At 36.9% G+C, this 125989-nt stretch overlaps 3 protein-coding genes and 1 long non-coding RNA gene across 5 annotated transcripts; all 4 read right to left on the bottom strand.

Moving 5' to 3' along the window:
* Positions 1-19918: 19918 nt before the first annotated feature.
* On the bottom strand, positions 19919-27747 carry LOC149781382 (uncharacterized). Its single transcript, XM_089935466.1, has 4 exons — positions 27493-27747; positions 25627-25764; positions 25036-25129; positions 19919-23379 (listed from the first exon to the last, which is right to left on the bottom strand). The coding sequence occupies exons 1-4, from the start codon at positions 27641-27643 to the stop codon at positions 23310-23312; spliced, it is 453 nt and encodes a 150-aa protein (XP_089791592.1). The 5' UTR covers positions 27644-27747; the 3' UTR covers positions 19919-23309.
* Positions 27748-27927: 180 nt separating this feature from the next.
* Positions 27928-31447, bottom strand: LOC149781381 (uncharacterized). The gene is made up of 3 exons (XM_089935467.1): positions 31390-31447; positions 30126-30318; positions 27928-28783 (listed from the first exon to the last, which is right to left on the bottom strand). Exon 3 carries the CDS (start codon positions 28468-28470, stop codon positions 28045-28047), a length of 426 nt encoding a protein of 141 aa, XP_089791593.1. The 5' UTR covers positions 28471-28783; positions 30126-30318; positions 31390-31447; the 3' UTR covers positions 27928-28044.
* An 11024-nt stretch (positions 31448-42471) lies between these two features.
* LOC149781380 (uncharacterized) lies at positions 42472-80816 on the bottom strand. Of its 2 annotated transcripts, none has more exons than XM_089935469.1 (10): positions 80614-80816; positions 77235-77293; positions 76039-76096; positions 75549-75628; positions 75150-75207; positions 73123-73927; positions 64132-70164; positions 48115-48150; positions 44983-45076; positions 42472-42637 (listed from the first exon to the last, which is right to left on the bottom strand). In XM_089935469.1, the coding sequence occupies exons 1-6, from the start codon at positions 80702-80704 to the stop codon at positions 73890-73892; spliced, it is 384 nt and encodes a 127-aa protein (XP_089791595.1). In that variant the 5' UTR covers positions 80705-80816; the 3' UTR covers positions 42472-42637; positions 44983-45076; positions 48115-48150; positions 64132-70164; positions 73123-73889. The 2 variants fall into 2 exon arrangements, with proteins under 2 accessions (XP_089791595.1, XP_089791594.1); XM_089935468.1 differs by lacking the exon at positions 80614-80816 and adding an exon at positions 78441-78614.
* A 796-nt stretch (positions 80817-81612) lies between these two features.
* LOC149781379 (uncharacterized) lies at positions 81613-92448 on the bottom strand. Its single transcript, XR_016414699.1, has 4 exons — positions 92151-92448; positions 89875-89913; positions 85603-85707; positions 81613-81779 (listed from the first exon to the last, which is right to left on the bottom strand). It is a non-coding gene; the product is annotated as an uncharacterized LOC149781379 (long non-coding RNA).
* Between the last annotated feature and the right edge of the window lie 33541 nt (positions 92449-125989).

Raw genomic sequence — 125989 nt, 5'->3', positions numbered from 1 at the left:
AAAGACAAAAATACATAAAAGCCAAAGGCTTAAGTACAACAATAAAAGGCACATGATAACTATGAACGTGGAATAAACACAAGTGTCTGTACAACAATCACATGTTTTGGGTAATGTTCTAACCAGTTCTATAGTAGGGGGTAAGGTCACACAAGTGTCCTCCCGAAAGGGTCTTTCAGGCCTGTCCACGACAGTCCTGTCCTGGGTGACGGGTTCTTCTGGCACCGTCACTAACACGGGTTGAAAAGTAACTTTTTTCCTTGAACAACTCTCGTGCATACTGGGCCACTTCTTGGGTCCAAGCCTCAAAACCCCATTCTTTCCAGGCACGGACATCTGTCCAATGGGGATGTAAGTCACAAGCTACACACACATCGTCATACACGTCTTGGGTAGCTAAAAGTTGACGAATCTTTTTTTCCTGTTGAGGTCGAGAAGTATCCAGATGAAACCGCAAGGCTTTGAGCAAAAGGCGTTTTTCGTGACCATTTAAGGCCATGGAGGTGGTAAGTACTGATCGTAAAGAGTCCACAAAGAATCAGCTGGTAAATGAAATCCCAGAAAACAAGTCACTAAGACACACACCACTTGTCGTCCCAAATTGAATGGATACAGTTCTTGTAATAATTGATGGTAATGATCCACGGTTTGAATATGGTCATTGAGTTCCTTCCACGGAATATGTTGAATGATATGTGACATAATCCGTGGCATGGTAACTTGATTTTATAGTGTCTTTGTTTCGGAAGCAATAAAGGTAATTTCTAACCAAACACGTTCGTTCTCCAGTAGGGAATTTAAATGTTACATACTGTAACTGAAACGTCAGAGTTTGTCTAGATGTTTCGTCTTTTTCTAAGCAGATTCCGTGTAACAAATGTTGGTAATCCTTTAACTCGTCTTCCTCAATACGTTGCAGTAAGTGAATCTCCAAGTAACCAAAATTACGAACGTCTAGCCCATTATCATTCATATACTGAAAGTATTCAACAAGGTCTGACCAGTGAAAAAATTTCTGACGAATCAGTCCTCTTATACCATTCAGGTACCAGTGGTTAAAGATCTGGTGACGTAACGGATGCAATTGTTCTTTACGTTTCACTTGTATTTTCACCAACTCTCGATAAATCCTTTCTCTCAACTCCTCAGGCAAGCCCAAAATGTACTCTTGTAAAGTATCCATAATTATATACACTGTTTTTGGAATCGTTGGGTGGTGACCAATAGCCTCGTTTAACTTTGTGCCTAATGTAATATCCACTCATAATCAGTCTTCTTGTACTTTGGAACAGAGCATAATTTAAAAACGGATGAATCACTTTGAGTTTGCGTTTCACTTGTATTTTGATCAGTTCTCGGTAAATGCGTTCTCTCAACTCCACAGGCAAAGCACGAATGTTCTCTAGCAAAGTATCCATGAATAGGTCATACTAAATCCTCTTTGGTCTGACACAAGAAATGTACTCTTTGCACAAACATGGTTTCACTTCAGTGTCGAATTTAAATCGTTGAGTCACTAATCTACACATTACAATTCGTTCAGAAGTTTCCTCTTTCACCAAGTTGACATTGTGTTCAAGATGTTGGTAATTCGTTAACTCTTCCTCTGGAATTCGATGCAGTACGTTTACAATGATGTAACTACAATCGTCCATACCAAACCAATCCTTTTTAAAACTAGAGGATCGTTGATCAATGTCTGTCCGATGGAACACTTTCAATTGAATCAATCCTTGTATAGCCTTCAGGTACCAGTGGTTCAAGCACCGGTGACGTAACGGATGCAATTGTTCTTTACGTTTCACTTGTATTTTGACCAGTTCTCGATAAATGCGTTCTCTCAACTCCACAGGCAAAGCACGAATGTTCTCTTGTAAAGTATCCATGAACAGATTATTATGGTAAGAAGTTACTTCAATGTCTCGGTCCCACTAAGGGTAAGTAATGACAATTCGGTGACCATCGAGCATGTTCTACGTAGGCCGAATCTTGCGGTTCCCAGTGGTGAAGTGACACACCGCAACTGAAGCACTTGACTTTATCTCCTTCGCCCAAGTAGAAAAATCCGGCTCTGGCTAATTCTTCGGGGGTCGGTCCTCCCAGATACTTAGGCCATTTTCCTTTGAACGATTGAAGACGATTTTCAAAGTCGCAGTATTCCGACAAACGCACAGGGAACGAATATTCGTCTTTCACAGGTTCGTTTCGATGAGGGTTGAGTGACATGGGTAGGAGTTTGCTCAGGGCTGGATGACATCCGTAGGGGGGTAGACGTGAAGGTGAACATTCCCCTTTAAAACGAAACCCAGTAAAATGTCCAAGAGGACGAGCGGCATCACTTTCGCATCCCTCAGGTTTGACACGCACAGCATCACTTTCCATGACAGGGGTAGTGAGAACAAAGTTCCCATGATGCTTTACGGCATCACTCAGGTCACAACGTACAGCATCGTACCCATCGCAAGGCTCACAATCGCACTCGTCTGCAAACTCCGTTACGCAATTACAATGGTAACCACATGGACAATCGCAGTTTCCTTCCGGACATTTTCCGTCGCAATGCATGGGTCTTATCCATCCAGTATTAGTCACACTAGAGGAAGATACAACTTTTTTACAATCCCCAAACTGGAACGATGTCTTTTTCAAAGTATTCATCTTGTTCGCTCGGTCTTGGTAGTCACAATGAACTATCGATCTTGACCATAGCCCCCTTTTTATACTAGTCGCAATGCAGTCTCCAGCTTGTACATCTTTCCTTTTTTACGTTTTTTATGTCTTGTTTCGGAAGGTACCGTCTCTAAGGTACCGTCAACATTGTACCGTAGTGTAATGGGTGGAAAGGCCATAGAAAGGTAAGGGCAGTGCGGAGACCATCGAGTATGTTCCAGAATAGCTGAATCTTTATAGATACATAGATCCATTCGTAACTTCAGTCCACAAGCGAAACACTGTACCTCGTATCCCAATCCTGACTCAGGTCCCAAGTAGACAAATCCTGTTCTAGCTAAAACATGCGAAGAAGGTAATCCTTCCCTATCCGTAGGCCATTTCTGAAACGTGTCCAATCGACGGGCACAATCACAATAGTCAGGTAAGAAGACTGGAAAATGGTAGGGTTTGAACTTGGAGTTCTCATCGGGTTTCTCACTCGATTCTTGCTGTGGCGAAGTCATCTTTCTAGTGGGTAACTATCCTCTTACAACCAATGTTTTATACCAACGTGTCCATACGGTAAGGTGAAATGATTGGGAAGTCGAACTCGCTTCTGGTACACGATTTGATAGACTTTTCCAAGGGTCGACTGACGATGTGGTGAGTGGGTAAACGTACAATCTTGTTCGGTTGGTGAGTGGTCACTTTAAAGTTTCCATCCTCTCCCGATTGCAAGGCTTCTTTCAATACCCCAAAGTTGACCACTCGACTGGTACGATAATTCAGAGTCAGTCCTTTCACTTTGCACGTCGTGTGCACTTCTCCTTGTTTGTCCCGGTATTCGTAGCCGTAATTTTTGGGACCGCCACTGACGAAACTTAGAATCTTGTCGTCGGGATGCTCGTCTGTCCAGGCTCCTAAACGGTCTCCTTCGATGTTAGGGTGATGTTGAATCGGGTGATGGATGTAAATGCAACTGTCCGTGTCAAAGTACAGGACGCGTTCTTCTAACAGTTCTAAAGCTTCGTACAATTTTAAGCGAGCATGGGCTGTCACGTAAGCCGCAATGATGACATTTCCAAAAGGGTCGTCTTGTACAAAGTCCAGATCTTCTTCGTAATTGATCAAGATCAAATTCTCTCGAACGACGTCCACGTGTTTCATGTATTTGGTTTTGTCGTAAATCATCTGGAAGTAGCGGGAAGGTTCTGTCAAATATTCCGTCTTGGGTAAACACGGTCGTTGTGCCATTTTACCCCACAAGCAATTTAACATCACTTTGGCAAACGATCGCCTGCCTTCGTTTTTCTCGATGTGGTCTAAAGTGATGCCTTCTTGTTGGTAGTATTTCTCTTTGAATTGTATTTGGTCTTCGGGAGTGTGACACCAGGAAGGATAGCCGCTGGCTTCTTGCTTCAGTTTCAAAAAGGCATCCACGTAGTCTGCGAAAATGCCTTTCTGCGTGGGGTCGCCCTTGTGGTATTGTTGTGTCTTGGGAAAGTGGCAAATTTCGTACACTTCTAACAGTTGGTATCCCATGTCCAGAGCTTTGAACAATTCTACGCTGACCCAGGTTCCCGTCAAGGCACGTTCTTCCTGGCTGTGATGGCAAGGTTGGTCTTGGTTGCACGTTTCGGCACAAGTACGGCACAAGGGAAACATCAGTTTGCCTTGACAATGGTGAGGTAAGACGGGATGGTATAGGTTCGTGGGAGGTAAAACTTTACACTTGATCAAGCCTTCGTATTGTCGAATGTTTTTCAGGTCGATGTGTTCCGTCAGCAATTGCGGGTGCCCTACAGGAAAGCGACAATATTTGCACACGTAGGGATACAGCGAACACACGTCCAAGTATTTGATTTCTTCTCCTTTCTCTTCGTCGGCTTGGTACAGCAAACAGGTGGCATTGGTCCTTCCTCCGTACAAACTATCCCTCGGGTTCAGCGGGTCCATGAACTGGTAACTTTCCAAGAGGCGTTTAAACTCGGGGTCGGTTTTCATACGGTGATCGTACTCGTGTTCCCACATTTCTACCACTTGGCATCCTTGCTGTTCTAACTTTAGGCGCCGCTGACAAGTGTCCTGATACAAGTCTTCCATGGTTCGTTGCAAAAACTGATTTTTAGTGCCACGATCAGGGTAGCAGACGGGACATCCGTGAAATAAGCAACCGTTAAACTCGTACACGATCTTGGGGTTTTCTAAGTCCCAGCCATCGACCGAATACGTTCCGATGGTCTTTTCACCCCCTCCGTTGCGGGCATGCTGAATCCATTTGTCTTCCTTGTCGCACAAGTAATGTAACCAACGTAGGGCTTTGACCGAGTATTGACGTTTGACATAGTGGGTCGTTTGAGGACTGATGACAGCCACGGTGTTTTCAGGCATGAATCGTTGTCGATACACTAAGGAACACGCTTTGGCAATGGTGCAAGCTTCTTTCAAAGGATCGACCCCTCCGTGTTCCATGAACAGTTCTCGAAATTTTCCACAGCAACGTCGTAAAATGTCCACGTCGGAACGACAATACTTTAGCATTTCTTCCTGAAAGTCGAAAGGGTCCGAGGCGTGAGCCTGGTACCAAGCGTAGAAAGCTTCTCGTTGTTCGGTACGCATGTTGTCGGGGTCGTAATAGTGAGCCTCAGGCAAATGGGGTAGAACGGCATGTTGATTGGCTTCCGTATTGAAAAAGTGTGGAAAGTACCCTTTAGCCATTTCTGTCATTCCAAACGTTTTAGGCATTCGACTCAAAGGCATGGCCAAGTAGCTCATCGAATCTTTAAACTGCACTTGTCCCACTTGCATGAAAATGATTTTGGCTCCGTTCAAAGTGACTTTAGGACGCTCGGTGCCTTGTTCTGTATAGTATCTCAAAAGAAACTGTCCATCGTATCCGGGGAAATTGTGAGCCATCACCGTGGCATGACGATGACAATCTCCGTAACGTTTGATGTCCTCTTGGCTCCACGTCTTGTCGACGGGGTCTAAGACCCATTGGGCAAAATCGGCTAACGTGTTGGGTCCCCGAAAGATTTTTTCACGCCCTCCGGGAATCTTGCTGCAGTGAGGGCAATGACTGAAGATAGGTTCTTGAATGCACTTCTCGCACGCTCGATGAGCCACGCAGAAATTAGGAATGTGAATGCCGGTTTCTTGCATGCATTCGAAATCGAAAAAGATGAAATTGCCTTTCTTCTTGTGACCGTCCTCTTTCTCTGGTGGGGGTTGGTATTTTTGCACGTAACATTGGTGTTCCAAGTCCACGATGTGGTGACAAATGTGACATTTTTTCTTTCCTGAACATACGTGTGCCTTGGTGTTATTGGTACGTATGACTTGTTCACACGTAGAGCACAATCTCAGCAGTTGACAAGCGCATTTCTTCTGTGAACCTTGCGTTTTCAGATGTTGTTGGTAACAGGTAGGGCTGACAAAGGTGCGCAGACAAGTTGAACAAGGCACTGGTTCTTCGCTCAGACAGGGTGAAGAGGCCAAACATCCTGTGCATTTCGATCCACAATGCTTGTGTTGCTCTCGATTGTTATAACCATGGTCACATTTCTCACAGTAATAACTGTATCCCAGGAATCCTGTGATACTGGTAATGGTATCGAAATGTTCATCGTGATAATAGACATGAATGTATTTTCCGTCCTTAAAGTCTTGGCCTCGAAACAACAGAGGTCCGCGCACTTCTTGAGGGTGCACTTTCAAGGTGTAGCGTGGAGCTAGGGCATCTTGCAATTTTTGCATCTCAGGAATTCCGCAGGGTGTGTCTTTGGACAGTCCGGCTTGTTGCAACAGGAGTTCTGCTTCATTTCGTTGTTTGGCTCGGTCCGATTGTTGAATAGTTTTCCAGGTTCTTTTCCATTCTACCGTGTCGTTCTTGTTGGCATAGGTTCGTCCCACCACGATGGCACGGGCTAAACACATCTGGTCATGAGGGTTGCGAATTCGGACGAGACTCTTTTTGGTGATGCGAAGGTCGTCCACCAATAACATCTTTTTGCGTCCAGTCCCTTGAGGAGGAGAGACGTGGGTCATGTCCAGTGTGGCTTTACCATCGGTGATGTCAAACTGGTCATTGGATTGTTGCACGTGTTGAATCTTGTCCATGACTTTGGAAGCAGTCAATTCTGCAGGGGTGCTAAACTCGATCCAAACAGGGGATTTCAAACCGTCGTGTTGTATGGAAAGTCTCAAGCGGTCGTCTTCTTTGGGTTGACATTGTCGCTTGAGTGCAGTGAGCAAAGAATCCCACACCCCAGTGATGAACACTTCTGCTTTCTCTAACGGCACTTGAGCCTTGAAATCTTTAAACTTCACCGTGTATTTGTAAGCCGTGGTTCTAAATTTTCTAGAGGAGCGCTTTTCCGTCTCTCGAATGGAATAGTACTTTTCAGGGTTGACTAAGGGTGGTGAACTTGGTTTAGAGGCTTGGGATTCTGGTTCACTCATGTCCTCTTCAAAATCACTGGCATGAATTTGTGCCAAGATTTCAGCCCTGGTACGAGGCGATAGATCACGTTTCTGCCTCTTACTTTCTTCTTTCTTCTCGAATGAATTAGATCGTTTCATCTTGAAAGGAAAAAGTCAAATGACTCAAGTTCAAACACCATGAGCTACTTTATAGTCATAGCAGACCAGCGTATATAAAAGGGTGTGTGTCTTGTCCTTTCACTATTCATTTCACTCTCAAGCCGAGCACAACGATGGAAGAGACTAACCAGATGGAACGTTTCGTCAGAGCTTTGCGAGGGGTCATTAGGAAATTCTCTTCAGACCAGCCTACGGACTACTCTCCTTCCTTTCGAGATAAAAGTCAAGATACTTGCTATATCTGTCATAAGAAAGGGCATTGGTCTTCAGAGTGTCCAGACCGTCAAAAAAGAACAAAAACAGGGGATAAAAAAGACAAAAGTCAAGATACCTGTTATTATTGTAAAGAAAAAGGACATTGGTCTCCAGATTGCCCAAACAAGAAACAAGAGGAGTCAGAAGAAAAGAGGGATTCTTCAGAAGAAGAGAGGGATTCTTCGGAAGAAGAGAGGGATTCTTCAGAGGAAGAAAGAAGACAATTCTATTTACAAGAGGCAAAGAAAAGAAGAAGGGAAGAAAATGAGGAAAAGAAGGTGAAGAAATTTAAAAAACAGAGACACTAAACAAGGAGAAAGAAGAAGTCAATGATCTTTTTATTAAAGTGTTGTGATGTGAATTGTGAATTGGATTGTAAAAAATGGATAAAAGAATAAATGAATGATATAAGGTAAGTGTCTTTTAGTTTTGATTTTAAAATAAGAACGTACACTCACGCACTCATACACAGACACGTACTATAAGGGTAAAATGGGTGGGGTTTTTTTGAGTTATTGGCAAATTGAAATTGTATTTCTTTTCGAGAAATGTGGGTGGCCCTGAAAAGGGCCTTTTTTCTTTATGGTGAGTTTAAGCAATCAACTTTAACTGCCTTAAGCCTTTGCCACGGCCAAGGCCTACTTCTGGACTGCGTAATGTTGATGATGATTGGGTTGAAATCACTAAGGGTGGTACGGTAGGCTTAGTCACAGGGTTGACGTGTTTAGCTCGGGAAGGTCGTATTCTCTTCGGTCGTAATAAAGAAGTCTGATACATTTGTTTCAGACTTCTTAACTCCGCTAAAATGTCCAACAGTACCGTGACCGTTTGATTTTCACCCTCTTGTTTCTTTGCTGTTACTTCTTCTTGCTGTTGCTGCAGTTGTTTTTTTCTTACCTCTTCTTCTTGCTGCTGTTGCTGTAGGAGAAAAGCTTGTTCCGCTTCCTTTTGTCGTTGTATAAATTTCTCCAATTCTTCTTTCTGTCTCTGTCTAAAATTCTCCACTTGCGGTAATGAAGAAGGTAACGCAGGTTCCGGAACAAATTCTTGCGAGGAGAGAAAATCCACAAAATCCCAATTCACCTCTTCTGAAAGTAAGTCCGGGTTCCCTTGGGCAGTCTCCCCTGTTGGTGCAGCCCAATGGATCGTTTTCTGAGTTTCCGTCATGTTGAATCACTGTCGCATAGATTGACTGCACACAAGCGCTAGCGAATCTATATTGACTACGTGACGTCACAGACTGCTCTCTTCGGATTGGATGAGGGCTGACTGAATTTTGTAACGCGTGTTCGGATTGGTGAATGAACTCAATCCGTTTCAATCCTTCCTGTACCTATAAATAAGCGCAGTTCAATGCATTGATTCACCTGTTCTCGTCGCTTCAAGATGTGGACTACAGTTGAGTCATCCACCCTTGTGTCTTCCATGATGTTTCGGACAGACTTGCTCATGTATGTCCGATCCAAGTGGACCGTTGTCCACAGGACAAACACCAGCCTGTGGATACGTAGGATCTACGTCGAAAGACAAGGATGCCTGAAAAGAGTGCTGATGTACGGACCAACAGTAAGACGCAGCCTAAGGACAAGAAGAAGACCAATGCGGTGCCATTTATGTTTATGAATACATTAACATAAACCCAAAGGCCCTTTTCAGGGCCAGCCATATTTCTCGAAAAGAGATAGCCTTTCCATTGCCTACCCCTTTTTTATTTTTTTTTAAAAAATATAAAAAAAATCCCATGTTCAATTCCCCTTGACGCTATAAAGGCCCACTTTAGTGAAAACCCTTGACGCTATAAAGGCCCACCCTGTTTAATTTCCTTTGACGCTAAAGTGCCCCACGATTTTTTCTTTCTCCATGTTAATTTCCCTTGACGGTAATCTAACCCACGATTTTTCTCCATGTTAAATTTCACTTGACGGTAATCTTGCCCAAGGGGTCTTGTAATGCTAATTCCCATTGACGGTAAAGTGCCCCCCTTCACTACTGTCGTGGTTAACGGTAACTACCGACAGTAATCAAAATCCTGTCAATGGTTTATTCACTTGGCATATATCATCACAGCAAGGTGTTTCTGCACCGAGACATATCTGTATTGCTTTTCAACTGGCTGGACGATTAAACAATCAAGATGCAAGTCCAATGGTATTTGACAATCTTAACGTCTCTGAAGTATCTTTAAGAATAAACGGGCATCAAGAACCATCCGAGGATATAACGTTGAATTTTGAAAATAATCAAGTAGCACGTGCATATCATCGCTTAATGACATTTATGGGACGCGATCAAAACACAGATACTGGTTTACAAATATCACAACTGGATTTTACAAATCTGTACCCGATTTATTACTTTTCGCTGGAACATCTTGATTTAGTTAAGCAATCTGTCGTTGATATACACTTCAGAGCTATCGTAAATTCAGCTGATAATTACAGAGCAATTGCTGTTATACTCAGCGACAAATCAATGATACTTGAAGGTGTTGGTGGGCGAATGAGAGTCATTGATGCGCCAGTATAAAACAAGTAGACAATTAGATCAATCGCGTTTATTATAAAAATGTCATACAGTCACGTTAATGTCACTCTGACTCCTGGTCAGGCGAAAAAATTACAAACAAAAAACGCGAGCGCATGTGGGGCGACGCTAACACAAAAACAAGATCAAATTGCTAATGGTGGTCCAAACAAGTTATCGCTAACTAAAACATTCCAATAAAGCGAAGAAAGCGAAAACTGGAGTTCAACTTGATTTTGCTCCAAAAGCCATCAAGGATATGGTTAAAACCGGTGGTATATTTCCACTCCTCGCAGCAATACCAGCGTTGATAGCTGCTGCTTCCCCACCTGTCGCAAAAGCAGCCGCGTTAGGTGCTGTTGGAACCGCAGCTGGGATGGCATTAAAGAAAGCAACTGGACAGGGAATTTTATACAAGGAGAACTTAAAAAAAAGATCATCACGGACACAAAAACCAACAAGGCGTCCAAAAAAGTCCAATATGCCTCAGCCGGGTCGTCCAAAATTACCAGTAGAACAGTACGGAGCAGGTCTAAGACTTCCAGGAACTCCGCCTTCATGGTACCCAAAACGGTTTTAACGCCGATGTCAAATTTTGATTTGCTCGATGCTGCTAAACAATTAAATATAAAACATTTCAGAGGTGTTTTTATGCGAGATCATTTACCACAACAACCGAATAATCCAGAAACTGGAATTATTAATCTCGATAACAGCGATGGTCCAGGAACTCACTGGGTTGCTTATGCGATACATCCACGTGGAATTATCTATTTCGATTCGTACGGGTTAGCACTGCCAGTTGAATTTCTAAAATACGTGCAAAGTACTCCCATTCCAGTCTGGTACTCAACGCTACCAACACAAACACTAACTGATCCGCCAATATGTGGCCGTGAAGTAATTAATGTGCTTGACGCGTTATCAAAATCAACCAAACCGCCTCACAAAGTCGTGCACGAGTATACCGCAGAACGATTTAACATTTTAAACAATCCCTAAAGAATAATGGTTGATATTTACGGAAGATCTCTCGGCAGCATAAAGGGTAACAAATCTCGATATAGATTTATCAAAATACGCAACTAAAGATGACGTTAACAATCTTTTAACGTTATCCGGGATAGACCCAGATGAGGTTGTTATTTTTCAGGACCGATACGGAAAACTAAAAACCAGCAATATCAAATGGAATGACATAGTTCGCAGGGTTCTTGGAACTACCGTGGATAACATCCCTGACAGCGGAAAAATCAGAGACTCAGGTATATCGTCTACAACCATCAGAGATCAAATCTCAGCAAGTGTGACTAATCGCATAAAAAAATACCGGTAACACAATGACAGGTGAACTCAACATGAACAGGAACAAAATAGTAGCTGTAACAACTCCAAAATTCGACAACGACGCCGCAAACAAACTATATGTCAACAACGTAGACAGTAAATTATCCACGCTGCGGGCCGAGTATGACGTTCACGTAGGCGCTCTTGCAAGATTTCGCAGAAACTATCAAAAAACCGATGAGATCATAGATAAATTCTTCCGCACTCCGCTAACCGTTGACATAAAACTTTCTGATATCAAGACGAACATCGACACAATCAAACAAACACAGCAAGATATCGTAAGTGGAATTCCCGAGATCGTTAATAAAACCTGTTTGATTAAAATCCCACCTGGAGTTACTCCCGGGCATATCACCAACATAGTATACACGGTATCATCTGGATTCGCAACATGGTCTAAACAAAATAATACTATCAAATATACCGCAACAGTCACTGGTGTGTACAGGCTGTCTGTGTTCAGTGCTGCAAAATTTGAGATTTTCACAACATATCCCTGGCAACATTCCACCGACAAGTTTTCCGGGGTTGTTACTATCATATTAAATGGCGGAACTGAAGAGGAATTTATACTGGAAGCAGCCGATAAGAAATTAACCGCAACATCTTACTGGTGGTGTTTAGAATTTGTAGCTGAAACACCTCAATTGGTTACTGCGTAAAATAATAAATGACCCTGACAACTTCAACGACAACAGAGTTAAATGTCCAGCAATATAGATATGATCAAGTACGCGAATGACAATCAGAGTTTAAAACCCTCATCGACAAATACACAACAAAAGTAGAGAAATATAAGCGACGAGCAGTCATTGTAGACGCTGCAATGTACTCAGTATCCGCGTTAGTTGCATCCACCGGAGTGGAATTATCAGCGCTAACACCAGTAACAACTGCAATCGCAGTAACAATATGCGTCTCTTCATCAGCGGTAATCGCAGGCGTTTTTAATATAATCGCAAAAAAAAATATCCTCATGCACGAGCACAAAATTGCACGATTATGTCACGCGGCTAAACACAGCAACAGCAGCATACTCAAAATTATCGTCGCTGATATCATCAAGCCTCAACGACAAAACAATATCAGATTCCGAATTCACGAGCATGGCAAAGATATACAAAGACTGTAAGCAGTCCGAGTCTCACCATTTGAAAACAACGAAAATGAATAATGATAGAATTACTTCAACAGATAGCCGAAAATACAAGCCCCAAGAGAACTTCGATGATAACAGTACGCTCGACTAAACCAGAATTTAGTATTAATTTTCCAACTGCGATTCCGGTGAATGAAATCGCGCTGGCACAGTTGAGAGTATATTACAGCTGGCCCAATATCAGATCAAAATCATCTGGTGGATTACCAGCGAATAATTCGTTTGTGTTTGCACATAAAAATAAACCTGGTGCCGATGGCACTAATGGCACACCCGACTGGAACGTCATTGGGATACCAACCTGGTCTTATCAAATCGAAGAAATCAATGAGGAATTACAACGTCGAATAAAAAATATCACAGGAAAAGAATCCAAGATAGCAATAACCGTTCATGAACCAACGCTGTCTTCTGCGATCGAAATAAGCACTCCTGAGTATGCTCTGGATATATATCAAAGTTCGATCAGAACAGTGTTAGGATGGCCTGATATTCCACCTGAAGTACCACCGCCAATACCAGAGCCCAAAAAATCTGATTATGTCACGGACAAACAATCATACCACGGAATTGAACCGTCATATAAAGATAATTTATTTAACATAAAAATATCAAAGTTGGCTGATTATTTAGATTTTACAGCAAGGATAATATGGAATGGCTTTTTACTTCTGAGAAATCTCTCACAGTAGGAAAAGGTACTAGGTTTGACTTAAATATACTTATTGAATATTTTAAAATTATTAATCAAGAACACAAAACACAAGAAAAACTACGCCAGGGTTTTCATGAACATCTTTTTGATATAACAAGTTCACGCGGTGAAATCATTAAACGGTAGAAATATTAAATCAGCTTGTATCCGACATGGAATATTTTCACCGGCGAGCAATCGAGGCAATTCGACCAACAATTAACCCCATCTTCGCCTACAACAACGATAAAGAGAATTTTATAATTGCATATTCGCTAACAGAAGATGAACTGCCGAATTTTAAATTTCCCGGGTATAACGCAGACGAACTAAAAAAATCTGTTAATGACCTCATTGATGAGTTCTTTCCTGACATACTCGCACAGTACAAAAAAAAACACTACCACCAGCAGCTATTCTCCGGCACAACAATGACCCCGAAGGGACAGGGCGACATGTATCCCCGGAAATCGTAAATATAACCCATGTGGTCGCGGTCAATCTTGTGTGTGATGTCATTGATGGCAGCTACAGCACAGACACGACAGTTTCAAATCAAGCCCAGCAAGGATTTGTTCTTTATTCATTCACACTAAAAGATATACCACCTGGATATCTGATTGTGCAAGAGCCGATCAATCCAGTCTATCTATGATGCCATAGTCCACTGTTATCAAGAATAAATTTCAAACTAACAGACCAATCAGGCCACCTTCTGGATTTAAGGAATGCAACATTACAATTTAATTTACTTGTGAAATCCTAAGGATTTTGTCTTAATACTTTTATCCTAAAATCTGCGATTAGATTTTCTCAGGTGGATGTTACATTTTGCACGATTCGGAAAGTAATTACTAGTCAAAATCGTGCACAAACGAAAATAAAAAAATCTTCAAGTGCACAAAAATATTTATTTTTTACTGACAGACCCTGATTTCTAATTAATCAAGCGAGTAATTATATAATGTACCAACACGTGAAGGTTTTCGTACACGACAAGCAAGTACTTGAAAACTACATCAAAAAAATATTTACACAGTTTCTAGTCGGCTCAGTTGACTTGGTTATTGATGTATACAGTAACGAGGAGTTTTTATTGACACAATCGCAGCTGGATAAACTACAGTGAGAACATATTTCTATGGTCACGTGTGATAAAGATCAGGTTCTAAATTACGCGCACTCTTGCATTAAATCTGATCGACTAAAGGAAATATTATCTAACTCATCAGATTGATGCAGGTCAGATTGATACAAGCAAAAAAAAATTAACTCATCAGATTGATACAAGTAAAAAAAAATATTATCTAACTCATCAGATTGATGCAGGTAAAAAATATTTTTTTTTTTACTTTCGATTTCATTTCCATGTACTTGACTTCATTTCCAAGTATCCTTGATGAAATCAAGGGGTCTACCTTTCGATCATTTCACAATCTGACATAAAAATTTTTAGTTGCCTTACGCGAGTATTATTTTTTTAAATTCGTATTCTTGAGATAATTGTGATCTAATTTCTTCAATTGCACGAGACAACAAAACAAATTCATTTATTTGTGCTTCTTCTACCGTAGCTAGCGACTGATACATAGCCGTTTGAATCTTTTTTTATAAATCTGTAATTAGATGACAAAATATACCGTCCTTTGCATTTAGCCTCATGTTTCAAAATCATAAATGATTTTTTCAGGATTTAATTCATCAGATACATTAATTCCGTTTTCTTCTAATTTTTTAATAGCAACAATTACATCACTGATATTTTCTTAATTCATATTATTATATATACCGATATTATATATTTAAAAGAAAAATATTTTAGACCATTATGTGAACTTCTAGGTTGTCTTATAACATCCTAGCAAGTCCAGAATGGCGTTTTTTTTTACACTGTTTACCGTGCCCCCTCTAGATTGTCTTATGACATTCTAGTAGGTTTGACGGTTATGGACATTTAACTTACACTAAGGACAGCACAGACAGATACGGGGTTATATTCTACACTCAACAGGTTTGCACACCTCCCCCAAAATCAATCCCGCGAGGTGCAAAATGTCACCGCGTCGTGGTGATAATGCGGAAGGTGTGCAACTTTGTTGGGTTTCAAAACCCCAGTATATAATTCAGACGCTATAGTATATAAACTGACTGATACTTGGAAATTCAAAAATAGCTCAAGCAATGGGCGTGGCTTAGTTTGCTGTTTTTGTATTTCTCTTTTCTTAAATCGCAGAAAAAATGCAGATGAACCAAGAAACCAAACGAATTCAGTAAAACAAGTTTATTGTCTGTGAAAAAAATATTATTTATTGTAAATAAATGATTACACCTGCCCGTGTTGACAGTCTTTGATAAAATCCTTGATAAAATTCAGGGAAAGTAATTGGAGATGTTTTACTTCCGTGTTGTAATCGTACAGGTAACACGGAGAATTGTTTACCTGTATACAATAGACGGTTATCACCTGTAAAGGTAATGACGTGGGTTGCGCGGGGAGGGAATTCCATAATTGACTTTTACACAGTCGCTGCAGAGTTATCTCCGTTATCTGCATCTACATAACGAAATAAAATCCAGCTATTAAACTTGTATGAAAATGATGATTTAATTATAGTTTCTGCAACACGTTGGACTGACATCGGGTGAATATCAAAATACTTGCCAGCTGCGGCCATTGACTGAAATATTTTCTCTTCACCAGTCGCTATATTTAAAGATTGAACCACCTTAGGCTTTCTGCCCCCCACTCCAGTCTGAAAACTTAGTTAAATAATCGCGCTCACATTTCAGTGCATCATTATTATTTTTTATCATAATATCTTTTAAGTTCCCTGTATCGCTTACCAACGCAACTTGCACATAACTGTGTTTTACCCCTGACTCCAACGCCACATCGCAGACATGGTATTGGTCCTAAACTCCCCCTTTGAATACTTTGTGAATGCTCCCCGCAGAATTCTTTTCTGCAGGATTTATTACATGGGGTTACAGATCCCACTTTAAACCACTTGCACTGATTGGTTTAAGGCATTATATATATATATATAATATTTTTTATTTAAATGTTTGTCTTAAATATAATATGGAGGAGTTTGAGAGATTATCTGCAATCAAGCCCTGGAAAACTTCCAGATTCGATCTTGACAGACTAACCCCTGACTCGCGGAAGCGAGCCCTGACTGTTTTGATTGATATTATCAGAGATGCCAAAAAAGAATTTCGTGATGATGGAGCATCTCACATGTGGTCTACGTTCAAGATTATACGCGACGCTGACGAAGTCAGCGTTGACTCTGTCATTGATGCTATAATGAACGATGCTCGAGCAAAAACGATCATCGATTACCTCAATCAGAAATATCTTTTCAGAATAAAGTTTATTGTGCAAACAGATTCCGATACGTGGATTATCCGTGACAAACGTGACCCTGTCCTTACTAATGGAAAAACCGCTGTGTTAAGTAAAGATTCCAAACCAGGAATGTTGACTGGGATTGACAGACCATATTACACTCAATCATATCCTGTGACTGCGGTTGTTTATGGAATTTATCAGCTAAATGATAGACCTAACATTAATGATCTTGCCCCGATGAGATTTTCAAAGCTGAATTGTGTAGCCAAGCGAGTAATGGAATATTTTACAAATGCGAAGTGTGGAAATGGTTTAACTGTTCTGCGACGTGAAAAAATAGCGAAGTGGGCTGAATCAGTTAAGGATACAGGAGCGTCAATAAATGATGTTGCTGAGTTATCAAGTAAATTAAAATTTCCAATGATAGTAAAAACATTAACGGGAGAGATCTTATATGAATCAGCGAATAAAGGAAAGGGGACACCAATTGAAATTATTGACCATAACGCTCATGCTTGGACCAGTGCAGAAACAATATTTCCACGAGATCGTGTTGTGAGATATTACTCGTCAGAGAACTCTTGGGGTGGAATGTTCGATGCTATCAGCTGGATAAGCAAAAATGACCCCGTGTCAGTGTGGTTGTTTAAAAGTTCCAAAGATGGCGAGTATGATCAATTTGTAAGACCTAACAGCGAATTATATCGTAAAGAATCTCTGCATGAAGAAATGAGAAAACTCACACTGAGATATTCAGAAAATACTGAGCAATTATTAACTAATTGTTTTACAGTTCCGTCAGTTGCTGCCCACGCCACGAGAGAGAGAAATTCATGGAGACCAACACGCACTGAGTTTCTCGAAGATGTTCAGTTAAGTTGTATCGAATATGGACATGGCGGTTTGTGGAATACCAAATATAACCACAAAGATGTCATTTCCGTGGACATGGTTGCATGTTATCTGGGAAGTTTTCTTGGGATGGGCAAGTGTAACAAATACTTTAAAAGATTTGGTTATCCTTGTCATGAAATGGTAAGAGTATCAATTAATGGTCCATTACCTGATTTTGAACAGACAGGATTTGCTCGTGTAGTGTTGTTTGAATTCGCTGAAAATCTTCATGTTATTTGTTATGTTTGGTTTGGCAGACACTTCTCGGAGAAACGTTGGGCACCAACAGTGTCATTACGATATATGCTTGACAGTAAAATATCGATATCGTTGGTTGTCAGTGAAGCAATTATATCATATCGGCTGCAGACTTCGGTTTGGTTACCAACACCGGAGCGTATCAGTCTCGATGAAGTCATCAAAGAATACAAGCAGGAGTGTCCAAATACTCCTATTGATGTCACTGTTAATGATGCTCCTAATATTTTTAAGATTAAACTTAGCAACAGTGAAAAAACAGCAAAGGATCTCGGCAGAAGAATAATCGGTAAATTCACTCAGGGTGGTGCATATGATCATAAATGGCATCACGGAAGATTGATTATGGATGATGTTGAATTAGATTTTATAATTGCTGATGCCGCTGCGAGAAATATATTTTGTAATTGGGAAGATGCTTACTTGTCTGATGGAACACGGTTGGGCACAATTGTTAGTGACATTAATGGAGAATCACATCAGTACACACATCTAAGATCTTCAATGTTTGCTTATGTTTCTATAAATTTGCTATCGATGATAAATAGATTTCCTGACACTGCAGTTAGAGTTGCTACAGATTCATTTTATACTTATAAAAGATATTCAGAATTACTGGCTCGTTTCACAAGCAATGATGAATCATGGAGTTCATGGAGAATAAAACAAGAAATGTTACATTGTTATTGTGAATCTGCTATGTTGCAGTTAAAGATAGTTATTATTGCAAATCAGAATTATCAGATTTGTCGTTGGCGCCGTCTGTGTATGATCCAGTATCCAGACATAAAACCGTTTATTTGAACGGGCCGGAAGGTTCTGGTAAGACAACTCGAGTTATCGAATTATTTCAACAGAATTCAGATAAGATTGTGCTAACACCAACACACAGACTTGCCAGGGAGATGAAACAATGAGGAGTTAATTCTTGTACTTATCACAGCTTTTTCAAATACAGCGGTGGTGTGTGGACTCCTGACCGAATGGGAAAGAAATATATTCCAAAAGTTATTATTTGGGATGAAGTGTGCACAGTGCCGTTATAAACATTAAAAACATTTCTTGTTTGGCTATTAACAAAAAATACTGCAGTGGTTATGTGCGGTGATCACGGTCAGCCACCTCCGTTTGTTGGACCATCTCCACACGATTGGTTGAAGAATTTTGTTGATTATTACTCGGAAATAACTGATGATTATAGATCTCTTGATGCAGAATTAAAGGAATTTAAAACATTAATCAGACTGCAACCGAATAAAATTCAATGTGAAATAATGTGCAAGGTGATTTCAGAAACTTCCTTGAATGACTTTTGGGAAACGTAGATACCAAACGATTTGATAGTGGCAAGTAGAAAGATAGTCAGAGACACACTTCAATAGCAGCTGTTTCAGTTACACAAGAAAATATTTCCAACACTGCTAGTGCCGTTGTGTTATAGACCAGCTGATTCGCGGTTATAGAATATCGACGTTGATATACCAGGACCCTACACAGAGTCAAGGAGGAAGCAGAATCTTGTGTTGAATGATACTGTCGCAGTTGATGTCAGTGTTGTTGAAGATGTGCTGCACGCTGACAAATCCCCGTGGACGCTAGGATACGCAATGACGACTCATTCATCTCAAGGACTGACTATTACTGATACAGTCGTTTGGACTGTTGATGATCGTATCGAATGGTCGAACTTAGTTTATCTTGCAGTGTCTCGAGTTAGAAAAATATCTCAGTTGCGGAGAATCATCATGGACTTGTTAGAAACCATTAATGATGACACTGACAACGATATAATAAGAAAAAAATTAGCCGGTTATAAACAAAGTGACAAAAAAAATAACCACGACTTTGATCTTGATGTTGAATTTATTAACGCGCTGAAACAACAGCAGAATAATCACTGTGCTAGCTGTAATTGTGTAATGTTGTGGCAGTATTCGAGTAAGCATCCAAGACAATTTACTGTAGATAGAAAAGTAACAATCGCAGTCATACACGAGAAAATACAATGTTGACCTGTCTTGAATGTAATCAACGTTGGGGTGCTAGTTAAGTGATTTGGGCGGTAACTGTGTGTCTTCGGGAATTACTTGTAATTGCTCGCGTGTAAATCCACGTTGAGGAGCAGTCAAATCCAGCCTGTAGATTGCTGGTCTACCAGTAGATCTAGTTATGTTAGATATTTTGTGTGTGGTAATACTCCAAATAGGATCGGTCGCTCTTTTTTTACCACCTTCAAGTTCACCTGGTTCATATAAATATCTCACAGTGACATTGCCCAGTATTGGTTGTGCTGAAAAATCACGTCGTTGTATGGGTATATTCTTTCTGGCAATTGCGTTAATAGGTTTCATGTTGGTTGTTCGAGTAATTTCATTATTTAATGCAGCTATCACAACTGGTAATCTTGCAACCCATTCACGAGATCTCTTGTCCTGATGAATTCCTTCGCGTATTAATATCCAAATAACCGCTCAGCAAGTGTTTGATTAAATCGTTCAACAATTGCCTGATCACGGTGAATTACAGTATGTCCTCGTCTGATGGTGACATTAAGTTGCTTCATCAGCGATGATACTGGACCCTGAAATTCTTTGCCAGGATCAACCTGTAGCAGTTATGGCCATCATACACCACCTCGTTGATAAATTCGTTCAAACGCAGAAGCAACCTCAGAGGCTGTTTTAGTTGTTAATGGTTCTGCATCTTTGTATCTACTTGCAACATCAACTACAGTTAGCGCGTACTTGTATGTCATTTGACGTCTTTGGATTTTAACGGTATCATGTGGTAGAAATAATAAATCAGCCTGGTGAACTTCATTAGGAACACTAACATCAAAGTGTGCAAAGTGAATTTGTTTAGGCGGTGGTTGGTAAATTTCAATATTGCCTGTTTGGATAACCACTTTTTAGCAGTAACACACGTAACTTTTGCTGCTTCAGTGAGTTTACTAATTGCTGTGCTACCCCTCCAGTATCCTCTTGGGGAATAATAAATCGATTCCATTTATAATTAATTACCCAGCACCTAGCGCTAATCTACCTTTCATTGCGGATTTTATTAACCAACTAGCTAACCTCTCCTTGAAAGATTTATCAGTGATGGCATTTAACGCGTGAATTAATTTCACATCTGCGAGATGCCTATCTTGTAGATTTTTACTTTTATAAGCTACATCATGAGCATGACACGCCTTATCAATAGCATTTATCGGATACTCACCTGGTTTTGGTTGATCTTGGTCATCAAGTCTGATTATCAAGTCTGTTTCCAGGGCCACAGTAAATATATCCTGGGAGGTGTTTTTCTCCTGGGTATTTAGCCCACGGAGTTCTAGGTAGTTTTGTTAATTTTGCTGCGATATCACCTCCGTGTGGCTTTTTTTTTTACTTGGCTTTATCTTTGGCTTTGGTTTATCACCTGATCTGGTAATAAATTTAAATTTCTTTGTACCGCATCATTCACACTTGCCCGTAACCGCAGATCTGTTATTGCGTGTTGTAATGGTTGTTAGATCACTTGTTGGCGTGCGCGCCCTGCATTTCACACAATATAAATCCATAATATTTTATATATTTCTACAACATGGAAATCACTGACTTTTCTGCAACAAGAAAACGAGAACCAGTTTTGCATCATGCTGTGCTACCAAATGATGTTCATATGATTATCATACGGCCATCTGGAAGCGGTAAGACACAGCTGTTACTTAACTTGATAATGAAGTGGATGAAGTGGGATAAGTTGTATTTGGTAGCACCATCAGTTGATGATCAACGATGCTATGATGTAATAAAAGATTTTAATGAAAGCGCAAAATTGTTAAATGAAAACGGTGATGATGTTGTTGAATTTATCACTGATATCAACGATGCGCCGAATGTTGATGATTTAGACAAATCTATTAACAATTTGGTCATATATAATGACGTAATGTTGGACAAACAATCAAACCCTGCTCGGATATTTTCTAGAAGCAGACACAAAAACACTGATATGATTTATGTAACTCAGCGGTATACACAAATACCAAAAGTGATCAGAGATAAATGCAATATCCTTGCTGTGTTTAATGGAGTTGATACTTACACATTACAAAATATTCATCAGACTTGGTGCAGCGGTGATATGGACATAAATAAGTTTAGAAACTTTTTTTCACGAGCGCAAGCTACTCCACATGGATTTATAACAATAAATCTACACGATCCTCGAACACGGTATCGAGTTGGTCTTGATAAAAAAATTTAATTCATAGCAGCAGGGGGGCGAGCCTCCAAATTATCACCGAATAATCGCGTATTTTCCTTCGAGGTTACAACAAAGAAAAAAACTTATCAGCAATAACTGGGTAAGACAATTTGTCATCGACCGAGTTGTTTTACGCTGGATATCGCATTTTTTTAAACAATGTTTGCAATCTCCCAGGAAGGCATATTTTGCGAAAATATGGGTGAACCATTTAGAGGTTGTTCGCCCTCCCTGCTGCTAGATGGCTTTGGTGGTGGTCATAATGGATATCAGACTGGCACCATTTAACACCAAAAGGACGTCTTAAGAAATCTTTTTGTGAAAACTGCACTTTCATATAGCTATCCATTTGGGATGAGTATTGAAAAGATTTTCACCATATCTGCCAAGCTGGCCATATTTAACATCAGGTTGGTACCATTATCAATGAGGACCAACTAAACAACATAAGAAGTCTTTCAATGAAAGCCTCATGATGATGTATCATCCATGTAGGAGCACTGATAACTAGGTTTATAAGATGGCTGCAATAGCAGCCATACCAGGCATTGGATTGGCACCTTTTTCATTTAAGACCAATGTGACATCATTAAATGTCTTTTAGTGAAAACATGCAGATATAAAACCATCAAGTGGAAAATATAACAAGATTTTCAAGACGGTTGCAGTGTCACCTATGTTGGGAGTCTGATTGGCACCATTTTCATTTAGGATGAACTAAGCATTATAAGAATTCTCTTTATGAAACCCCATGTTGATATGACCATCCATGAAGGAGCAGTGATATAAAAAATTCAAGACGGCCACCATGGCAGCCATAGTGGATGTCAGATCGGTACCACTTTTATTTATGATTGTTTAGACATCATAAGTCTTTAAGTTAAAAGCCCATGTTAATGTAACCATCCAATCAGGAGAAGTAACAATAACAAAATTTGTGAGATAGTCAGTATGGCAGCCATATCAGATGTCTGAACAGCACAATTTTAATATAGGACCAACTAAACCAGGGGATGAATTTGTGTGCAAACATTCAATACAATTCTCCAGATAGTTTAGGAGGAACAAATGGACAGATAGATGACATATGATGGACAACAACAGACTACCCACATGCTCTTGTGGTCTATGGCCAGTAGTCCTAACAAAAGTGTACATGATTGATGAACAGACAAGAAAAGCTAAAGCCCACTTTCAAAAGTCCAAACATAACCTGGTGCAGAAAGTTAACAGGGCATGGCGTGCTTTAGTTTTCTTCAAACACTTCCCATCTTTTCTTGGAACGTTTTTGCTCCCGGTTCTGTTCATTCATTATTTTAGTCCGTAACTGATGAAATGAACATTGCAGATTTGACAAGGTCAAGAAGGTTGTGAGTTCTTTCTTCCCTGAAAAATAATTAAAATTTTCATTATTAGTTCTTACTTTAGCAAACGAGATAGACAATAAATAAACACACCTACTTCATTAGACAATTTAGCTCATTAAGAAAAATGACTAAATAAAAACAATTTATACCACAAATTTGTATTGGTGATCTGACTATATATTGGGCAAGAAAAAAAAATCCAGTTACTTTATCATTCTTTACAACTAGCATTAAAATATACACCAGTTGTATGCCTGGTAGAGTTGTTACCATACAAAATGTTATTCTTTGGTATACTGTGGTATTTTTGAACATATCATTACATGTACCATGGTATAACAAATTTATATTTGTGACCAACAATTTTCTGGGGCCATTATGTTTCTTTTCTTACATTTCCACCTGTCACATAGCTGGAAAAATTATCTTACTCTGATTTAAAGCAAACTGACACCATATTATGTCCATTATAATATTTTAAAAATTTATTATCTTGAGGTAAAGAAAAATAAAATATCTTGGTTAAAAAAAATCAAAACCAATCCCCCACTATTAATTAAATGGTAAATACTTTATAGAAGAGGCATTTGCTATATGCATGTTAATTGATATATATGTCTGCTAAATACTACAGAAAGTGAATGATTAAGCTTTCGTTAGAGCTGACACAATGCGAAAGACACTGAATCCTACAATTTACTGTCTACACTACTGATATAATAAGGACACTTTGGGATGCTAACAGCGGGAGAAAAATGCTTATAAGAGAGCCTGTAAATGTTAAACACACTGACTTGACAAACAAAAAATATTTAGTGGACTTGAGAGAAAAAATCAGACAGAAAACAGATTATCTCCCAAAAATCGTAAGATGATTCTAGTCCTTACAGAGAAACACATGTAGTTTTGCAGTCATAGCACAGTAACATGTTCATTATTTATTGCCAAGGCAACCAAGTATTATCTAAGGATATACCATGGGCTGTGTATCTAGGGAGTGAGAAGTGTACATAAAATCTAAGATGTCAGAGCGCATACTTTTCACATAACCTACTCACTGAAGTTGTAGTGGCCATATGACTAAGTAAGTTTGGAGATAAAACAAGAGCCTACCAATTTCTAGCCAGGTAGATGACAACTTTATTCCCTATTGATTTTTAAGGGCTAGTGTTCCAGACTGAATTTTGAACATTGCGTACAATCAATTAGATGGCAATAGTACTCCGCTCTTTTCATTCATTCTTGGTGTACCAAATAACCAAGTAGTCTTAAATGCTTGTTGTTGCATATCACTTTCATCTCACCTCATTGTCAGTATAAGTTTCAGTTTGGATAACATGGGTACATTTCAAAGGTTGCCAGTAACTCCCAGGCATCAGTGGCTCTTACAAAGTTCTTTTGCCACCAAATATACTAGCCACCATGTATAACCTAAACTCACAAATCCAAACCAATATTTTCTTTCAACTTTTGTATGTTAAGTTAATTTCTCATAGCTTAGAGAATATAGTGACATCACTGGTTTGAATGTGACAAATAAAATGTCAATTAAAAAAATATAGAATATACATATAATAAAAGAAAAGTCTGCAACTATTAATAGTAATTGATGATAAAACAAAACCGATTTGATGCAAATTGTAACTCTAATATATATGAAAACAACAGAACTTACTTGGCAAAGTATTTCCTTGTGGCTGACATATCCATTGTTTGAAACTCTCTCTGATCACACGTGTCTTCTACGGTCCATCCGTAATTCTTCCTTCCTATAAAAGAAGCAACAAAATTTAATGTATTGGCAATTATTTATAGAAAATGAGGTTTTACAAGCCTCAAAGGTTAAATGATTATCACAATTGGTCTCTGACAGGGTTAGAGACAATATTAGTAATATTTAATGAATTCTGTCCTAAAACTTACAAAGTCAAACCTGATTACCAAGGTCACCCAATGGACCAGCAGAAACTGGTCTTTATGAATTTGCTACTAATATACAGCTAAAAATGCACTAATTTATGATCCAATAGGACCCTTTATGAAAGTGATCAACATAGCAGGTTTGACCAGCATTTTGTTAAAGTTATTTTTGTAAGTAAATTTTGAGAATGAAAGGGAAAATTACACCTTACATATGAAAATCATTTTCATTTGTCATTCAACTGGTTGCATCAAATGAACCAATGGCTGCATATCAACTCTGACACCCATAGTGCAAATTAGCATAAAAGCCTGCAATTATCTGTGATTTAGTGAATCAATCCACCTGTCATTGCTGAAGAGCCAGCTGGGTCCAATTTTATGCTGGCATCATCTGGGCTAGGTTGCAGCACTGGATCACTGGCAGGGTCTGCACATGAAGCTGCTGCAGTTATTACACATTCATTTGTTTTACCATCTCCACCTCAATAACAAGAAAAGAATTACTTGAGTATTTATATTCCATTATTATGGGAAAATGTAAATGGCCACATTATATATGAACATTTAAACTTTGTGCTGTGAAACAAAAATAAAATGCCACATTTTAATAAATTTTAGCAACAGATAATTACATGAGATTTATTCCTATCCAGGGTAATATGAGTGAAAATATGAAATGCATGCAAGCATATCTTTAATGATTTAACTTGATTAACATAAATGTCCTGAAAGCTTAACTCTACCAAAAAGTCATTCTTATGTAGCTCCAATGTATGAAAACTCGTCTTCATTGATTATGTCTGTAAAAGGAAAGTTGTCTTAAGCTGCAATCATGTTATTTTTCTTCAGATTTTCCAACATTCCTATTATAATTGTACTTTGAAATTTAGGTTATCAACAGCTGAAAATACTGAGAACAAAATAGGGCAGGATAATAGGTAAACAAGGATTAAAATAAAAAGAGGGAAGGTTCCACAAAAGAAATTTGAGACGCTGGTAAATAAGTGTTTCAGGAATATCCACCCAACAGACGGTAATAAAATGACAAAGCATTCTTCATACAAGTCACATCAAGTCTTATTATAATACAGATATACACCAATATACTTCAGACAGATCAGAAGATATTAACTGTCCCATATAAGTGTGCAGAGATTATAAATCAATTCTTTTTTGTGTGTGAATAACTTTTAAAATGCCAGTCAGAGCCCATTCTCTTAAAAGACACTTTATCATTATGATACAAGAGAAAATAAATTTCCATGCAGATTCCTCAAATGGTTAAGAAGCAAAGTGAAAGAGATGCTACCAGGATTTTATCTGAATGACGGATATCCCTTCTTTTCACCAAAATAACTTTCTTTCTAAATTCTTTTCTTGCTCTTATTTATAAAATTTATTTTAACCCTTAAAGTGCAAAATCCTCAATGCTGAATTGTTTCAGAATAGAAATGAACATCACACTCTACATTTAAATTACCTGTTAATTCTTTAAATGATTGGTATTCTGCCTACTCTATTATTAATTCTGAATCTTGCTGAATATGGAGTGTTATGTATGCCTGTATTATAGATATTATCATTTGTACGTATAATTCGTTAAAGTCATTTAGATAATGACAGTTTTAATGCTAATATACTCTGATCGTAGTTTGCAATTTAACGATGAGTCATAGTTGTGATTAGTTGGTGTTAAAACAGCTGATCATTTTACTGATAGAGTGAGTTCGATATGCCAAGATGACTCATTTTTAGCTCCCTCTCTTGTGTATTAGCATTCTATAAAAGAAAAAAATACTTAGAATTAACCACTCTCACAAAACAAAATCAATAATAAAGTTTATTACAATTAATAATAGTGTTTGAAAATTATTTTATTAAAAAATGTTTGCAAGAATATAATTGCATGAACATAAATTAACATTTTCCAATATAAACTAGAATCATGTCATTATAATGTTTCTGAAATAGTTTAACTACTCATCTGACCTAATATGGGTATATTATCTCTATACTGTCCTTTCCACTATAAACAGGTCCACAATAAAATCTGTTTCAATTGTTACACCATGTCCTTTAATGATGGCATTTTCACTGATGTAAACTTTTTAGATAATATGTGTTATGCTCCTTTTTTATGGAATCATCAAGTTGTCTATAGTTTTTGGCAAGGACTTTAAACCAAGCTGTAATTTATATGTTAACTTACCTTTATCAATATGGAGTAGATGTTTACCAACTTTTGTAACCTCCTGCAGGGGAAGTGGGTATTGGTATACACCCTCGTTTACACCTTTGCTGTGACCCATACGTTTATAAAAAAAAGTCTCTCTCGTGGGTTGGCACTTCAAGTGCTGCATAAAGTGTACTGATCCTGTGCCGCTGCTTTGAAGCTGTTAACGATTCTGGGTGGTCTACGGCTGCCCCATCACAGATACTTCTAATGGCATCCCAACCCTGCATGTAAAAGGTGGAGCCTTGTGTATTTGGAAATACATATACATTGGATTCCAGCACTCCAACTTCCTTACGTTTGGCTGGATCTGTAAGTATCTTAAGCCCCTTGATACAGTCTGTGGGTATTAACACTGGAACAAGGTGATTTCCCTTACCAGGCTAATATGCTACAAGCATTTCTTTAAATAGATCTTTTTCAAAAGGCTCCTTTTTTTCTAAAAGAGAAGAATCTATCCATCTTTTCTGCACTGCATCATCAACATTGCTCATTCTGAGTCTACATGGCTCACCACCCCTTCTAGCATTAAAAAGGTGTCAGCCTGGCACATACTGCATTCCTGAGCGAAACAAAATCTTTGGGTGCAATAATTTCAAAGTCTGATGTCAGATCTTTAATAACTGTCATAGTACGTTCCCTCACCTTTTGCACCTCTTCCTCATCTGCTTGTTGTTCTGGCATTCTAAGTTTCTCCTGCCTGCTTTGGTTTATTGCATAAGCTGCATCACCAAATATCAAATTCTGATTCAATTCAAGTAAATGGATAAACTTTTCAAACTCCTCTGCCTTTTCATCTTCTGCATCTGCAATGGCATTTCCCATTAAAATTCTTCCTGAGTTCTTTAAAAGATAAAACAGTGCATTTTTGGTACCATGCTTCAATTTGCTGTCATCAACAGTTACCATTTCAATAGCTTTTTCTAACACACTGAAATTTCTCCTGTCAAACATGTCCTTTGTTGAAACAGGACCAACTTAATTTTCCTTAAAAGAAAGAAATAAGTTTGCCAAAAGTCTCATATCGCACATTACTGACTTTCTGGTTTCCATGTTATTTTCCACTTTTCTTATATTCTTTTGGAAGAGCCTTTTTCCTATCAAAATGATTGTAGCATCACTCATACATAGTTTGCCGGCCTCATCCTGTTGAAAATGGCCAAGCACTTCTGTTGTAAATTTGTCTGTTTGTTCCCCTGACCCAAGAACATTGAGGGGAATAGATCCTGGTCTACATGCCCCATCTTTTACACAAGTTTCTTTGTGCCTATAATAAAATCGTCTTGCATAAAATCCCTTGCATTTTGAGCAACACACAAGATCTTTTGGACCTTTTCTTTCTGATTCAAAGACTGGCTTTTCTTTGCTCAACTCCTGTTGGTTTCTTTTGAAAATGCCTTCTTTCCTAAACTTTTCAAAGGCATGTTTTCTTTCATGAGACGACTTTTCAAGTTTTATGGCATCTGCAACTTCTGCAACATCTGAGTGTCTGCTGGCAATATGCCTGGCCAATTGCGTCTGTACTGTTGTACAAAACGGGCATTTACGTGAGGGCTTCTGATACTTTTGATCTGCAAGAGAATCCTATCTTAAAAGCAAATGCAAGTTTGTTTGATCCAACTTGTCCGATTTCAAGAGTTTTAAAATGGTTTTATAGTATACTGCCTCTGGCCAGGAAATCATAAAAATTATCTTGGCTCAGCTTGAGATTTTCTTGTCAACTGATGACTAGCTGTTGTAATGTCGTTTTTGGCCAGATAACAGGAAAATTTTAAGCTCAGCCTTGACTGTAACATTTGACGACACAAATGGACAGTTTTTCAACAGTTATGAATAACTCTTAATAAGTCTTGTTAGTTTTTTTATGCAATAAAACTTCATCCCGAAATGCACCCTCAGTGCTAGGTCAGGTGATAGTAAATCAGAATGTCACAATAATCATGAGTAACGTGCATGAAAAAATGTTTAATGCAAAAAAAAAGATACTTTCACATTTCTTTTAATCTAATGAAACAATACGAGTTAAAACCTGATATGGATTAAATATCTAGCCTGATTCTCATATTAGTTAAGCAGGGTCATACAAACTTGTACTAAAAAAAGAAACAGAGGATCAAGCTTCAGATGTAATAACGAAAGTGAACTCTATCATTTGAAAATATACTCAACCTTATTTTTAAGTTTTAAATTTAATGATTGAACATGGGGTAAGTGTAACAAATATATAAAATACACACTGGACAAATATTTATCAGAATCAATCAAAACTTACACAAGGTATTATTTGAAAATGATTACACGGATCCATAATTGCTAGACAAAACTATACCAAAATTATTTGAACTAATGAAAAATGTAGTTAACTCGTTAAAATGCTTAATTGTTAAGTTTATATCATTTAGGCAATGTTTCATTTGACCTATATCTAAAAGCAAAGGCAATTATATGATACACTATCACCTGAGTGAATATTGTGATTCATCATTGAAATCGAACCAACTCAAAGAAAAATGGTCACAATATACATGTATAATGGATACAAAGTGAATGAGATATACTCAATACAACTAATTGGCAGTTTGGTATCCATCTCTTGATGCCATTTTTACCTTTAACTTTGAAGTGTGACTGCATATGTATAGTGTTCCTGTGTTTGTTCACTGGTTGTGTTGTCACTCTTGTGACCTCGATGATGCTGGTATGGATTAAATCTTTCCTAGGGCTTTGGAAGACTCTGGTAATGTTGAAACTGTTGGTAGCTGGCGATCTGAGCATTGTCTTTCCTCTCAGTTGCTGGTTGTCCTTGAGAAAAATAAAGAAGACTACTGTATGAATTAAACACAATATGTAAAGTCATCAAGAGCCCTTTTCAATGTAAACAGAACATTACCTTTCTTTCAAAATGCTTGTATGATACTTTGAGATAAATTCCTGCATTATAATTCTTGGCCCTGTCATTTTGGATTTGTATAGTGAGGCTCTTTTGGTATTTATTATTAAAAATCATTTATGCTGTGGCTCCATGTATTTTATGATCTGTGGCAACAATGTTATTAATTATATGTATCAAAGAAAACTATGACTTTCTTGGACAAAGGCAACACCATATAGCCCTTCCACAGTGTTAATGTTATTACTTCTGGTTTGCCTGATAGAGTGGAAAAAAGCATAAATTTTATAGTATTTCATGAAAGATCAGCAACTTTTTAGCAATTCACAAACTGTTTCTAAATTTCATATTTACCTCTCTGTAATAGTTTCCCCAAAAATGGAATAGGTTCAGATGTTCTTGAATCTGATCCTGGGTCTCAAATTATTTAAAATAAGAGGTAATTTCTGGGTATAATGTGTTTTTTTTTAAAACAGTGCAACACAACACAACTTAAACATTTTGCATGCAAGCCACCAGAATCGATGATGTGGATATATATTAACTGCCTCTTATACACTATCATAAAATTAGTTTGAAACTGTAAATGAACCAGTACGCCTAACGGGAAATAATGGCAGACTACGTTAAGTCTGGGATGTACCAGTTTAGATTGTCTGTTTTCTTAAATCATCGGGCAAATATATATAGAAATCATTGAAACCAAAGCTTAGGTATTATTTTATTAAAGATTTAACTTTAAAATGCAATTTATGTAGGTCAGAAACATATGGGACATTGCTAAGTTGTGGAGTTCGCAAATTAAACCAGTCTAAACTACAAATGTTCTCATGTAAACCAGATGCCTCACACTGTAAAGGGAACAATCACAAACAATAACCAAAGTGTGACAAATGGATAAAGATAGCACTTTCTATACATATCATTGTTTTGAAGTATTACAAATTGTTGTCTCAAACAATGTTAGTATGTGTAACTCTCACCACTTTCACTGTCTGGCACATAGTCTTTATCTAAATCAAAGGATCTTGATCAATATCTGAAGTAAAACAAAGATAAAAATAAATGGTAAAATTGCCAGTTAGTAAATTGATTTCTTACATGATAGTTATACTCTCAACAGGTAAGTGGTTGTAAAGTCTGTCAAAGTAATCACTAAAAGAAAAAAGTTCTCACACACCTATAAGTATTTATGCTGACAATGTTGACAATCTTAAATATAACTGAGGGAAAAATTGATTTCTGGAACTTCTTTTTGTGAACCTTTTTACACCAAATGTTACTAATTACTGAGGGGCCCCAAGTGGCCGAGTAGTCGAAAGCACTCTCCATTATAGATCACTGCCATCTCACCTCTCTCTGCGTGGGTTCATGTCTCGGATTCAGCCAATGTGGGTATGTGAGAAAGCTTGCCAATCGCTTCTCGTAGGTCGGTGGTTCTTACCGGGTTCTTCCTCCACTATTAATACTGGCTGCCATGTATAGTCTACTGTGTGCTGAAAAATGGCGTTAAACCCTACAACAACAACTAGTTCTTGAGGCCAGTCTGCTCTCAAAAGTACTTATTAGTGCTGGAAGCTAATGGCAAAAGACTTGAACAAACTTATATTCACGAAGTTTGATTAAACTATGTAGTTTAGAACACAGAAAATGAAAATGGCCTGACAAACACTGGGACAGTGGCATACTGTTCCACTAGAATAAAAAATAGCCACTGATTATATGTCTTTTTCAAAGTGAAATGTGTAATATGCAAATAATGTACATTCATTTGTAAACAAAAGTGAAAACAAGTTTTTTATCTTTGAAAACTGCTATTTAAAAAAGAATTTAAAATAAGCTGCTTAGACTAAGCGTGACATTTTTTAACCTAAAATACTCAAACTATTATACAGTCCAAGAAGGACCAAGAGAGATCATAGCATAAATATCTGAGGGGATGATATGTGTAACTTTGCTGCAAAAAGTGCAAAACAAGAATATTGGGAAATTCCAAAGGTTTTAAATAAACTATATCCTGAAAGTAAAATAAAAGTGTTGAGAAAAAATAATTTCCAAAAGAGCATGCATATAGCCATGTAGAACCAAACTGGCAACTAAGTTTGGGTGAGAATGACAACTCTTTACTACACTCAGGCTGCAATAAACCCTTCGATGTTAAATACTAGTATCTCACTTTTGTTGCATGTATATAACAATATGAGGTTTATTGACTATCAATGAGGAACTATACACCAGCATACTATAATGAAATAAAAAACAATGTTTTCTCATAGTCCAAGTGTTGCTTAGTGATTTATAATAAACATTAAATCTGGAAAATCTATAAAAGTGCAATCAACCTAACCAAATTCATAGGCAATCATCTTTTGTAGTGCATGCTTGTTATTTAGGTACATTCCAAACTAGTTCATTTCAGAATTAAAACTAATCAAGTCAAAACTCATAAAATTAAACATTTCAAACTTTACAGTGGATTTTACAGATGATCATCTAGTAAATGTTACACTACAAATGATATGACATGCATTAAAATTTGATTCTAGAAAGGAATGCGCTTTTTTATAAAATATAAAAAAACAACTGCTGAAAGCATTCAAACACATAAAAGAAACAAAAACTTAAATCAGTCTTACATGATGAGATCAGTTATGGCTAAGGCTGTCATGTTTACAAAAGAATTTGCAAATGTTCACATGACCTATGAACAGAGAACAATTCAAAGTAATCCACTTGCATGGCACAGCGGTTATTTTTTGCCAAATGCAAGTTGTTTTCATTTGGGATATTGATAAGAAAACTAAATTCTTCTTAAAAGAATTTAAAAGTACATATTTTTCATAATATTCCAAATTACTTACTAACATTATTTATCTGTTCTGCTTAAAATTCGACAAAACATCAATCGCTACACATAAAAAGAAACTTCTTCACTGAGGAGGTATTCCATAACATGGATTGATTCCTTGCTCAGATGATCCCATAAAATACAATAATACAATAATGTTATGATTAAAGAATCAAACTTGCATTTATATAACCAGCAGAATTTAATGTGTCCTGGTTACATATATTTCCTGAAAAGTCAACTGTACATGTAGACAAAATGTTTATTATGCACTGTTGGAAAAAAAGTTTTGCCCATCACGATACTGGTCACTGCACTGGTTCTTCCATCACTGTAGAAAAACTTTGAAGAGGACAGATATTATTCAGATTTCCATTTGCTGCTGACATCAGCAATTGTGCAATACCTCCCAAATGGCAATTGTTTACCTTAACTTTCAGCTATTCTGAATAAGACTGGATACAAAGTTGTCACTTTGTCATGTGCTTCAATTATTGTTTAAATGCCAGCCATGTCCTGTAAAGATTTACATGGCTAACGTGAAATGATCTCATTTATACATGTAAACATGATGGCCTTAGTTCTGCAAGTTTTATAAAATACAAACCGACTCAAAAGCAGAAAATTAAAATAATGCAAGATTTTGTCTTGCTTATGACTTTGTTTTTTCAAGGTAATCTCCAGTACAAGTTGCAAATATTAATAGCAAACATTTTAATAATTTTAGCCAAACAGCTGCCCTGAACACAGGATATACCTATTTCAGTAGGGCTGAATAATTTGCATTTTAAAATGCTTTTTGAAAATTACACATTGGTATTACTTTTCATTTAGGAAAGATATTTATATATTCTTCTGTAATCAGTAAACATTTGCCAGAACACTAGGGAAACCTTTTATTCCAACTGTAATGAACACAGAATCAATTTCCTTTGTACATTTTCTAGCAATCATTTAAATGTGATAAGCATGATATTTATATAAATTTACAAATAGTAATGTCATATAAAATACAGAATTTGATGTCATACAAATCTTGTTAGATCTTTAAGTCTTCCAATTTTCATTAGTTAATGTCAGTTAATTTTGAAACAACTAATGTCGGGTAATTCATTTCCGTATGAATGAATCTAGTTTTGAATGGTATTGTGTAAAAAATATAAATGTAAAATAATCTACTGCTTAGACGTTAATGGAATCTTTGTCTTGCAATTTAGCAATGGTACTAAATATATAAACTGATAATGTGAGAATATAAAAACCAAAGAACTAATCTTGCTTGGATATATTCAACACTACAAACAGTAACAGATGTAACAGTTAACAGTTTCTGAATTCTCACTAAAGAGTAAGAAACATGAGTTTCCAAATGAGCAATGATCACCAGAAACTTTGAAGTTTACAGAATGTTTTTTAACACTCTTGATTTGCATGGAAAAGAGATTTCTTCCCATATGGTCACTTGAAGCATCCACCATCTAAAAATCATCTTTCTGATAAAACTAATGTAAGCTAAGCCATTTGAAACCATTTTATGCTATTCTTACAGATGAGTCATTACTATATCCAATTATCTTTTTAAGAACAAAAATGTCATGTCTAACGCATTTGCACTTTATCCCTCTATTATGCAGGATTATTTTGGAGTGAGGCATCAGGGTTATATGTGATGCATATTCATATGTGTATTAGCAAAGCAGCTAAAGGACATTTTTGTACACCAGACACAAAGAAGGACAAAACTATTAAGTCCAATGACTGAGAAATAACAGACACCAAAAAGATTTACAAAAATATACCATGGATCAGGTCAAGAAATGTACATTCCATGCAAGGTCAAACATGGGCAGGAAATTTCGAGATTGGCATAAAATTCATCTGATTATGGGACATGACATGACTTTTATGATATGTCCCAGATACGGTGAAAAATAATTTCAGAACTGATTAGTTATTTTGGTCAGTGGATCTCTGGGCAATATGGCAGGAGTTAATCCTGACATCCTCACTGTGAGCATTATAAAACTCAGTTCAGTTTTTTTTGTTTTATTATTTATGATCAAGTAAAATGTGAGCATGTTATCGTTTTTGTTGATTTAAGCACAACTGGAAGTTCTGTCCATTGTTTCTTGAAATAATAAAATTTTCTACAGATCTTACATATATTTCATGACATCAGACTCTACACATATACTGTTGTACAAGAAACTCACACAGGTATCAAAAGACATTTCCATTTTCTTTTTTAAACATCAGACATACATGCATGATAGCAGTCTCTATCATCATTTTGTTTTCAAATCTTGAAGAAATACTTAACACGAATATTTCAGAACTCACTCATAAATGTAGGTGATATTCCATAATTAATAATTTAAACAATCAAAACAATTGGAACAAAGATTTGTGTGTGTTTCTAGTCTTGTCTGGTGTGATTACAACTTAGCTATCAGTACTGCTGCTGTGCATATTTTGTTTTCAAAAATAACTGCACAATAAAATTCCAATGATGACCCATTCAATATGGCAGTGTTTACAGAATTCTCTTAAGTTTAGGTAGTTACTGTGAAAATGAGCATTTAACAATCAAATATAAAAATGTATTATACATGATTTCACTTTCCGCATCATAAATGTGCGAAAGACAAGAATGGTGATGCCAAGTTGATGTTCCTTCTGTAACAGAAATATATAAACCTAAATGTGAAGTTACCAGTGGGAAAGGCTTTCTTCATTTTTTCCTTAAATCAGTTGAAGACAACTATTATATAGTTATAATCTTATGATTGATAATGACATACCATAAATCAAGTAAAGACATGGTTTTCCTTTATTTTTAAAATGGGGGGGGGGGGGCGATACAAACAAATGGAACTTTGTGAATAATATTACTCAAAAAAACAAGTTTTCCTGTATACAAAGGTTTTCTTTGTATATTTAGAGTATTGTTTTATTTAATAATATATATAAACAAAGTATTTAAAATTGTTTTTAATCAAACTGAGACCCAGGTGGGCATATTATATCTCGCCTGCTCATGTGTTTTCACTGTGGATCACTTTACCAAAAATAATTTTACACATTGAAGATCTTGATATCACAAACCTATTTAGAAAATTTTGTCAAAACTTTATAAAAAGGCCATTCACTGACACAGAATACAAATTTTTTTTTCTTCAACTTACCTTTTTTCTCCAATGCATATTTTTCTCACCATAATCATACAATATTTCCTCTCCTTCTTCAATCTCTCTTATTGAAAAAAGACAGAGATAAAGTATGTCATTAAGACTAACAACTTCCATGTTGCTGTTTATCTTGGATTTGGTTGCATCATTTACCATTCTCACCATCCTGTTGTGTTCCGTGGCATCAATGCTAATGAAGAAATGGTTTACTGATTTCTTAAATGTGTTGCAACACAAATGACTTTGAAAAAAAAACAAAACATAAGCATGATTGTGACTAAAGCACAAGATTCAAGTTTAACACTCACACTCTTCTGTTCTTCATTTTCCAGTCTTGTACTGCAAATGATCTGTAAATCTCTATGTAAATATTTATGCAAGGAAATGTGCATAATTTCCAAAAGTGAAATATATCATGTTTCGGCAATAATGCATGTTACTTGGCTGTCAGATATGCTGATTAGCATGTAGTCTTTAAAATGTGGACATATTTACAGATATCTACAGTGCTCCATGGCACAACCATTGTATTTTCAGTTACAAATTTTTGGCAATATTTCCACTTACAACCAATCTGTACAAAAAATATGTCCATATGTCTATGTTTCATCTGTTATTTGCTGATATCCTTCTAACAACTTGTCATGTTTTAGTTTTCGTAACATGGCCAATCAGTTTTTATTGACACATATTAGCATGACAATAGTATGAAAATAAATGTTTCCCCAGATAAGTTAAAATCTTAATGAATCTGAAGTTGACTAAAACACTTTATCACACCATTTCAAAAATTACATAGATGTTTCTTGCTCAAGGCTGACTGTTCATTAAATGTTTGAGGTAAATAAATATGAACCAGGTGTAAACTTAGCTGCATATACATGTATCTACAAATGAAATATCACAAATGAAACTGTAACTAGTTAACTTTTTATAACAAAATTAATAGGTTACAGTGGAGATAAAACATAATTTGGATTTTAAAAACTGCCAGAAGCAGGACTTTGTAAGTTGATTTATTCAATGTTTTCAAATTAATATTACAACTAAAAATTGCAAATATTGGATGCAGAAAACAGTCATATTGAAAATGGATACCGTATTTACCGCATATATTGGGACACGATAAAATAATTATTTTTTTTCCTGTCCCAGAACTTATGGTGAAACATTTCTTCACTTTGGTCATATGTCCCAAGACTTAAGAAACAAAATAAATTTGTATTGCACTTGTGCTCTCCCCCCCCCCCACTCCACTGCACGTCGCAATAAAATAGATAAATAAAACGCTTAACTGATAATAAAAAGAAAGAAACTAACCTTGTGTTGTTATCTATTCCTTTTTTCAACATGAGCATTAAAGAATAAAACATTTCCACGAAATCCGTATAAGTAGCATAGGCTTCCATACTGTAGCGTGTATCAATTATGTCCGATACCACACACCATGTTGTTCCTTGACATGAACACTGAGAAACAACTGTGTGTGGTTGTGCTGAAAGGTTTGAACATGTTACACTGGTCAACAGTGAAATCATTACTGACTTGAAAAGGCCCTAATCTGTAGTATTTTGGTGTGCCGAACACGAATATAACCGTGAAAAATTTGTATTGGCTCTCGTTTTGAAGATATTCATATACCTCATTTTCTATGTTTCACTGTGTAAATTTCTCCAGTAGGACTGCAGCAACATCCGGAATAATGATGTAACATTGCATAATACCATCATGCTCACATCATCCACAGTTGATTGCATCATTTTCTGATGCAATGCAATACTAATGCCATGCGGCTGCTGAAGTAAGTTGACGTCAGCAGTGTACTATACATGTGTAGGCCTATTATACTAATGCCAGGCGGCTGCAGAAGCTGACGAAAGCAGTGTACTATATAAAGCCCAATCAGATAGGTTCAGCATTTAAAATATTTTAGACGTTGTGCGAGACAGTTCAAGCTACTGTTACATAAAACTTATTATTTTATCCATTTACGTACAATAAAGAACAGTAATGCCTCGAAAGTGTGTTAATACCGCGGACAATTTTTGCTATATTTGTGGGGAAGTGACATTTGCCAACCAGAAGAAAAGTATCAATTCTCAAGTGAAGAAGGCATATCATCTTTACTTCGGATGCAAGGTTGGTGACCAAGACAAGCCTTGGGCTCCGCATATATGCTGTGCTACATGTACAACACAGCTTTCACAGTGGTTGAATTGCAAAAGGTCATCAATGCCGTTTGCAGTCCCAATGGTGTGGAGAGAGCCAAGCAACCACCTAAATGACTGTTACTTCTGCTTGGTTCCTCCTCTTTCCGGCGGAATAACGAAGCGAAAGAAGTCGAGAATAGTCTACCCAAACATTCCGTCTGCATTGAGACCAGTTCCACATGGTGAGGGACTTCCTATTCCAGAACCTCCAGCAGAATATTCTCTTGATTCATCTGACGAAGACAAAGGTGAGTCGACCTGTTCTTCTCCTGGTCCATCAGCATGCAGTGATCCAGATTTTCACTGTGGTGCATCATCAACCCCACACAGAATAACACAGGAAGAACTAAATGACCTGATTCGTGATTTGGACTTATCAAAGAACAAGGCAGAATTGCTAGGATCAAGACTCCAACAATGGAATCTTCTAGAAGAAGATGTCACAATTACTGCATATCGAAAGCGCCACCAGCAATTGGAGCCTTTCTTCAGAAAGGAAAGTAATCTGATATTCTGTTCCGATATTGAGGGCCTCATGAATGCTTTAAAAATCACTCATGACCCACAAGAATGGAGACTATTTGTGGACTCTTCGAAACTGAGTCTCAAGGCTGTGCTTTTGCACAATGGAAACATTCTTCCATCTATTCCAGTAGCGTATGCTGTCCACATGAAAGAGACATACGATAACTTAAGGCAGCTACTGAATTCCATTGAGTATAACAAGTACAGCTGGCACCTCTGTGGTGATTTGAAGGTAGTTGCCCTTTTAATGGGACTGCAGCAAGGATATACAAAATACATGTGTTTCTTATGCGAGTGGGATAGCCGAGCAAGGGAAATGCACTACATGAGGAAGGAATGGACTCACAGGCAGAATGTAGCCATTGGAGAGAAGAATATCCAACACCCAGCTCTGATTGAGGCTCAGAAAATCTTGCTACCACCCCTTCACATCAAACTAGGTTTGATGAAGAACTTCGTGAAAGCCATTGACCGGACTTTGCCAGCATTCCGATACCTGCATGAAAAATTCCCTCGACTCAGCGAAGCAAAGATTAAAGAGGGAGTTTTTGTGGGTCCTCAGATTCGAGAGCTTTTCAAAGATGACCGGTTCAACAACTTGCTGGAAGGTGACGCGAAACAAGCATGGAATGCTTTTCGCCTAGTTTCTACAAACTTCCTCGGAAATGTTAGGGCAGAAAACTATAAGGAACTAGTAGAAGACATGTTGATGAAGTATAAGAAACTTGGCTGCAATATGTCTCTAAAGATTCACTTCCTTCATTCCCATTTGGATTTCTTTCCTAGCAACTGTGGTATTGTTAGTGATGAACACGGCGAACGTTTTCATCAAGATATCGCAACAATGGAACAAAGATACCAGGGAAAATGGTCCACTACAATGCTGGCTGACTACTGCTGGACACTCCTCAGAGATGCTCCCGAACAGCTGTACAAGAGACAGGCGAAGAAATCTAAGATGTAGTCAATGACTTGATTTTTTATAGGTAGGCTATTACAGTTGACCTTTTACTATTGGAATGCATTTCGTTATGTAAACATTAATTTCTTGCAGATTACAAAAAAACTAGAGCCAATTTTGCAATTTGACTGTCATATTCGTGTTCAGCACATAAAAATTGATAAGAATTGACTAATTTTATTTCAGTAACATGACTTTTGTAAAAATTTGTTGTCCAGTGTTATCCAACTGAAAACTGGAGCCAACAAAATCGCATACAAAAGGGAAATAGTCAACTGATATCTTGAAGACGCCATTCACGCATGACACGGTGTTGGGTGCAAAATAATCAAGATTGAATTATATCCAGGTCTACTGTATGACAATATCTCGGCAAATAAAAATCATCATCTGAAAACACATTCACTTGAGTGCAAGTGACAATCTTTTCACCAGCTAGGGTTACATAATTATCCTTACTATACCAAGCACATAGAAGCCCAGGTGGTGAATAAACACGACTGGCAGCAAGCAGTTAACTCCTTCTTTGAACCTACCGACAGGACATCAAAGATAAAAGGTTATTTTTATTACAAAGCAGGCGATCTCAGATGCCAACCTCGGTTACTTTATTTTGTAAAGGATATCAACACAAAGGTTATTTTATTGCAAAGCAAGCTGACATCGGAAGTTGACTATGGATTCTGTGAAGTGAGCCGATTTTTTTTTTTTTTTTTTGAATATACAAAGACGGCCGAGATATGGAAGCATACTTGGGTTCCTTTACAACTGTATTCATGGGAATTTTGAAAATAAATTGAAACAATGGAACAAATTTTAAAGTGACACAATATAGTGCTTTGTGCACAGATGTCGATGACCCAGCGTCACCCAGAATATTTGGAGAAAATAAAATCATGTGATGAATTCGTTAAGGCCAGAAGAGAACTATACTGTATGCCAGTATCTCGCAAATAAAAATCATTATTTGAAAACACATTCACTTTGAGTGCAAGTGACAATCTTTTCGCCAGCAAGGGTTACAAAAGTATCATTAATATTTACCCGCAGACATCAGTGCACCTTTGTATTAATTATTACTAAAGATGCCAAGCACATATAAGCCCTGGTGGTAAATAAACACAACTGGCAGCCAGCAGTAAACTTCTTTGAACTTACCGACAGGACATCAAAGACAAAGGTTATTTTTATTACAAAGCAAGCCGACGTTGGAAGCCGACTTTGGACTCGGAAGCCAAATTTTTTTAAAGGATATCAATACAAAGGTTATTTTATTGCAAAGCAAGCTGACCTCAGATGCCGACTACTGGATTCTTTTAAGTGTGCCAATTTATTTTTTTAGCTTTGGATATACAAAGACGGCCGAGATATGGAAGCTAACTTTGGTTCCTTTTCAACAGTATTCACAAAAAGTTTAACAATAAAGTTAAACAATGGAACAGTTTTAAAGTTGCACAATATAGTGCTTCGTACGCGAACATCGATGACCCAGCATCATCCAGAAGATTTGGAGAAAATAAAATCACGTGATGAATTCGTGAAGGCCAGAAGAGAAACAGGTCATTTTGCCGACAATATGATCATTAACATGGATGAAACTCTAGTGCACTTTGATCGCATTCCTGGATGGACTGACAATAAGATGGGCATCAAAAGTGTGAGAATTAGCAAGACTGGTGCAGATTTGAAAAAAATCTTCCTTTTGTTCTTGCAGTTTCCACTTCAGGTGGTGTGTTGCCTCTAGCAATTTTTCACGGTATGAGAAAGTTAAAAAAGTATTCAAGTACCAAAATAATAGACCGTACGTGTGCAGGAGAAGGGTTGTGTTGATGAGATGCTGCTGCAGTGGATTAAAGAGTTTTATCTCAAGTACAGTTTTATATTTAAAAAATAAAATTTCAGTTGGAGTGAATCTTCCGACATGTAATTTTTGAATGATTTAAAAGGTGTCCCACAACTTACGACTAAAAAAAACGATGTGTCCCAGAACATACAGTGCACAAAAAATTACTTTTAAAATTAATTTATGGTGTCCCAACAAATACGGTGTCCCAACATATGCGGTAAATACGGTAGTTCTAGAAATCAGAAAAGAACAGTGAGCAGTCGGTTATGTTCTCATCAGCAGCTATCATTTGGTTTGAAATGTGAGCAAGATGACATTGTGGGTCATCCTCTGGCAACAACTGCTTCAAACTTATAAACTGATGAATGAAATGGCTAAATTCTGAAGCTCTTCATTTTTAAAATTGGTGGGGGGATACAAACAAATAGGAGTTTGTGAATAATATTACTTTAAATCCTAAGTTTTCTTTTTCTGTACTCACCAGTAACTCTTTTCCTTGAATGAAAAATAAAACATACAACAACCCTCCCCTGCCTTGGCATGCTTTTGTTCCAAGTCTTTTACTTCATTCCTTCTCAACAGTGTGCCACAGTAATGCAAAAGGAAATCTCCTTTGTTAAATTTTCTTCCTGCCAGTACCCTATAGCCTAAAACTGGAAGAATTCAAAATATTGAGGTTCTAGAAAATACTTTAGGAAACTTTTTCACTAAAATTGTTATATTTCCTTGAACCAATTTAAATTCAGCTGTGACAAAATTTTCAGTAGAAACTGTATATCATAACATATTAAGGGTCAGGGATGGAAGTAGTCAGTTATCTAGGTATAATAATATCTGTAATGACTAGATCTCTGCCTCTTGAATCTGCTTCACACAAATACTTGACTGTGGTAAATATCACTTGACTGTAGTAAACTTGGATTACCCATTTACCAATGTTATCACCGGACTTGATGATAATCCCAGTAATTTAATATATAAGCAAAACTCACCAAACTGAATACATATTGGTCAGCAAAAATGAGGTCATCAACTGGTGCATTGTCATTTTGGTCCACCAAGCAAGTTGGTATATTTCTACAAATTTAGCAATATTTTCTAGAAACATTCACTGCAAATGTGACCTGTGGTCAAGGTTAATATTTAAAATAATGTTTAACACAGCATTCCCTCTACTAACTACCAAATAATAAACTTTTTGAGAAGAAATTTTCAATAATTTTTTATATCAAAACAGAGACTGTTGATGATAAGCTGTATAATATATCTTGTTAATCTCTGAGATCATGTGTTGCTGACAAGTTGGCTTATTGTAATGTTAGACTGGTCTTCATACCTTCCACTTAAAAATAATACAGATATGGAGTTAGTCAATGGACTAACCAGTCTGCAAGATATATCTATTCCAGAGAGTTTGGATTGACTAAACATATAGGTTTATGGCAATCACCTTAATAATCCATACTGCAACCACTAAATATTCTGGTCAGAACTCAATACATTTAACTCATGATCAGTTCAGTTTAGACTCAATTACATAATTGTCATCAAGTCATGGCTGAAAATCCCATAAATTTTCCCCAACTTTATCCATATTTCTGTTAGTTTGGGAACACTGAATAGCAAGATTTTAAAGGTGGCTGCTGTGATGGCCATTTTGGATGCCAAATGTTTACCATTTTTATATAGGACCAACCAGATGTAATAAGTTTTTCAGTGAACACTTCGTGCAGTGAAAACTCCATGTCAATCTTCAGTTCTGGAGAAGTAGTGACAAGATTTTCAAGATGGCTGCTACTACAGTTATGCTGAACATCAGCATACTTTCCATTTGGACCAACTAGACATCATATAAAGTTTGTTAGAAAAAAAACATCTTGATACAACCACCCAAGCATGACCAGTGATAACAAGATTCTCAAGATAGCCACTGTGGCAGCAATTCTGGATGTCTGAGAAGCATTATTTTATTTTAGGACCAACTAGATTATGGGATGGAATTAGCCTGTAAAGTTTCATGGCAATCTACCAAGAAGTTTATGAGAAGCAACATGTATGTGCTAAGAGACAAATGATGGACAACAGAACATTTCATTAGCTCTCCTGGTCTGACCACTAGAGATAAAAATTAATTTCCATGAGTCATAATCAAAATATGTATCAATTGCCCTAAAGATGAATCAAACAGCTTTATCACCAAGACTAAATGGAGTGAACATTCTCAGTTACAATTTCATGTATAATTTGTACTGGAACTTGTTCACATTATACAATTTATAGTTATCAAATGCACTGTAACAAAATTATTTTGCTCATGGCTGAATAAATATGCTGACAATTTTTAAATAAACAAAAGTTTAAAATCAAATTTTGTGTATTTTGTAATTCTGAATGCAATTCAATATTTTCTTTTGTGTTTTTGGTATATATGTATTATGCAGACAGACCACTTGTCTAGCTCTCCACTGCATTTTTCTTTCTCTAATCTTGCAAGGAATAACTACAATATCTTGTCTTCTCCCTAAGATATTTCTAAGACAGCAATCTTACATGTTTTTTTATTAATGTATCTGCTCCAAGGTCTTTAAGAACTTTTGAATTTGAAGCTACCTAATAAACGGGCCAAATATTCTTTACCATTGTAGTAGAAATAAAAAAGGGAGAAAAAACCCCGAATAGATTGAAAACGAAAACGTAATGGATAAACTAGGGTGGAAACTAAGAAAACAGTTACTAAATGCATTGACTAATCTAGAGTTAATAAAGTGTAATAGTAAAAGTACCCAACATGAAAATTCCTTTAAAAACATTCACTTGGAAAAAAAGCCAAGTCCTTAAATGATACTATTATATGTGAACTTCTATGAATTTATGGACATAGAATGAGAATATTATAAGTTTTATATTGATAACCTCAGGCAGCTAAGTTACACCTATATGTTCCATGGGGTTGTCAAATGTTACAAAGAAAGATGCCTCAAAATATAAATGAAATTACCAATGTAATCTGATATATATTTTAGAAAGAACCCATCTGGATCAAGACCACATTCAATCCAAAATCTGGCCTCTTCTTGTGGTGCACGGTGATTCTGAAAATATACAGATACAATTTATAACTTTTTGATTATATAATTACTTTAGAATTACAACCTAAAACGAATGCATGTAATGTCAAATGTCAGATGTGGTAAAGTGCACTTGCCCTCCCTTGCAAAAATGGTGTTAAACCCTACAACAACAACAACAAGAACAACCCTTCCCCTCCAAATATAAGCACACATGAGGATTCTAGGTTGGCACAAACAAATGAAATAACAAAGTCCAATTTTTGTCTTGTCTTTTTCTGAGAAAATCTGAGAAACTGTGATTACTGTCAAGTTACATTGTCATCATCAACTCTAACCTTTAGTTTTTTTGCAGCTCCAAATCACTCAAAACAGAGAAACATACAAAGTATTTTGTTTTGTAACCAACTTTTGCGATGACTGTTCATTAATATTAGAACCATCCTTACTTAGCCTAAACTTGTCGTGAAATAAAAGAATGCACACAAGTTAATTACATCTTGTAAAAGGGACATGATGCATAATGTCTGATTACATTCCATGGATACTGATAATGCCAGTACAGCTAACTCATCAAACTGTACATCCATTCCCCACAAAACATGAAGTAAATGACTCAAAATTTTCATCATGTTCTATTTGTAAGCTAAATCTCATAAATGCAATGACATTCAATAACCTAACTGAAAAATAAATGATTATCAAACTGAAATGAGGTGTTTATCTACAGGGTTTTTACACCTTTTTGATGTGACAAAATTCAAGGACTTATCCAATTTGTTCATGGACCTCGATGCCCATTACACTTTATGTATATTTATCAATGGGCATTTAAAGGATTGGTGAGAATATTGTAATTTCCTGACAAGGGGCTTCTTAATAATTGTACAATAGGCTTGAGACTTTATAACAGAGAATTAAAAAACAGCAAATCTTAGGAGAATAACAACACTATATTTCTAAGAAAAACAAATGAATTTAGATCTTTATATGAAGAACAAACAAACAAAAAACTATAGTTTACATAGCAAATACGGTATACTGGGTTCACGGTTCTTTAAATTCTTAACTCCAACTACACTACAAGTAAAACTATGGAAGATCAGAGTCTGCTTGTATGACAGTCACAAATCATCATACGAAGAACAAAATACAATGGAAGGATAGAAAGTAGACAAAGTAATATAGTCAAAATCTTTTGCTTTTGTGATGTGAGTAAGCTCTCACAGAAAAATATCCAGATAAATCTTCCTTATTCTCAATGCCACATACAGGGTTTATCCTTTGGCGGGTGTGAATGCAGCTTCCTGATTATTTGGTAGTGATCTGATTTTATGGACATTGCCAAAGCCCACCTTCTCTCTCTGACACACTTCACGAAAACATATCAGCCATCCTTGTATATTAGTGATTTGCATAATTTATGTATACTTGAAGTTGTCTGCAGCGGACAAATTGATTTCTGGATTAACTTCAATGCATATGATGCATTCTTGCAGCATCTTAAAATCATATGCTGCGAAAGTATGCCAAGTGTCGCCATGTCTAATTTTTTTATATCTGCTTTCACATGATCACTTGTCGAAATTTTACAGGTACATTTCCACATAGATGTGGTACATTGGGTAGAAAGCAGCCTTTCTGTTAACAGGCATACAGCCGTAACCTGCGCCCAAAGTTTGGTCGCGATGCCCAAAATGCCATTAATAGACTTCCAGAAGACTTCTGAAGTTTAGATCGTACACCGACAATCAGAAGCTTGGACGTACAATAAGGACAAATTGTGACCATTTTTGTGTATATTTTTCATTATCTTTTTGTTTCCAAGAGTCTGAACAGATGATTAACCATGATTTAAAATACAAAGATGTACTGCTGCCACAGAACAAGAATCGATGAAGAATGATCGTTGAAAAAGATTCACACACTTTTAATGCATTTTATCAGGTCTGCACGCAAATATAAATATCTGATTAGTCATATGTTGTAAACCACCCAATAGCAAACAGGTTTTTTTCCATTACATGATGTAAACGGTATGAAAAGAAACTTTCGTAAATTCATTTATCGATTAATTTTATATTTTTCAAGGACCGAGGTTTATTTTAAACTACTTTTCAAGGATGAATCGAAATTCAAGCACTTTTCAAGGTAACGTGGGAACAAACCCTGGTCTACTAACGATTCTCCATGACCTTTACTGCCCATGCAAACTGTGAATTGACAAAACAAACATTATCAATTACCCGGGTAACCATTAAAGGAAATTATGATTCAGAACTACTTTTCAACCATTATGAAAGTAACTAGCAGTATTTTTACTGCACTAAAGTTTAGTGACGGCTGGGGTTTTAGAGGTCCATTGCCAAAATCATACTGAAATAAGCATTAATTTTTATCCATGGATGCATACCATCATCTAGCTTGATCATGGCATGCATGAAGCTTGAGAAATAAATATCACGCACGATCTTTAAGCAAAGTCAATAAAATTGAACTTGGGTTATAGAGACCTCCTTTGGTGAAAAGGTCATAGAGCTTGTCGAAATTCATAATGTCACCATGTTCATGTCTCTAGGTAAAGGTCTGTATAAAAGTGTACAAAATACTTGAGTTGGGCAAAATTAATAAAAACTATGCAACTATTGTACAGGTACCAAGTTAGCCCTCTTAACCAGCTGCATGGAGGGAAGAGGTCCTACGAAATTCTAAACTAATGCCAAGGATGCAGGAAGAAATAGTTATTTATCACTGAGGCTGTAACTATATATGCTTTCACTGGTGAGGATAACAACACTGATGGTTTTAGAATAGCTCTTTTCTACTTCATATGGTGAGCTAAAGAAAGTGCTGACTTAACAGCACCAATTAAACCTTCCACTCTTGCAAGCAGTGGTGGATGCTCTAATATTTGCAATATTTAAATAAAGACTATAATTTAATTACTTTGGTATCTATATTATAAACTATTACTTAATCATTTTAGCATCTCTGTATAATTTAGACCATTATCAGCCAAAGATGCAGTACAATGTAATAAACTCCTATTTATGAAAACATACCAGAGTCACTTGATTGTACTGCGGACTTCTTCGTAACTGAAAAAGAAAATGAGTTACTGAGAAGCATGTTAATAACATATTATTTCTCTCTGAGATTACTAACTTTGCACAGTAATCAATCTCAGTACTTTAATATTCCACTATAACACTCTTACAATGTGTGTATAAAGGACATGAACCGGTAGGGTTTTTTGGCAGATTGAAGGAAAAAAATCTTAATCATTAATTTGGAGAATCTAAATAAACATAAACGTCATCAATTACCAAATGACAACTATCAAAACCTGTAATAAAACATGTGCTAAAAACAGCTCTTTCCAGAATTAATTACTCCGACAGTTAATTTTAAAATCTCGGATGAATGGCTACATGGACAATTAATACTTCTGTAATCATATCTACTTCAATGAGTGCCAACATGTTCTCTGCTGAGTGCACAGTGTTACCAGCAGAAAATTACAAAGTTACCTTATAAATGCATCACCATGTGCTGTTAATTGACACTGACCTTCTTGAACTTTGCGCACTATATATTGCTACTTACAATAATATAAAAAAACAAACTGAGACGATACGGTCGATATTTACAAAGAATTTTATTTAGTTCTTTGTAATGAAAATAAAAAAGGTCTAGCACAAGGTAAAAAGCAGCCTGTTGCAAAAAAGCAGTCTGTCACAGAAAATAAAATGGCATGGAATTGCATGCACAATCACAGAATGGCCTGGATGAAACACAAGCCTTGTATGCAAAATCTGGTCCAACTTTAAAAATGTTAATGGGAAGACTGCTCATTTTGTGACTGCATCATAATACGCAAGTGATTAAAACTAAACAGAAAAATATCATTATGAAAACTGAGTTGGCCAATTTTGCACGCAAGTCAAATAAAATTTATGAAATGGAGAAAAGTCAGTCCACATGGGTTACTAGAATGTTTCCTGACTTTTCATTGATAAAACATTTATCAAACATGACAGATGCATGCACATCAGTTATTTCACCAGGAAACGACATGTTTTCAAAACACATAAAGGTTAAATTAAAATGATGTACACATGTTTATATAGCATTCCTGATCCATGTTCCCAAGTTATTCAATGATTTAATATCAAAACTAATTTGTCTATGAATGAAAAAAAAAATAATCCAAGTTATGTATATTTATTCCAAATGTCAAACACAAAACGTGGTTTTAAATTCAGCTGTGGAAATTATGAAGATTGAAAAATTGGCACACTGAGAGTAGATTTTATTCAAATAAAAAGATGACACCTATTAATGCAGCAATTTAATAATAAAAAAATAGCATCACTTATAATGAAATACATTCCAATTACAAACGACTTCATTATTATTGGAGAAATAGTTCAAATATACACATTTCACAAAGCAAAACCCACTGGAGTTATCCTTTATTAATAAAACTGTTCTTTTTTTTTTGCTGTGAGTAAATTTGTGTAAATATAAAGCAAATCATGTGTAACTTGCAATTTTCATTCCATGTTCCTTGTCACATGGTCCAGAAAATATTACGACAATGATCACTACTACCATGATTACTATGATAAAAATAGAAACTATAACGCCACCGACTCCACTTCGTCATATCACCCCCTGTAAGCTTAGTAGATCTAAAGAAAACTAGCAATATGGAAGATTTACCTCCTGATTCACCAATATCAAACCATGCAAATGAAATCTTTCATTCACTATTGAAGCAATCCTTTGTTTCTTATGATCTTTCTTTTGGGAAATCTTACTATGGGCCTATCTGAATCGGATTCAGCAATTTCTGATCTTTGTAGACAAACCAACTTGGGTTTAGCTGGGAGCTGAAAATGTTATACTTTTAGTGAGGTGCTGTATCCATTATTCAGAATCATCATAAAACAAATGTTGCACACCCTGAGCTGGTGACAGAAATTACTGACATAAATACAATACATACTCTGGGGTCATGCTACCAGGCTATGTGGGTAACTTAGTAACCCAAAAATGTAAAGTTTTGCTTTTTTCTATTAGGAAAGCAAAAATAACTTCACCCTGTAATGTTTTTTTTTTAGATCTACACCTATATGTGTGTGTTTGTGTGTGCATGCTTTGGAATTTTAATGAAGCTTTAACAGTGTTTCAGCAATATCACTACAATGTCTGCATTGTGACAGTCTATTGTGATTTATAGCACTGGGAATCATACCAGACAAGTTGCATGATGTCCCCACCCAATCACATTATCCTGACACCAGGCCAACCAGTCCTAAAACTAACCTGTTAATGCTGAGTGCCAAGCGAGGCAGCTGCTAGTAGCATTTTTATAAGTCTATGGTATCACTCGGCTGGGGTTCAAACCTGTGACCTCCTGCAACACCTACATGTAGTGACAGTAGTTTGTGGCTTTTCTGATGCTCCTGCAAACCAGCCAAGTAGTCAGTGTCAAGTCCCAGGCAAAATGGGTTGAATATTGCTTAGCAGGTGTTCATATCTATTACAATGGCTCATCAAATTTCTTTTTCACCCACCATCCCCATTTTCACTTGTCCAAAATTTCAGTCTAGTGCCTAAATTTGAAGATGGAGGCTTAATCACAAAACACAAAAACAATGTACAACATATTTATTTCTTCCAATGGCTTAACTTTTTATCGTCAGGGTACCTTGAGATAACTAATTGTTGCTCCTATATGGTTGCATCTGTACTCTCATCAGCATAAATTTACTCAAACTTAAGACTTTCCCAAACTTTTTCTCTCAAGACTTTATCAAGTGATGGCAGAGGTTCTTGCCCAAAGTCTGTTCTTATATTCAGTATCAAGTTTGTCATTGTTCTGGGTTTGGATGTAGACTGTGCTAAAGAATGCTCTTTGTTATTTAAATTTAAAATGGCCTTTCAAAGTATAATGTTAGAAACTCTAACTAACAGGGATTTTCTGCACATCAAATGTCATGCAATTAAAGTGTTGTGCTGGCTTTATGAGGTTCAAAACAGTCCCAAGAGTTGCTTGATTATATCATGAATTTGTCAGTTCCATTGTCAAATACACCTGCTGAATTTCCAAACAATGCCAGATATTGTTTGTAATATATAGCTGCAAAACATCTTTCCTTCAGAGCCAGTGAATTCAAGCCATGGATAATTATCAGCCCGATGTGGCTGAAATTTCTCAATCTCTTAGTTGTTACATATATGATATTTTGCTTTTGCTGCCAGAGTCTGGATTAGGTCTCCTTGGAGAAATTGTTACCTCAAGACTGGATGGCATCCTTACATTTTATTATCTAATTTTACATGAATTTTCCTGCTCTGAATTTCCAGATAAAATACTTTGTGAAAATAATAAAGCAAACTAATTTTAGAATTAAAAAATATCACCTCATATGCCAACTACTAAATAAGATATATTTTCTTGCTGTTTAAATCCAAACACTGACTTCTCCTTAATTAACAAAATAACATCCAACACAACAATGCACATTTAAAAGTAATCCTCTAGAAGATCAATTAAAATAAATTAAGTACTCATCACTATAAAAACAATCAGTTCCTAAAGGGTACAGACAATTATCTCAATCAAATACCTTTAAATAACTTTTTTATTTTACTGACTCAGTCAATTTAAATCAAAGAGTGATCTACCATGTCATATCTATGTTGAGGAAGCACAAGACATATAAAACACTAGCACTGAATATAAACAAGATGGCCGCTATCGCTTAACCGGCTTGAAGCAGCTGTTCGTTTTTTAGTGCCGTTTTCATGATATTTGTCCTTGTTGCCTGTTTTCATCTTCGTGATTGTGTTCATTATGTATTGGCTGTTAAATTCGTATGTGTTTCTTCATCTCCTTGTTTTGGAAACGAGAATAATTAGACTTTTTTTTCAGCTGTCTTGCTCCACTGTTTTTGAACAAACTGCCATCATGTGATACTCGCCAGTCAACCCGTTTATGCTACGATGGACCCTCATTAATTGCTTTAAATGTTCACTCATTGGCTCTCCACACTACATTGTGCTCTAGACTAAACAAACTGGGACTACAATTATCATTACCTAAATGTAAACAGAAGCGAAAAAAGAAACGTTGTTTCAAAGCTGGCCGGCGTAGAACAGGAAGAATTCCAGTTATCTCCCTTATTTCGGCACAACCATTTAAAAAAATTCGACCGTTAATTTAGATAACCTAATTCAAATCCCAATTAATTCGTCAACCTTTGTGTCAACTATCCAAGAAATACCTCTGCACATTGCCTTATTCAATGCCCAGTCAGTAGGATCGCCGGAAAAGCGCACAGAAATAGTTAATTTTATCAACGACCAAAATGTTGACATCTTTTTCGTGACAGAAACATGGCTAAAAACATCAGGCAATGAGCCCAAGTGTGCGGATCTAACACCCACTGGTTACTCCATCAAATCGTTCCCCCGTAATTCTCGCAGAAATTGCTGTCATCACAAAGAACTCCATGATAAAACATCTTAACTATACCACAACATTCAGTTTCGACCACACATCGTTTGAACTAGTCCAAACCACACTCACACTGGAGCAAAGGTCAGTCCATTTTTTCTGCCTATACCGCCCTCCTCCTAGTAGAAAAAATAAGCTGGCTGACTCTCTCTTTTTTGAGCAGTTTCCGAATCTCCTGGACTAAGGAAATTCGATAGGTGGCAACCTGATTATTCTTGGAGATTTCAACTGTCACTTTGACTGTCCCGGAAACTCAAATACATCAAAACTCATAGATTATATTAATGTTTTCAACCTCAAACAGTCAGTTAACCAACCCACCCATAAACATGGTCACATTTTGGACTGGATTCTTCATAGACCTGATGATAACATTTTACGATCCTCCCTGGTATCCCATGACCTTGCATCAGATCACCTCTGCATTATATGCCATCTTGACGTATCAGTCCCTAACCCTCCATCTTTATCTGCTACTAAGAGAAACCTCCGTATGATAAATAAAACCAAACTAATGCACGACATCCAAGCTAACCTAACAACTTGCTTACCTCCTACCGCAGAACAACTCGATAACTGTGCGTTCATTACTTGACAAACATGTCCCAGCTACCAAGTGCAGAGTATCAATTCAAACGTGTTCTCCATGGTATAGCAGTGTTAGGGACCAGCTTCGCACTGCTAAAAGAGACCGCCGTAAAGCTGAGAGGCTCTGGCTTTCCACCAGACTCACTATTCATAAGCAAATCTATGAAGTCGCTAAGAAGAATGTCACAAATATAGTCCATGCAGCGAAATCAGCCCACTACACTACTAAGATCATGGAAAGTTCCAGCTGCAAAGAGCTCTTCGAGATTACTAACAAGCTAATGTCAAGGAACAAATCAACACCGCTTCCAACTACCTTCTCTCCAGTCGACCTTCCGGACATGTTTGCAAATTTCTTCTATGACAAAGTACAAACCATTAGAGATAAGCTGGACACCACAATTTCAATTGACTCGTCGTCACCATACAGTTGGGATACAGAATTTGAGCGGCAACCATTAGCAGCATTTGAACCGGTCTCTATGGATTTCGTACATACAGTCCTGATGAAGAGTGCACCAAAGTCATGTGAACTTGATCCAATTCCAACATCACTGCTGCTTGAGTGCTTAGAACCAGTATTGCCTTCACTAACTGATGTTATTAATACCTTTCTCTCATCCGAGGAATTCCCATCATTTTTCAAATCTGCCATTGTAAAGCCTCTGCTGAAGAAACCAACACTAGACCATAATGATTTAAAGAACTACCGCCCAGTTTCTAATCTCCCATTCATATAAAAAAATCTTAGAAAAGGTTGTTCTATCCCAGCTTGTATCTCATCTAAATTCAAACAATCTTTTTAGCAATGTACAATCTGCATATCGCCCTTGCCACACTACTGAAAGTACTCTTCTAAAAGTAGTTAATGACATTCTCTCTGCGTTGGATCGCGGAAAGATTACAGTCCTCTCACTCCTTGATTTGTCTGCAGCATTTGACACAATAGACCATGATATATTACTTCCGTGTCTCCAGCATGTATTTGGCATTCATGATACAGCCTTACTGTGGTTCAAGTCCTACTTGGTCAACAGGACACAAATTGTATCTGCAAATGGAATACACTCCAGCCCAGTTGATCTATGTTGTGGTGTTCCACAGGGGTCTGTTCTTGGACCTGTTCTCTTCATTCTGTACACTCAGTCGCTCTCAAGTGTCAAAGATCATCATCCAGTGTGTCACCAATTGTACGCTGATGACACCCAAATATACAAATGTAGCCACTCAACATAAGTTGATGCTACCATCCAAGGTGTAGAGAGGTGCATTTCTGATGTGAAATCATGGATGACTTGTAACAAGCTGCAGATGAATGATGATAAAACTGAGGCTATTCTGATCACAACAAAAAGACTTTCTCATTCGCATCCTTTACCTCAAACAATAAATATCAGCAACGCCAACATTAAATTCACACAATCAGTACAAAACCTAGGTGTTACTCTGGACAGTACTCTCACATTGCACCAACATGTCATGAACATATGCAAGGTTGCATATATTGAGCTAAGACGCATCAGCTCAATTCGCAAATATCTTTCAGTTGATGCCACTAAAACACAGGTGTGTTCATTAGTACTTTCAAGACTGGACTATTGTAAGTCAATTCTGTCCGGTTCATCTCAATATCTACTCCAGAAACTTCAGAAAGTTCAAAACACAGCTGCTCGGATCATACTTAGAGTACCACGATCAGAGCACACCTTCCCACTGATCTGTACACTACACTGGCTATCCATTCGATCCAGAATCAAACACAAAAAATTTGTTCTCTGTGCTACATTTCACTGTCGGACTCTAGTTCAACATACCTATCTGACCTCACCCATGTGTACACACCAGCAAGATACTTATGCTCCTCTTCTGACAATCGTATACTCATTATTCCCACTATGAAAACAAAGTCATATGGACAGTGTTCTTTGGCATACCAGGACCCAGCAACGTGGAATGAATTGCCCACTGAACTTAGACACAGTGATCACATTCAAGAAGGCTCTCATAACTCACATATTTCGACTGCAAGAACAAACTTAAAGACCTAATAATGTTTCCTACCTGAAAGATTCTCAGCATGTTTTTTATTTTTTAATGTTTTTCTAATTTCATGTTGTTTGTTTTTGTAATAATATTATTGTTTCTTATCTTATAGGTGTTGTCTAATGTTGTAAAGCACTTAGAGCTTCTAAAGATTAGGTGCTATACAAAGTCCTCATTATTATTATTAATCAAGTAATCATACCAGGTTTGTTTTGTTTGAAATTTTGTACTGGCAGATAATCTGAGTCCAATTTGCAGTCAAGCTGTAATAGAACCTGCACACAAGGATAGCTCTCAATGACCTATTATTGTAGTATCACAGGATATAAACGAATAAATGTAGAGGTTAGACTCAATAATTCAAAATGCTCTAATTAAAGTATCACAAATTTTGTGCTTGCCCAACTTGTGATGAAATGGGAAGAAAATACTTGTCCCGGACAGCACTTTGGACCATTTTCTTTGACTTTGAAAACGAATAGTTTGGGACGTTGGAATATGGGATTTGATCACCCCTGATTGCACTCACAAAACAAACTCTTGCACATTCACAAGCATGGGTTTTAATAGCTAACTTAACACACCCAACAAGATATTGATTCCCCATATCCAGAAGTTATCATTTGTTTCTAAAGTAATTCATCCAATTGTAAATAGTTTTTGTTTTGAGAATATCATTGATGAAAACACACTTTAAATGTATGTTTTGAATATTCAAACTCACATGTACCAAATATACTAACTTATAAGTTGATTCAACTATAGATCAAACCCCCAACCCACCCCCCGATGCAAAGAGAATTTTTCTATGACCTTCCCATATATTCAGGTGTATTTTTGGAAGTCATATCCATCTGCAATGGTGTCATGTGGTCAGAGAGAGGGAGCTGCACTGAGGGAAAAACAAACAAGTCAAATTTGATAGACATATAGATAGGACAAATAAAAACAAAGATCATTCAGAATACATTTGTATTATTGTGTTGAATATGTACAAATAAACTGACAAATTATAATGAAATCCTTAATGATGAACATTTTTAATCCATGATTTATATAATAAATCCATGCACTGAATTGTATGTCATATAGGTGAAGAAAAAAAAATCTTAAGTAAAAAACAAAAATGTTTTTCTGTTTGATGTCCATTCCTGTTTTTTTTTAACAACCCTATCACTTTTTCCCCCAGGATAAGTAAATAGGCAATTTTTAAAAAAGGACTAAAATTGATTTGTGCATCTGAGCTGGTTTAGACAAGTACTCAAAGTAACTGACCTTACACGAGATGATAGATTGCTCTGCCTACCAAAACGTGACATGATGACACATTAATCTCCGACAAACATGCAGTATTTGGCAAAGAAATATGTTTCAGTTTAAGTGATATGTTTATTAAAAGTCATTGGTATTTTTCTTAAAAAAGTAAAATTACAAAGTAACATAAATTATACTGCAGTAGATGATATTTATAGTTCAAGTCCAAATAGTAACAACCTACATATTTTATTTCAGTAAATAAAGCTGCTTGAGAACTTACATCAAAGGAAATTCACTCCAAAAGATGCTAATGTATTTAGTATATAATCTTATCCTTATTAATTTTATCTGGCTTAAGTTTATGCTGCCTTGAAAGTAACTTACAAATTAATGACAAAATCATAAATACTGTTTAGAAATATACTGTAATACATAATAATTGTCAAGTCCTTCTATTTTGTCAGATGGAATTTTGATTAATGATGTCTGTTGATGTAAACATGTAAATGCATGCTAATTACATCATAAGATAATTATCAGAATACACTGTCTTTGCATTTCTTTACTGTTAATTACATTTGTGTACCCCAACCCTCTTTCAGCCCAGTGAGAAAGTAGAGTGGCTCAAGTGTCTGAAAGATTGAGATAGTGAATCATTATTTTTGGCACAAGTCAACATTCATGTGTAAATTTTTAAACTTTAAAATAATACTTTCTGGGGCTGAGTGCTTCCTATACAAGAAAAATAAAACGACTCAAACTTAAGGGGTTACCCAGCCATATTCTATAAGCATTTATTTTTACATACATTTTTAAATTTACATTTCTTCTTGTTCTTCAAGCTATTGATGGGACATGCTTTTCTTCATACTTTTATGCAAACATAGTGTAATTGCCATCAATTGTGTTTATATTCAACTGATCATACACACAACCACGTCTTTATCCATCAAAGTTTCAGGAAAGGAATAAATCTAATTGCTAAATTAAGACGATCTGCATCTTGACTGTCAGGATTACACAGTTCCCATTGACTGCTTAACACTGTTATCAACAGAGAAATCAACAAATCATTGGAAATTTGTAAATACTTATCATAAACAATTCATTATTGACACAAGAAGCTCGTCGGAGGAAAATGGCAGTATCAATGCCTTGAGGTGTGTCAAATTTACTCTCGCTGACTGGTTAATTGATCTGCGTGACTGACAAGTGGCGATAGATCAATTGGTGATGGTGTGTGGAACATACTACAGTGGAATTGCATTCTACTGTCAGTCACCAATTCATAAACTTAGCAGGATTTCACTTGCATATTACGCAGGCCAGATTATGGCCATGTCAAACATTAGTGTGGGAAAATTGTCTCGCATTCCTTAAAGGTATGATAGTAAGCCAAACTTCAAATACACATACAAAGCTGAATGCCTGAGCCAAACATCGGTACCTAATTTATTGTGCTACATGAAATGTAGCTTGAACTTTCGCTGTTTATTCTTATATAGTTTGCCCGAGAAAGGAGAGAAGTGTCCTCCCTTGTAGTTATTATATAGTACATGTACAATGGGTAAATTGTAAGCAACAATACGAGCTCTTGTGACATTTAGACCACACCCACCCACCTTAAAATTCAATTCATATTACCAATAGCCCTTATATAAATGCAGAGTTTACTAGATTCTGCATGAGGGCAATTTGAAAACTGGACAATAAGCAAATAAATTATTCATGTAAATTACTGACTCCCCTTCATATTAAAAATATCCTTGCTTAAGGACACAAAATTAGTACCACCATGTCAGCCAATTCTGCGCAACAGGTAATTCTGAACGATTCTTGAAAACACTGGATCACGTGTTGTTTTTGTCCGAATATCAAGAAAGAACGATCGTCCTTTTATTAAGAAAGTTATATTTATAAAGTGTACAAAAATATCCCAATTTCTACCCTAATTGCATATGAAAATATGATTTCTAAATGTCAACATGAAGACTCACTCCACGACTGTCTTGAACTTGTAACCCATATAATCCTATTTACTATGTACCTTTTAGAATCAGAAAATACATTATAAAAAAAATGGAAATGTATACCTTAAAACAATACTGCATTTTAATACAAGTTTCCAATCTTGCAAGAAGTTGTCCCACACAGTTTTATCCTATTCATTGTTGGTTCTCTTCAGCATAATGGTTTATTTTTTAATAAAATGCTGAACTTTAATAATTTTTGTACATGATCAATTTAGTTTGCCTAATATCTTTAGCCAATTATTACCATTGTTACGTTGAAGTTTGTAAAACCAGCTATAAACCTGACCAATTACTCGACTGAAATGCTGACAGACACAGCCCGAAGTACATGTAATGTATTTCACATCTTTTCAAAGCTATGCGCAGAATAGGCCGACATAATGTGAGTAAATAAAACATGGGTGTGGTATGCAGTGTGTCCAAAATTAATATTATTTTGAACAGAACAGGGCTCAAAATTAGCGGTAGTCTGCTAGCCCGAGGCTAATAGATTTCCTGTCAGACTAGTAACTTTCATAATGTTATTAGCCAGATGGGCTAGAAAGTTTTGTTTATGAACAGTGTTTGTTTACGCCGTTCCATAATAAAGACTTGACTTCAGCAGATGTTCTGTAGAATCAACACAGAGGCCATTGTAAACACAGTCATAAAATATTAGCATGAGAAGATGAAGTAATTTTCTGCCTCGGAAATGTGTTTCTATAATAAGAAGCCATCTGATTTTGTGCATTTCGCTTAACTGCGCCAATTATGATCCCATCATTAACTACGGAAGTTTGGTAATTGATCCTAATTAATCTGATAGCGAATTAAATGAAAAATACCTGGTATCACACTTTATTCACGCGACCACATTAACAAACTACAAAGCGTTTTACCACACAAAAGAACATGGCATCAACTATTCAAAGAAATTAGTTTGCATGCATGTATGTTTGTTTAAGGTTGGGTTTTTGTTTCTTTTGTGCTTGCTAGCCAAACGATCCAACAGTCACAAACGGGAAACTGCATATTTTACGTTTGCATCAAAATATTTATAAGAATTAGATCAATTTATTATGATTACATTAGTGGCACATCACTTCCATACAACTACTTTTTCTACGATAATAAGAATAGTTTTTATATTTTTTCCCATACAAGAATGAACAAATAATTGAATACATGTGGAGATATCCAAGCAGAATGCCATACATTTGTTCGAAATTAAAATCTCTCAGCATGGGGCATCTAAGATTTGAAAATTTTCCCGCTTATTATTAATTTCAACAATACATTGAGGTCCGATTAATTAGGAATAATTACCAAATTACACTATTAACGATGAGACCGTAATTGGAGCTGTTAAATACAACGCGCAGTCAGATGGCTTCGTTTGATAGGAACACACATTTTCCAAGCTGAAACTAACATATCTTTTGATGTCAATATTTTATAACAGTGTTTACAATAGCCACTGCTTTGATCCTGCAGAACATCCGCTGAAGTCAAGTCTTTATTAGGGAGAGGCCATTTAATTTGGGGAGGTGGTAGCAGAGGCACATGATTGGAAACGTTTTTCTTGCTCGGACTTTCTTATATAAAGGACACAGTGCCATTCCTTTTCTTCCCTTAAATAATTCACGTCAGCTATACTGTAACATCTCGTATTTCAAAACGAGGCACAATTCCTGCCTTATAAGACATACAAAATGTGGCGTTTTATAGAAGGTGTACAGCCTCCCGAAAAAAACCAAACCTTGAATGAAAATGACATGTTTTGTGGACAGGATTAGTAAATATTTGGCAGGACTAGTAAATTTCTCAGTACACTAGTCCTTCTGGCTACAAAGAAATTTGTGTTAAATTCAAGCCCTGCAGAATATTCTGGTGTCAATTGCCTCTTTTCAAATGCATTGCAATATTTTATTTTCATCAATTGGTCAAATTCGGTATGTGTTTTGCTTCAATATTGGTGATGGAAACCTTAAGTGCACAGAAATGCCTGATAGTCCTACAATGTAAGACATAGCACGTTTTTGTTTTAGTGCTATGTCTTACTATCCAAATAATAGCATGTTCCGATGTCAACATCGGAGTGAGTAATCAGTTTCAAGAACATCTCACACACCTGGGAGCCTGTATCGACACTCTTCCACCAATTTATGTGTAATTAGTATACTTACTGTACTGTCTTTATCCTGGTGGAATGAAAATGACACTAGCAAATGGACGCATTTTCACGTTCCGTTGACATATATTTGAATTTGTTACAATGCAACTCTAGTCAAGGTATGCCAAAGTTCAAGTAGGTTCATGTTGGGATATGTTTCTTGAATGAAACAAACTGTTGCTTACAGTTCCAATAGGCTAATATATTTTTATTTGTTTTGTTAAAGAATAATATTTCCACTTAACCCGATTTTTGGCATTCCCGTCTTTCATCGCTTTCAAGCCAAATGAAATGTAGGCCAACAAAACTTTAAAACAGGTCCAAGTCTTTTGTGAGAATTTAAATTTATTACAGAAAAGACATCAGAGTAAATATAGTCTGACTAAAACATTATGACTTAACTTTGTAGAAAAGCGTCGTTATTTTAGTTGTCAGTTGTGTGAAATATTCCTGAAAATTTTACTTTCATAACGCTGTTAGTCGACATCAAAACACGCTACACAGCACCATTAGTTAGGCTGTAAGACTTTGACTCCACAAGACAAATATCAGCGTCGAGGTCTTACATGTAGGACTTAAATGCCCAACAACATTGTAATTACCCAATTTTCTGCTAAATTTATACTGATGCTTTTTCTGACACTTGGAAATGTAACTACTTACAACACTACCTACCGCACCCATATAAAATGTAGAATGGATAAAAACAACTAATCTTTTAATCATGAGTATGCACTACTGACAGCGGTTTAACCACGAGTGAAACCAGAGACACGATGATATTGACCCTGATTGGATCAAGACCAAAGAGACACCCCAACATTCCCATGCTTGCGAAAACTCTTCCTACAATGTCAGTTGCTGCTATATTTGAGAATTTCTTTATTACGTGGAAACTATTTACCATGCGCTTTCCAGGACACACGGTACTAATTATACGGAAGAACTGTGAACCAGTCTAGAAATGGGTGAAGAAATAATGGAGTTTTACGGGTTTGGTGGTCCATAATTGGTTAATAATGAAAATTAAAATTTTAGTAAAAATATCTTTTGAGAGCTTATCCTATATGTAATTTAAAAAAAACAGACAAATTTCTACTGATGCAATTTTAGCATTCTTACAAGCTTGACTCAGGAGTACTCAATAATGAAAGTAGCACCTGATTCATTTGGTGCAGAATCAATAACATGTGTTTCATGCACATGTATGTAAACAAAATGCAGCGGGTCGTATGGTGTTTTCCACACATAAGCTTGCACCAGGGTTAGATGTGCATGGAGAATTATAGGTTTCATCATCAGCACCCAGATATTTTAAGTTATTGAATTTTGAATATGATGGTGTTTCCATATGTTTACTATTGGAATTGAATTAGTACCATGTGTCCTCCATAGCTCAGTGATAAACCTGCCATTTTTTTCCAAATTGAATATCAGCACAGTAAGTCCGGAAACCGACTATAAGCATGCACAGGGTGCGCATCATACTAGAATGCTTAACCAAGAGTAAGGCTTAGAATTGGTTCTGAACTTCGCTAATATTGTGGGGTTATCACTATAACATTCTTTATGATAACGCCTCGATAGATAAGAAAGATGATGATAAAAAATCATTTTAAAATATACTTAAGTAATGTAAACATACATCCTATCAACAGAGATATTCAAAGTAAACATGATGTCGCCGAAAGGTTGCACTGCAAATATATATCAAAACTTTAAAATGCAAAAATCTATGAAACCTTTCACATTACAATGGTTTTAAAACAAGGTTTAACCTTATTACTATCTCATTCATAATTTTGGAAAAACTGATCCACTTTTCAGTTCACAGAAATTGTACGAAATATTGTTTGACTTTTGGGCGGCCGAAAATATATCCTTTTGGCGACAGTGGTCGCCCAAAGGTTGCTTGCATGTCGACCAAAGGTCGCATTTTGGCTAATATATATATATATATATATATATATATATATATATATATATGCATTAATCTTGATTCTGAAGCTGCATTCAATTATAAGTATTATAAGTATAACATTTATCATTAAATACATTTGTTCCCATCAACTTTCTGCCAGAACCCAAATACTGTAACAAGTGTCACTAATGAGAGTTGACTGCAATCAGTAAGGGAATAATGAATAGAACACTACACATTGGTTCCATGTTTAACAGTCAGGTCTTGTTGGGCAGGGCTGACAACAGGTATTGATAGATGGGTCAATACATTCCTTCCCTAAAGACAACTTATTTGCAATATTTTTTTGAAGAAAGATGATTTAGAAGACCAACTGTCTTTATTTGGATTACTGTGACCCTAACCTTTACATTGTGCAATAACCTAACATCTGTAACATATTTCCCCTTCTGTATCAGCATCCCCTTTCCACAATTTAGTGCCATTACAAGGTGTGTAATTAAAGTTTCTTTACAGAAACATTTTCCATTATGTCTTAGATATCTTGACCTGGACCTTTTGTTTTGACCACAAAATCAATAGGACTTCTTGCATCATGTAGGAGCCATCCACAATGTTTTGTCATTGTCTGTAGGCTATAATTTAGTACATGCAAACCATGCATTCTTGTTTAGACTAAATGTGACCTTGACATTTTAACCCCCAAATCTCTAGGTGTCTTACCCCAAGTGTAAGTCATCAAGAAAGTTTGGCCAGTGAACTTGATATAGAATAAAGGGTCAGTCTGGAAACTACCTTAAATTTCTTCTTCCAGTCACTCTGACCTTTTGAAACCAAAATCACTAGGAGTCATCCTTTTCCCAGTTGTGCATGAAAATGGGTAGAACTGAGGTAATTACACAATCCAGAACAAAAGTTAGTAACCAAAAAATCATTCTTCTTCTCTCAGTCATAGAGACCTTGACATTTGAACCCCAGATATATAGTTAAATTTTATACCCCATACACAAACCAAGCACACATTTTAATTCAGATATTTGAATGAGAACTAAAAGTAATTATGCAGATATCATTTTCATGTTGAAGTCATATGGACCTTGACATTTGACCTTTTCACCACCAAATCAGGTTTCTTCCTTATCTTAAATGCAGGCCATCCACAAAGTTTGACCCAAGAACATGACCTACAACAAAATGTATTGACCATGGTTGCTGATCATTTGACCCTCAAATCATGAACTGGTTTCCTTATACTAAGTGCAAGTCATGCACAGCATTTAATAAAGGTACATGATCTATAACTAAAATTATTGTGTGAAAACTAGTTCTCTTCTTTCAGAGACCCTGACCTTTGACATTTTGACTCCTAAATCAATAACCATCTGCAGTGTTTAGTTAAGGCCGATGATCTATAACCAAGATAAACTAAAACAAATGGATGATTATTTAAACCCTACCCTGTTTGTGTTTGTGTATAAGATATTTCACAATGATTTTTATATTATTATTCAAGTACTTTGTCACGTTTTACAGTACTTGACCAAATATAACTCTCACTTGTTCATCTGTCCAACTGGCTGTACATCATCCGTGTCATGTTTATATCATTCCTGCTGTCTCTACAGATCGGAGAATAGTTATACATGTAACATGAATGACAAATATGGATTGTTGAAAAGTCTACTGTAAATAGTTATACATGTAACATGAATGACAAATATGGATTGATGAAAAGCCTATTGTAAATAGTTATACATGTAACATGAATGACAAATATGGATTGATGAAAAGCCTATTGTAAATAGTTATACATGTAACATGAATGACAAATATGGATTGATGAAAAGCCTATTGTAAATAGTTATACAAGCAACATGAATTACTAAAATGGATTGATGAAAAGCCTATTGTAAACAGTTATACAATTATTATAACATGAATGACTGAAATGGATTGTTGAAAAGTTTATTGTAAATATTCATAAATGTGGAGCACTGTATTCTGTATTTGTGTACAAAACAGACTCCAGCATGAACCAAATAAAGCATTAAATATTTAAAAATTACAGATGACTCAAGAATTAACTAAATAAAAAAGTACAGATGACTCCAGCATTTACCAATAAAATCAAACAGACAACTCAAGCATTATTAAAATTTTAAAAAACAGACAAGCACTAACAATTTAGAAAAGCAGATGACTCAAACATTAATTAAATATAAAAAAACTGATGACTCAAGCAATAACTAAAGATAAAAAACTGATGACTCAATCATTAATGACAAAAGATACTTATTTAAATGCATTTTACTATTGATGGTCTACCTTTTAATTCTGAAATTTGAACCATAAATTACTTCAATACTGTTTTTACAATTTTTGCTCAAGATAGTAAAACAGACTGAATAATTGCACTAAACTCCAAAAAGCCTATTATCAATAAACATATATAAACCTCAAATGAAATTAAAATGGCATTGAAAATACTACTGTTCTTTTCCCACTAATAGAGCATGAATTCAACTTAACCTCAAAGTGTCTTGTAATGCTAAAACTGCTGCCATCTTGTCAAATGCTTTTCCCTGCAGGGGTGTGCTGGCACCAATCTCCCAGCTGATTTCTGGTTAATAACTATCTCAGTAATTTCTCTTGAACATATTCTTTAATTTCATACAAAATTCCCTCTTCTCTTGGAAGGATCTTTTATTCATAATGACAGTACAAATTATGATTGCAAATTACAACACAGATGACACTGACACATGATTAGTCAAAAGAGATCACCAGTCAGTAACAGATGATTAGTCAAAAGAGATCACCAGTCAGTAACAGATGATTAGTCAAAAGAGATCACCAGTCAGTAACAGATGATTAGTCAAAAGAGATCACCAAAGTATGGTTATACCACTTCTGGCCACTCTTCTAAGGCGCCAAAAAAACTGACATTACAGTAGCCTTGAACTTTTGATGGTAAAATTAATCTATTATGTCTGTATTACTGGGGGAAAAGAATTGTATACATAAAAACACTATCATTATTCATTTTTCAGGATGTTTACATAAGAAGCACATGTTACCATTTCTGATGTCATTTTTTATACAACTATTGAGCAAGTAACATTGGTGTATTGTAAAATAACCCGCTCTCTGTAATTTTCTTGTCTGGGCTTTAAACAGAAATAAAATATGTTGGAAAACCAAAGTTTAGAGAATATTGTTATTCTAGAGCCATAACTCTTTTAAGGAATGACATGGAAAGCTGCAAATCCAACTCCACATAATAACTGAAATGGATGAATTCTTAGTAAACTTATGCTATAGAAAGCAAAGTTAGGAGAATGCACAATCAGGGACCACAGATTTTGGTGAAGTTGTCTTGCTTCAACCAAAGACAGAAGACAGAAGGAAAAACAGTCTGGGGGCTAAACCCATGTAAGAGCTGCCATGTGAGTTTCTGAAACAATGTTCATACAAAAGTGCAACAGAATTTGTTGAATGGGTCTTGCACTATAGGTCTTGCCCTATGCTAGTTACAAGGAAGCATCCCATGTGAAGATAAGATATTTTTTTACAAGTAACAAGTCCATTAAAAAAAGAGCTGACAACACACAGCCTATAAAAGTCCACTCAAAGATGAGTTAAAAACAGTCCATAACAGTCCATTCAAAAAGGAATTGACAAGACACAATCCGTAAAAGTCCCTTCAAAAGGAGTTAACAAGACAGTCCATAAAAATTCATAAAATATGTGTTGACAAGACAGTCCATAAAATCCCATTGAAAAAGGAGTTGACAAGACACGCTCCATACAAATCCATTCAAAATGGAGTTGACAAGAAACAGTCCATAAAAATCAATCCAGTCTTCTTGACATGCCACATTGTGGCACTATGAAATGAAAAACTTGGCCCTGAAACAACCTTTTATACTCTCTACATGGATGAAAACATATTAGTATGTACTAGATAAATCCAATAAAACTATCCAATATCCTTTCCTGGAGTTCAGAATAACATAACTTAGGGTTTTCCATTTTCAATAAAAGAAACTAATATAAAAGAAAATACGGCAATATAAATTTAGAACATGCTGAAAACCCGAGAGTTTCTTGGGAATAACAAAAAGTATTCAGCACCATGGTACTGGACTATGTGGCTTTTCTTATACAACCATTATTCTAAAAAAGGATTTTACAACAGTATTATTACGGTAAATGCTCGAAGTAAAAATACTAATATTGTTAACAGTACATGAGACAATTATATCATATCTTCCACAGAAAGAAGTTTGGTTACCACAACAAAGGAAATGTTCTGATGATGAAAATCCTGATCTGACTGATTTTGAGAATGAAATAGCAAAAGATCTTGGTAGAAAAATAATCGGTAAATTCACATAAGGAGGATCATATGATCATAAACGACACTGTACAAGATTGATTAAAGATGATGCTTAACTAAATTTTATAATTGCTGATATAACAAATAGAAACACATTTATAAGTCGAAGTAATGTCAATTTATCAGATGGAACTAAATTAGGTACAATTGTGAGTTGTACTGATGGTGAATCACGCAGTTTACTCATTTAAGATCTTCAATGCTCGTGTACATTTCAATATATCTATTATCGATGATAAATAGAGTTTCTGAGTTTGCTGTTAGAGTTGCTACTGATTCATTTTATATCAATTACAAAAATACAGGATTGCTAGAACAACTACATATTGGCACTTATGCATCATGGGGTGAATGGAGAATAAAACAAGAAAATATACTTAATTATTCTGAATCCACTGACATTGATATTCAGGATATTTATTACCAAAAAATTCAAATATCAAAATTGTCATCAGCACCATCTGTATTTCATTCTGTAGCTAGACATAAAACAGTGTATCTCAATGGGCCTGGAGATTGTGGTAAAACAACTCGTGTGATTAAATTATTCTTGAACAGTTGTTCAGAAATAGTTGTAATAACACCTACACACAGACTCGCAAGAGAAATGAAAGAAAGAAATATTACATCATGCAGAATGGGAGAGAAATATAAACCAAGGATTAATGTTTGGGATGAAATATGCACTGTTTCACTAGAAACGTTAAAAATGTTTCTTGATTGGTTAATGACAAAAATACTGCTGTAATAATGTGTGGCGATCATGGTCAATCATCGCCTTTTGTTGGATTGTCTCAACATAAATGGCTGAGGAATTTTGTAAAGTATTGTGAAGAAATAACTGATGATCCAGATTTAAGAGAATTTAAGAAATTAATCAGACTACAACCAAATAAAATTCAATGTGAAATAATGCGTGAAATAATTTCAGAAATTCCTATTAACCATTTTTGGAATTTATGGAGACCAAATGATTTGATAGCTGCAAGTAGAAAGATCTTTCATGATACACTTCAACAATTATTATTTATGTTACATAAAGAAAAAATTCAAATCTACCCGTACCATTGTGTTATCAACCAGCAGACACGGACAAGAAAATATTGAAACTGATATCGAAGATCGTCAGAAAACAAAATCTTGCATTAAATGATATTGTTTTAGTTCCTGTCAGTGTTGTTGAGAGCGTGTTAACTATGAACAAAACTCCATGGATGATAGGATACACAATGACAATTCATTTATCACATGGATTAACCATCTCTGATACAAACGTTTGGATCGTCGATGATTGTATCGAATGGTCAAATTTAGTTTATCTCGCAGTGTCTCAAGTCAGAAGAATATATCAGCTGTGGAGAAACTGCTGGTAATAGCAATGTTATTGATAATGATATAGCAAGAAAAAAATTAGTTATAAACATTGTGACAAAAAATAAGCGCGACTTTGATCTCGAAGCAATTTATCATGACACTGAAACAACAGCAACATAATCATTGTGCAAGCTGTAGCACAGTAATGTGGTGGCAGTATTCAAAAAATAATCAATGACAATTAACCGTAGACAGAATTAATAGTAATTTTGGTTATACAAGTGAAAATGTGCTGCTGACCTGTCTTGAATGTAATCGACGTTGAGGTGCTAGTTTATAAAAGTGAATGCCGTGGTAATTGTGTCTTCAGGAATTACTTGTAATTGTTTACGCACAATTCGACATTGAGGAGCAGTTGAATCTAGTCTATAGATTGCAGGTCTACCCGTGGATCTTACCACGCTAGAAATTTAATGTGTCGTAACACTCTGAATAGGATCAGTCGCTCTTTTTTTTAACCACCTTTAAGTTTACCGGGTCGATATAAATATCTTATAGTCACATTATCTAGTACTGGTTGTTTTGAAAATTCATATCATTGTATTGATATGTGCTTTGTGTAATTGCATTAATGGGTTTCATAGAAGTTGCACGAGTAATTTCATTTTTAACACAGCTATCACACTTGGTATTCTTGCAAAGCATTCGCAAGATCTTATATCTTTCTGAATTATTTCCTTTGCATATTGAATCCAAATAACTGGTCAGCAAGTGTTTGATTAAATCGTTCAACACTTGCCTGATCACGATGAAATGCAATATGTCCTCGTCTAATTTTGACGATGTTTTTTCATCAGAGACGATACTGCACCAAGAGATTCCTTGCCAGGAACTTGTAGTAATTGTGGCCACCGCAAGGGTCTTCGTTGATAAATTCGTTCAAAAGTAGATACAACTTAGTTGATAATGGCTCTGTCTCCTTATACCTACTTGCAATGTCAACGAGTATTTGTATGTATGTGATTGGCGTCTACCAATTTTAATAGTATCGTGTGGTAAAAATAAAATATATGCTTGATGATCTGCATTAGGAGTGCAGACATCAAATTGTGCATGCTGATTTTGTTAAGGTGGTAGTTAAATTGGCCATATTGCCTGTCTTGCTAACCAATTTACAGCAACAGGACTTGCAACATTTATTGCATCAGCAAGTTTACTAATTGCTGCTTTACCCCTCCAATATCCTCTTGGGCTATAATAAATCGAGTTCATTACTAACTTTTTGCATTGGTTACGATTCTGGCTGTCTTATTTTTAAAACTTTTGATTTCTCCTTTCTCAAGTAATGTATAGTCTTAAATTGACAAAGTTTGACAATTTTTAAAATATGCTACTGCCAAAACAATAACTAGAAAAAAGTAAATAATTTGTATCAAAATCACATAAATCATATTTTATTTTGCTTTATATTATTATTTCAACAAAAACAAATAATAATTTGTGTGTGGTAACCGATATACAGAAAGAACATGTAAATACATGTTTATTTCGGTTTTTCAGTGTATTTCCGTGTTTCTAGTAACCTAGAACCTAGTATCAAGCATGTTTTTGTTTATTTGTTATGATGTTAATTTTTGCCCTGACTTGTGGTACTGTTCTTCAGCTTAGAACAGTAGCCACAGATTTTTTAATTACCCAACCAGGTGGCATGCATTTTTCCTGTAAGTATTTCCCAGATATATTTTTAATTGCCTTGTTTTCATCCTCTGACCATCAAACTTTTTGTTTCCTTATAATGGAATCAGGTTTTAAAGTTGCTTTCTTCTCTGTTGTTTTGATTTGTTCTAACTCTTCTTCTTTCTCAGAGTCTTCTGCCACTGTAATAAAAAAAAGACATTATTCACTTTATTTTTTAAAATATGTATCTAAAACCCAGAAAATCTCATACTTTGTTAGTTATCCCACATGATAGAAATCTATGTGGCAAAATTGTTTTGTTGATGTAATAATTCAGTTTCTGAATCAGCCCACAGACAATGTCATATAGAATAGAATTCATTTGCCCTTCTCAGTATAGTAAGGAGCTACTAATGGAGGCAGGAGCAAGGAGGTCTCAGTGATAGCATGCTGGATATATGCTTAAAAAGGCGTGGGTTTCAATCCTACCATTCGATCAGCCCAGGTCAGCTACTCTGTTGTGTACTTGGGCATGGCACTTCACTCAAATTTTGCCTTTGTACCAGATTGTTGTTGTTGTTGTAGGGCTTAACGCCATTTTGCAGCACAAGATAGGCTATACATGGCTGCCAGTATAACTGGTGGAGGAAGAACCCTTGAAAATTCCTGGAAGAACCACTGACCCACAAGAAGCTACTGGCAAACTTTCTAACATACCCATGTTAGCCAAGCCTTGGCCTCGAATCAACACAGACAGAGAGAGGTTAGATGGCAGTGATCCATAACGGCGATAGCTTTAGATCACTTGGCCACTCGGCCCCCCCCCCCCGCTTTCTTGACAAACTTGACTAAGCAATGCATTGGAATCAATCTGTTACACAAACAATCCTTTGTTCATACATAATCTGCTTATGCTGACATCTGGGCTAAGTACTGTATGCTGTGATACAGTCAATCATGCTACCGAACTATACCTACAACTGACCGACTTCTGAAGACACAAATAGAACAGATACAATTAATTGAATGGCTAAATCTTCTGTTGTTTTTTTTTTTTTTTTTCTTTACATATACCAGTACAATAGTTTTGCTGAACCTTCATAGAAAACTGATAACCTTTGAAGTACCGACTACTGTGTATAAATACAAAGCAAATGGAAAAAATCTCAATCACAATTATGTCTGTCGCCAGTGCAGCATTTTACTCATTGATCTTTTCCTTTTGCCATCAATCCGTGTTACGGCTGCTGAGACTTAAACTCCGAAACAAGAAATAGCACAAAAAAAAACAACAACCAGTTTTGCATAATTAATAATAATTATTTATTTCTCAAAATACAAGAGTGAAAGAATCTCTAAATTGGGTGTGAATTTATGCTTATATATACGGTCCAATATTGCCAGATGTTGACTCGTGTAAGTTTCATTCGTGGGAATGGAGATCCTATTTTGTTTGCTGAGAAAATTTATACAGCATTCAGTGATCATTCTTGGGATTTAGGAAGCAATTCACTACAAGCTTTGTGAAGCTAGCCATGGGGGGGGGGCTGCTGATAGACTACTAGTGTCACCTGTCAGTGCTGTGGACTGTGAACGTGGATTCAGTGAGATGAACCTCATAAAAACTGACATCAGAAATAAACTCTGCATCTCATCTCTCGAGAATTTCATGAGAATCAGCATGTACAGATGTGAAAAATTTGACTTTGAAACTGCATTCAACAAGTGGGCAGCCCTAAAATTGCGACGGATCTTCATGTAACACTGTAACATTTTGTTAATCCTTGTTGTAATTAAAGAATTAACAAACCCATCTTTTGTAATTTTCATTGCCTGTTACATTAATAGACTAAATTAACACTTGGAAAAATGTACACTACTTGTTCTGGCGACACTTTTTGAAAATTGGCGACAAAATATTGAGGTTGGCGATTTTTTTGGCGACAGCTTTTTAAAAGCCAGGACCATCCCTGAATCTGTATTTTAATAAAATTGTCTAAAAGTGAAGCATCAGAAAATATAAAAAGCAAGATGATATATGAATAAGGAAACAAAAAAAATTTAATCATACAGAAACTAAATCCAGCAACAAGATATTAATTTTAAGATTAAGGCTGTCATGTTCACATTTAAAAACCAGTCATTCATTGTTAGATTTGTAAATTTTTTTTCATTTAAAAAAAATTGTGCCTTCTGTTAAAATGATAAATGAAGTGCATGACAAAATGATGCTAAATTTTAGTTTGGTTAAAAGTGGCTAAAAGTTAACATGGCAGATGATCTCCAGTAATTCTTAATTGTTGATGCAAGCAGTAAGCAAAGCAAAATATGACATGCTGTACAAAGGATTCCTACCCTGAGGAGGGCACTGATGCGAAGACCAACCATATTAAATAATACACGTTTTAGAAGTGAGCATTTAGTCTTAGGTACAAAAGGAGTTGCATAACAGCCTATTATAACATTTAAGTCACCAATTTGGTATCTGAACTCCTGCCCCCCCCCCCATCTATTACAAAAAACAAAAATGACTCATATTAATGTAGGTGTACACCTCATGACAATAGTTTGACTTTTGAGATGGTCTCTCAGCCTAGCCTAATGGTTGTAGCTCCAAATGAAATGAATGTGGTCTTCAGATCAATTGGACCATTGAATCTCTCCCTCACCCACAAGATATTACCGCCCAATTTCTAGAAATTATGAAAACATAGCAACTTGGTTTTTGAAACCTAAAACATCTATATGTAAATAAGTATAGTTTTAAGAATAAAATCAGTTACAAAAAATTTGCTAAATTTACATATGAAGATTCCAAGTGCTATTCATGCAATATATTCATCGTATAAGAGTTATTGCCCTTTGTAATTGAAATTGACAGAAAAAGATGCTTTTATCTTTTAGTAGGGCTAGATTTGCAAGGTAGCAGGCCATATTCCTAACATAATTTGATTGGGTAAGTATTCTCGAAGAAACATAATTTACTTAAAAATTTGCTTTTTTTGAAAACCCTTGTACATGTATTGTGCCCATTGTACATGAAATTTTAAGCCTTTAGAATGGTATAATTATTAGAATAGTTCATTTTTATTCCCATTAAAAGGTTGTGAAGGCCTCGGCCAAGAAAGATGAAGAAAAGGCACTGAAAAAAGACCTACCAAGAAAAGAGCTTCTTCTCAACACAGGACAAACTGTTCAGGATTTCCTCGTTGGCCTTTGCTTTCCAATACCCTCTTTTGGCATATCTTTCCAACGGGAGCTGGGCTGCCTCCACACCTCTCCTTCTGTTGAATATGACAATTTTTACCAAAGTGGTATGGGCCAATTGCCTCCAGATAGGGTTAGTTTGATCTGTTTTGGTCTGTATTGTGAGTATCTTCATTTGGTTCTCAAGATAAGTTTTAAGTTTAATCAAATCAGATGTCAATGGAAGGAAGTCATTTTTGTTAAATTTGTTAGTTTTAAGTGTAGCAAGGGCTACTGATGAAATTTTGTCTGCCCATTCTGCATCCATCAGTTACAGGAACCTGGACGCTTCTTTGTATGCACTGTCATCATCATTTCTTAGTGCACTGCCACGCTTTATCTGTGCGCACTTCATCAAATTGTGGCCTATGCGAAGGGCCAGCGCAAGCTTTTCAAACACAAAAACTTTTTCATTATTTTGAGTTTTCTGACAGAGTGTGTTGGTGGTATTAACCACGTTGTCAAATTGTTTGCCACAGATGATGTTGGCCAGTTGGTCACATTTGGGTTCCAGGCTAATTTTAATGCGGGCCAACTGACATTCTCTGGGAGATGTTGTGCTTACGTCTGATGCCAAGTTTTTCATACAGGTTCTTTCCAAAAGACAGTATTAGTTCGTCATTTTTTAGAAATCTGCAGACTTCATCTTTGTGAATAGTCCAAAATTGGTGAAAGAGCTTTACAGGTTGGTGACTCCACTGTGCTGCTGGACCTGAACTGAAATGTTTTAAAAAAATTCATTATGTTGTTAACATTTGTATCTGTCAATGTAGCTTAAATTTAGACAGTGGAAAAACCAGCATCCAATCCCAAGACCTGCCAACCCATACGAGCTTGCCACAAGTTTTATGGAAATTACCCTGAAAATACTGACATGGATTAAAAGCACAAATTATGGAAATAAGATTTTAAGGTAAAATCTGGATACTGGCTTGTCCGTGCTTAATATTGATCCGGGTTTCATAGTAGAGTGGAATTGTTCAGAGAACCTGATGAACTTTACCAAGTACCACACTGTAAATTGCACATATTTTGTTTCAAAATGTTGGCATGATTAAGCTATTGCTTTCTTTTTAGTTTGAATGGACAGGTTAAGTATTGTATATTTCGATTAGTTCTGCCTCCCAAAACTACAAATCCCAAGTAACTTGTATCATGTTTAAAACTTGTAATATTTTTAAATGTATAATTTTAAAGATATAATCCGTCTCTTGACATATTTTAACTAATGTAGCAAACGTGTCCTTTGTTTGACTTTAATTTTTTCAGTGCTTGTGTATAATATTGATATATCTAATATTTTGTAGTGAAACAATGCGAATCCATGTCATGTGGTCTCTAATGTGGAGCTTTCAAGGTTAAGAGATGGCAAGCATGCTTTTATTCAAGTTTATTATGGTAAGTTTAGTAACAGTTTGCTTTCAATAATTTAAATGAATTTCATATTTTTCTTTATAAAAGTACTGCTATTCTCCACTACTTTTTCCCAATTTCTCTGTTCAGCTCACCTGGTCTGTTGATTAAGTTAGCTTGTTAAGTTAAAGTGTCTGCCTGAGATGTAGGAGGTTGCAGGTTTGAAACCCAGACCAGTCATAACAAAGACTTATTAAAAATGGTACATGGAGCTGCTAAATAAAAAGTAAGCAAAATCATATGGTGATTTCCTTGCCTGCATGTCCACAATATTTGATTTCTATTATAAATCTGGTAGCGAAATATTCTGGGTGTATTAAAATTATTTTAAGAACAAAATCTTGTGTAAAGAAGATAAAATTAACATTTTGTAAATCAGAATTCACTTGATTGTGAGTGGCACTAAAACATCTACAGCCATGTTGTGGAAACAATAAAGTTTAGCACAAAGAGAAATATGTTTAATTTCAGTATTGCTGAGGCTGATTCATTACCATGAAATAAGCTTTATTATTTCATCTCATACCTCGGATGCCTTCACTGCTTACTGGGGACCTCGAGTCCACCACCTTTGTATTGAGGACCTAGTGATTAGAAGAGCTGAAATTAATAACATTTGAAATTCATGATTAAAGGAAAGAAAAGGAGCATTTGTAAAAATTGAGGTCAAGAATTATTCGGTCAACAAGTGGTCAGTTAGACCAATCTGAATAATTTACAGGAAGCATACTGCCTTCAAGCTTCATATTTTTTGCCTATGATTGTTATGTTTGATTTTTGATTATTTCACTTGCCTTTCTTCCAGGTTCATTTTCATATTTTTTGACAGGTGACAATTTGTCATATAATGCCTGTTACATCTTTTGAAGAAGAATTCTAAATAGGTAACTTGTAATAAAACTTGTTGATTTGATCCATGCTATACCTGCTGTTGTAGCGTGCAGGGTATTTCCGTGTCCTCCTCAAGGCAATTGGTAAAGAGCATGCAGTTTTGCTCCTCTTCAACTGTAGAAACAGCAAATGGTTATCAGGAAACGAATGAAAAACCTAAGTATTTTCAATGTGTGGACGGAAAAGGACATAGCTCTACTGTTCACTGGAGTGCTCAATAAAAAGTAAGAAAAATCACATTGTAATTTCCTTGCCTGCATGTCCACAATATTTGACTTCTATTATAAATCTGGTGGAGAAATATTTTGGGTGTATTAAAATTATTTTAAGAACAAAATCTTGTGTAAAGAAGATAAAATTAACATTTTGTAAATCAGAATTCACTTGATTGTGAGTGGCACTAAAACATCTACAGCCATGTTGTGGAAACAATAAAGTTTAGCACAAAGAGAAATATGTTTAATTTCAGTATTGCTGAGGCTGATTCATTACCATGAAATAAGCTTTATTATTTCATCTCATACCTCGGATGCCTTCACTGCTCACTGGGGACCTCGAGTCCACCACCTTTGTATTGAGGACCTAGGGATTAGAAGAGTTGAAATTAATGACAGATTTGAAATTCATCATTAAAGGAAAGAAAAGGAGCATTTGCTTAGTGTCTAGGCATTGTCACTGTCATTTGCCTTCTATACTGGTATATCTTCATCACCCAGTAAACTTGAGCATCAGATCAAATTAATATTCTTGAATGTTAAGAAAAATATTCCTGTACTAGTCATAGTATCATGAAGGAAGAAGAAATTAACCACCACTGGGTGCGAGCTAGCAACCCCTTGTGCTAAGAACTCAATTGTGTGTTTCACACTCATTTGGATGCAGTAACTTCGGCAGTAAATCAATACATATACAGTGTATAGCATAATACCAAACATTCAAAGAAATTAGTTCATAAGTCTTTTTCTCAGCAAAATATTACAGCAGTCACAAACAGGAAACTGCATACTTTAACATCTATGTCGAAATAAATACAAGAAATAGATCAATATTGCTATTTGGTTAGTGGCACACAACATGCATGTTTCTGGTCTAATAACTGTTCCCACTGACCATAGCATATTTTCCCCCCATGGTTAACAAAAATTGGAAATATTACATTAAATATTTATTTTCAAATAAAGAATTTTTTTCTTTCTTTAAAAATGAACAAATAATAGGTTACATGTGGAGACTATATGTCCATGCAGAAGTCCCTAAGTTTTTTGGAAGCAAAATACTGATTATAAGTGATGATCAATATTAAATAAGACAGTTTTAATGTGCTGTCAAAAATTTTACTGTTATGTAGTCGATTTGAAAATACCCATAAGAATCGGGGGTGGGGAGAGGGGTCGAGTAATGTATTATCTTGCATTTCAGATTAAAATGACTTCTGCATGAAAGAACATAAAAGGCTGTGGGGATTTTTTTCTTGCTGCTTTATTTTTAGAAGATAAAAGATGATTCTGAATCAATAATATAGAAGTAGTCTGCGTACATTCAAACAGAAAGTCACTAAACAGAAAATAAAGGGCTATTCAGAAGTGGATATAATTTGTTCATTTTTTGGACAGGAATACTTACTGATTTGAACAGTATAGAAGCAAAACAGACAGTTCTTCAGAAGATGGGAGATCAATATCAGCTTGGTGGACATCATCTGACTTTAAATTATACTGACCTGCTGTTGTGTAGTTCTGCTTTCTTTCTTCAGATCGAAACAGTCATCTTCTTCATTATCTGGTAATTTTTAAAGAAAAATGTTAACTAATTTTCATGGTGATTTTTAGCTTATTTAGCTACTGGCAAACTTTCTCAACTTTCTCACACTGGCTGAGCCGGAGACTTGAACCATGCAGGCAGAGGTGAGATGGCAGTGATCAGTAAAGGCAGGCTCTTTAGACTACTCGGCCACCACTGGTTCCTGTTGTCAATGAACTGTATTATGTTGAATGCCTGTCTCAACAGTCATACATGTTAGGTTTAGTTAAACAAAATTAATGCAGATAATCATCAAACTAGATATAACTGATAAGTATATGTATGGCCACAAGCTTCAGCAGTCCTAGTTTTAGTTTTTTTTATTTACACAACAAGAAAAGCCATCTGGTCCTTAAGAGCACTACATATTTATCAGCATTAAATAATTTTAAAGACCAATTCAAATTTTACTTTCTCATTTTATAATGATGAAAAGAGGTAACAAAATGTAAAAGAGAAAATGCCCTGAAAAGACCAACCACTTTTGATTGTAACTAGGCTGTTGGAATGAAAATAAATTTTTAATGAAAATGAGAAATTAGGAACATGCTGTGATGATTGATCACCTTTCTGAAAGTTTGAAAAAGTAGTGCATTATATTCACATTAACACTTGAATTGGCACAGGTTTTGTTTCACATGTAACATTTCCATCTTCACAAAATATTAATAATAATTTGAGCCAAAAGCTCGCTAAAGGGTTTTTACTTCTTTATTTGGGATTGGGATCGGGGCATATCATTTGGGGTGGGGGGGTGGGGGAATTGATCAATTGGGAGGAAATTTTCATGTGTAAATTAGAAATTATGGGTATATATTGATTACCAATTATTCTTAATTTTTCTGGACATTTAAAATAAATGATTGCATTGAGAACTATAAGTCATTTAATTAAAATAATGGGACACGTTACAATAAAACCTGAAACAGTGATGATGCACCTGATGCAGGATAATTCAGTCATAAATTTACCACTAATACTCTAGCATCAACTTGGCATACTGTGTCAGATTAGCTTGTTGACTTTCATACACAAAAATGTTCTGCCCATCACAGCAGTTTAAAAAAAAACAAATGAACCAATGTTATAACTTCAAAGTCTCAAATTAGACCTACAGTATACATACTAATATGGTGGATAAGGACACTGGAGGATGGGGTGTTGTGGAGGAATCGAGTGTCTACCACATCTGCTGGATTTGTACTGTTCATAGTATACATCATGATGAAATGCAAGGGATATAATGATATATCTTGACTGTTTATTTCAGGTTCCGTGTCAACCACCACTTCAGTATTGAGGACCTAAGGAGTAGAACAGTTTGAATTGATGCCAGATTTTAATTCCATGAATCAAAGGAAAATAAAGAGTACTTACATAGTGTCATGGCATTGTCATCTTTTTTCCATCTTGGTACAAATTGAGGGGATAAATTTATTAACTCACAAAGTTGTAAAGTCATGTGAGCTTATGGTATCATTTGTCGTGTGTCATGTTTCACAATATCTTTTTACAACTTGTCAAAAATTGCTAGACCAATTTGAACATTATTTTATAAAGAGCATTCTGACTTCAAGGCCTTGCAGATTGCTGTGGTTACTAACAATATAAAAACATTTAAATGGAATCTAACAAACCACTTGACAGAATTTGTTATATTAAAAGTAAAGCAAGTAAAAGGTACCATATATACTTGATAACAAGTCAACTCAACTATAAGCTGACCCCACCTTATTAGGGCTGCAAAAAGTCAATTCCTCTTTCACCCTCCTATAAGTCTGGGTGTATTTTGCGAGTCAGATCTGTCTGAAAGGGTGACTTCTCAGTGAGTTGGAAATGCACTTTAGAAATATAAACAAGCCAAACTGAATAGGTAGATAAGAAAATAGAGACAAAACCAGTGTAAAATACAGTTATTATATTACTGAGTGAAATATGCCACAAATAAATTGACAACTTACAATTTGTCCATTGAAATCCATAATGCTTGACATTTTAAATCCATTTATGTGATAAATCCATGAATTCAATTATAGGTCACATACAGTTATAAAAACAGTTGTTCAGAATGATCCAATTCACAATATCCCCTAATGTGTTAATTACACATGTCGTACAAAAAAACAATGAAAGTTAAGTCCATGTTTTTGTGATTCATGGTATCCTATAAATGTCACTATCTTATGTCATCTGGTACAAAATCCAATAATTAATCCTGTTTGTCTAATAAAGTTCTGAAATCCTACATCGTTGTCTAGTCATTGTAAATTGTCTTCATTGTCTAGTCATCGTAAATCTCATCCGACTCTGATTCCTTTGCTTTACTGCCTTATGTGGGTGCTTATGCAGAGACTGAGCTTGGGCGCTGCAAGTAACACTTTGATCATAAAGTCACAAATCTATTAAAAGATGCAAGTGAATGGCAAGATGACGAAGTTCAAATAACCACCCTCCGTTACTTGGAAGTAAACAAGAATCAGACTCGCAACATTATCAAAGGGTTGTCACGTGCAAAAACAGAGTGTAGTGCCTTTACAAGCTGAGGGATTAAGGTCAAAGTATATGCACAGGAAGTTGTTGAACTCTGCTTGGCACTGAACAAGTACTTGATTCGCAGCTCAGTCAAAAGGACTGTCAACTTGAAAACAAAGTGAGTGCCTTTACAAACAAAAGGCTTATCAACCCAAGTGCATTGCCAGATAACTTGCGAAATATCACTTGGGAATTAAATCTGACTTGTGGAAAGGAAAATACAAATTAAATCAAAACTTTTATTACATCCAGCACAGTTTTTATACAGCAAAACACAAATTTTAATGCAATACAGGTTGTTTGCACTTGCACAAAAATGGAAGCAATATACTTACTAGTAAACACCCACAGTAAACAATATTGACGGAACACTTCACTTTGTGGTAGGTAGTATTTAATTTACCAGTATATTTTCAAATTATTAAAATCCAAATAACTGTAGATACAAGTATTGTGTAATGAATACTGTCATGAAACGGATAAACACAGTGCATACCATATATGCATTACTGCATAGGAATAGGGGCATGAAAACATAAAAATACATGAACTATTTTTATGTACTGCAAACATCTAGAGTTTCCAACATTACACCGAGATTTATAATTTTTTTTAAAGTCGTGCATATAAGATGACCCCTACTCTGCAGGATTAGAATTTTAAGTAAAAAAATTTGTATTATAATCTCAGTAATGCATTGCCAGATGTGTCTTTGGCAGAAGAATAAGTGACCAAGATTTCTTTTTTATATTGCTAAAATACATTACCTTTTCTCTCCAGAACATGTTCTTTGAAAGGTCTCCATAGTCGTATCGGATCTCTTCTCCCAAGACTATGTCTCATTTTGAATAGAGACATAGTCTTGGGTATCTGTCAAATACTTCTAGCTTCATCCTTGCATTACACAACGTACTGTCCTCTGGGTCATCATTGATAAAATGGCATATATGCCCAGTTGTTGTTGTTGCATCAATCCTGTGAAAAAATAGGCAAGTTGGATATAGCTTCTTCAACTAACCATTAGTTGTAATAATGTATGTACTGGTTTATATAAACTGTTCAGAATAAAAACAAAACGAAAGATAATTGAAACATAGGAGCTAGCATAAAGTATACAATTTGTATAATGGCGATCCTGAAAACAATTGTGAACATGTTTAAAAAATTATTAACGATAATATTTTTTATTTTAAAATAAAAGAACAATAAAAAAAATGTACACAAGTTTGTACATTATACCCTTGAACTGAGCATAGTACACATGCTATATCATTCATCAAAATTAGCCTTCATATTTTGCTTTTAAACATCTTGTAGGCCAATCATGTACCATTTGGTGTGTTCCTTTTGTTAATTTTGAAGTAGATTTTTTGCCTTGCTTAGCGATCGGCCTTGTGTATATTGTAATCCCTTTCATAGTTCTGGTGATAGTGTTAAGTACTGCCTTTTAAGTGTTAATTTATTCCCCAAAATGGTGCTAATCTTGCATCCAATATGGCTGTCACAGCAGCTAATTTGAAAATCTTGTCGCTCAAGAATATCTGAGATAGGGTTCAACACTCAGCACTTTAAAAGAATAAATGATTTTGAATTTCTGGAAGTTCTTTTCAGACAGTAGAGCATCATTTGAGGGACTCCTGTTAGATGGTTATACTAAACAAAAAAAAATTTTCCTTCTATATTTACATCTGCTATATTTCTGAGTAATTCCTAAAAAAATTAAAAAAAAAACTGAAATAGATTTATCTTACCATTGTGATTTTTGGTTGAATTTAAATGAAAACGTAGCATCTGTTAAAAGTTTGCTTTCTCTGTTGTCGTCTGTAGAATTTTTTTTTTCTTTTTTCTGCCTCCTCATCATATATTTTATCCCTGGCATATTTGAGAAGGAAATCTCCTTTATTAAATGGCTTGGTAGCAAATACTCCATGTCCTGTAAAGAAACAAATGAAAGTGTACTTGAGTTGTATTGTAGTTACTTAATTGATTAATTTAAAGATAATACAGTTTGTGTTTGTAGTTACTTAATTGATTAATTTAAAGATAATACAATTTGTGTTTGTAGTTACTTAATTGATTAATTTAAAGATAATACAGTTTGTGTTGTTTATATATCTTCTTCCTTTATCAAGCATTGGGCTTCAGTTTTATTGTATAGAATGTATATAGTCATGGGAAATAAATGTGTTCTCACAATGCTTGCTGACTGACATACAAGTGTGTGTGTGTGTATATATATATATATATATATATATATATATATATATATATCTCAGGGCTCGAATTTAACACAAATTTCTTTGTAGCCAGAAGGATTAGTATACTGAGAAATTTACTAGCCCTACCAAATCTTTACTAGTCCTGTCCAAAAAACTATGTCACACACTTGTATTGAGAGTAACAACAATTTTATTTCATAAATAGCATTATCATATTGAATGCAGAAGTACAGAAGTATAAATCCTGCTTCAAATCATCAATCACTCAATTCACATTTCTTGTTTCTCAAGATAATCTGGATCAAATTCCAAAAAGGGATCCAGGTGTCCTTTCTCGTCCTCTACCTGCACTCGGGGTCCATACAGGGTTTGTTCTGGTCTCCTTACCCGTCTCCCTAAAATATTGCAGTGCAGTGGTGATCACCTCTGGGATCCCTTCTGCCTTTTCTACACTATCAATTGCCAGGAATGATGATTTAATATCTCCTCCTTTACAAATTCTTATATATACAATTTCCTCCTCCTGAATTGTACAGTCAGTACAACTGTCGCACACTACTGCAAGAAACATTGCTTCTTTCACACCATCGACACATTTCTGCTTTTCTCTTTCAGCCATGTAAAGAGTAAATGTAATAACCTGTTTATCATTCATCTCCTTTCATCTCATACATACAAAATCAGTGAAGGATCTTCTGTTCTTTATGATAGCATGTGCATTTTTAACAAATTAACACGCTGGTCAAACACATTCCGATTTAAACTTTCCAAGATCTTACCAGCAGACAACTCTTCTGGTGGTATCTGCAAAGCTGCTTTTCTCTCTGAACTCTATTTGTTTTGCCCACAGCTTTCATATACGTTTACCGATTCAATTTTAAAAGTTCGAACAACCGGCAACAAAACTGGATGTTTTCTCTGTGTTTCTTTCTGTGAATTCTGTATACCAGTTACTACGGATAAAGTTCTTTTCCTCATCATAATTCAGGCATTCCCTGTCTTTTGTCCATGTCTTCTGAAACGTTTGATTATGCTTTTCCCTATCATAAGAATTATTCCTGTCTTTTACGTCATTTTCATTCAACTTTTGTTTTCTTCTGGTGGCTGAACACCTTCTATGAAATGCCACATTTTGCCTGTTTTATAAGGAGGGAATTGTGCCTCGTGTTGAAATATGAGATGTTACAGTATAGCTGATGCAAATTAGTTAAAGTAAGAAAAGGAATGGCACAGTGTCCTTTATATCAGAAAGTCAGAGCAAGAAACACGTTTCAAAACACGTGCCTTTGCCCCAACATCCCCTACAATTAAATGGCCTCTGCCTAATAAAGACTTTTCTTCACCGGATGTTCTGCAGGATCAAAACAGTGACTATTGTAAACACTGTTATAAAATATTAGCATCAGAAGATAATGTTGGTTTCAGCTTGGAAAAGGTGTGTTCCCATCAAACGAAGCCTTGTGGCTCGGCACGTTGTATTTAACAGCTCCAATTACGGTCTCATCATTAATAGATTAAGTTTGGTAATTTTTCCTAATTAATCAGACCTCACTGTATTGCTGAAATTAATAATAAGGCGGAAAATTTTCAAATCTTATATGGAGATGCTCAGAGATTTTAATTCCCAACAAATATACGACATTCTGCTTGGATATCTTCACGTGTATTCAACTATTTGCTCACTCTTGTAAGGGAAAAAATATAAAAACTATTTTATCATCATAGAAGAGGTAGCTGTATGGAATGGATGTGTCAATAATGTAATCATAATAAACTCATCTAATTCTTATAATTATTTTGATGCAAATGTAATATATGCAGTTTCCCGTTTGTGACTTGGAGCGTTTGGCAAGCGAGCCAAAAATAAACTTGCACAAACAAACATGCGAACTAATTTCTTTGAATAGTTTTTGCCATGTTCTTTTGTGTGGTATACCGCTTTGTAGTTTGTCACTGTGGTCGAGTGAATAAAGGGTGATACCACGTCATTTCTCATTTAATTTGTAATCAGATTAATTAGGATCAATTACCAAAGTTGTGTTGTTAATGACGGGACCATAATTTGCGCTGTTAAGCAAAATACACAAAATCGGATGACTTCTAATGCACGTCTCCGAGGCAGAAATTGACTTCATCTTCTCGTGCTAATATTTTATGACTGTGTTTACAATGGTCACTGGTTTGATTCTATAGAAGATATGCTGAAGTCAAGTCTTTATTAGGGAATGGCATAAACAAACGCTGACTGTTGATAAACGAAACTTACTAGCCCATCGGACTATTAACATTATTAAAGTTACTAGTCCGACAGGAAATCTACTAGCCTCGGGCTAGCGGACTACCACTAATTTTTAGCCCTGTATATATATATATATATATATATATATATATATATCAAAGCAAGCTGCCAAGATGCCAATCTACCATCACATATAACTGCCATTACTAAAATAGAAACAAAACATTAAAGAACTTGGGAACTGCTTAGCAGAAATTGACATAATTGGACAGACGGCATTCTGGTAATAAGGGATTTCATATCAATACATTGGAAGAAATTTTGCTTCCAGAGCACAACTCCAACAACACTTTGGATATCTCTTTGAATTTTAGTATATGTATTAGATTAGCTGTACAGAGTCAGATGAGCCTAAAGATATTCACAATTCTTTAGTTTCAATATTGTTTTTGTCTCTGTTTATCCATCAGTTGTTGATTAGTTTCCAGGGCAAAACTACACAACCATTTAAGACATCTCTATGATATTTTGTACACATATTAGACTAGTGATGCAGATGTGCCATTTACTATTGACAAGACTCCATTTTAATATTTTGCTATTTGCTATTGACAAGGCTCCATTGTAATATTTTGCTATTTGCTATTGACAAGGCTTCATTGTAATATTTTTAACATTTTTGTCTTATCATCATCCGCCATTCATAGTTTCATTTCTGGAGCAACATTTTTTATGCCTGTCACTTCTCTGTATCCATTTGTACATATGAATGCCAAATAGGTGAAATCTAAGGCCAATCATTGTGTGTCCTAGCAGACATTTTGAGGATGTATGTTCCACTGTCTTCTTTTTTGTATTGCCCCACCCCTCCTTTAAATGCACTATGGTAAGGCCATAGAGTACTGCCAGTAGGAGTCTGTACATAAACGAGATGGAGGGGGAGATCTGTCATCTCTTGAAAGAAAGTGATGAAATAGTGTTCCATGGAACCCCTGTTATTATATATTTGCTCGCTCTTCATAAAATTTTTAGACTTTGTCAGCATATTCAATCTGCATTCAATTATTAGCTGATAGGCAGTTATGAAGAAAAAAAGTCACCAAATATGACTACCTTTAAGTTTAGACACTGGTTAATATGTATCCATTCCCCCACCCCCATCCCAATAACTCACCTGTTTATGCTGCCCAACATACGATCTTGTTGGATAATAGAGTATCAATGAGTGAACCAAATGGGTTCAGTCATGTTAATAAAGTTATTTTTTAATTTAACCAGGGACTATTGTAGTAGCTTACCAATAAAACTTGAAATAATTTTTTTTCTTCAAATCCTTCTTGATCCAAACCAGCCTGACACCAGTATTTTGCTTGGTCTCATGATAAGCCTTTCTTCTTAGAGGACTGAAATTAAATTTCAGAGAATTTATTAAGTTGAACATTAATACAGTATTTCTGTCATTCACTTATAAAATTTGTAACTCAAAAATCCCTTCTCAGCATGCAAGCAGCATTGTAAAGGAATTTTGGTTCTGTCCTGATGCTATAGTGGTAAACAAAGACAAGAAGCATCTGAGGTTGCACACAATTTTAAATCTCTAAACAAATGCAGTCAGTCATAACTTAAATATACACAATGCAATGCTTTTTGCAGCAAAGTAGTCACTTTCCTAAGAGTAATAACATTATTAGTTTGCATACAAAAATCTTTCCTTAATACCATTTTACTAGATAATGTCTAAATATCTGGTATGTACACAACTTCTGATACAAACTATTTTGAGCAAAATGTTTAACTTGACTCCTGTCAAATTTCTTGACTTAAGACCATGATGCGACTTTTTCGTATATTGTTTAATAATTAAAGATATGGATATATTTGAGAATTAGGTGTTTCAGCTTGTGTTCTTGAAATTGATGTGAGGCATGTACACCTCCCATAGTTACTCTGCAGTATGTATACAGTGAAATACCAATAGTCGGCTAGGAAAAAAAGAGCTAGCCACCCATAGCAGCAGACGTGGGTTCAAAGCAAACTGAATATCTCAAAAATGGCTAGGATGGCAACTATTTTGAATTGCATCAAGATGTTTAGGATACAATGTTTTCAGAATTATCACCTAGGGAAAGGGCTTGTGTTTGCACTGAGCATCACCTGATGTCAAAAATGACCTTTGGACATGAAACATGCAGCATAAATTTGAGGTTGGGGTGCATAAACTTCTTCTGCTATGAACTGCCATTGACTTGTCAGGTCAAGTGTATAATATTCTTATGCTTTGTTTTAATATAGACTTCCAAAAATATGTACCTTTTTTTGACCCACCTTATGTACTTTTTTAAAACGATTTTTTTTATATTAGGTGGGTGGACACTGCATTAAATTTGTGCATGAAAACCGTTCCTTGCACCCTTACGAAAAACTATTTCCTTTATTGGCACAGTCAGCCACATCTGTTATAATTGTCTGTTTGTATGTACGTAAGTAATTTGTATGCATTAGCCTCATTATACTACCTTCCATTTCAACATACCACTGCTGTTCTGAAGACTCAGTTGAGGGTGAGGTAACTACACATCTATGCTATAACCGTTTCCATCATGACAAAGTAGCATATTTTGGACCTAACTTACTAGATATGGGAAAATAATGGTATTATAATGTATTTTATTGCTCTTCTTGTAGGTGTCAAGATCTGTCCTCTTATTTTAAGAATTTATTTTTCAGTACAGACACAAAAACAGTTACATAACCTGTTGTTGAAGCATTCTTCAAAGTAATTTAACTTCACAGGAGCCGAGACACTTAAGAGAAATCATTAATAAACATGCAATAATAAATGGTGAATGCCGCCAATAGAACAGTCTTGCAAATAGTGATGCATCTGACATTGTGAGGGCTGTATTTTGGGGGACAAGAATTGAAGTTTTAGCACACCAACTCGGTTTCTACTTTCATGACCCCACTGTGAAGTTGGCATCAGAGATTCATATCTCACACTTAAGCGATAATAAGAAATGTATCAATGTTATGTATATATCTTGAAAATTCTAGGGTCAGTTATCAAAGGGGACAAGCTTAAAATTAAGTGGAGAATGTGTTTGACATAATGGTTGAACCAAATGTATCCTGTAATGTAAATATTCTGTTGGGTTTATACCATATGTATGTTCATTGCTTGTTCATGGTTCCTTAATCCTTGTAAAATGAACTCGCATATAATTTCCAGTTACTTTGGTTCTTTCGACTGGTATTTTTCTTTGTACCAAAATCTTGACATCCTCAAAGCAGTGTATCAACAGTTCTTTTCATAGTAATGTAAGTTGTTGAATGAACAGATTATTCTGTCCTCTTGGCATATTGATTCCCCATGCCAAAATCAGAGTTACTCTGCCTTTATCAACTGCAGATAAAGGTACATGCCTTGTCTTTTATGGATTTTCACAATAGGAAAAACATTTTCACATTCATGGCATTGTGACATTCTAATTAGTTCAGAAAGATTCCTGAAGTTAACAATACAGTTTTTCCTCTGAAATTCTAATTGGCGTTTTCACAGAGTATTAAAAGTGCATCAGTATCACTTGTCTCTTCTTTTTTGCAGGTCTTGATTTGCATGGAAAAATATCAGGATTAATTGGTCAATCATGCTGATAGAAGCACCAGCTCGAATCTGATCCAGATACTCATCCAGATCTAAGTGCACAAGAGAATGATTTAGACAGACTTAGCTTCTGCAAGAGTTGTGTTTTGTGGTATGTACTTATTAGAAGTAGATGAAATGCTTCCTATCTTGAACCGAATTTTCCATTGTTAACATTCGTTCTATATCTTATGTTACTATTTACTATCATTTTGTAAACTCCAAAAATCAGCAGAGTCAGTTGTAAGTGAATGGGAATTTGAGAAGAAACTTCTCTGTTAAATTTTATAGAGTACAGTAGTCCCCCTCTTGAACATCCCCCCTGACCAGCGGCCACCTGCTCCTTACGGCCAGAATCCGTTGGCACCGACGAGTTTGTGTTCAAAAGTACCCCTCGCGAAAGGCCATCCGGCCAACATGACCAGCAGCCAGCATATTAGTGCAAAATTATAAAATTTACCCCTCACAAGCGGCCGCATTTTATTTGAATATGTATCCAGAACCAGTATTTTATTCACAACGTGTGTTAAGTAATCCGATTTCTGTTTCCCGATGTCAGGTTTTCGTTACTGAAAGAAGTGTTGAGTAAAGTACATTTACCACTAAGGTTAATATTATATAATTTACGCCTCACGAGAAGCCAAATTTATTCCATAAAAACCGAGAAAGACTCAAATTTTAATCCATACAAAAGGGTACGTACATGTAATCCAATTAGCCTTACTGCTGTGTTATCATAAGATGTCCGGTTTAGTCACTCTGATAATTGTTAAGATCACAATTATCGAACAGTAGTAACAGCTGAGAAGTGGCAGTATCGATGTACAATACCCAAGTCAGCTGGAAAATGGTTTAATAGCCTTTATGGCTTCCCTTAGTAAGATGTTGAGCTTGTTCACTTTGGTAATCAGTGGCTATCACTACTGACAATAACTGTCAAAATTACGAATCCTAGCGGCCGCGAGGTCAAATCTGCGTGATGTTAATGGTACCTATCGAAGCCGTTTTGGCTTCTCACACTTAGTTTCAAGAAATGTAAAAAAACAATAGGGTACCAGACTGCAACTAGCGAATCATGTGACAAGATCACTTCCTTTAAAAACACACGTCAATTTGTTTAGATGCATACAAAATTGTTTTATCAGTATTGTAGTTGGCAACATGAATAACTTACTGCAAAAAGATCTACATGTCATCGAGGAAAATAAAAAATTCTCAGTTTCTCAATTTTTAAAAAATAAAAAAACAATCCTTTAAATGCATTCAGCTCTGAAACTAATGAAAAGAATTCAAGAAAATTTTGCAGGAAGCATTTATGCCCAAAGGACTGTTGAAAATGGGATTTCAGAATGAGGTGGTTCATGTTGCACAGCAGATTGCAAGTGAAACTTGTTATGATAGTAAACTTCTATGTATGTATGCATGCTCAGAAGGAGTCCTCAGGTCATGTTGAGTTGTAGCATCCCAGTAGCCTAATGCATTCCTAAGAAGATCACATCAAATGTACAAAACCATTTAAGTTGCAGCCATGTTAAATACTGTCACAGTAAATACTGATTATTTCTAATTTTGTAACTTTTCAGGTTGTGGTTAAGTTTGGCTTAAAATCTGAATTTTAAGAATTGAATGTTGAATAAGTAATTATGAAAAAAAGGCTGCAAAGAGAAGAGATTTAAAGGGATTGAAAAGCTCCTAATCTATTTTCGACTGCCATATCCCCAGCCTGTTGGCCCCTTCAGATTATTGGTCCCTTACCATTAGTATGGCCATCCATGGAGCATCAGCACTATTGTTCTTGTTTAAATGTTTGGTGGAATGATACAATTGTGAGATTTAAATGCGATCTTCTTAAGATAACTGAAAAATTACATCCCAAAATAAAGAATAAATTAAATGAAAGTGAATACACAATAAGAAAATGGTTTACCTCTCTAACTGCTACTTGCGTTTTCAGACTGGCTTGAAGCTGTAAAATGTAAGAAAATGAATTTAAATGCATAGAATTCAGAAATGAAGATAAAGGCAATTATTACTCATTGTAATGATGGTGACTGCAAAGGCTTAACATACACTGGGAATCGAGGGGAGAGGAGTTGTGTTGTAAGATTGGAGACTCCAAAAATTTAACATGCACTGGGAGTTGAAGGGAGAGGAGTTGTGAATATTTGTACCAGATACATGTTTTGCTGTTACTTTACACATACTAATGAGGTAATTTTGCATTTGATTGGTTGAGCTAGTTGCCACTCATGAAACAATATTTTTTATGATATTTGATCAAACTTCAAAATTTGGCTATATTAATGAGATACCTAGCATCAGATTGGGTGAGTTTGTTACCTCACTTGAACTAGAGACCATTTCTTATCCAAGTTCTATACAACTTGGTAAATGGGTTTGTATTGTCAAGATCTTATAGGACTTTGATTATAAGTAAGAAACTGTACATATTGATACAGTAAAATGGGTAGAATGAACAGAATAGAAATTTTGGGAGATGGTTTACCGAAGTTGTGTTTTTATAATACTACATAAGCCTGCTTAGTGAAATGGTCAACTGTCAAGTCATGTAAGCCAGATGAGTGGGATCAGGCTGACTTGGGCCTCTTGTTTATGGATTGCTGTGAGATTATTTACATATTAAGGCCATCATTAAAAGTTGTACATATCTACAAATCTTTGTGCTCCCATAATTTTTGTAGGAGTCATTGCCCTTTTGAATGGATAGTTCCAACCTGTCAATCAAACCAGGCACATTGATTATTTTAGACCAATAAAAAATATGGTTTGAATTTGCTGCATAGTTATGCATTGATATCCACCACATTTACTCACAAACAAATGAACACACTTGATTACTTTCTTATTACGTTGCCAAAGATTTTGACATCACGCAGAAAATCACAGAAAATTTATCAGACAAATGGTTCTCCGTTGTGCTTGGGTCACATGGAAAAAGATCTGTGTTGGAAGTGATATATTAATCATAATATTTCGTATGTAAGTACATGAAGCTGTTTTAAAATAATCGCATTATTTGTTCTGATTGTGAAAATTTTGAATACAGTTTTATGCTAATTATATGGTTATGTTCGAATTATATATCTTATTTCAGTCAAAATATTGCATGCAATAAAGAAAATGTTGTGTGTAAATGTGTTATTTATTTTTGACTTTACCGGTATTATTACCTTATTGTTTTTTTTTTTTAATAAAAAAATTTGGAATACTGGAATCCTGAATCATACTTCATTATAATTTTATAATGTTTAGGATTGGCACGTGTTGTTTTAATTGGAAAACTGTAATAAAATACTGTCGGTTGTTGGGGTTTTAAACAATTTCGACCCTATACATTAAGTTTCAGAATGATCCTAATTCTATTCAGTATCTATGCTTGCAAAACTGGATTTTGACATAATTTATTTCAACATTTAAATTCAATTTTTTAACACAATTTTTATTATGGAAGTTTTTTAAAAGAAATATTTGAACTTTATGAAGAGGTGAAACTAATAAAATATTTCCTTTATCTTTCTAGGTCTGAGACTATAAATAACAGCAAGTTATGTCCTGCCATTTATTGTGTTTTTGTCACGCCGACTTCAAATAAAACTTCTCTCTTACAAATTATTGATTTTATAACATCTTAAAAATGTTATGACATCTATGAAATAAGATAAAACGCGTCACACTTATTAGCGAATAAAGGTAAAAACGGACTAAAATATACTCCCTGCCAGTGTCTGTAGTTATTTCGACGTGCATTATTTCTTTCTTTTTAAGGAGATTATGATGATGATGATGATGGTTTTACATGAATATAAAATAGTTTAAATTTACTGGTTTATCAATGATATCTTTATTAAATGTTTTTATCCCTCCAACTGAGGGTACGTGTTAACGCGGTGTAAAGAACGTAAAACACTCCCTTCAGTCACTCGGGACACTGTATAAATTGTTTGTTAATTATTGTAACTTTAATGTTTTTCCTAAACATGGTAAAATTATTAATTGATAATAAATACAATGTTTTTTAATCGTAAATCAGAAATAGTACTTGGTTTTTATTCTAATATGCCTATTATACATATATGATATAAATGTAACGGGTGCGAATACATAACTAAAGCTTTATTTATTTTTTTTTAAAAAACCATTACTAAAGTCATGCTAGAAATTCTGATTAATTATAAAACATACCGAACTTTGCAAGAACAGAAATGTTCTGTTATGTTGTCTTATTCTCGCGAAATGTCAACTTGAAGTTTGTGAGGATGTTGGTTCTTTCTCATAGACCGCCAACAACGTGCTACAACTTTCACCTGATTTTCGCCATCAAAAATCCCAATGACATTGATACATCCTCGTGTGTAATAGTTAAAGCATTTCTTTAACACGATCTGAAAGATTCTTGCAATCAGGTAGGAAAGTGTCAAAAATATTGTCGAGAATATTTTCCATTTAAGTCTGTTGCTGATGCTACTTAATCCACCATTTTTACGATTGCTTGTGAGATGGAGCAACAGGAACTAAGTGGGCGGAGCTTATCGTTTGATACCGGAACTATCCATTGCAGCTAGATGCAGTGTATGACAGAAGTTCAGTGTATATATTCTGATCATCAGGGCCGGAGTAAGGCTATGAGGGCCTAAGGCTAATTGTAGGGAAGGTCTAAGTATGTTCGACATTATTATGTATATTGCAAAAAAATCAAAGTCATAAAGCAAAATTTATTTATTTAGGTACTTAAGGTCCATTTTTGGCCCCAAAAATGTAAAGTTTGAAGAAAGGAGTTTACTTGAGAGTACCATGGCAAAAAAAGTGATCAACATTAGCCAAACTTCAAATTGCAATTATTACTTTTAAAATATTTAATATGACGTCATACGCACGTGGTCATGGCGACTTGTTAGACTATGAATTAGCCATTGTGCACTGAAATTAGAGCCATATTCTAAAATGTCAAGTAGTCCACATGCAGCAATCAATTTAATATTTTTACAGAATTTAAAGGCATGCATGAATAATGAATTATTCGAAAATCGTTTTGGTTGTTGCTCTTTGGTATCTTGCATCACTATAACGATCACGTATAAACTACATCTTAACAGACGTTTTTATTATAATGAACACATAAAATGATTTGGATGTTTAATAAAATAGTTTACATAATAATCATCGTTATTGATTTTTTTTTCTTTCTTTTATCGACAGACATTTTCCAGACATGTTTAACTATTGCATAAAGACAACAGTTGTTGTATGCATAAGGATATTGACATAAACGTTTAATTGAGAATTGACTGCCGGAAAAGGATACAGCCGCGAGTATTTTGGCTTCTATAATGACCCGTAAAATAATACGAGCATCAGTGGAGGATCTTACATGAGTGCCTATTTAAATTAAAATCTAATGAACTAGCTGAATCATTAAACACTCTCCAAAAACTTTAATTATTCAACGTATTTCATAAATGTCATCTGAAATGATCTTGAATGTAATACCAACGTTACTCAATAAGAACCGCAATAATAGTAATTGACTTTAAATTACATTTGTATGCCTTGGTCATTACGCCTTCACATTATATGTCGTCAAGCCGTCATTCGTAATGTGATTTGGTGTTATTAAAAGTGTGTAATATTGGAAATATGATATGGGTATATAGATCTAAATAACAGTCGCCGTGTGATATATATATATATATATATATATATATATATATATATATATATATATATATATATATTTCAAACGCTATGATGTGACGTCATGATGTCAAGAATGACAAAACTGATCACAGGTTCAAAGTCACGTCGTGACGTGATCGCACTTGTTCTTTTATTAATTTCAAATCCAAGTATGGTGTAAATGCCATTATAGAGGAAGATTATATATCGTAGCATGCGACCGTTGTTAACGATCACGGTAGAGAGTCTGACGCAGTTAACATGCCGCTGCTAGTGATTAAATTAAAGTTAAATAACAAAATCTTCAATAAATAACTTTTTAACACTTACCGCTCGTTTTCCTCGAGAAAGTGCTGCCATATTTACTTGAAGAGATTTCCCCAAATGCTTGCTTTTCAAAAATGTATAGGAAAATATTCCCGTCAAAGTCAGGTAGTAGTATTTTGTACTTTAGTAGTATTATTAACTTGTCGCCTATTGACATGTGCGGCACACACAGCAAGACTACTTATATAAACCCCACACCAGACCTGAACTGTCAGTACTGGTGATTTATAGGTTCCAGCTGCAGAGGTCTGGCCAGTTAATGTACAACTAAGCTAAGTTTTTATGGTGATTTCTGAATGTTCAAGATAATAGACAAAATTTTACAGGTCTGTGAAATGATGTATTATTGTAATTGTACTGTTTTGTATTAATTATTATTATATAATTACAAAACTAAATGTAATGGTATGTGTAAGTGAGAATCACTTTTATGTGAGATTTCTTGAAAAAGCTATTAGGATTTTAACTTGGCTGATAATTACTTTTTCCGGAATTGATATTGAACATCTATGTAACGGTTTCATACTAAGTATATAAATTTTACCCAGAGTTTAAAACTTTAAAAGAGAAATGTTTAATTGACATTTTATATTCACTAATGACAATTTCTAGAGGGACTTTAATTCAAACTTTACTTAAGTTTTTTTGTTAAATATGTATACTTGTATATACTGTATAGTCATGTGGTTTCATCATAACAGAACAATGTGTAAATACATATATTTTGTAACGGTTTTTATGTTTGTAATATTCTTTCTTTGTGTTTTCCGCCTTGAAAAAGAGACCATTACATCTCCAAAAGTCCATGGCTAGTGTCTCAGACATACTGCACCGTCCTTTGTCAAGTTTGTTCCCCCGTCCACATCTCTTTTTTTCTCATATCTTTGCTCTCAATGTTTATCTTTATTGTAAAGCTAATACGAGGAAATTATGTAGTGGATGTGTGTGCTTGTGTGTATTCGGATGAATCTGAAGTACTTTATGTCACATATATTTTAAATCCATATATTTAATTAGAGAATTTAGTCGCGAGGGTGGGGATATTGATGTATACACTCTGAACCTATACATATTTTCAATGACTGCAGAACTCAAAATACATTTGTTAAATATTTTGGCATAGGAAGTATTTTTTGTACTAAATTCAGTAATAGTTGACTTTTGTTGACGGAATGAAGAACGATTACCTCGGAAGTTTTGTTTCGGTTTTGGTCGACAAGCAGAAAGACATCTTATTGTAGGTGGGTAGTCACGTCACTTTTCAATGATAAATCTAGACTTAGCCAAGAAGTGTGGTGAAAGATAGAGTGAAAGAGCTGGGATCTTTGGCATTAGGTAGGGGCAATAGACAAAGTGTTCAACTTCTTCATTATCATAAGCACATGCACACGTGAAAGAGTTAACTAAATTCACCATGTAAAGGTCGGATCTCAGGGGACTACCTGCGTGTCTAAGTTTAGTATGTAGGATATTAAGATGACGTTTGCCAGGAGCATAATTTTAGTTTGATGACCCGTTAGTTGAATTAGAGAAACGTTTCTTAAAAATAGAAAGATTTGGAGGATTTCGGATATCATCAGGGAGAGAGTTCTAAAGACGAATCGTATATAGGTAAAAGGTCGTCTTGTAGAGATTGGTGTGATACTTTGAGAGTAACGTAGACGATAATTAGATGCCTCATATCTCCTTTGTGGAAGAAGGTCGCTTAAATAGTTAGGTACTTGAGTATTTATAATCGAATACATAATGCATAATCTCTTCTTTTTCCTTCGTTGTGCAGACCAAACAGTTTCCGCATAAAGATACTATCTAGAAGAATTAATGGGTATAGATCTGGAACGATCCGTGCATCTTCCATCTGATTTTGTTTTCTTTATTCTGATCTGTCCGAATCTTCAATACAGCAATTATTCCAGACTCCAGGAGCATATTCTAAGGTTGGACGTATCAGTAGTGTATATAATTTAGCCGAAGTCAACAATTAGTCTGTAATTAGACGGTAGTGTTTTATCTCCTTTCTTATACATCGGTACGTCATACGCTAGCTTGCACTGTGTTGGGAACACGCTGGCTTCGCGTGATTTATTTAAAAGTATCTGCAATGGAACATACATTTCTTCAACTATACTTGTACAAGTTTATAACTTATTGGATCGGTTCCAGCGGTTTTGTTTAGGTCAAGACTAGGTATTACATCTATAATTTCTTGTTTATATATAATGATGGCAGAAATAAAAGTTTGATTTCTAACTTCAAAATGCGGTAACTGTTTATCATAAGTTTTTAAACGTGTAACAGATCAAACTTACGAGTTCAGCAGCTCGCACTTCTCCTGGTCACTTGTTGCAAAGTTAGATGATCATTTCGTACGTTTCAGTGGAGGTAATAGGTTCCATGTCTTTGTAGAATGTACTTGCTATCTCATTATTTTCCAATAAGGTCGAGGATTTGATCTGATGGCAGGGCTTGAACCTGCATCCTTTCGGTCGCAGGTTTGAGACGCTAACCACTGAGCCACGGTGGCTCCTCTTGAGATTAATATACCCATATGATATTTTCCAGTATGATACGTTTAATAACACCCAATAACACAGCAAACGCCGGCATGACGAAATATGAATTGAAGGTGTAATGACGAATGCATCCGAATGTAATTTAAAGTCAATTATGTAACCTATTTTTGTGTTTTTTATTGAACATAATTTTTGTCATGTGATAGACATAACATAATCTTACATTTGAGATTATTAAAATGAAATACGTTAAATAGTTTCAATCTTTTGCGACTCCCGTAAAAGATTCTTCATTGTTGTTCATATAATTTTACATGTCATTATACTCCTTTATTGAGTTACACTTTGGTTACAAAAGTGACAACTTCATTTTGCCGAGGCCTAAAATCTTTTGCAATTTAAAACTTATTTCATCTATACTACACTAGTATGGCTCATGAAATGAAGGCAGTTTAGTTGGCCTCTAATTCACCTATAGGGAATGATACCTGCGGGAGACTGCTCTATCTGATCAGTGTGTAACTATGGAAACGGTAATTTAGTTACCTCTTCTCCAGTATCGAGCTTTAGGTTAAGACTGAAATTCGCCGTCTTATATAACGTTCTGTTCTATATATCTGCAGTTTAAAGCTGGGAGAATTATACCAAGAGAATAGCAAATAAACCCTTCTGTAAATGGAGCAAACTCGCACTTTTACATTGTAAAACTAGTTTCTCTTACAATCGTTTATGAATAATTAAAAATTACTGAGTAGTAACTAAGAATATATAAATTTTTCAGACGGAGACCCAAATTTCATTTTTTAAATTATCGTATTTTTTATGCTTACTTTCCAGATACATTTTAATATTTTTTTCTCAAGAAAATATGAAATCTAACAAAATATGAAAGAAAGTCTTATTATTTTGATTTTTTTGTAAAGAGCAAAGAAAGAAAACTATTGACGACATAAGCTTTCATTATGACATATACACACTAGCCTCCACAGAAGTACCTTTATGACAGTACGGTTAAAATAGAAATAAATATGCATATCCAGTTGTAAACTTTCCCGATTTATGACTAAACATTTATACTGTGATAGGTTATTCTTAGTAAGTAAAATGTGTATTATACAGTGAATGAATAGGAGGTATTCGATGAATGGACTGCATGCATTTCATGTGCAGTAGCTACTCAAGATTATTTACTGATGCACAAACTAGTTAGAGTTGTCATACTGGTTGTCATTCCAGGGATATTGACAGTCAGTGATTTCCACCTTGTAAAATCGTTCCGCAAAGGCGGACAATAATAATAGTTTCTGAAGCTGATTTTATTAGCAATGGTTTGCAAAACAACAACAAATATCCTTGTGTTTTATCAACTCATTATGGTTCCGCTGCTTTGATAGAACAAAAAAGGAATGCTCTTTATTGTTTTATGAATGTTATGCCCTGTGACCATGGCCAACATTTTGTAGGTCACGATCACTTTGGCATTAACTTATTTTATGCATGGCAGTTGGAAACTACGAAAATCTTCGTAGAGGCGAGCTGTATAATCGGTAATTAAATTCTTGTTCTCAAAGAGTTCTGATAACTAAGTAAATAAGTAAATAAGTAAAAACACCAAATTTTATCATTAAAAGTTGCCAAGTGTTGTTTATACATTGTACGTGGCGTAATTCTTTGTTTGACTCGGCATCTTTTCCACTCAGTAACGCCTGGTAACGGTCATAATTTTACCTCAATATGTGGGTCGTTTGAGAGCATCGTAAATGTATGGAGGAAAAGAAATAATCGTCTTTTATGCTCATCTCAAAAGATTTGTACGCATTTCCACGAAATAGTCACGCCTAACCAGAGAATAGCACAGAAAATACACCACACCCCCCGCTTATAACTACAAAGCCTTGAGCAAGTGCGAAGTTACCAGTTAGTTTTATTGTTTGTTTCTATTTCTGAAGTTGCCTTCGTGTGTGCGCGCGTAAATTGAAAGCTTGTCATTACTCGTCAATATCATCAATCATATTTGCTCCATTATTCCATACAAATAAGAAAGGAACTAATTTTGTGTTGAATTTTTGCCCCCACCCCAATACAATAAACAAACACTTGTTTGAAAATAAAATAAAAGAAACTAACCTTGCATTGTTATAATTTATTCCTTCTTTTTTCATCATGCGAAATTACAGAACAAAATATATCCACGAACTCCGTATATGTAGCGGATGCCGGCTTGCGTATACATCCTTATGTGTGTGTATCGCTAATGTCAGATATAAAAAAATATCGTAGAAGAGACAAAAATATCACCAGCTTGTTTGAAGGCGCCTGCCATTCACGCATGATAAGTTATAAGGTGCAAACGGACCATGATTATATTGTATCCAGGTGAACTATACGACGGTATCTCGCAAATAAAAAGATCATTATTTTAAAGTACATACAATGTGAGTGCAAATAATAACCTTTCGCTAGCATGGGTTACGAAAGTAATATTTTTTTGTGGGGGGTGCACTTTTAAAAAAGGAATTTTGATCAAAATTTTAGTTTATAACTAAATTTTGACGGGGTATTTATTGAGTCCTAGTGTTTTATAAAGGGTAGTAGTCTGAAACATGGGTCTCATCCCCATTTTCAGATTTCCTATCCTTGATTTTTAGTGATTTTTGCCAAGGATCTCCTATGTCCCGTGCATGCTATGTGTATCAATGCTATGGTGTTTGTATGCTATATTGTCTGTATGTAAGGACAGCAAACCTGTATGTCAAATTTTTCCCTGTTGTCTTAATATATATTTTTATATGGACTTTTCAAATTTATTTGTTTGCCCTGGTATAATCAAAGTTACTTTTGAATTAATTTGCAATTTAGAATTCCGGCGAGATGAACGGTGTACTACCAGTTGAAATTAAAATAAAACCTATTGTTTTATGTGAGTGACTATGGTGTAGCGCTTCTCGCATTAAAGTCTATTTTCAAAATGAGGCAGGCTGTATTCGAGTCGGGGTCCGCCCTTTCTTTATTTATTTGTGTTTCTCCCGATTCGAGTTAGGCCTCCTCTCTATTATTTAATTTAAACTCTAAAAGAAGTTCCAAAACGGTTTATAGACTTGTTAGTTGGTTAATAGAGGATAACTTATTAGTAGTGAATGGGGATACTAGAGCCTCAATGGGAATTAGCATTACAGACCCCCCCTGGGAACATATAGCCTCAATGGAAATTTAACATGGAGAAAAATCGTGGGAACATACAGCCTCAAGGGAATTTAACATGGAGAAAAATCGTGGGACGATATAGCCTCAAGAGGAATTGAATATGGGAATAGGGACTGTATAGCGTCAAAGGAATTTAAACAGGGTGGGACTGTATAGCGTCAAGGGAAATTGAACATGGGATTTTTTTTTTTTAAATTTTTTTAAAAAAAGGGGTAGGCAATTGAAAGTCATTCTCTTTTCGAGAAATGTGGGTGGCCCTGAAAAGGGCCTTTGGCTTTCTTCTATTTCCTCCATTTCCTCATCCAGCCCCTAATCTTTCCCCAAATTCCTTTGTTCTTCTTCTTCTTTTCATTTTCCGGTATCCAGTCCGGGTGACCCATGGCTCGGAACTTCTGTTGGATTTTTATCCAGTTCTTGTTCAGCCTCTCATATTCTTCTTTTTTCTTTCTATTCTCTTGTTCTTTTCTATCTTTTGCCCACCTGTCCTTAATTTTCTGCACTTCTTCCTCTATTATCTTTTTCATTTTTTCTTCCGCTTTCTTTAGTTGTTCACTGCCCCTTTTCACAAACTTCCACTCTGACCATTTCTCTAGCTCTTCTAAATAACATCTCACTCCTTTTACCTTGTCCATAGACTCTTTTATTGTCCCCACTCTTACATACTCTGGTTGAATCAATCCTCTCAATCTCTTAACTTCTTCCTCTATCATCTCCTCTAACATCTTCCTGGCTAATTTTAATTCATTGACATAGTCAAGACTTTTTTTTAACCTCCATTCTCTTTCTATCCTTTCAATAGTATATTCTCCATCCATCATCCAGAAGTAAACATTTCTTAAGTCATTAAACAACGCCGACACTTCCATCTTGTATCTTTAATTCCGTAGAATGGTGCGAACGACGAACGTTGTGGGTTCTTATACGAAAAGCGCGGACGTGAAGGAAAACATCCCCTAAGACAAAATTGATATTACCTAGATCATCACTTAAAACGCGCGGACGTGAAGGAAAACATCCCCTACTTTCTCATTTCATATAATAAAACCCAAACTATACTCTCCACATACGCTAAGAAACAATAAACTAACCCATAATCTACTATTCACACAAACTTACGTGAGCCGTTACAAACACAAACACACAAACACATACACTCGCACTATTAAAAAAAGAGTCAGTGTTTATATTCACACTACTCTACCTACTCACATTGGCAAATTGATGTTATTTCTTTTCTAGAGTATTGGGTAGCCCTGAAAAGGGCTGGTTTTTTTTTTTGAACTTCATGGACACCTGGTTAATGATGGCACCTTCCAGGCCTGGCGCCACATACACATCTTGTTCTCCAGTTGCTTTTTACTTTTTTTGGGGAGAGAGCAGAGGCGGGATAAATAGCTTCAGAATCCCAATTTTCTGTCTCTGGGATTATGAAATTTCTTCTCTCCTCTTCTTTGTTTCTTCTCTCCTCTTCCTCTTCTTTGTATCTTCTCTCCGCCTCTTCTTTGTTTCTTCTTTCCTCCTCCTCTCTCATCCTTCCCTCTTCGACAATGGCCTCCGCGGCCAGTTCGTTCAACAGGCGCCTGGCATATTCCAGATGCACATGAAGTTCTAACAGTTTCGCTAGTCTGGTGTTCATTCTGGTGTTGATCAATCAACAAGGGTAGCTGGACGTGTTGATCAATCAACAAGGGTAGCTGGACTGCCGAACGAGTTTCAATTTATACTTAAAGTGCGGACGTGAAGGGAAACATCCCCCTGAAACGAAATTGTTAGTTAGTTAGTTAGTTGGATTATAGTGGTTTTCGTTCTTTTGAACATGTACCACTTTTTTATTCACGCACTGCGTGATTTTTAATTACTCCTGGGGGAAGGAAAAGGAGCCTCATCCCCCAGGCTTTTATGTACTCAAAGAGTACTTTTTAATTTAGCCACTCAGGTGTAGGACTAACTAGTCCTTAACAACCTGACTGAAAGGCTAATAGACATGAGTGGGAATAGTCACACCACACACTCGTGTTTCTTAGTTGGATTGAAATGCCCCAGGTGTCAAACCAAGCAGTATGTGACTCCCGCCACGATTGGTCGGCAGCGATGACGTCACATTAGGACACCCGGTCTTGTGGCATTGACGAAGTGGCCCGCTTTTTTGATATCATCAATTGCCTTTCCCAGTCCGATATTCCGGTAGACAGAGCCTTCCTTTTTTCCACTCTGTTTAGGTGGTGCAGGTTCATCAGCTTCATCGCCGCTGGATGATGATACTTCCAGGGCCGCTGCCAGCGTGGAAGTTTCAAATTCTTCAGTGTCGTCTGCCAACATTGCCTGGATTTGGCTGAGTATGTTAGTAGAAATAGCTGTGGAAGCTTGATTTAAAAGTTCAGCCAGATGTTGTTTAAGAGACAAGGAGACGGTTAGGAGTATTTTTTTTATTATTTTTTTTAATTTTTTTTTTCGTTTTCTTTTTTTTTTATTCATGAATTCCTTATTTATTTTGAGTCCCTATCTTATTGGTTTGGAATGAAAACTTGTTTTATGGTTGTTTGTATGTTATTATGGAGTCCTGTTTTAATTAATTCCTATTTTCCTATTTTAATTTTTTGTGGCCTTAATTGGTTTTTATTATTCGGGGTATGAACGGCTGTGTCAGTTTGTGAACCTACGAGACCTAGCAGGCCGTCATAATTCCCAAACAGTGATTTTGTAATATTCGTCCTTAACTGGTTTTTATTATTCGGGCTATGAACGGCTGTGTCAGTCTGTGAACCCACGAGACCGAGCCGGCCGTCATAATTCCCAAACAGTGATTTGTTATATTTTTAACTGGTCTTTGATTTACTTTCTTAGATTTTTTTGAGTAGATTGGATTCGTGTATAAATCTTATGATATTTTTGAATGTTAGATTAATATTGGGGTTTGTGTTCATCAAGAATTCTGGGTATGTTGTAGGGGATCCAATTTTATGCTGTTTAACTTTAAACTTAGCCCTTTCTTTTTCAAGTGTATGGCAGTTGTTAAAAATATGCTCTATGTCTTCTGGGACCCTGCAGTGGTAGCAGTTAGGGTTATGTGGTTGTGGTCCTATGTACTGTCCGAAGCTGTTAGCCAGCTTGGTTTTGCCCGTGAGTATTCTATTTATGAATTTTTGTTCACTGCCTTTTGTTTTGGGTGGTTTCCTATTTCTACATACTTCTTTAATGATGGTTTTTAGTTTCCTGCCTTGAGTGCTTGTGTTCCATAATTCCTGCCATTTATTATCAATGAGGGTTTTAGATATGCTATTGAGTTCGCATATGCTATAATCTAGGTTGATGTGAGTGGTTTCGTTTAGTTTTTGTTTAGCTGTTATATCTGCCATATCGTTACCTGGTATGTTAATATGGGATGGTATCCACATAAATTCTACTTGTAAGTTATTATTGTTCAGTATTTTTAACAATAAATTGGTTTGCCTAAGATAGTTTTCTCTTGATTTGGTGTTGTTATTAAGTATTGAGTTTATGACACTTAGCGAGTCACTTATTATTACCGCTTGGGGTATTTTGTTCTCTTTGATCCATTTGAGTGCTTCAAGTATGGCCCAGAATTCAGCTGTGTATATAGAGCAGAGGTTAGGTAGTCTTCGTCCTACTTTAATGTTAAGTTCGGGGATTACGTAAGCTGCTGCTGTTCTGGGTGGTTCTGTAATTTTGGATCCATCAGTGTAAATCTTAATGTAGTTGCAATATTTTGAGTTGATTTCTTCTGTACAGATTGTGTTTAGTTTGAGTTCCTGTTCGTTTTTATTGCCATATTTCGTAATGAGGGTGTTAACTGTGGGGTTGATATTTATCCATGGTTCTTTGTCATAGTGATTTGCAATTTCTGCTTGGAGTTTGTCTATAGGAAGTTGTTCAACTAATTGATGGACTAATTTCCCTGCTGGTATGTTTTGTGATAATTTAGTTCTAAAAGGTATGTTGCATTTATTTATAGCTAGCCGGGTGGGGTGTGTGTCGGGGTGTGTTGTTAGCCTGGCTGCATATCTGAGGGTGAGTTCTTGTCTTCTAAGGTGGAGCGGCAGTTCTCCAGTTAAGATTTGAAGTTCCACTAGTGATGTGGATGGTAGTGCACCAGTGCAAATAATTAGGGCCTTTCTTTGTACGCTATCTAGTTTTTTGAGGTTATTTTGCGGTGCCGAGTTGTAAATTTGGCATCCGTAATCTAGTTTAGATCTAATTAACGATTTATATAAAGCTAGTAAGGTTTCTTGATTGGATCCCCAGGTGGTTCCTTTAAGGGTTGTAAGGAGGTTAAGGTCTTTATTGCACCTTTTGACTAGTTCGTTTATGTGGTGTCCCCAGTTTAGCTTGGAGTCATAATGCATTCCTAAAAATCGTGCTACATTTACGAATTTAATTTCTTGATTTTGGATGGTGAGTTTGGGAAACTGATTTTGTAATTTACGTTTAGTGGTGAATAATACTGCTATGGTTTTTTCATGGGATATTTTGAAACCCCATTTATCAGCCCATTTCCCTATTTTGTTTAAACTTGTTTGAATATCGCTGATTACTTTGTGGTTGGAGGGGTTTCCTGCTCTCCATAATCCACTATCATCAGCAAATTGTGAGAGTTCAATTAGTTTTGATGTTAAGTTGATCTTACCTAGATTATGACCAAACAACGCGCGGACCTAAAAGAAACACTCACTGACTTTTTATACTACCCACCACTATTCTAAAAAATTTTCATTAATCACTTCAATATACTATCCACATACGCAAAGCAAAGCAATCAAACCCCCAAATCTACTCTCCCCACACCTCAAACAGCCAAAAAAACATCTTAATCTTCTATCCACACCAACGTACGTTAGCACTTACGAACACACAATCCTATACACAAACACATACCCTCACACTATAAAAAAGAGTTAGTGTTTATATTCACACTACTCTACCTACACACATTGGCAAATCGATGGTTATTTCTTTTCTAGAGTATTGGGGTAGCCCTGAAAAGGGCTGTTTTTTTGTTTGCTATGGCAATCTTTTAGTTTCTAAGAATGCGATGTCCTCTGAGGATAGACTTTCAGGCAATAGGTCTGCTTCTTCGGAAAGAGAAGAAGAACTCTTTGGTGTCGATACGACAATCGACAAAGCCTCTGTCAGGTTCAGGTTGCTGCTGCTGCTGCTGCTGCTGTTGTTGTTGTTGTTGCTGTTGCTGCTGCTGTCTCTGAAGTCTGTACTTCTCTGTCCATTCTTCTCCCTGTTCACTTCTTCTCTGAAGAGCTCTTCTATCAGGTCTTCAGTGACTTTTAACATTCTCACATTCTCTATCTCTTCTGGCTTCGGTATCAGACTGTGTCTGACCCTATGCAAATTCACGTAGGCTTCGTTTAGCTTAGCTAGTTTGGAGCACATCTTCGTAGGAGGATGAGTCGACAATGGATGGTTAGACTGGAAACTACCCCGTTTCTTAAAGTCAAAGCGCGGACGTGAAGGAAAACATCCCTCCACGGTTTTCGAGTCGCAACGTTCAATGAGTGTCATGAGAGGGATAGTAAGAAATCAAAGAGCATGAATCAAACATTCTTATAGCCAAACAAAAGACAAAGGCATTTTTTTCAAAACACAACATTTTTTATTCAAAAATCACTTAACACTAACCAACAACTCTAACATTTTTAACAATAATCCAACAATATAACATCAAACATTTTTTTCAAATCACAAACATTTTTTCAATTCACACTCTACTTTAAACAGGGCTGACAAGGTTGTGAATGAAATTGTGATTTCCACTGTTGGAAGTCATTAGGCCATTGATGGACACTACGTTTCCTAGCTTGAGACAAAAGATAAGCATAATGGTCACAAAACCATCGATCTACATTCACATCATTTCTAGAAGAAGAACGAGGATCAAAATGAGTCACTAAATGTTCTAAGGAATAGCCCAGGCTGCGATGATGCAGAAAATACACACAGTACTGTCCACACACCAAGGAATCTGTGCCTTGTAATTTCACATTATTGAATCGGGTAGTCTGAGCATTTCTTCTCATAAAGTCAATGATATCGTCTTCCAAAGAGGGCAGTCCATACGAATCGAAATATTCCACACATCCTTCTTGAGGAAAGTAAACGGCTACCCAGTGGGTTCCTGGGAGATGACTGTCGTCCGTGTTGATCACGTAAGCTAGATGGTCTTGAGGTTTGCGATGAGTGAGTTCATCTTTAGCACAGACGACAGGATTCCAAGAAGCCGTATACGAACTGTGGTTCAAAAGGTAATAAAGTTCCCAGGTATCCATTGATTTGTGTGGTTTTCTTCTTCACAGGTAATAATAAGTCATCAATTCGATCCTGACTTTTTGCTTGAAAATGTCTGACAAATGACCGTTTCTTCGTTTCGTCTCCTCACTTTGATTCAGGAGAGCTTCGATGCGATCGATCTCTTGAGTGGTTAATGGTGGACAAGAATGTTCACGCAAGTCTTTATACCACTGGTGCAACACGTCTTCGTCCGAGATGAGACTCCAAGCATCGTCCAGATACTCGTCCAATTTTTCTTCTTGACTCAGCATCAGGCATTTATCGTGTTGAATTTGACTGGGATGATCGTTTTGACATCCATAGCAATCTTTCTTGATCAATTCCGTCATTTTTTCCACCAAGTGTTTGGCAAAACAGGAGACTAAATGGGCTTCTTGTTCTGGCCATCTCGACTTCATCATGATAACTTCTTCTTTTTCCATGGTCTCCTCACATTCCATCTTCAAAGTTTCTCCACTAGGTAAAGAGGGATAACAGTCTTCCATGGCTTCTAGTAATCTAGAATGACTCCTCTCAAACTGTTAATTTCTATGGTATTATCGAATTCTGCATACAGGATGACGTTCACCGTTACATCAGGGACTCGGTTTGCAAACTGAATTTCCACACGAATCTGGCCGGATTTTATAGGATGGAAATGTCCCTCGTCGCTGCCTTGGTCTGGAGTGAAATCAAAAGCCCACAAAGCATAGCCTTTTGCATAATCGTCGTACGTAATGCCGTGACTGGTGTTGGTTCCTAACTGTCCGGTAGCTTCGTACAGGGACAAGTACGATCTCAAGTAATTCTTCTGGGCAAAGTTAGGTTCGAAAGGTCGGGTACACAAGGTCTTGCCATCGCGACTGACTTCGATCTTGGACACGCCAAAGTGATGAAAGTAGAAAGGATTTTTAGCCAAAGCTCCGTTGAAGGCTTCATTCTCGACGATACCAACGATCAAACGTTTGGGTAACTGTCCTTGGAACAGATGATCTTCGATCATGGATCGTTGCCCCTTGAGAATGGTGAAGGTTTTCACTTCCACGCGTCGTATCGGATACTTAGCGGTCGTTCTGCTCAACGTCTGACTGATGTCGTTTCCCACTTTAGGTAACACTTCCACGCGTCGTACGTAGAGCCTGGCTTCCTCGATGACAGTTTTGCAAGCGGCAGTACCTATCAAATGGAACGCGGCACTGCTACGATTCAGTCTCAGGCGGACATCCACCCCGTTGAGCAAATACTTTTCTTGTAACCACATGTCCAAATGCAAACGATCCATCAGTTCTAAACTACGATTTTCAGCAATTTTTTTTCTTCGTTCTGTAAATCCCTCATTGTATGGTTTATTTTTATCAGTTGTAATAATTTCGAATGTTTCAAACTCGTCAGCTTCGTCAGCTTCCCATACCACACAGGCATCGAGATGAGTGTTCTTGGCGTCTATTCCGTACGTCAAGAGATTTTCCAGGTAGGCACGATAAGGGTAAGTATCCATGCTGCTACTGACTAGTTTGTTATTCAAGTACAAGTCCACTCCACTGAACAAGGAATGCATGAAATTGTTGACGGGAGCTATTATCTCATCACTTTCTATGTTTGTGTTGTCATCTTCGATAACTTTGACTTTCAAGTACAAGTAACTGCTATTCAGATCGATGTAATCTTCGGGCTGTCCCTTGATTTCAAACTCGATGGGAGCTGAGGATGTCAATGAGGAGACGGGATGAAATTCCACCCACTGGGATTCTTGCATCGTCATTATGGTGGGGGGCATGGCAAACAGATCCAGTTCCGACTTGGAACAGGCGCAAGACTCTCGGTGCATCAATTTTTTCTCTTTCTCAATAATCGAAAACGTCTAAGTCTCGAACGGTTCTTCTTTTCTTTGCCTTTCTCGCTTTAGAAGTGTGAAGTCTGGTGAAAGGGTGTTTTCTTCGTCGTCTCTTTCTGCCTTGTCCTTGCTGAATGCCTGACTCGGTAGCGTGCAGGGCATTTATAGGTGTGTCTCGTCGGCCTAAAATGTCTTTGCCCGTTTGTAGCAAGACATTTTTGCCAGCCCTCATGAAGGCTTCTTTAGGGTTTTGTTTGCCGATGATGACATTTTGGAGAAATTCTTTGCCTTGCGTCAGTGCCGCATCTTTCAAGGCGTGCAATCCGCGTGTCACCATCGGTTTCAACACCGGGGCCACCGAACGAAAGGCCGATTTTAACATATCTCCTAAACCGTGTCCTCGCTGTCGAGCAACCCCTCGGTACACTGGATACATGACTTACGAGTCGTGAGAAAACCGTTTTCGAAAATGGAGTTTCACCGTGACTTTTCCTTTGGTGAATGAAATATTTTGTCCCAGATCTCCTTTTATAGCAATGTTGACCGTGTCCAAATACGACTTGCTGACACGCAAATAGTGAGGATGTACAAATTCCCGGTGGACGTGATAGGTGTTTCCACCTTCCTCGTCATTGGCTGTGGTACTATCCACTTTGAAAGGAATGACACGCAGTAACGGCACGGAGGTGTGTCCCACCACGTTATACTCCACCACATCGGAGTACACAAAGATCAAATTCAGTCCTTGGTTCAGTTCTACAGGGAATCGAAAAAACTTGTAAAATTCCGTATTGCTGTTGATCTTTGGTTTAAAATTTGGAGCCATTTTTGTGTCTCCACCTAAAATATCAAACAACTCACGATTAAAACTGATGGACAACGTTTGGGTGTCCAGAAGTTTCATCAGTAAGCGACGAGCCACTTTATGGTACTCCAGGGTGACACTTTTTCTGGCTTTGCTCAGGGCTTTGCCAAAGGCTAACTCGAACCTGGAAGCAATGGTGTCCAGCAAATGTTGGCCACTAAAATAAAACCCTGCCGGAAATTTCAAGGTGTAGATACTGAAGGCTGGATTGTTGGCTGGTCTTATGTCGCCTGAAAACCCGATTTCATTCATGGCTTCTTGTAATTGTTGGTTCATGATTTCGACCTCAAAAGTGTTTTGCTTTTCAGTGATGTTTTGGATTTGTGTAGGGTGAATCATTTCTACTAAAGCCACTTCCCAATGGGCTTCGTGATCTAACTGGATGGCTTGAGGTAATTTGGCCGTGTAACAGCACAACGTGTTGTGGGGAAACACCTCCATGGAACTGTCACTGGGTAAGGTTAAGTAAAATTGTTTTTGGTGACTCATAATTCAAGAGTTCTGTGGCTCTCCGAGGGGTTACTGGATGTCAGAGGCGTGTCTCCGCCTACAATGGGGTCGTTGTGGTTGTTGTTGGAGTGGTGACTGGCACTGGCACTGGACACAAGGTTCCCGTGGTTCCCGTTCGAGGAGAATTTCAGGGAGGGATTGGGAAGCAGGTAACCGATGCAACTGCTCAATAAAATGGTCCACAATTGTTTGTCTCCTTGTTGCAAACTCAAATTGGCAATGGCTGCCCCGATAACACAATACACCACGAAGATTTGGCAGAAAAAGACGATTTGCGTTTTAGGCACACGTTCTCCACACCACACCCACAAGGGATGTTTTTGTAAATCTTGCACAGAAGAACTAGGTGAAGGAGTGGTCGACGTAGCTGCGTCTGTGTGAAAGGGCATGATGGTCACTTCTTTTTATAGTCGATAACTTGCGAAGCGTCGATCCAAGAATCAAAACTGGGTGGATATCCTTTCCAACGTACTTTGACTTCTTTGACACGTCGTTTGCCCACTTTACGGGTTCTGCGTTCGAGAATGCTTTCGATGTCGTACACGTCGTCTTCTTTTTTGGTGACACGTTGTAACTCGGGCAAATAAAACGTTCCTTTGAGCACTTCTCCGTTCATGTCTTCCAATTTATAGACGGCAGGATGACGACCATGCACTCGTCCAGTGACACGAAACAATTCGGTCGTCCAGTTAGGTAAGTAACCTTTGTCGAAAGTGCGTTTGGTTTTGCCAATGCGCACCCAATCTCCTACGGCCAACATTCCACTTTTCTTGGGGACAGCCCTCGTCGGGGACGTACCAAACAGGCGCTCAAACACCAACACTTCGTTCTCGGGAATCACTTCTTGCGGGGCACGTCCGATGCTTCGATGGTAAGATTGGTTGTACGCTTGCACCAGGTGCGGTAAGATGTCGATGTACTTCAGAGTGTGGTGATGCGTATAATATTTCCACATGCGTTCTTTCAATGTGCGTTGAAAACGTTCCACGATGCTGGCTTTGGTTTCGGGATTCTCGGTGGTAAAAAAAATGAATGTCACGTTTCTTTAATTCTTTTTGGAAAGCTTGGTTCAGAAATTCGGTACCTTTGTCCGTTTGCCATCGAAGCGGGTGACGACCGCTTTGTTTCAACACCCGTTGCAGGGCTCGCACTAACTCGCTGATCGATTTGGAAGTCAAGGGTACGACCCAGGCAAACTTGGAAAAGACGTCGATGACACAAAACAAATATTTGTAGCCACGATTGTAGCTGGCCAAATGAGAGACATCGGCTAAATCGGCTTGCCATTGATGATCGATGCCTTCCACTCGGGTGCGACTTCTGGCAAACTTGCGTCGAATGGGTTTGTGTAAAGTGTAGGTAGCTTGTTCCTGTAACCATCGTTGCACTTGTGGTAAACGGAGACTTTTCAGTCGAGTTTTGGCAGCACGATACAATTTTTGAACTCCTGCGTAACCTGCAGGATGCGAGGGATCGTAGTAAATGCTGGCTGACACCTTCTCCATTTTTTTGGTGTGTAATAAGTCAACCAATTTTCGGTGATGCTACTTTGGGTGGGTCGAAAGGGTGGTTTGGAAACGGATTTACGTGTCCGATGGGCTACGGGAGTAGAAGTCGAAGGTAGTGGTGGTGGAGGTGGCAATGGAATGGCTTTGGTCTTCTTTTCTTTTTTCACTTTTGGTTTCCCTTCTTTCTTTTTCACTTCTGTCGAAGGAGGAGTGGACATCATCTTTTTAACCCAAGCTTTCATTTCTTCTCGTTGGGGTGTGGGGGACGGGGTCAACAAGGATGCTGCAATCTTACTCGAAATGGGAACTGCTGACGGTGTTTGAAACACTTCTCGCATCTCTTCTTCCTCAGGCCTTCGTGGGGTAGCATCTCTGGTGACCCCTGGGGATGGTAGCAGTGTTGGTGGTGATGGTGGTGGTAGTGATGATGGTGCTGGACTTTTCATCAAGGTCTTAAAACCTTTCAGAGTGGGTAGAGCTGTTTCGTCTAAAGCTTTCTGGTGAAAGAGTTGCAGTCGTTGCAAGAGTTGACCGTACTTTTGCGATTTTTCTGTTTCGGACAAATCTTCGCGATCCATCAAGGACTGCAATTCGTGTTGTAACTGGGACATCTCGCTCAAATTGGGATTGGGAGGTAAATGCGGGGTGCGTTGTTCTTGCCAACGATGGTATTCCATCCATCGTTTGTAAGGCACTAAAGCTAGTTTTCGTCCTTCCATGGGGTTGTCAGGGGTCAATTCTGAGATCTTGGGACTTCCGAGGGCCTTTTTATCTTGCTCCCACCAGTCCTCCCAACATGGTTCCCAAGACTCCTTTCAGTAAGGGACCTAACAAGAGGGGTAAAATGCCTCCACGTTGGACCAACATCTTCTTCTTTTGACGAATGGGAATTTTCTTTTGAACCATTTGGCGAAGAACGTGACGATGTTTGCTTAAGCATTCTTTCTGGTGTTTGGACAAAGGGATCGTGCCTTTCAAGACGTTCAAACAGCATTCGCACACGGTATCGATGACTTCTTTGGAGGCCGATTGAATGAGTTTTTTTCGTAGAGGTGGAGAAGCTTTGGACAGGACAGATAACATTTCTCCATGTTTGACTAAACGTGGTGGTAGTTCTTTCCTTTTCTTTCCTTGGGGCTTTCTGGATGGTGACATCTTCAGGAGCACCAAAAACACTGATTCCCCGACTTGGTCACAGACCTTTTTTATACTGGAACGCGTCGCCACTGATTGTCTTTACGTCGTATCAGTTTGAGGACAGGCATGACACGTCGTGCAGGGGTACGTAACGGACTAAATCAGCCAGTTCTTGCTTGGACAAATCCAGTAAACTTTGTAACATGCCCGATCTTTCTTGGACTTTAATTTTGGGAGAAGGTACTTTGTGAGCAGCAGCCACTGCCACTAAATTGGAGGGTCCTGCCACTGGGGAAGTTCTTTTTGGGGTCATCAACGGAGAAGTTCTTGGTGTGATCAACGTCTCCAAGTACTCTTCAGTTCTTGGTGTCATCAACGGAGAAGTGGATGAACGTGAAGCTGCCGGAGACGCAGTCACCGCCATGGCAGGTCGTGGTTTGCGAGTGTAAGGTTGCGTCCTGGCCGAAGAAGAAGTGCCTCTCTTGCGAGTAGTTTTCTTCTGTGGGCTTTTCTTTTTCTGGGGACTTTTTCTCTGTTTCTTTTTCTGGGGGCTTCTTTTCTTTTTCCGGGGTGGTGTCTGGTAAGAGAAGGGTCCCGCCACTGGAGAAGTTCTCCTTCTTGGGGACCTGGTCTTTTTCTTCTTCTTGGAGCTTCTTTTGACTTTTTTCTTGGGGAGAAGTTTGGGGGCATTAGGATCCCATCTTAAGAGAGAGCGAATGATGACCCCTCCTAGAGTACCGCTCCCTCCAGGTTTCAAAATGATTTGATTTTTGGTTTGAGTGTCGATGCGGGGATCGGCCAGTTGGGTCAAAGCAACTTTGTTTCGATCGAAAAAGCGTTTGGTTTGATGAGGAATCTGAATGATCCCTTGGAGTATTTGACGTGCCGTCACCGTGAACCATCGTAAGACTTCTTTGAGACTAGCTTCTAAGACACGAGCTCGTGTTTGTGGATTTTTTTCTCGACTGATGCCATACAAGGCACGAATCAATTTGACAGAAAGATGCGACTGAAGGGACGTCATGTTCAAACTGTGTGTGAGACAGACGAAAAGGGTCTGAGGTTTTTATAGATTTTTTATGTGGAGTGAAATTAAGTCGAAGACGGAGACGTGTACAGGACAGGCCCTCCGTCTTGGCACCAGTGGTGAAACAAGTGGGTACGAAATCGCAAATCCTCGGGGATCGTAGGTTTCAAATCGACGAGGAAATAGGCGTGTGGCGTTTGAGTGGCATCGTCGTACGCCTGAGTCAGCCAAGGCGTTCCTAACTGTTTGGCTAAGACTTGCACTTGCGATTTATCTCGAGGGCTTTTAAACAAGACCACGTAATGCGCATTGAGACTGATGGTGCGATGGGCTTTACTTTGTTGAAACAAATTTTGTGTGATGTAAACGACACTGGCATTACGGTGATGCCCTTTGCGCGTGAACCACAGTTTAATTTCTTCTTCGTCTTCTCCTAACATGTCGTCGAAAATGACTAAATGGGTTTGACGGGAGTCAGAGACGATGCCGTCGTCTTCTTTAGGAATGCCTTCCACAAACACGATGGAATCGCCTTGACTTTCTCGCAAGAGGCTGTACGCCGATTGCCACTCTTTGTAACACCACACGATCCGCTGAGGTGGCCGATCGATCAAATGATGTTTATGTTCGATCAAACGTTTGACGAATTCGGTTTTGCCTGAACCGCTAGGTCCAGCAATAAGCATGTTAAAAGGATGGCGAAGATACAAAGCCTCCCAACTGGCACGATCTAAGTGTTCGTCGATGACTTTGACAGTGGAGGAAGAGGGAGCAGAGACAGCAGAGGTAGCCATAGTGTGAGAAATGTCACTTGTGACACGAAAACAAACAAGACAAGAGTTTATATACTTTTTTCAGAACACGTTTATTGAATGTTTTAAACATGAATATGAAAGACAAAAATACATAAAAGCCAAAGGCTTAAGTACAAGGATAAAAGGCACATGATAACCATTAACGTGGAATAAAAACAAGTGTCTGTACAACATGTCTTGGGTAATGTTCTAACCAGTTCTATAGTAGGGGTAAGGTCATACAAGTGTCCTCCCGAAAGGGTCTTTCAGGCCTGTCCACGACAGTCCTGTCCTGGGTGACGGGTTCTTCTGGCACCGTCACTAACACAGGTTGAAAAGTAACTTTTTTCCTTGAACAACTCTCGTGCATACTGGGCCACTTCTTGGGTCCAAGCCTCAAAATCCCATTCTTTCCAGGCACGGACATCTGTCCAATGGGGATGTAAGTCACAAGCTACACACACATCGTCATACACGTCTTGGGTAGCTAAAAGTTGACGAATCTTTTTTTCCCGTAGAGGTCGAGAAGTATCCAGATGAAAACGCAAGGCTTTGAGCAAAAGGAGTTTTTCGTGACCATTTAAGGCCATGGGGGATGTGGTAAGTACTAATCGTAAAAAGTCCACAAAGAATCGGCTGGTAAACGAAATCCCAGAAAACAAGTCACTAAGACACACACCACTTGTCGACCCAAATTGACTGGATACAGTTCTTGTAATAATCGATGGTAATGATCCACGGTTTGAATATGGTCAATGAGTTCCTTCCACGGAATCTGTTCAATGACACGTGACATAAGTCGTGGCATGGCAGCCTGTTTTTATATTCTCTTTTTTTCGGATGCAATACACGTACTTTCTAGCCAGAGATCTTCGTTCTCCATTAGGGAATTTAAATGTTACATACTGTAACCGAAACGTCAGAGTTTGTCTAGATGTTTCGTCTTCCGCTAAGCAGATTCCACGTAACAAATGTTGGTAATCCTTTAACTTGTCTTCCTCAATACGTTGCAGTAGGTGAATCTCGAAGTAACCATTATTATGAACATGTCGATCATTGGCGACCTCAAAGTTTTGAACAATGTCTGACCATTGAAACAATTTCTGACGAATCAGTTCTCTTATACCATTCAGGTACCAGTGGTTAAAGATCTGGTGACGTAACGGATGCAATTGTTCTTTACGTTTGACTTGTATTTTCACCAGCTCTCGGTAAATCCTTTCTCTCAACTCCTCAGGCAAGCCCAAAATGTTCTCTTGTAAAGTATCCATAAGTATATAGACTGTTTTTGGAATCCTTGGGTGGTGGCCAATAGCCTCGTTTACTTTTGTGCCTGATGTAATATCCACTCATAATCAGTCTTCTTATACTTTGGAACAGAGCATAATTTAAAAACGGTTCAATAACTTTGCGTTTGCGTTTCACTTGTATTTTGATCAGTTCTCGGTAAATGCGTTCTCTCAACTCCACAGGCAAAGCACGAATGTTCTCTAGCAAAGTATCCATGAATAGGTCATACTAAATCCTCTTTTGTCTGACACAAGACATGTACTGTTTGCACAGACATGGTTTTAATTCATTGTCAAATCTAAATCGTTTAGTTACTAATTTACACGTTACAATTCGTTCAGAAGTTTCCTATTTCACTAAGTCGACATTGTGAACAAGATGTTGGTAATTCGTTAACTCTTCCTCTGGAATTCGATGCAATACGTTTACAATGTAGTAGATAGAATCATCCAGAGCAAACCATTCCTTTTTAAAACCAGGGAGTCGTTGATCAATGTCTGTCCAATGGAACACTTTCAACTCAATCAGTCCTTGTATAGCATTCAGGTACCAGTGGTTCAAACACCGGTGACGTAACGGATGCAATTGTTCTTTACGTTTCACTTGTATTTTGACCAGCTCTCGGTAAATGCGTTCTCTCAACTCCACAGGCAAAGTACGAATGTTCTCGTGTAAAGTATCCATGAACAGATTATGGTAAGTTACTTCAATGTCTCGGTCCCACTAAGGGTAAGTAATGACAATTCGGTGACCATCGAGCATGTTCTACGTAGGCCGAATCTTGCGGTTCCCAGTGGTGAAGTGACACACCGCAACTGAAGCACTTGACTTTATCTCCTTCGCCCAAGTAGAAAAATCCGGCTCTGGCTAATTCTTCGGGGGTCGGTCCTCCCAGATACTTAGGCCATTTTCCTTTGAACGATTGAAGACGATTTTCAAAGTCGCAGTATTCCGACAAACGCACAGGAAACGAATATTCGTCTTTCACAGGTTCGTTTCGATGAGGGTTGGGTGACATGAACAGGAGTTTGCTCAGGACTGGATGACATCCGTAGGGGGGTAGACGTGAAGGTGAACATTCCCCTTTAAAACGAAACCCAGTAAAATGTCCAAGAGGACGAGCGGCATCACTTTCGCATCCCTCAGGTTTGACACGCACAGCATCACTTTCCATAATAGGGGTAGTGACACTAAAAGTTCCCATGATGCTTTACGGCATCGCTAAGGTCACAACGTACAGCATCGTACCCATCGCAAGGCTCACAATCGCATTCCACTTCAGAAGTCCCACACTTGAATTGTGCCTTTCTAAACATCTTGTTTTGTGTTTCTCTGAAAGTATTCATCTTGTTCGCTCGGTCTTGGTAGTCACAATGAACTATCGATCTTGCCTAGGGTTCCTTTTTATATACAGACCAATACCGACGTGTCCATACAGTAAGGTGAAATGATTGGGAAGTCGAACTCGCTTCTGGTACACGATTTGATAGACTTTTTCCAAGGGCCGACTGACGATGTGGTGAGTGGGTAAACGTACAATCTTGTTCGGTTGATAGGTGTCACTTTAAAGTTTGCATCCTCTCCCGATTGCAAGGCTTCTTTCAATACCCCAAAGTTGACCACACGACTGGTACGATAATTCAGAGTCAGTCCTTTCACTTTGCACGTCGTGTGCACTTCTCCTTGTTTGTCCCGGTATTCGTAGCCGTAATTTTTGGGACCGCCACTGACGAAACTTAGAATCTTGTCGTCGGGATGCTCGTCTGTCCAGGCTCCTAAACGGTCTCCTTCGATGTCAGGGTGCTGGTGACTCGGGTGATGGATGTAAATGCAACTGTCCGTGTCAAAGTACAGGACGCGTTCCCCTAACAGTTCTAAAGCTTCGTACAATTTTAAGCGAGCATGAGCTGTCACATAAGCCGCAATGATGACATTTCCAAAAGGGTCGTCTTGTACAAAGTCCAGATCTTCTTCGTAATTGACCAAGATCAAATCCTCACGAACGACGTCCACGTGTTTCATGTATTTGGTTTTGTCGTGAATCATCTGGAAGTAGCGGGAAGGCTCTGTCAAATATTCCGTCTTGGGTAAACACGGTCGTTGTGCCATTTTACCCCACAAGCAATTTAACATCACTTTGGCAAACGATCGCCTGCCTTCGTTTTTCTCGATGTGGTCTAAAGGAATACCTTCTTGTTCATAGTATTTCTCTTTGAATTGTATTTGGTCTTCGGGAGTGTGACACCAGGACGGATAGCCGCTGGCTTCTTGCTTCAGTTTCAAAAAATCATCCACGTAGTCGGCGAAAATGCCTTTCTGACTGGGGTCACCCTTGTGGTATTGTTGTGTCTTGGGAAAGTGGCAAATTTCGTACACTTCTAACAGTTGGTATCCCATGTCCAGAGCTTTGAACAATTCCACGCTAACCCACGTCCCCGTCAAGGCCCGTTCTTCCTGGGTGTGCTGACAAGGTTGGTCTTGGTTGCACGTTTCGGCACAAGTACGGCACAAAGGAAACATCAGTTTGCCTTGGCAATGGTGAGGTAAGACGGGATGGTATAGGTTCGTGGGAGGCAAAACTTTACACTTGATCAAGCCTTCGTATTGTCGAATGTTTTTCAGGTCGATGTGTTCCGTGAAGAATTGCGGGTGCCCTACAGGAAAGCGACAATATTTGCACACGTAGGGATACAGCGAACACACGTCCAAGTATTTGATTTCTTCTCCTTTCTCTTCGTCGGCTTGGTACAGCAAGCAGGTGGCATTGGTCCTTCCTCCGTACAAACTATCCCTCGGGTTCAGCGGGTCCATGAACTGGTAACTTTCCACGAGGCGTTTAAACTCGGGATCGGTTTTCAAACGGTGATCGTACTCGTGTTCCCACATTTCCACCACTTGGTATCCTTCCTGTTCCAACTTTAGGCGCCGCTGACAAGTGTCCTGGTACAAGTCTTCCATGGTTCGTTGTAAAAACTGATTTTTAGTGCTACGATCAGGGTAACAGACGGGATATCCGTGAAATAAGCAACCGTTAAACTCGTACACGATCTTTGGGTTTTCTAAGTCCCAGCCATCTACCGAATACGTTCCGATGGTCTTTTCACCCCCTCCGTTGCGGGCATGCTGAATCCACTTGTCTTCCTTGTCGCACAAGTAATGTAACCAACGTAGGGCTTTGACCGAGAATTGACGTTTGACATAGTGGGTCGTTTGAGGGCTGATGACAGCTACGGTGTTTTCAGGCATGAATCGTTGTCGATACACTAAGGAACACGCTTTGGCAATGGTGCAAGCTTCTCAAAGGATCGACCCCTCCGTGTTCCATGAACAGTTCTCGAAATTTTCCACAGCAACGTCGTAAAATGTCCACGTCGGAACGACAATACTTTAGCATTTCTTCCTGAAAGTCGAAAGGGTCGGAGGCGTGAGCCTGGTACCAAGCGTAGAAAGCTTCTCGTTGTTCGGTACGCATGTTGTCGGGGTCGTAATAGTGAGCCTCAGGTCAATGGGGTAGAACGGCGTGTTGATTGGCTTCCGTATTGAAAAAGTGTGGAAAGTACCCTTTAGCCATTTCTGTCATTCCAAACGTTTTAGGCATTCGGCTCAAAGGCATGGCCAAGTAACTCATCGAATCTTTAAACTGTACTTGTCCCACTTGTATGAAAATGATTTTGGCTCCGTTCAAAGTCACTTTAGGACGCTCGGTGCCATGTTCCGTATAGTATCTGAGAAGAAACTGTCCATCGTATCCGGAGAAATTGTGAGCCATCACCGTGGCATGACGATGACAATCTCCGTAACGTTCGATATCCTCTTGGCTCCACGTCTTGTCGATGGGGTCTAAGACCCATTGGGCAAAATCGGCTAACGTGTTCGGTCCCCGAAAGATTTTTTCACGCCCTCCAGGAATCTTGCTGCTGTGAGGGCAGTGACTGAAGATATGTTCTTGAATGCACTTTTCGCACGCTCGATGAGCCACACAGAAATTAGGAATATGAATGCCGGTTTCTTGCATGCATTCGAAATCGAAAAGATGAAATTGCCTTTCTTCTTGTGACCGTCCTCTTTCTCTGGTGGAGGTTGGTATTTTTGCACGTAGCTTTGGTGTTTCAAGTCCACGATGTGATGACAAATGTGACATTTTTATTTTCCTGAACATACGTGTGCCTTGGTACTATTGGTACGTATGCCTTGTCTACACGTAGGGCACAATCTCAGGAGTTGACAAGCACATTTCTGCTGTGAACCTTGCGTCTTCAGATGTTGTTGGTAACAGGTAGGGCTGACAAACGTGCGCAGACAAGTTGAACAAGGCACTGGTCCTTCGCTCAGACTGGGTGGAGAGGCCAAACATCCTGAGCATTTCGATCCGCAATGTTTGTGTTGCTCTCGATTATTATAACCATGGTCACATTTCTCACAGTAATAACCGTATCCCAGGAATCCGGTGATACTGGTAATGGTATCGAAATGGTCATCGTGATAATAGACATGAATGTATTTTCCGTCCTTAAAGTCTTGGCCTCGAAACAACAGAGGTCAGCGCACTTCTTGAGGGTGCACTTTCAAGGTGTATCGTGGAGCTAGGGCATCTTGCAATTTTTGCATCTCAGGAATGCCACAGGGTGTGTCTTTGGATAGGTCAGCTTGTTGCAACAGGAGTTCTGCTTCGTTTCGTTGTTTGGCTCAGTCCGATTGTCGAATAGTTTTCCAGGCTCTTTTCTATTCTGTCGTGTCGTTCTTTTTGGCATAGGTTCGTCCCACCACGATGGCCCTGGCTAAACACATCTGGTCTTGAGGGTTGTGAATTTGGACGAGGCTACGCTTAATGCTGCGAAGCTCGTTCACCAATAACATCTTTTTGCGTCCGGTCCCTTGAGGAGGAGAGACGTGGGTCATGTCCAATGTGGCTTTTCCATCGGTAATGTCAAACTGGTCATTAGATTGTTGCACGTGTTGAATCTTGTCATTGACTTTGGAAGCGGTCAATTCTGCAGGGGTGCTAAACTCGATCCAAACAGGGGATTTCAAACCGTCATGTTGTATGGAAAGTCTCAAGCGATCGTCTTCTTTGGGTTGACATTGTCGCTTGAGTGCGGTGAGCAAAGAATCCCACACCCCAGTGATGAACACTTCTGCTTTCTCTAACGGCACTTCAGCCTTGAAATCTTTAAACTTCACTGTGTATTTGTAAGCCGTGGTTCTAAATTTTCTAGAGGAGCGCTTTTCCGTCTCTCGAATGGAATAGTATTTTTCAGGGTTGACTAAGGGTGACGAACTTGGTTTAGAGGGTTCGGATTCTGGTTCACTCATGTGAATTTGTGCCAAGATTTCAGCCCTGGTACGAGGCGATAGATCACGTTTCGGCCTCTTACTTTCTTCTTCTTCTTCTTTCTTCTCGAATGAATAGGATCGTTTCATCTTGATAGCAAAACGTCAAATGACTCAAGTTTAAACACCATGGACTAATTTATAGTCATGGCAGACCAGCGTATATAAAAGGGTGTGTGTCTTGTCCTTTCACTATTCATTTCACTCTCAAACCGAGCACAACGATGGAAGAGACTAGCCAAATCGAACGTTTCATCAGAGCTTTGCGAGGGGTCATTAGAAAATTCTCTTCAGACCAGCCCACGGGGACTACTCTCCTTCCTTTCGAGATAAAAGTCAAGATACTTGCTATATCTGTCAGAAGAAAGGGCATTGGTCTTCAGAGTGTCCAGACCGTCAAAAAAGAAAAAAAGGGGCTAAAAAAGACAGAAGTCAAGATACCTGTTATTATTGTCAAGAAAAAGGACATTGGTCTCCAGATTGCCCAAAAAAGAAACAAGAGGAGTCAGAAGAAAAGAGGGATTCTTCAGAAGAAGAGAGGGATTATTGGGAAGAAGAGAGGGATTCTGCAGAGGAAGAAAGCAGACAGGTGAAGAAAAAGAAACAGGAGAAGAAAAGAAGAAGGGAAGAAAGTGAGGAGGAAGAAGAGGAAAAGCCTGTGACGGTGAAGAAATTTAAAAAACAGAGAGACTAAACAAGGAGAAAGAAGAAGTCAAATAACTTTTTTTTTAAAGTGTTCTGATGTGAATTGTGAATTGGATTGTAACAATGGATAAAAGAATAAATTAATTATATAAGGTAAGTGTCTTTGAGTTTTGATTTTAAAATAAGAACGTACACTCACGCACTCATACAAAGACACGTACTATAGGGGGTAAAATGGTTTCTTTTTTTTAGTTATTGGCAAATTGAAAGGCTATCTCTTTTCGAGAAATGTGGGTGGCCCTGAAAAGGGCCTTTTTTTGGTGTAGGGGTGAGTTTAAGCAATCAACTTTAACTGCCTTAAGCCTTTGCCACGGCCAAGGCCTACTTCTGCACTGCGTAATGTTGATGATGATGATTGGGTTGGAATCACTAAGGGTGGTACGGTAGGCTTAGTCACAGGGTTAACGTGTTTAGCTCGGGAAGGTCGTATTCTCTTCGGTCGTAATAAAGAAGTCTGATACATTTGTTTCAGACTTCTTAACTCCACTAAAATGTCCAACAGTACCGTGACCGTTTGATTTTCACCCTCTTGTTTCTTTGCTGCTGGTGCTACTTCTTGTTGTTGTTTTTTTCTTACCTCTTCTTCTTGCTGCTGTTGCTGCAGGAGGAAAGCTTGTTCCGCTTCCTTTTGTCGTTGTATAAATTTCTCCAATTCTTCTTTCTGTCTCTGTCTAAAATTCTCCACTTGCGGTAATGAAGAAGGTAACGAAGGTTCCGGAACAAATTCTTGCGAGGTAAGAAAATCCACAAAATCCCAATTCACCTCTTCTGAAAGTAAGTCCGGGTTCCCTTGGGCGGTCTCCACTGCTGGTGCACCCCAATGGATCGTTTTCTGAGTTTCCATCATGTTGAATCACTGTCGCATAGATTGACTGCACACAAGCGCTAACGAATCTATATAGACCACGTGACGTCACAGACTGCTCTCTTCGGATTGGATGCGGGCTGACTGAATTTTGTAACGCGTGTTCGGATTGGTGAATGAACTCAATCCGTTTCAATCCTTCCTCTACCTATAAATAAGCGCAGTTCACTGCATTGATTCGCCTGTTCTCGTCGCCTCACGATGTGGACCACAGTTGAATCATCCACCCTTGTGTCTTCAATGATGTTTAGGACGGACATGCTCATGTATGTCCGGTCCAAGTGGACTGTTTTTGATAGGACAGATACTAGTCTATGGATGAGAAGAGTTTACATAGAAAGACAAGGATGTCTCAAGAGGGTACTTGTGTATGGACCTGCAGTTAGAAGGAGTTTAAGAAGAAGAAGAAGATGTGACATATGCCATCTATGTTAATATTAATATTAACATAAACCCAAAGGCCCTTTTCAGGGCCACCCACATTTCTCGAAAAGAGAATGACTTTCAATTGCCTACCCCTTTTTTAAAAAAAAATTGTTTTAAAAAAATCCCATGTTCAATTTCCCTTGACGCTATACAGTCCCACCCTGTTTAAATTCCTTTGACGCTATACAGTCCCTATTCCCATGTTCAATTTCCCTTGACGCTATACAGTCCCACCCTATTTAAATTCCTTTGACGCTATACAGTCCCTATTCCCATGTTCAATTCCTCTTGAGGCTATATCGTCCCACGATTTTTCTCCATGTTAAATTCCCTTGAGGCTATATGTTCCCACGATTTTTCTCCATGTTAAATTTCCATTGAGGCTATATGTTCCCAAGGGGGGTCTGTAATGCTAATTCCCATTGAGGCTATAGTATCCCCATATACTACTTTTATTACTCTCCGTGTTTTTGTTGTAATGTATTATTTACTTCATGTGGATTTTTTCTGATACTCTTTCGCAGGCCTGTCCACTTCGCATAGCGCCTTGTGACATAGCCCTGCGACGTCTATGCATCGTACTTTATCCACATGAAGGTCCCCTGTTTCCTCATAATACTATAAAATAATTCTAATTTGTATTTTGTTAGTCCTATGCTATTGAGTTACCCTTTATATTTTAAATGTTGGTTAGACACAAAGGGGGAAAAAAAAGAAAAAAGACAAAAAAATAAGAGAATACTAAGATTCTTAAAGTTTTTAAGAAATCTAGTTATGTTCAAAGGGAGCTGGAACCGTATGTTCGAGTTGAGGGATGAGGTGAGGGCTCCAGCCCGCGCTCTGGCGGTGGCACACCCCTAGTGGGTAGCAAACCGAAGCCTCTCCTCCTATCCCCCACCCATTCCCGTTCAACACTCTTCCTGTAACACTTTACATTTAATGTTGTAATTTAATTGAATTAAACATTATTAAGAATTTAGAGATTTTTTAGTTTGTGTATTGGTTTGCAAATTCCGGAGGTAATTGTGAATTGATAGTTTACGATCATATTGTTACAAAACCCAAACATTGCTTAAAGTATAAGCATCCGTTCAGTCTTGAAAACTTAATGTCATTTGCTAAAGGAATTCTAGAATGCTTTAAAATAAAGTTCGTAAATTTAGAAAGTGCAATTCAGAGGCCATTTATTTGTATAGGCATTAAAACTTAAGATTTTAAGTTATTTTTAAAAATATAGAATATTAGAAAGTGTGGCTGTGGCTTCTTATACTAGAAAATTTTATTACAACCATTTTTTAATCTATTTTTTTTTATAACTGTGAGGAGAACAGATGAAACTGGGACTCCAACCCGTTCCCATATCCCATACGCCCTCAGGTTTAGTAACGAATCCTTCAACTACTTTATTATTCTTAATACCTGACCACAGGATAGCATAGTTTTTAATAATGTAATATATTATTTTTAAAATTACCTTATTTTTATATTTTACATCTAAATATAAGATATTGTTTCTATGATATTTGTATTTTTTTGCATATTTCCATGATTAGCATTAACCTATTTTTTTAGTTTTGTCACATTGGGCTATCGCATGTAGTTTGGTAAAGTTTGCTATTTTGCATAGCGGACATTACGGTATTGTTCTAATCATGCGACGTCTAACAGCTTCTTCGCTCGTGAGCCAGGCGTTGTGTAAATATTAAAAAATTAGACTTTGTGTTTTTAAAGACCTTATTTTTGCTCAATTTGCCCAAGTTTGAGTTCAGTTTATCCCCCAGTTATCCTGTTCTACTCTACATTTTATTTTTTTAGTTATGTCTTCTCTTATCCATTGGTAAGTATTCTTTGTGTCTAGTTGCCATAGTTCTATTTTATCCCTATGCTTTAATAATATTTATTTTATATATCTAATTCGTCTTGGAACTTCTAGTTTTTTTTTGTGAAGGTTGTTATTCCTATATATATCCGGTCTGTTTCTCATTGTGAAACCAAACCAGTAGATATATAACGCCTCCCAAGCTCTTTTGGGATCAGGTTGTACTTTTTAAATCTATTAATCATTTTTGAAACCTTTAATAATAGAGGTCTCGGGATCCCCAGTCCCCCTCTATTATTTGCTCTATATAATGTTTCTTTAATAATGTAGTGCATTTTATAACTCCATATGTAGTCTATTATCTCTTTATCGACTTTATTCAGATTTTAATTTTCCATATCAATTGATTTTATGGTATAGTTTATATTTGAGTAAAGATATGTTTTTGCTACTTGTGCACGCTCCATGATGCATAGTGGCGTTAGAGCCCAGATATTTGCATTGTCTTTCATCTTTTTTACTAAGTGTTTATAGTTCTCTAGTTCATTATTTCTGCCAAAGAAAACCCCTAAAGCTTTCACTTTATCTCTCAGGAGGTGCGTAGGAAACCCTGGGTGGTTTCCGCGCCAGTCACCTATTTTTAGTATTTCGGTTTTGTCATTATTTATTTTGGAACCAGATGCTTTTCCGAAATTTTCAAATTCTTCCTGTAAAGAAACGTAAGATTTAGCATCTCTTATAAAGTTGGTGCAATCATCAGCATGTTGGAGCATTTTAAATTCTTTTTTTTGAGAATAGGAATCTTAATACCTTGTATTTGTGTGTTATTTCGGATTTCGTTGCTTAGAATTTCAATTGCTATTACGTATAATAGCATTACAAGGATAAGAAAATAATTGCACATCCTTGCCTCACTGATCTTTGATATCAAATTCTTTCCAGCATTTTTCATTTACCTGTACACGTGAGGTTATTCCCGTGTAGTGGATTTCAGCCCACTTATGTAAATTTGTCCCGAAGCCAAATTTTCCAAGTACTTTTTGTATATGGTTGTGTTCTAATCGGTCAAAACCTTTTTCTTGATCGAAAAGTACCATGGCACCTTTCGATCCTGTTTCGTTTATATAATCAATTATTGTTTTCATATTTAAAATGTTACTTTGTATGTTCCTCCAGTTTCCCCCGCAAATTTGATTTACATTCATGATTTTACCTAATCCAGTCTTTACTCTATTGGTTAATATTCTACTTAAAATTTTGTAATCTGTGTTTAAAAGCGAAATTGGCCTCCAGTTTTTAATATCCTATCTATCACCCTTTCCCCTATAAATAATTGTTATGATTCCCTCCCGCATTGATTTTGACATCTGTTTCCTTTTGCTTAAGAAAATATTATTGTGCAAAGCATTTAGGATCGGCGTTAGCTCACCGTGGAAATTTTGATAGAATTCCGCTGTGAGACCGTCCTTCCCTGGTGATTTCTTCTTTGTAAGTGCAGCAATATTTTTTTATATTTCTTCATCGGAGATGACATCATCACATATGTTCTTATGTTCTGTTGATATCATCTCACGTTCAACTTTATTTAGGTAGTTGTCGATTGTGTCAGGATCAATATTTTGTGTTGTATATGGATTTTTATAAAATAATTAGATACTGTTTAAGATATCGGATTTTCCTGTATATGTTACATTTCCAACTCTGATTTGTTTCTAATATTTTCCCCCTCCTTTTCTTAATTCTTCCCGTTTGTATAAGCTATGTGCTTTTAAAAAAATATATTTCGGTAAATTTCCCTGCCCTGACTATTTTCCCTTGTGTTTCTTCTTCTTCGATTTATTTTATTTTTTGTGCAATTATTCTCTTATATTACTCATTTGTTGTTATACCTAAGGT

The sequence above is a fragment of the Sinohyriopsis cumingii genome, chromosome 15 (assembly GCF_028554795.1).
Source record: "Sinohyriopsis cumingii isolate HCF-2022 chromosome 15, ASM2855479v2, whole genome shotgun sequence".
NCBI lineage: Eukaryota > Metazoa > Mollusca > Bivalvia > Unionida > Unionidae > Sinohyriopsis > Sinohyriopsis cumingii.
This window is presented reverse-complemented; position numbering and strand designations above follow the sequence as displayed.

Coding starts and splice junctions, on each gene's coding strand:
- LOC149781380 (XM_089935468.1), bottom strand. CDS start 78,537: ATGATGTATACTATGAACAGTACAAATCCAGCAGATGTGGTAGACACT. Junction 75,629..76,038: donor GAGCAGTGAAGGCATCCGAG/GTATGAGATGAA, acceptor CTGTTTCTACAG/TTGAAGAGGAGCAAAACTGC. Junction 73,928..75,149: donor AAGCAGTGAAGGCATCCGAG/GTATGAGATGAA, acceptor AAAACATTTCAG/TTCAGGTCCAGCAGCACAGT.
- LOC149781381 (XM_089935467.1), bottom strand. CDS start 28,470: ATGTTTGACAGGAGAAATTTCAGTGTGTTAGAAAAAGCTATTGAAATG.
- LOC149781382 (XM_089935466.1), bottom strand. CDS start 27,643: ATGCAGCACTTGAAGTGCCAACCCACGAGAGAGACTTTTTTTTATAAA. Junction 25,130..25,626: donor TGGCTCTTCAGCAATGACAG/GTGGATTGATTC, acceptor CTTCTTTTATAG/GAAGGAAGAATTACGGATGG. Junction 23,380..25,035: donor ACAAGGAAATACTTTGCCAA/GTAAGTTCTGTT, acceptor ATTATTTTTCAG/GGAAGAAAGAACTCACAACC.